Raw genomic sequence first — 144,179 nt, forward strand, 5'->3', positions numbered from 1 at the left:
CAATTGATAAAAGGCAAAAGGCAAATAAACATCACAGTGAATTAATGATTGGTTACCCAAATTTGAGTTTATCCTCAGGTATCCTCTCACTGTCTGATTCTTGTGCTCACAGCTTGATAAATATATATATATCTAGATGTAGACCAACAAGGAATACATCTTTAACTTAGATGTTGAATGTAAAAACTTCATTAAACAGATGACTATTGCCCTAAAGAAATAAGCAGGCATATCTTGCAAACCCTCTGATTCAATATTTAGAAAGAAAATTAAATTAAATGGTAATATGTTTCTCAAGCACATGCAGATCTCTGGATCAATAGTTAACATATATTTTTTTTAATTTTCTTATGGAGATATTAACACATTTTAAATTATTGCCTTGAACTAGTAGATCCAATTGTTTGTGATGAATTCAAATTGGTTGAGATAATTACTTTCACACCGCAAGTTATCCGAGTAATTAAGTTCCCATACTTACATTACCATAAAGCTATGTTGCTCAATATTCAAATATTTTGTAAAAGGCCAAAGGGCTGATTCTAGCAAACTTCCACCTATACCCACTACCTCAGAGAGCTAGACTTTAACTTAATTATTAAAGGAAACTTTGTTTTCTGTCTCACCTCTGCATTTCAAATGCTTTGCACAGTCTCTAGCATAATAAAGTTTTTAGAATTACTTTTTAATTATTCAGTAAAAGTTAGAGTAATGATTGACATAACAAAAAGTGTCACTGAATGAGAGACTTAATCACTGAAGAAAAGCAAAAGCTGTATTGGAAAATCACGCATGGTGAAAGATTATTGAACCTTTTAGAAATCCACTACTTAAAATTCCTTAGGCAAAACAAGGGGTTTAGAGCAAGATATGTCAAGGAAAAAAATCATCTAATGTTAACCATCCCAAATCAAGGAGAAAATATTGAATTGTTTATTGAACCTAAGATAGAGATTCTAGGCATTTGATTTGATAATCAAATAAAGAAAAAATCAAACCTGAAATGGGGAAATTTAGGGAAATTTAGATTAAACTATCTTGGATTAATGTAGTACTCCCTAGTTATTCTATCTGTCCATCTGCCATTTTTTTCATCTACCCAGGTAGTCACGTATATCAAATATATGAAGAAGAAAACAAAATGTTGTGGTGTTTATTTCTGGGAGTTAAAATTGTGGTTGTAACTTCTTTCATTATATTACTGAGTATTTTTCAAAGTATATAAAATTAAAGTGTATTGCTTTAGAATCATAAAAAGGGCTCATGATTTTCTCAGATGAAAGAAACCAATGACGGTTCATTTAGAAAATCAGGGTATTTCTATAACGTAGGCAAAAGTAGGTATATGCTGTGGGGATAAACACCCCAGGAATAGTTGGCAAAAGAACAATCAGAATTCCACAAAATTAGACTAAAAGTCACATTTGATTTTGTTATTATACATGAATCAGCATCGACATATTATTTTCCAAGTTAAGAACACAAATATTTTCTAAGTTTAGTAGCCTGTGTGGAACAGAACTTCAGATATGAACAACAGAACTAGTCATATGCATACAACATACTGTGCATGCATAACTCACAGGCAGTTTGGTGTGAGGAGATAAGTTTAGAAATGTGTCTTCTTTAGTGACTGTTTCATTAGTTTAAATATTTTCAACCTGTGTTTATGCCTCACATGAAGGAAGAAGTTTAGCCAAGTATATCTAGTTCAGAGTCACTCATAAGGTTGCAATATTGTCTGGGGCCACAGTTTCTGAAGACTTGACTGGGAGTGAAGAATCCACTCCAATCACATGCATGTTGGCAGGCATCAGTTACTCACCATGTGAGTCTATCCATCGGGCTGACAGCAAGATGAGGACTAGATTTCCTTAGAGCTAGTGATCTAGGAGAGAAAGAGTGCATGTAACAGAAATAGATGTCACAGTGTCTTTTATAACTCTATCTTCAAAGTGACACATCATCAATTCTACAAAGTTCTACTGTTGACACAGGCCCACCATGATATAATGTGGGACGGGATCACACAAGGTCTGAAATACAGAAGGTGGAGACCACTGGGACTATCTTGAAGGCTGGCTACTTCACTACTCAAGTGTTTGTACCTTGTATCTCTGCTTATGTTGAAAAGTTGGTTCACTTAAAATGCTAAGTGTGTCTTCCCTTATGATTTTTATGACTTAAAAGACTTATTTCTTAATGAGAAGTTTTGGATGTGTGGTCACGTGGTGTCCCATGGTCAGCCATGCTGTCTCCATCAGGAAAAAGGTGTATGTCAGGAGTTGTTTTACAAAAGCATTCAGTTTTCTGCAGCAGATGTAATGAACTTGCTTCAGAACCCCAGTGTTCTGGGTTGTGATTCTCCTATGAATCTTGTTTCATGGTCCATATAATATCTTTTTTTAACCACTGATATTACCAAAACCAAGATATTTACCAGATTCAAAGGTCCAAAAGGCAGAGCTTCTTGCATCACAGCCTGGATCTGCTACACAGAAAATTCCTGCTCTCGGCCCCACTTATAACCCTTTGTAGGACCATTATATTGGCCAGAAATGTTTTCTAGGTGTGTAATAATACTATCTCTAGAACTCACAAAGGCCCACCAGGAATTGAGCTTCTTTCTTTGTGGTGGGAGACACACAATCCAATGATTTGTCTTTTAATTTAGAAGAGATGTTCCTAAATATTTTATGTCTATAACGTCTTCCACCATTGTATTTTGTGGGGAGAGGTTGATAAACTGTCTCTTTAGTTCATAGGTTTCCAGAGGATCCAGAGGATCAACATTTGCTCCTGAACCTGAGGAGATTCTAGATTTTGATTTGCTTCTGTAATGAGATAGAAGTTTTTGGTCTATGAAAGTGGATAAACTAATTTTGCATGTGAGAAAGAACATGAATCATCTTTGGGAATCTGAAGGCAGACTGTAGTGGTTAGGCTCCAACATGGCCCTCAATGATCCCTGCCTCTTGGTTTGAATTCTTTTGTGTAGACTCTTCTCATATTAAATAGGGCTGACCTATGTAACCACCAGGCTATTGTATAAATGATGAAGTGTAATTTCTGAGGTTAGGTCAGAGAAACCAACACTGTTGTTTTCATCTTGCTCTCTTAAATCTGAGACTTCCTGCCAATGATTAGAGAGGAACTAAGGCCTTATGCCAATAGACACATGAGTGACCTATCTTGGTAGCATATTTCTCAGCCCCAGTCAAACCTTCAGATGACAGTAGTTCTGGCAGACATCCCAGTTATAACCTTTTGAGAAACTCTGGGACAGAAGTATGCAGCTATGCCATTCCTGAATTCTCTATCCACAGAAGCTTAAAAACAGTATTGTTTAAAGCTGCTAAGTTTGTTAAACATCAGTAGCCAACTGATAGAGCCACCTAAAGCTAGCATGGAAAACAAATCAGTAGACTTTATATTCAGAGGATCCATTTGTAATGTTTGGCAACACATCTAATTTTGAGATGAGATCTAGAGTTCAGCAAAATTCACTCTACACCAATATATATTGATTGAAGACTTTCAAAGTAGGTTCATAAGTTATGCCATTATATATGTTAATTAAACTGGAATTAAAGTTAGAATGTTTTTTTTGAGAGATTTTCCCCCCCTCATGAAATAGAGATAGGCAATAACATTCCTTTTTACACAATAAAATTACTAGGGACTAGTCACAAAGAACAAGTTGAATTTTAAAGTTTCCTCCTTCCTTCCTTCCTCCTTCCCTCCCTTCTTTCTCTCTCTTCCTTTTTTCTAAGACAGAGGAAGAAAAGGAAACTCAACTCTCAAAACAGATGGGTGGGAAAACATGATAGTCTTTAAACTATAAGGCAAAAACTTTTACCATATTAATAATGAATGTCTTTTTATTTATATAAGACCTACTAGCAATGCCATGTATGCTACTAAAATACCATGAATTTTTGTCTGACATTCTCAGAAGGAAAGAAGTTTAAAGAAGTAATATGAAGATTCTTCAATATTGGAGGGAATACTTCTACATACTGGAATGAAGTCAAAAAGTCTTATAATTTTTACATAGATATCTGAAGGCAATTTCAAATCCTGCAAAATTCCTTTGAAGGTTAAATCTTCCCAAAGTACCTTAGATTTTTCTTTTTCCTCCTTACAGAATGACACATCTGAACAAAAATGACTTTTGTGTTTTTTGTTGAAGACAAAAGAAGTGATACCACTAAAATTCAACTGAAAGCATCTTGGGAAAGATTGGGGATTTGTAAATAAGCATTTTATCACCAGGCCCAGAAAGCAGTAAAGAATCATCTGTTGTTTCCTTACATTTATACAACTAAAAGCTCAAGTTTTCCCCTTTCTCAATCATTTATAGCTGAAACAACAAATCCTGAGTAAACAACACATATTGCTCAAACCTGCACATTCCAAAGTGATGAGCTAGCCCACCTATGTGCATGCTCAACATTGAGGGTTTAAAAAGCTACAGTTAAAAGAGGGAGGAATTTCTGTAGAGAGGGCTATTGGTTCACTGTGATTGTCTGCCTATCACGCACACGGGGGAGTGGATAGGGCAACTTTCCCCTCAATTTAAATCAGTACAAAAAGGGGATTCGTAATGACCAGTTAGTTAGCTTGCATGTGTCCTGTAAGACATTGTGAGTTTTCACCCTTCCTGAGAAACACAAAGGCTAAGAGCTGCTGAGGTTTGTGGAGGAGTGAAGAAGAAGGGCTCTGCAGGGAGCCAGCTTTGCTTCTTTCCATTCATGAAAGGTGCCAATTTCCCTTGTATACTCTGTGAGTCACAGGAGCCACACTGGGGCCTTTTGAAATTAACTCTGACTATGAGTGATTTATGCCTTGCATAAGGTGACCTCAGCAATAAGATGCTGCTTGTAGTTCATTGTATGCAATAGTGTGTGTGTGTGGCAGACGTATTTCTATTTGGGGTGGGGATGAGGCATTGAGATGGCCAGCTAGAGAATAGTCATTGATCTATCAAGGAAGCTATTAGCAGAGGCACCTAAAGAGGCTCCCTTAAGGAGACTGTAAAATCTCCCAATTAATAAATAAAAATATAAGAAAAGAATAAAACAATTAGAAAAGAAGCAAAAGAGAAAAACAAATCAGATTAGCATTAAGACTCTGCCATACCTAGAGGACATCTGATCCAGATTATTTAGTGCTAATTAGTGAAAACATTTCCTTCATTTAGCTCATCTCTGTATCTTCAATTCCAATCCTGTAGGTATCAGATTAACTACCTACAAAGGGGGAAGGAGTAGCCTATATCTAAGAAGAATAATTGAGAAGTCGGTCACAGCCTGCTTCCCTGATGTAGGCTGCACAGCACAAAGGAATCTCAATCAGGCAGAGGGGAGAAGCTTCAGTGCTGTTAAATGATGTCTAGTGTTGAGATTAAGCTGGTCTGGATATTTCCATTTTATTATATACGAGTGGGGGGAAAAAAGCATGGAATTTCCTTTAAAACCAAATGTCAGGCATGAAATAGTGCACTGTGTAGGCTTGAAGATATATGAGACAGAGTGGGAAAAATGAAGTTCTTTTCTGATTCTACCTTTTGCGTGTTCTCAATACATAGGAAAAAAAAATCTGAGGCAGTTCCAGGCACATAGTGAGCTCTCAAAAAACATAGATCTTATTATTAGTTATTACTTTTACTGAATATTTTTGTGGACATACAATTGTAACCTGTAGAAACAAATGAAATCTACTTTAATTTTGGCCAAGGGTGACGTAGATATCAGCATGAAAATGACCACAGCAAATGTCGATGTTTTACACACACCAAACTGCATCTATCTTGTTTCAATGTATTTTTATGCAGGAAAAAAAAAAAAAAGTGATATATATATATATATATATATTTGTTGTTGTTTGTTTGTTTGGATTTGTTGTAAAGTAGGCATTAATTTTTCATGGGGTGAAAAGACATAATTTGTTATAAAAGTGATTCTGGTATTTTGTTTATTTACAGTAAGTACAATGCAACAGAATCCAGTGTAAGTAGTATACTACAAAGTGTTTGTAGATATTGAAAAGTCCAACTCCTGGCCAAAATCCTGTGTGTGCTCTTTCAGGCCTAACCATAGACAATCACATGGCATTGCCTAACAGGCCTCATGGAGGAAAGCTACTGTTCACAAGCTAAACCTGGCATCTAGCCAGTACATTAGCCTCTGGAGGGAGTTTCAGGCAAGGTCTTAGGCACAGTGAAACTCACTGAAACCAGTGAAACTCATAAGAATATTTGCATTTCATCCCAGGCACCTTCATTCTGAGGCCTCCTTATCAGGGTGCCTTGGCTGAGGCACTTTTCTCCACTCTCAGTGCTTTTCTAGTGCTAGCCCTTCCCTCTCTCCATCTTCTGGCTCCTCGGGTCCATAAAATGGCAGGCATCTCTGTCCAGGGCTCTTCTGCAGTGAGATGATTCTGGCCACCATCTCACCCTCTCCCATTACCGTTCTGAGGAAGGGAGAATGCCACCCTGGGGAGCCAGTGCCTATCTTACTGATCTTTGCTTACTCTGTCACAGTAAATTAATTACGTCTCAGGTGTTGCTTTCAGTTCAGCTCACTGCCCTAATAATTGACCATCTCCACAATTGGCAAGCTCAACATGTATAGATTGCATTAAATTCTCAAAGGGGACTGTTTCCCCAAAATGTTAAATTATCTCTCTTGGTGAACCTCAACCCATCTAGGAGCTTTAGCTTTGTGACTAAGAACAAGAATGTTTTTTATTAAGTCCCTCTCAGCCATAATGTAGTATGATTTTCAAAATATTGATTGAAAGAGACAAAGAAGACTCTGACATAACGAAGCATGTTAAGGAGCAGAAATAATAAAAGCTATGTTTCATCAAGTGATGAATATGTACAAAACCCAGCACTCTGCACATTTTATTTTTTTATCTCATTTAAGAAAGAGAACAAACTGTAAATACTATTATTTTCTCATTTTGTGAATTTAAAGCAAAACAAAACGTAACTAAGGCAAGGAGTGATTACGAAATTTTAATATTGTGTAACCAGTAAGATATTTGACTCCATGGTCTGCTTTTCTTAATGGGTGGTGGAAATAAAACTTACCTCATTCTTAGACTCTTAAGAAATTTTCCATATTATAAGACCTAACTCAGTCAGGGTGTACATTTGTCATGGTGATAATTTACGATAGCAGACAGGTCCTAATAAAAACTTATCTAGGTCTAGGTATTCCTTACAATTTTTGTTTCCTTAATTGGCACTCAACTGCCTTCATTCCCATAAGCATTTACCCACTTTTCCACTATGCTTAGTCATGAGCTTCAATCTCCCTATACATTTTTGTTAAGCCTATCATCTTCTCTGGAGAAATGGGTCAATTTTCTGGCTCATTCAATCTGAGTTTTTTCTTCCCTGATACTAAAGAATATGGTATACCCTATAAGATGTCAGTTACTTTAATAATCACAGAGTGCTATATTTCCATTCCTGCATCCTGCTATAGCCACGTGGTAACCTTGAAACTCACCTAAATTGATGTACAGCGTGAATCATCACTTTTTGAAAGCGACACATTTTTGGCTATACATACTCCATTATATATTTTTTCCCAATAATTTTTAAAATTGTAAAAATATTAGACATATGACTGCAACTATAAATCACCAATAACTGCAAAAAATGTGGTACCTTGGTTTAAGGTACAAAGCCTGAGATTTCAGACAATGGTGTTAATCCTATGTCTAGCCCTGTAATGCTGCATGACTTTGTAAAGGTATTTACTTCTCTGAGTCTTGGTCTCTTCGCTCTGAAAGGAGGGTTGCTCTCATTTGCAATTATTTTGAAAAACAAATCTAGATAATGTATCAGATATTCCTGGCTTATTGTTTGGCAGTTAATAATATAAAAGTCAAACCATTTTTGACAGGTAGGCTTGTGTTAAGAGCTTTACACCTTTTATCTGATTTGATTTAATCCTCACAAAAACATTATAAGGTAGACTTGGTACAGGATGGGGTATCTTCCCCCATTTCTTTTTTCATTTTCTGAAGAAAGGCATATACATAATCAATTTCTGATGGTTTTGTTGAGAACTGTACTATGAACTGAATTGTACATACTCCCAATTCATATGTTGAAGCCCTAACCTCCAATGAGCGGGGCCTTTGGGAGATTTTTAAGGTTAGATGAGGTCATAATGGTGGGGTGGAATTAGTGGCTTTATAAGAGAAAGAGAGGAAGACTGCTTTTTCTCTCTGCCATTGAGGACAGTGAGAAGGTGACAGTCTGCAAATCAGAAAGAGGGCCTTCATCATACACCAATCTGCTGGCACCTTGATCTTGGAATTACAGATCTTAATCTAGTCTCCAGAACTGTGAGAAATAAATGTCTGCTGTTTAAGCCACCTAGTCTATGGTACTTTGTATAGCAGCCTAAGTAGACTAACATAATCTAGGGATGTGATACCTCATATAATTATTTAAAATGGTAACAATTATCTGATTGTAAAAGTTTATCCCAGCAATTCAATTTCACTTACCAAATTCTATATATTTTTCAGCACCTCCATCAAATAACCATTTCCTTTTTCTCTCATGCATTGTTCTTTCCTAATGATGTCATCTGAAAATAATACTATTATACCTTTTTCTTTTCTCAGAAGAAACATTGAATCCTTAAGGACAGAAACCATCTTTTTTCAACTTTTAATATTATGTTAGCTATAGCAGAAGATCACTAACTACCTATCTGAACTAATACAATAATGTGGATGGAATGATGTTAAGTTTTATTCCATATACTTTGTACTATTTGGTTATATTGATAAGGAGAGGCAGGTATTGTTTATTTAATTTGAAAAAGTCCCACAACAAAACATGTTCTGTAGTATGAGCTCATTCCTATGTATATACCTGTATATTTATGGATATTTTATGTAGAGAGATGTGTATATATATCCATATTCATGTAGTGCATATATGTAGATATAAATACATGCACAGATACAATTTGGACACACTGAAATGTCAAAGATAGCATCCAGAATATAAGTCTGTGGGTTACTTTTATAAATATTTATGCATGTTTATTTTTTAAAAATTTACTACTTTTAATTCTATAGCAAAAGAAACTATTAAAATTCAGATTTTAAAAAATGCTAACAGCCACTATTTTAATGAAGCTACAAAATAACAAAATCAAAGAATTTCAGTCCCATGAAGTGATAATCCAGGTTAAGTGTCAGGTCAACTGTCAAGTTCATTGACACTTTCTGATTCAAAGTTGTTTCAATCATATTTGTCAAGTTTGGTAGATATAAAAATTGAATGAAGCACATTGAGGCGATTTAAAATGCTTTAAGTGTTTATCCACCAATAAAATCATAATTAATCTCTAGTGATGTTTTACTTTTTTGGAAAATAGAGAGCAATAACTTTTGTATCTAGGTCACACATCAAGTTAGAAGAGGCAAAGCATACCCGTTATTTGAGAATTAATTCTCAAAAGTACAGTTTAAGATCAATGCCACTAGATATTAGTTTAAATTATTTCATTCTTTTAAACTGTATTCTCTAGAGGTATGTAATACTGACTACCAATAATTTGAAATCTGGCCAATTAACTTAAAACCAAAAGAAGGCATTTTAGAAGAAATTCAATAATTAGCATACACATTTTATTTTAACTATATAATATGATCATAAAGAATGTATAAATAAATAAAAATACTAAGGCATTCATCACACCCTTTGAGAATAGTTTAAACTATGAAATAAATTTAGAGATACAACGTAGTATTCTGGATAAGAACAAAAAATCAGAGGTCTCTATCTAACAATAAATATTATGGCAAGCACTTATTGACTGTATATATCAAACAAGTTTTTCTGCTCATTTTTTTTGTTTTATTAAGCAAGTTATAATATTTAATTTTTCTCTATTTTCTCATCCGTGAAGTGGAGGTGATATAATACTCACGTCATGCATTAGTTTAGATAACTGATGAATTTGAATGTGAAAGTAGTTAGTATAGTGGCTGGCACATAATGTGACCAATATCCATATCAGCTGTCTTTTTTATTATCAGTCAATCACTGTTTAAATTGTATCTTTCTCCATCACTGTAATTTTTTATATCTGATTCTCAGTCTTCATGCTAATAATGACAAAAATATCCTGTTCTGTTCACTTTCTTTGTTGCTTTGCCATGAAGGATTGGTGTCAATAGATGATTCATGCATGTCCTACTGAATTTAGGCTTGTGATACACTTACTTTGTCAACCTCATTTAAATTTTATAAATCCCTCTGTCTTTAAATATTAATAGTTGAAATTTGTGGCTGATTGTTTGGTCAAAACTATCTCCACTTCAATTTTTCTTCAACTGGTTACAAATGAACCTTCAAGACAGTAATGTCAGATTAACACCTTATTCCATGACGATTCTCTTCACTCCTCTTCAATATTTACAGAAATACTATAAATCTTTTCTCTCATAACATTTCCCAGTACTTCTCTCTCTCCTTACCCATGTTCATCTATTCTGCTTTAACAAAGTATTCTATAGGATTAAATAAATTTGGGTGGCAGGACAGAGACACTATAAATGGATCCATAATACACAGGCATATCCAGCGTTGAAGCTTACTCTTTTCTGAATATAAAATGTACTTTTCTATGTTGTTCTTTTGAAATTTCTGATCTTTCATACCTCCCTTGTCGAGTCTCTTCTTAATAGACAGTTGCTCATTTTGTAAGGTCCTACCATGTTTCACCTTCTCTAATACAGACTGTTATTTCTCTAGGCAATTTGATTTCCCTTTTTATTCCTGCACTCAAGGTCTTTGGTTCATAACACTATTTTAGGATATAAGTATTTTGTATAATTACAATTATAACTAGGTATGTTTTGATAACTGCCCAGCCTCACCAAAATACACACATTGAATTATACACTTGTTCTTATCCTCTCTAACTGTGAATGTAAGAGAATTCTGCAGTAGTTTTACTAGTTTTCTGGAATTTGGGTTGCAAAGACTGACAGAACAAAGAAGTTTCACTAGGGCAGCATTGCTTTTGCAATTGTCCTTTGCTCCTTCTATAGAATAGAAGTTGACTTGACTCATCTACAAACCACGTGCTCATATGAATGGTCCACAGGTATTAGCTTAACTTCTACAAGGCCCTTTGATTTTGGCCCTAAACTGTGCTTGGTCATCTCTGTTTCCTCAGGACTCCTCATTTCTAGATTCCTTCAGTTCATTTCCTCTTAAGATGTATCCCATTTTCTCCCTCTCTTTCAGTTTAGAGATTCATGTCTATTTTCCAGGGAATATGAAGCAATATTATAATTTCTCCTCTCTATGCATTCTTTGTCATAGTCCTTATTTACTTAAATATTCCTTTATTGTACTGAAGAGAATATTCAAAGTAATATACAAACAAATTAAAACCAAACATTGTATTTGTTGTTCATAGGGTCTCCTATATAAATGTTAATTTTTCTTTAAGAATAATGATTAATGAATGATTGGTGAAGAGCCAAATAGATGAAAAGTGAGAAAAAAAGTTCAATGATTAGTAGTTCAAACTATTACTTCCTACGCAATCATTTATGGACTTATAATCATCCCTATACTATGAAATCCTCCAGGTCAGAAACTGTATCATATTCACATAGCACAACTTGCACAATGTCTGCTGGTCTCAGAGAGGATACAGGAACTCCCTCATTCAATGAATAAAGTTAACCTGCATTTCTCCAATTATATGCTTAAATATATATTCATTTTTTGATTTAAATTTTAAAAGATTTTTAAACTTTTAAAAACAAACACAGCCAAAATGTATATGTAACAGCATACCTAAAACCTGTAGCCTTATGATTCAGAGGCAAGGGACATCTTCATCAAATTCTTTAATAAATGGAGCTTGGTAGAAAAGCTGTTGCATGCTGTCCTCTCCTGCATTTGTGGGCAACCAAAAGCTTTAAATTAGTGGACATTTTGACAGCTATTCTCCTCCATGATGCTTTTCTTGGTGATGTCTGAATGTTTTGTTCTTACAAACTTAACTGATAGTGAAGTAGTCCTTATGTCACAGACACAGAACTCCTGCATCTCCCACTTGGGAATTCCTCTGTTCATAATTTATTCAACATTTGTCTTTCTCTGACTCTTGCTTTCTCTCTCTCTCTTTCTTACACACACACGTATGTGTGTGTATATATATGTATATATATGTATACATACATATATATGTATATGTATGTATACATATACATCTATACATGTACATATATACATACATATACATATACACAATTACATTTTAATAATGTCATGTACGAGTATTTTCACTGGTCTCAGCAAATCTGGAATCTTAGCATCTTCAGAGAAAGACTTTGAGATAATTTAGTCAAAATCTCCACTTATACATTGTTATGAGGTATAATAAAGGCCAAAGTATTTGTATTTATTATTTATGGTCTTCACAACGATCTAACATAATTTTGACAATTTTATATATGAGAGGGTGAGGCTTAGAGAAGTAAATAACTTCTTGAAAATGACCTAGGGGATGGTTGCTGAGCCAGTACTTGAGTTTGGTACTACTATTTTGAATTTGAAATCCATTGTCTTTCTATTAAGTTACATGGCTTTTCTTTATTGCAACTCCTAAATGCTTAGACATTTTGATGATGCAAAGGCCATTAAATGACAATTATATATACCAGGTGTGTCAAAAATATATATATAAGTGGACTTTCATCAACGTTGCTCAAGCAGTAATTCGCCATAATCAGAAGTGTCTGGACACTGATGGGAACCACTTTGAGCACCTCCTGTAATTGCAGAAGTCAAACATGACTTGTATTCATCTTTTGTTATAGACATATATTAAGTACTACAATTTTAATACAGTTTGCTTTTCTTAAAATGTGTGTACATTTTTTGGTACCCTCTGTATTTATTTAACATCTTATTAGAGAGGTTTTCCATATTTTGAATGGGATCTTATCATGTCTTTTGCCCCCTCTATAAGCTATATTTTTGCATATAAGCTCTTGAAACACTTGAAGCTAGTTTTTGTTTGTTTGTTTGTTTTTAATATTTTGTCATAGGAAAAAATGTCCTGATTTCTCCTCTTTAATGATTGTTTGCGCTGATGTTCTCTGGATAGCTGTCTATTGGTCTGTAGCTTCTTATTTCTAGGACTCATGTTAAGAGGGAATACCTTGCAACTAACTCTGCTTTGTATGGGGAAAGATGCTTAGTGGTTTCTACTGCTTGGCTTAAAAAAAATGAAGAATAAAGTAGGTCATTATCCCTCCAAAAAATAATGTACTGAGGAAAAATATTGTGCTTAGGCATTTATATTTCATTAAAAAAGGGAAATATACATACTAAGGGTGGCTGGGAAATTTAACATGAATGACTACATTATGACAAGAATTTAAAATAAATAAGATAAATAATAAAATAATAAATGTATACAACGTACTTGCTATTTTCCATTCAAGGCAAATTTTCACTTTAATGTCTTGCATAAAAAGAAAATAAATATTTTATATGACTTTTCTGTTTCATTCATAATCAATTTTATTGAGGAAAATATGCATATACTAAATTATATAACTTTTGATGGAAAATTTGACAAATGTATATGAGGTCTGACAATTAAGTTTGCAAACTCATTCTAGAACGTGCTACACACCTCATTGCTGAATATCACTATGGTCACCTTCGAAGTACTCCCCTTGGGAAGCTATGTATCAACACCAGCACCTAGTCCACCCTTCAAAGCAATTTTGGAATCTTTTTCTGGAATGGCCATCAGAGCTGTTTTTGTATTAATCTTGATGTCCTGAATGTCATCAAAATGTCTTCCTTTCAATATTTACTTTATCTTCAGGTAAAGAAAGAAGTCATTGGGGACCAGATCAGGTAAGTAGGGAGGGTGTTCCAATACAGTTATTTGTTGACTGACTAAAAACTCCCTCACAGACAGTGCCGTGTGGGCTGGTGCATTGTCATGATGCAAGTGCCATGAATTGTTGGCGAAAAGTTCTGGTTGTCTATCTTTTTCATGCAGCCTTTTCAGCACTACCAAACAATAGATTTGGTTAACTGTTTGTACAGTTGGTACAAATTCATAATGAATAATCCCACTGATATCAAAAAAGGTTAGCAACAGCATTGGAACAAGTTCACAAACTTGATTGTCAGACCTTCGTACACTGGTATAATGACTACCTCAATCAAGATAAAAGAAAGATGCCTCATACCTCTCTGCAATCAATTTCACTCAACCCTCTGCCCCTGGTAACCATTCATCTGATTTCTATCACTATAGATTAGTTTTGGCAGTTCTAAATATTGGTATAAGTGGAACCCTATTGTATGTACTCTTTTGTGTCTCCTTTCAGTCAACGTAATGTATGTGATTCACTCATGTTGTTGTGCATATGAGTAGGTCATCTATTCTTGTCACTGAACAGTATTCCTTTGGGTGAACTTATAACAAGTTGTTGAACTATTCACCTTTTGATGGAATTTGAGTTGATTGTAATGTTAGAATACTATGAATACAATAGTTATAAATATTCTGTTACAAAACTTTTTGCAGACATACATTTATAGGTTTCTGAGGTAGATACTTGACAATGAAATGGCTGAGTTATATGGTAATTGCATGACTAAATTTATAATAAACTGCCAAACTGGTTTCCAAAATAGTTGTACAATTTTCACACTCCGAATCAGCAGCATAGGACATGTCAAATTGCTCCATGTCCTTGCCAACACTTTTTATTTTAGCAATTTTAACATGTGTGAAATAAAGATTGCAGTGCGTTTAATTTTAATTTCCTGATCTCTAATGGTTTCAAACATATTTTAAACCACTTTACTGATGTATGATTGACATTTAAAAAAGTGTGCATATTTAATGTATACAACTTGATGAGTTTGGAGTTAAGAATATGCCCGTGGAACTATAACCACCATGTGTGCCATAAACACATTCATCATCTCCAAAAGTCTTCTTTCCTCCTTTTTATTGTTGTTATTTTTTTTGTGATAGAAACACTAAGATTTACCTTCTTAGTGAACTTAAATATACAACACAATGTCATTAATCATAGGCACTGTATGGCACAATAAATCTCTAGAATTTAGTCATCTTTTCTTTAATTTTTGTTTTCCAATTACAGTTGATATTCAATATTACATTAGTTTCAGGTGTATAGTTTAGTGGTTAGACATTTATACAACTTTTGGAGTGATCACCCTGATAAATGTAGTGCCCACATGGCGCCATACATTGTTATTACAAGATTATTGACTATATTCCCTGTGCTATACTTTGCATCCGCATGAATATTTTGTAACTGCCAATTTGTACTTCTTACTCCGTTCATGTTTTTCACCCAGTGCCCAAATGCTCCTCCTAGCTGGCAACCAACAGTTTGTTCTCTGTATTTATGACTTTTTTAATGTGTTTTTTTTTTTTATTTTGTATATTTATTTTTTTTTAGATTCCATTTATAAGTGAAATCATGTTAACATTTGCCTTTCTCTCGCATAACTGAAACTTTGTATACTTTGACTATATTTTCGTCATATTGGCCATCGATTTATCTTCTTTTGTGAAGTGTCTGTCGAAGTCATCTGCTCAGTGTTTATTGAGTTGTTTTTCTTTTTACTAATTACCGGTAGGAGTCTGTTATATATTGTAGACACATGTCCTTTGATATTTGCATTCTGAATATTTCTAATTTGTAGCTTGCTTTTATTTTCCTTTACGGATATTTTTGAAGAAGGAAAATCTGTAATTTTTACAAAGTCGAATTCATCTCTTTAAGTGTTTTTTTATGCAAATAATTATTTTGCAGATATTTTCTTTTATGTTTTCTTCTAGCAGTATTTTGGATTTCACTTTTACACTTAGGTCTATCATCAATTTAGAGGTAAATTTTCAGTATGGTGTGAGGTTGAAATTGAGCTTCTTTTATTATTACTGTGGATATCTGATTCTTTCCTCACCATGTGTTGAAAAAGTATCCTTTCTCCTTTGAATTTCCTTAGCCAGCTTTTTGAAAGATCAATTGACTATAAACATGAGACTATTTCAAGATACATTACTGTTTCATTGATCCTTATATCCTTTCACCATTATGTCACTGTCTTGATATCTGTAGTTTTATAGTCTTAAAATTGGGTTCTGTATATCCTTCAACTTTACTCTTCATGTGCATTTTAGCTATTCCAGGTCCATTGATTTTTCCTATGAACTTTGGTGCTAGTTTATCAATTTCTCCAAAAATAATCCTGTTATGGTTGTGTAGAATTTATTGGTCAATTTGTGGAGAATTTATATCTTAACACTACTGAATTTTTCAATTCGTAAGCATGGTATAAAAATATTCAATAGCTTACCCTTAACATGATGCTATCTGTTTTTTTGTTTTTGTTTTTGTTTTGAGGCAGTTTACAAATATAAGGATTTTATTAAAAGAATGTTCACAATGTGGAGAAAGGGGAGAAAGGAAGCAAAAGTGGGTCCCATTTGACACCAGTTCCGATGTGTGTTATTTTTCCCATACCACAATAAAATTACTGTATTTTGCCGGATATAATATACTCTTGTATGTAATGCGCACCCATGTTTTTGGCCCAAACTTTCAAGAAAAAAAAATCTTCCGTTTTTATTTTTTAATTCAAATTTTTATTTGTTTACATTTAGGTGCTTGTTTTTCATATTATAAAGGAATTTTAGCATTTATTTTTTAACATATCATGGTACAAGAAATTTTATGTAACAATTAATTACAAAACACAAGAACAGATACAAGGTATTAGAGATTCTATGTACTGGTAACAAATTTACAGTATTTACATATCATAGAAGGCCAAGAACCCTTCGTCATTTCAAGTTTCATAGTAAGTTCAACAAAACCAATTATCGTATTCCAGGGTATTATTTTGCATATGGCTATCATTATTGATTTCTAGAGTTACACTTTTAACTCATAAGCATAAATAAAGAGATCAAAAATATTTATATAGGTACAGAATTAGTGCTACCCATGTATAGTATGCATCCTTATTTTTCCCTCACAAATTTGGGCAAAAAAAGTGCACATTATACATGGTAAAATATGGTAACTCAATTATGACACTATCTACTGGGAGATTGCATCCGATCCCACAGGTTAAGGACTCAGTGTTACAAAATTCCTCCCTGTCCCCTCCAGATGTCAATCACAAGTCCTAGATGTCATCCATCCTTCTGACCAATTGGCTATAGGTCAGAGATTCCAACTCCCTCCTTGGGTCATATTAATTTGCTAACATGGCTCACAGAACTCATTTTACTTACTAGACTACCACTTTATTATAACAAAGATATTAACTCAGGAATAGCCAGATGGAAAAGATTCATAAGGCAAGGTGTGGGGAAAGGGTGAAGAGCTTCCATGCTCATTCCTTGCGTAGCACTCTCCCTAACGAACACGTGTTCACCAACCTGGAAGCTCTCTGAACCCCATCCTTTTAGGAATTTAATGGAGACTTCATTGCATTGTCATGATTAATTAAGTCATTGGTCATTAAACTGAACCTCAAGCCCTTCTCTTCCCCACAGAGGTTGGGGAGGTAGGGGTAGGGATGGGACTGAAAGTTACAACCCTCTAATCACACGGTTGGCTCCAGACTCCAGCCTTAGTTCACCTAGATGTTTTCCAAAAGTCACCTCATTAACATAGGAAAGACCTTTATTGATCTCAGCACTTACAGGTTTCCAAGAGTTTTAGAACCTCTGTGTCTGGAATAGATTGAAGACCAAATATATTTATTCTGTTCTTATTGTAAATCACAATATCACAGTGGGAGAAATGACATGAAGTAGAGGATCAAGGCACCTGCACCGTGCAGCCTTTGCAGGATCATAACCTGCGTTCAGCACGTCACGCTTTCACCTTTGGGCACTTGTGACAATTAGGCTCAACACCATGAAATTTCACATGTTATCATTGGCTCCCTAATGTTGGGCTCTAAGTATTTGATAATCTGATTCAGTTAACATATATAGTATGGCACTGACACATTTCATCTTCAAATAACCTCCTGAGGGGAGATTTTTCTTTTAAATTCCCAATTTAAAGATGAAGAAAATGAAAGTTGAAGAGGTTTAGTACCCTGCCCTCAGCCACCTACAGTAATCTGAACATGCTCAACCCTGTCTTCTCGCTAGCTGATATTTTAGTAGATGGTCTCTACAAAATTAAGGAGGTTAATTTTTCGTTTTAATTTTCTCAGCAATTGTATCATGAATATTGAATTCATGTTTAATTTTATCATGCACGTGTTGAATTTTGTTTCATCCATTAATATGAGTATATGTTCATTTAGCTCTTATTTTGAAATATTAATTCACTTTATATGTTTAAATAACTTTTTATTCCTGGGGTAAACTCAAGGGGTCATGATTTTATTAATTTTGTATCCCTGGATTTTATTTAATATAATTTTGTTTAGGAATTTGCATCTATTTTCTTTAGGTATATAGGATTATATTTTATTTTTGTAATGTATATATCAGACTTTAGTAAAAGGCTTATGCTGACTTCACAATGAATTAGAGAGGTTTTTTTTTCTTCATTTCATCAATTTGCATAAAAGATTATCTAAAATTGTCCCTACATTTTCTTTTAGCACTTGTCAATGAAAATATCTGTGCCATATGTTTTCCTCACGGGGAGATTTTATATTTTTCCCTTTAAATCAAATTTCTGTTTCTTTAACAGAAATATAACTATTCATTTTTAAAATGTGTTCTTGAATTATGCTTGCTACATGTATTGTGCAAAGAAATATGTCCTTTGCAAATGAGTTATTGAATGTATTTTTATAAATTGTTTATTATAATCCCTTAATTTCCATAGTATCTATAGGGATTATTCCTACTGCATTTCTGATATTGGTAATGCTTTTTTTTCTTGATTATAATCTATTGGGATGCATTAACTTCAATTTTTTTTAGAAAAAAACAACTTTGGCTTATAAAATTTGCATAATTCTCTTTTTTATTTCATTGATTTCTGCACTTCTCATTATTATATACAATGTCTATAAATATTACATAAATCAATCTGGTTGATAGTATCTGTTTATTTATGTATTTGTCTGTCCTTTCCTTGATCACTCTAGATATTGCTAGAGTTTTGTGACATAGTAGCATCCATATGTCCTATAACTTTACTGGATTTTGTCTCCTTGTTTTATTGCTTACTCTGAAATGGATGTTAAAATCTCTTACTATAATTGTAAGTTTTTATTTTCCCCTTTATTTGCTTTTCGTTATCCCTAATTTGAAGCTTTTGTCAAATTATGCCTTCCTAATCGATTGATGCATTTATAACACTGTTTTCTATTTCTTAAACTCTATGTTTTATCACTTTACTATAATCGCATAAACTTCTATGGGTCTTTTATTTAAATTTATATATCTTTTAAATGTTGTTAACTTCATTCTATTTTTTGCTTTTACATTTTAAAGTACACATGACAAAAACTCCCATCTTGACCAAACTTCAATATCCTTTGAGCACTCTTTTGACTTGGCCTCAAATTTGGCGCTGCCCTGACCTTCACCTGCCCAGCTCAGTTTCAGCAAAGAATCCTGCTAAGTCGGTTTAGCAAGAATCCTCCCTTCCTTGATAATTGATCAAGTTCCTCATCCCCTCCATACATGTCTAAGTCTTTGACCTGCCTTTAGCAGTAGCCCTTTTATGCTAGTTTTTAGAGAATCTCCCTACCCTTGGTATATTTTGCTAGTAATTTTCCTTCCACTGACTGTCTCACTGTACTCACTGGTAATAAATCCGCAGCTGTCTTGGCTATATTCAGAGTTGATCTCAGTTCTGTACTGAAGTCTCTTTCCTACTTCAGCATATCAAATAAAATCTGTTGACATTTTTATCAAGTGCCTGGTATTTTCTTTTCTTCACCTATTGTAGAAAGTTTATAACAGAGACTTGCTTTTTTGTCTAGTCTGATATTCTTGGCCTTCTAATTGGAGGATTTAGTCCATTTGTAATGTAATTATTGCTACAATCACATTTTTGTTTTTCCATTTAGTTGTTCTGCTTTTGTTTCTCAGTTGCTACTCTCTTGACTTCTTTCTAGTTATTTTTTCTTTCTTTCAGTATTCCACGGCATTTCCTCTATTGGCCTCATCTCCTATCTATCTATCTATCTATCTATCTATCTATCTATCTATCTATCTATCTATCTATCATCTATCTACCATCAATCATCTATCTATCTATCTACCTACCTACCATATATCTATCTGTCTATCATCAATCATCTATCTATCTATGTATCTGTCTATCCTTTTCCTGGTTACTCTAGACATTACTAAGTATTACTAAGTATTAGTATCCTCTTAGAATTAATATTGTACCGTTTTATCCCATATCCCACTAAACTTAATAAATCGCACTTCTTATTTCTCACTTTATATTAAAATCTTCATATTTGTAGCACTTTCAAGACTATATTTCCATTTTCCTGCACATTCTTCTTGCTATTATAGTCATATAATTCATTTGAATATATGTTAACCTCATTTTATAATGCTATTGTATTGTATTTAAAATTTAATGATCTTTTAATAAAATTACATGAGGTAAAACACCCAAGTTTGATTTAAAAGTAAATTGTACTTATTAAACACTCTTAAAATGAAATCCAGAAGCGTATTTTTCTGCACAAACCAGTTACAAAGTTCAAAAGTGTTTCTTATGCATTTGGCTTAAGATTCAAGTTTTAACTTTTAAATCACATGTGAGAGACTTGGCACTTCTGCATTGTTGTGTGTGTTTATTTTTATTCTATTCTGATTAAGAAGATAGTAGAAAGATTCACTGGTATTCTTGTTCACTTGGTTACATTTGTATAAAGTTCCAATTTCTGGTTTCTCTGATATCACGTGACAAGACAGAATTCTGTAAATTGCTGAAGTTTCTTAAACTTAAGGCCAGATCTTGAATACATTATTGGATTCTTTTATACTCTTATTGATAGCAGATTGATAGCTGCACATTTGACATGCTTTGCTTTTGGATTTTTTTTTTCAGTGCAGATTCATTTGGCAATGTACAATAAATTTTGTTAACTTGCATCATATTTCTGAATAAAGATACCTAAATATAATCTTTTAAAATGTACCTATTCATATATCATTCTTGGAGCCTTTCTTTTCTTTCTTAGATGTGTATTTCATTTTATATCATTTCTCAAAATTTCTTATACAGAAGATCTGTTGGTTACCAATTCTCTCACTTATCCACCATGTCTTTATTGAAAAATCATTTTTACAGGATATTTTTACTGAGCATAGAATTCTGCATGGTCTTTTTTTTTTTTCCCCTGCACTTTAAAGATGTTTTATTATGATTTTCTGGCCTTCACAGGTTCCAGTGAGAATCATATGTATTTTCTCTTCTTACTTTGGGTGCTTTCAAGATTTTCTCATTATTATTATTATTGTTGTTATTATTATTATTGTTGTTGTTTTAGTAATGTGGGGAAAAAGTACTTACATGGGGCATTCTTTCTATTTATCTTTGGGTTGTTTTTGAGGTTCATGGATCATTTGGTATTGTTACACAGGTGAGGAATTCTTAGTGTCTGTGAGTGGGACATCAGATTTCATTGGCCCACACTATTTTGTTAAGGTCAAAAATTTCTATTTTTGTTTTCTAACACTAGTCATCATCAGCATAACTGTTATAACAGTGAATATTAACATTATTTAAAATGAAACAATTTGAATCATCTAGATTTGCAATTCAATTTAATCATAAGTTGTTTAAGCAAAAGAAAGATGAATGATCCCCAGGACTGGATTAGAAATTGCTCCCCCTAATTTGTTCCCAGAGCCTCTTGTACTTAAACTGGTCACAACACTTACGTGGAAATATATTCTTTACAGTTAACTCTCTGCCAAACATCACAGCAAAATAGTTACAGTGAGGAACTATGATTTTGTCCTTATTGTGTTTTCAGTTTATGGAACGGAAGAGGGCATTAGTCATTCAATAACATTCTGTTGATTGAATAAATAAATGACTGAATGTGATGTCTTGGCCCGGAAACTCATAATTTACAACCTAAGGACTACTGCCAAAGTGGGAACATAAATTATGACTGGATTGATGAACCCTGAATCAAGAAAGTTCTTTATATTTTTACCTTCTTATGAAGGGTATTGTACCTCCCCACTGTGGCTTGCCAGTTTTGCATATTTTGTGTTTCTTTCCTTATCATGCTTTATGCATAAGAGATGACCTATTATCAGACTATTTATTCTTGACACTAACCTAGAAAATAGGTAGCCTTTTGTGATTGTTTTCAGGACGCATTTTGTGTGACTGTGGGGAGTAGTAAGTAGCACTGTCAACAGGTGGCTTGTGGGCAAAGATGTCTCTAAGACCTCACCTAATTAGTACTCTATGCATTTTTTAAAAACTCACAAATATTCTATCCTTATATGAAATGGTTTGGGATTACATCTTCAAGAAAGGTACACTAGCTGTGTCCCAAACCATACTTCTGCTCTAAAGACTTCCTTCATCCCAACCCAGCAAAGCAATAAAGAAACTCTGCAGCAGTCCTGCCAGAAAGTGAGCCACTTCCTTCTCTGCCCATATTCCTAAGGCACTGCTAGAACTCCTCCGCAAACCCAGTTTTCTGAACCCCGAGGGAAAAAATTGGAAAACTTCTGTGTGAAATATGATTGATAGCTAAAGTCTGATTGAGTAGCTCGAATTTGGGCTAATTGTTTTTCTTTTTTATAATGATAGTACACTCAATTACCATACAACAAGGTAATATTAAATAGGTTACTCTTTGCTAAAGAGATATGAAATTAATTATCTATTTTACTATGATAGATTTTGAGTTTTAATATGTTTTTAAAGCAATTCATAGAGAAAACATTCTTCACATTGAAAGATTGAAAATTTTAAGTATTTATGGAAAATACTGTAATGATGCAAAATTAAATTAAAAGATAAATTAACTTAAAAATATTCTGAAATTATAGTGTTTGCTTTTTTATTATATAGAGATAGTAATATTCAGAAAAGAAATTTGTTACATATGAGGGAATACAAAAAATGCATACATAATTTCTTACGTGAGGTATAGAATTATACCCCTTAAACAGGAAAACTGATATTAAGATTATAAATAAGTGCCCAGTTCCTAAAAATGAAATTTATTTTGTTTCCTCAAATGTAGGACAGTTTATATCCTAGAAATAAATATGCAGCATTATAGACTAGAAGGATCAAGTCAAACTTGATTTGGTCAAATATCACCCTTATTAGTTATAATCAAATGGTAGAAACTTCAAAAATTCAGGTTACATATATATCTGAAAGTCCAGTAACAGAAAGCTGAGGCTTAATGATGCCAGGCTTAACTAACTTTTCCTTGCACATTTTCTTCAATTTTTTGAATATAGCTTACTAAGCAAAGGTTTTTTTTTTTTCTGTTTATCATAATATCCTAAGGTACCTTCTTCTGCACAGCACATTTTTAAATGCTCAGGATAAAATGAAATTTTAGGGAAATAATAAAAAACTACATTTGTAAAAAAGACGCATTTTAAGACTATTACTCTTCTATATAAAATGCTTTGGAAAAGGTCAGTTTAATAAATAGATTTATTTTGCAAAAAAATATTTTTTTCAGTTCATAAGTCATAGCTCAGAATGAAAAATCTAGATATTGGGTGTGGGGGGGTGGAGGTGGGAATAATCAGCCCTCATCTCACCAGAGAAAATCACTGTTACCAACTTTTAAAATGTATTTTATTATATAGTTATCATATATCCCTGAGAATATCACCAAATACTTCATAGCTTTTCTTCTACTTAATATTACAAAATAAGCTTTATACTATTTATAAATTTTAACAAATATTTTAGTAATATTTAATATTTTAGTACACATATTTAGTGACTACATAATTACACACATTTAGTAACATTTTGCAATATCCACACTTTATGTGTAAGAGAAAAGAACATTCCATTGTTTAGAAAAAAACTGTGAAATTGGAATACACAAAGAAAATAAAAACTTTCTTGTGCACTGTGATAAGTGGGAACACTTTTATGCAGAAAATGTAGATGGTATAAATTTGAGAGATTCTGGGAAAGGCTCCTGGTAGGCTCTATCCAGGGCTAATCAAATCTGGGAGCAAGTAGTATGGTGTACTATTCCTGGTTGGATATGGTGGGGGGGGGTAAGGGAGCTTTAATCTCTTGTCTCCCACTACATTTTCTTTTAGGCACACAGTGTGTTCTTCCACCCCCTCCCCCGCTTTTATTGCTTGGATTTAATGCAGAACTTCCCAGATTTCTGGGAAATCTTTCTATACAACATGGTTGGTCAATTATTCTTATCCTATATCTTGTACATCTTATATTACATGCTTTATTGGCTATCAATTTTATTAAAAATGTAATAATTAACTAATAAAAATCATGAAGGTAAAAACACTTTAGATTTATATAATTATTTTAATTCTCCAAAGTACACTTGCATGAAATTTTCACTATTTTCAATGGTGGGTGTCAAGTCTCATTCATCTTTGCTACTGCTCTAGTGGACTCACAAGTTGACTGCCACAATGTAGACTTACAGTGAAGACATGAGAAAACATCACTCACAGAAATTTATCAGATAAGGAAAACAAATGCCATTATACTGACTAGAAAAAAGAGGAGAGATTCCTGGCTAGCTCATTGGTTAGAGCATGGCGGTGACAACATCAACATCGTCAGATCAATCTCCACATGGGCCACTGTGAGTTGCGCCCTCCTTAAAAAAACAAAACAATTTAAAAAATAAAATAAATGAAATTGCAAACCTTGCTCTAAAGAAAAAATTAAAAAGGCAAAGTGAGTGCAGAGATGTTTAATGAATTTATTCAAAATTCTCACTATTTGTTATTGGCAGAGTCCAGATTAAAACAAAACAAAACAGGGAAAACTAAGGGTCTGTCTTCTATCCTGAGGATGCTTCCAATATAATAGGATTTTGCCCTTCTGATTGATAGAAATTTGTGCAAAAATAGAATTATAAAGTGTATGTTACCATTCAGCATTTCCTTATTATTATTATTATTTGTTGTTATCAAGGAAATATAATTTTGGCCCTAGTTCTATCAGTATTAAGATCAAATACAGTAGTGCCCCCTTATATGTGGGGACACATTCCAAGACCCTCAGTAAACGCCTGAAACCACAGATAGTGCCAAAGCCTATGTATACTATCTTTTTTCCTATACAGACGTACCTATGATAAAGTTTAATTTATAAATTAGTAACAACAAGAATTTAGCAATAATAAAATAGAACAATTATAACAATGTACTGCAATATGTTATGTGAAGGTGATCTCTCTTTCAGCAAACTATCATGAATTTCTTTTTCCTTGTTCACAATTTCACCAATAGAGGATTTTTTTTCTTACCATAGATCTTAGCAACCTTAGCATCCAATTTTTTCTCTTTCCTCTTTAAGTCAAAAACTTTAACCTTTTCACTTATAGGAAGCAGTGTATTGTTTCTCTGGCATATCCAAATTGTCAGCATCACTACTCTTGGGCTCTGGGGCAATTATTACATAAAATAAAGGTTACTTGAGCACAAGCATTGTGATACCCAGAGTCGGGCTGATAACTGAGACAGCTACTTAGTGACTAACAGTCACATAGCCTATATGGCATGGACAAAGGGGTGATCTATGTCCTTGGCAGAATGGAATGGAATAGCACAAGATTTCATCAGGATACTCAGAACAACCCCAAAATTAAAACTTATGAATTGTTTATTTCTGGGATTTTCTTTTTAATATTTTCAGACCTCGGTTGACTATGGGTAACTGAAACTGTAAAAAATGAAAACTCAAATAAAGGGGGGGCTACTATAAGTTTATTTACAGCAGAAAAGTGAAATCATGTTTTAAAACATACCCGGATTTCATTTAATCAGGAACTACCATCAGACAGAGACAACCTCCTTGAAAGAAGAGTTTATTACTTACAGTTCCCCAAAAAAGTTGGGGGTGGGGGAAGCACCTGAGTCAATCAGAAGATAGAAGGAGCCAAGAGAAGGCAAGGACCAGATCCTTCATTGAGGTTTTCACTGGAAGAAACAAGTGAAACAGGTTAGAAGTGCTGAATTAGTTTGGGATGAAATAGTTTGAATAATTTCAGTGGGCTCTCGCTTTAGGGGTGGTCTCTAGTTGTCTTGTACCTGGCCCTGGGATGATGTAGGGCAGGGGGAATATTGGTATGGTATGTGAGAGTTCCAAAAAGGAGGTGGTTAGCATTATGAACTATGGATTGCTTGGTTTGCAAATCAAAGGCATGCTCTCAGGCAAGCTGTTGTCTCTAGAAATTAGCTAGCTCTTTAAGGAGCAGTGCCTCTCTGAGTCCACAAGTTTCTAAGATGCCAAATATTTACAATATATGGAAAATAAAAACATGAGCAATGTTTGTAGGCAAAATACAGTCTCTCAGTTCCCAGATTACTTAGAAAATTGAAGATCATCTTTCTCTTACATACAACTCTTTAGATTTGTCTTGATGAAGAATACAAATGGCACCACATTAGTTCCTTAGGACTGTCATAATAAAGTACCACAAACTGGATGGTTTAAAGAACAAACATTTATTATCTCACAGTTCGGGAAGCTAGAAGCCCAAATCAAGAAGGTGGCAGGGCATTGCTCCCACTGAAACCTGCAGGGAGTATTCTTTCTTGTCTCTTTAGTTTCTTGTGGTTTGCCAACAATCTTTGTCCCCTTGGCTTGCAGTTGCAGGACTTAAATCTCTTTCTCCATTGTCACTTAGTGTGTCGCCTCATGTGTCTCTGTCTCTGTGTGTCTTCTGATAAGAAAAGCAGTCATGTTGGATGAAGGGTCTACTGTGCTCCAGTATTATTTCAGCTTAACTAATTACAACTCTAGTAATTTTGTTTCCAAATAAATCACTTTCTGAAGTACTTTGGCAGACACAATTCAACCCATAATAAGCACTAATTTTTTTTTTTATTTTTTTTTGCTGTTATGGGAAAATAATTTAAATTGCAAATATATCATAATTAGTACTATGCTATGTGTCCCTTCTCAAAATAACACCAACATAAATTATGAAAGAACATAAATTATGGTTACATCCAACAGTAAGAATAGGGGTTGGCATGTGAATTTTGAATAAATTGCCTTCTTACCCAAAGTTTTTATTTATTTATTTATTTATTTTACTTTAATGTAAAGCTGAATCTTCTCAAATTTTAAAAATCATACACTTCTCACTACCTACCTCCAGTACTAGAGAGGAAGTTAATATAACATTAATAACTAATGTCAAAATGTATTTTGAAAACCATCGTTCTACAATATAGAGACATAATTGCTTTACCTAAAACAAAATTTAGGGTGGACGGCATACTCAGTAAATTGCAACAAATGTATATAAGCTTCTAATCTCTGGATGATATCTTCAAAGGTACTACGACAAATTAGAAACTGATATATAACAAGCACCTCACTACTGAGAAAGACAATAAATGCTTCTGTGCTTTTACATGAGTTTAGTAATGAAATCTTGTCTCTCTTCCCTGTCTGGTGACAGGTATGTAAATGGAGTTTTAGTCTACAGCAGACATGAGGTTAAGTGATTTGCCCAATACATTATAACATAATTCTTTCAAAGTTTCTAATTTCTTTATCAGGGCTGAGTTTATAATAATTCTTTTAATATTCTACTTCCTTCTGCCAAACTTCTCATAATTCAACTGGTATATATTTCCTCTAAGGTAAATATAGATTGACATAAATAAGAATGCTTCAAACAAATTAACCATATGCTTTAGTTCAGATATCATTCTGTCTGTTCTCAAGTACTCTGAATAGCATGGATTTTCAGCACCAGGATTATAACATATGAGTGAAGAGAGAACATTGATTGAATCAAAGAACCTGGGGTTTAATTCTGACTTTTCCTCAACTACATACCTGTGTAGCATTAAACAAGTCATGTAACTCTATGCACTTTGATTTCCTTAAGTGTCAACTAAAGATGTTAGAGCAATAATCTCTGGAACTTTGTTAAATACCTATATTCTATCATTGTGTGTTCTTTGATTACTATCAGTTATAATCTCTTACGTAAATTAACATGGAATTATAATTATCCAAATACATTTTTGTACTTTTTAAATTCTTAACAAAATAGGGCTGTTTAAACCAAGCTACATGTAACTGCTGTTGTTTCTGTGTTGGATGAGGTGGGGAAAAAAGAAAAGTCAAGAAAGTAACCTGGCAGAGCTCTTATATTTATGAGGTGTGGGGGCTCTTTTATTTAAGTTTCAAAGGACATCACTGCTACAGTGATATTCCAGAAATCTTGAAGTTTCTGATTTCTATAGAGCTACATTTGAAAATGAGTACATTAAAGTAATATTTTGTTTTATTAAAATAAGTTTATATTGCAATTAAAATAGTTTAAAACTGAGCTCTGGAGTTGGACTGGCTGAGTTGGGTTCCTAAATCCACAATGTTTTGTAAGTGTGACCTTGGGCTAAATTAGAAATGCTTTTTAAACTCATTAAATATTTGATTTTTTTAAGTCTTCTTGAGGTGTAATTTGAATACAATACAATTCACTCTTTTTAGATGTACGTTTCTATGAGTTTTGACAAGTACCTAAGTTCTGTACCCTTTATTGTGATAAAGATATACAATCTATCCTCAACTCCACATATTTTCCTTGTGAAAGCCTTCATGCATTTAAAAAAAATGCAAGCTAAGTTTTTAATAACAAAAAGCAAATCAGCAGAAGCATGGAGATGGATATGGTGGTGGAGGTAGTGGGAGGTTGTTTTATATAAGGGAATAAAAAGCTTTCGGGGTAATGGATATGTTTATTATCGTAATTGTGGTGGTGGTTTCACAGTATCTTGTTTGTATTTGGGGTGGCATAATTATGCTCAGACTTATTTGTCTTTGCCAGACATTTATTTAACACAGGTTTGCTGTGGGAATTATAATAATTTTACAAGCCTGTAGTACACAAGATAATATCTCTTGATAAACCAAATAAGGAAATAACATATTCTAAACATATGACAGATTAATCACACTATTTTTCCAGTCAAGGGGAAATAAAAGAGATAAAGTCCAAATTTAGTTTGAGGTGTACTTTTTAAACAAGTTGAGTTTCTCTGGAGAGTCTCGGGAGAGTCGGCTTAACCAACCGGGAGCTGACTTTGAGCTACCCGGGCCAAAAAGAAAATCCCACGTTACTAGAGAATGTTGCTAGGGAACAAAGGTGCTGGTGTTTGCAGGTAGGCTAGGCTGCTCCGAGGATTATGACTCCAGGGACCTTTCTATGGCTGTGCCAATGCCTACGAGGAGTGCCTCACCAAGCAGAAACAGATGTCCCTTCTGCTCCTGAGAATGCTGCAAGCACTAACAGCACTGCTGACCAGGCAAGAACAAGGGTCTCAAGAACTTTGGAGAGATGTGTTACCTTGCCTAGACCAAAACTCTTGAATAAGTCTCACCAACTCTTAGTATTTGTAGTCTAAATACCCCATTTCCATAGTTGCCTCTTCACTTGTAATCCAGAAGCTACCAGTCGGGCCCCTCAGCATCTGAGCTGTTGAGTGCTTATCAGTGACAACAGATGCGATGATGACATCCTGACACAACTTTCTTTTATCAAAATCATTAATATTTTACTTCTAAAAACCACTCTTTTTTGGTCTTTGTCATAAATAAGTGGGTTACAATACTTCACTTAAGTCATAAACAGCTGGATTTGAAATCACATTAAACTAATACACAGCACACAGGTGTATGCATATGTTAAAAGTTATCAAATTGTATACTTTAAACATGTGTAATTTACTATGCATAAATTATGCCTCACTGAAATTGTTTTTTTAAGAAGACTTAGATACATGGACGTGCTGTAATGGATATACTCTGTATGGTTAGAGAACCCACAACCTGCCCATGTATGTCCATGCTAAGATCAATGCTTTAAGGAATTTGTTTCTGAGTGACTGCAGCACAATTGAGAAAGCCAGTGGTGATGGTAGAAGACTTTATTATAGACCAAACTCAGCTCTCTGATAGTTATATAGAATCCAGCAATCACAGAGGCACAATGGTGGCAGTTAATTACCAGAAGAAAGAGAAATGTAATGAAAGGTGAGGGTGAATAGCAGCTGGAAAGTTTTAATTCATAGAGACATATGGTGATAGTTAAAAGAAGTGGTATCCCCAGAGGCAAGCTATCTAGGCAGCCAGCAAATGTGGTGCTAAATCCATAATATCAAAAGAAAGCAATAAGTAGATGATCAGGAAGCTGAGGGCAACTTCCCCGCAAAAATCAGTCTATTGCCCAGTTTCCAGAATGAGCTGGTTATCCAACCCAAAACCTATCAACTGAAAGAGAATTCAGGTCCCCAGGAAGGAAGACTCTACAATTCCATTGTAATGAACATGGTAATGGATTTCCAACCTATAGACATGTAGTTAGCTAGGCATACTAAGGGCAAAGAGACAACACCATTTCAAAGACTACTGGACTGTTTACATTAATATCTGGGTCCCAGAGCATAATTACGGTCTTGCTGTTAGAGTAGGTGTATATAGGAGACAATTAATTGGAATACTGTCAAAGTTTGACACACTGTACATCCATCCACTGGCACACTCACTCGTTATTATTCTCATTCAGGAATGTATAATAAGAAAGAAAATACTTGATACTTTGCAGAAGCCATGTTTGCTTGTGAAGTAAGAGCTACTGTAGTCAAGAAGTCTAAATAGAAGCATCTAAAACTGATTCACTGTTCTGGAGAGAGCAAATTTTAAAAAATAAAATAACATCTCAGAGAATTGCAGCTATTAGTGCCATCTTTTAATACGTGAAGGATGAAGATGAGTGGTAGTGACTGCCATCATATCCCTTTAATTTACCAGCCTGACCCCTTCAAAACCAAAATGGATTTGGAGGGTGATGGTAGACTATTGCAAACTTATTGAAATATTTCCTGTAAAGGATATCATCATAGCCTAAGGTACATTGTATTATCTTACAACTCTATTACGATGGAATCTCAGAAACAATTCAAATTCCTATGTGATAGAAAACAATATTTATTTACATCCTGTCCTGGGACCATATTAACTGCCCCACCCTCTGTCCTCACTTAAGTCAATTAGGTGACCCAAAAAGACATGGATCACCTGGATTTTTACAGTATATTGTTCCATTATCTCAGTTATATGCCCTTTGAACTAGCTGAGCAAGAAGGGTATAATATTAACTCTACAAATAATCAAAGACGTATCACATTAATGAAGATTTTGATGAGCAGTGGTTCAGGATTGGAGAGAACATCTTGTAAAATAAAGGACAAATTATTTCATCTCACTCTTCATACAACTTAGAAGAAAGCACAGTGCCTAATAGGCTTCTTCAAGCTTTGGCAAAGCACATCTACAGAGGAAAATGCAGCTCCAGCTCATTTACTGAGTACCATGAAAAGCTTCTTATTTCTGTAGAGCTTGGATTAAGAAAAAAATAATAATCATATATATATATATATATATATATATATATATATATATATATATATATGTGGTGTAGCAGCTCCACTCTCTGGTGTAAGTAATTCTGTCTCTTGGTTTATTATACCTGAAAGACCCTCAAATATGAGACATATGTGGCAGGAAAAGTTGTCTAGTGGATTTTTTGGGAAACCCCAATAGGAGAACCAAAATGTAGATTTCTATGGTGTTAGAGCAAACTCATACCATTTATAGCATATAGAATTGTACATAATGTTAAAGAAAAGTATCTTGCCTTGCTGCTGGGCACTGGTAGAGATGGAATCCCTAATCAGTAGGAATTAGTAATCATATGGCTCAAATCGTCCCTCATGCACTGAGTTCTGCCTGATTCATGAAGTCATTACTTAGCGTGGGCCTAGAAATAATACATTATGAAAATAGAAGTGATAAATCTATGATTTGATATGGTAACTCATAGCGAGCTACACAAGAATATGGCTGACACTTCATGTCATCCACCACTTTGCCTATGCATATTTTGTGTGTAAGGTACTTTATGATCAGCTGATAAAGGAAGGAAAGATAATTTTCTGTTTACAGATTGGTGGTTCATATGTTGGGACAAACTGAAAAATGCTTTGCAGCCTCACTCTGGTATATCTAAGAAAAAGAGATTTGAGGAGAAATTCTTCCAATGGGAAGATATTCAGGCAGAATTTGCGGTCATCCCCTTTTGGTGAAAAGAAAAATTGTTACGATTATTACTTATGGACAACAGTGAATAATTTGACTATGTAGGGACAGAAAACTTTTCTTCCCTTCTAGGTTCTTTGGTGAGTCTAATCACTGAATTGACACAAGACAGATAAATAGGAGAAATACAAATTTTGTGCACTTGGCAGCCCATAAAAATATGAGACTCCCCAGCAATCAGGTAATTGAGGGTTAGATACCAGTCTGAGGTAAAGAGAAGGGAGTAGGTCTGCAGCTCCAAAGGGGAGGAAGACATTTCAAAAGAAGGTACAAAGGCAAGTGTTTGGTAAACAAATGTTTGCCATGCCATGCTATAAGTCTTTCTGATACAAAAAGTTATATTTGGTAATAGCTCTCTTCCTGGTAGAGACTCCTTATCTAAATTCTTGTAGTCAGTTAAGGGGAAGGTAAAAAGCTCTTTCTGAGTCTATTGGGCTCTGTTTGTCTTCATCTTGAAATAATCCATATAAAAAGTGTCACATTCTGGGGTGACATATTCTCCTCCCCCTTAGCTAGTTAGGCAATTGGAGAGAGAAATGCTGGATAATTGGAAGAAGGTCAGGGGTGGAGGTATATGGATGGACCTGTTGTAATGGGAATGGAATGTAAAGATTTGTGTCTTGCATGCTAACACAAGAAAGCATCCACCATAGAAACACTAAACAACCAATTGGATACAATGACTTTGCCAATTAACATCATCAAGCTTATGTCATTGGCCATCCCAGTGCTAGCACAATGGGTTAATGAAGCCATAATGGCAGAGATGGAGGTCATGCCTAAGTCCAACTTCATAGGCTCATAATTTATGTATGTCCTGGCTCAATGTTCAACCTGCCAGTGAGAAAGACCAATATGACACTGTCTATCAAAGAAGTAAACTATTACTTAGTAGTAAATTGATTGCATTGTTTCCAACCATCTTAGAAGAGGCATCATTTTATCTTGGTAAACTTGCTTTTTCTTTTCTTTCCTGTAAGGCCTCAGGTAGCACTACTGTTAGAGAATTGTTGAGTGTTTAATGCATAGACCCAGACAGAATCAATACAGTAGAACAATAAATTGAATTTACAGCAAAGATTGTGTGGCATGGGACACAGGACTATGGGATCCATTATTCCTACAACATACCACATCACCAGAAGCTTTAGGATTGACAAAGAAATAAAACAGATTTATAAAGGTGCAACTAAGGTGCATCTCAGAGATGACATAATGCAAAGTTGTGACACTATCCCTTAGGATGTTTAAGCCCCTTAAAGTAACAATGGTATATTGTTTCATTTCTACAATAAATAGAATACATGGGGGCAGGAACCAAGAGTAAGAACTCAAGTGACTCTGTTTACCATCCCTCCAGTGGTCCACTTGGATAATTTTTTTTCCTGTTTTCTTTATACTTTTATAAAATTTATTAGAGTGGCATTGGTTAGTAAGACTATACAGGTTTCAGTGCACAGTTCTATAATATGCCACCTGTATATTGCATTGTGTGTTCAGCACCGAGAGTCAGTTCTTCCATCATCATATATGTGACCCATTTTATCCTCTTCTACCACTCGCTTCCCCCCTTACCTCCTAATAACCACTAAACTGTTGTCTGTGTCTATGAGGTTTTGTACCTGTCTCCATAACTCTATACATTTAGGGGTCCTAGACCTTAGAAGGAAAATGCTTCTAGTAGGGGAAATACTTACATTAAATTTTGAATCATAGCCTCTAATTTGTCACTTTAGGCTTCTAATTCCAAGAGCCAAAAGACAGGGAAAGAAGTCCCTTTTGTAGAAGAGGTAATTTACCCTGTTCCTTAGGAGGATGCAGGGACTCTAATATGCAATGGAGATAGGAAGTTTATGTCAGGTGATCCGTCAGAGTACTTTTTGGCTCTCCCTTGACATACTTTGACATTAAATACACAAGTGTTGCCACCATGGGCTGAGAAAAGCATGGGAACCAGGGATGTGACAAACTTCTGATACAGAGCTCTAAGGTAATAAATTTGCATTATTTTAAGTCAATAAGCTGACAATAATCTGTTACCGTAGCAACAGGAAACTAATACACCATCTGTTTCTCTTTTACCCCGTAGAGATTTTATAGAACGAAAGAGCTATCTTTAATGCTTTTAAAGTGTCTACCATACTTTATGCTACCAGGAAGACAATTAAGTATTGCTCATTTTTCATTCATATTTTAATATAAGAAAAGATGTGACAGTCTCTGTTCTGTGACTCCTGTCTGCTTATTTATGAAAATTCCCAGTATCTAGGAAAAGATAAGGATTATTGTTATTTAAAATCCTTCTCATTTTTTTAAAATTACAACTTCGTTTATGACATACAATAGAATAATCATGTTTACTTCTGCATTGATCTTCATTCAGATCTGAAAGATTAGAAATTTGCTACAATTTGTCTAGCTGCAGCTTTGGCACACCTTCACAATATGGCATAGCAACCACACTTCTAGACATTTATCCAAAATACACAAATATACATGTTCATTGAAAGACATACACAAGAATGTTCAAAGCAATCTTTTCTTTTCTTCTTAAAAAAAAAAAAAAAAACAGCTTAAAACTGGAAATAATAAAATGCAAATCCAGTGGCAACTGGGTAAACAAATTGTGGTATATTAATAGAATTCATTTCAGCAAGGAAACATGAAACAAATGTTACTCTTTCAACAAAATGGGTGAAACTCAAAAATAATATGTTTTGAGCAAAAGAAGCCACACGCATGTATGCATACACAATAAAAACATATACTATTATTTGATTTATATAAAGTGAAAGAGCAACAAACACACCTATGATGATATAAATTAAAAAGTGATTGCCTGAATGAGGAAGGGGTATTGACTGGAAAGAGGGTGAGGGAAACTTTTGATGTGATAGAAATGTTCTATATCTTGTTTGGGTAATGGTTACACCATTACAATGGTGTATCAAATGGTTGAATCTTGTAGAATTGAACAATGAAGATAATAAATGTTATTATATGTAAATTTTACTCCCACTAAAATGATAAGCGTTGGGGACAGGGACTAGTAAGGGACAAAAGGAAAATTTGGGGAAAGAGGTAACATTCTTTTTCTTGGTCAGTAGAGGTTATATTATGTGTTACTTTGTGAAAATATTTTCATTTTGTTTACTTTTACACCCTTTTCTATCTATGCATTACACATCAATGTATTTTCTTAAAAAGCTTACTAACAAATAAAATTTAGGTTGAAGTTAACTAGAGATATTTTTAAACATTAAAATGGTATCAAATAAAATGCAGACTCTTATCTTTAACAATTAACTTTTTTCAAATTTCCACACAGCACCTTTCAAGATTTTCAATTAAAATAGTACCAGCTATGATTTATTATAAAGTAGTAATAGGTAAAGGCTTACTTTAAGTACAACGGGAACATATGAACAGGTTTTTATACTAAAACTGAAAAATTAAAGTCAATCACAAAAAGACTTGATATGTTATTATTCTCACATTAAAGTCAAATGAAGTAAAGACCCATTTGTATAATTTGTCCAAGATCATACAACTTCTTTAATAGCAAAGATGGGATTCAAGCCCAGATCTTTTGACTAAAAGTGAAATGTATTTTTCATGAAACCTTATTGTCAATGGTCTGTGGTTACTTTAATGTACATTAGTAGTTCCTAAGGTCTGTGTGTGTGTTGGGGGGGGCGTGATTTTGCATCCCGTCTTCCCTGGGGAGATTTAGAAATATCTGTGGCCATTACTGGTTGTCACAGTGTGGGTAAAGGTGCTGCTATCATCTCTTGGGGAAGGCTAGGGATACTGCTAAATGTCCTACATTACACAGGACAGTCCTTTCTGCAACAAAGAATTACCCACCCCAAAATGTCAGTGGTATCAAGGTCAAGACAGTCTGATCTATAAAGATGTGATGGACAAGGCAACTTTAAAAAACATGGCATATTGTCACCCTGGAATTATAGAAATGATATTATTTAATCTGTACAAAGCATTTTGAAAGTTAGGCAGTCAATAAATGCTGATACTGATAAAAAGGACAATACTGATTTCGATGGTGATTATGAATATTAATTTATATACATAAGAATAAAATGAGTTAAAAAGAGACACTATGATTTGATTGAAGGCTTTATGGACAATCATAGACTCTGGGTAGGTTAATTTCAGTTGACAGATATGACTTTATTGCCCCTAGAAAGCCCTATGCCCAATGTCAGTCTAACTCAAATATTTGTCTCATTCTGCACACAGAGCCCCAAATCCTTCTTTTTCTCAGATCACTAAGAAATCGACCATCATAGCTGGTGCTATTTTAATTGAAAATCTTGAATGGTGTTGTATGGAAATTTGGAAAAGTTCACTGTTAAAGATAAGAGTCTAGATTTTATTTGATAACATTTTAATGTTTAAAAAATATCTCTAATTACTGCTCAAATTTTATGTTTTAGTACACTTTTTAAGAAAATATATTGAGATGTAATACATACACAGGAAATGGCATAAAGGTAAACAAATGAAAATATTTGTATGAAGTAACACATAATATAACCTTTACTGACCAAGAAAAAGAATATTACCTCTTTCCCAAAATCTCCCCTTTGCCCCTTACTAGTCATTGTCCCCAAGGCTTATCATTTTGGTTTGGAGTAAAATTTACATATAATAAAATTTGTCATATGTAATAAATATTATATGTAATAAACACACTAGAATGCTACATGCATGAGGGGGGAGGCTTGTCTGTCTAGGTAATGACTTTGTGGCCAGTGTCTTATAAGTGAAAAGGTAACTATGTGGAAAATGCCATATATATGTATATATTTAGTGTGTAATAGCTTATTGTAATAATCTACGGGAAAGTAACAGAGTAGTTCTTACTATAGCTGCTGCTCACTAAATAGCATTTCTTCTTCCCCTGTGTCATAAGGAAGACTGTGCCTCAAACATATTACGTGCTGGAGACAGACTATGTTACAATATGGAATGGGTTATGTATTAGGCAGAATAGTGGCTTCCTGAAGATGTCCATGTCTTACTCCCTGGACCCTGTGAATACGTTTCCTTAGATGGCAAAATGAAGTTTGCAGATGTGATTAAATTGACGACTTTGAGGTGGAGAGTACTTTACATTATACACATAAATCCAACCTAACCACAAGGGCTCTTTAAAAAAGTAGAAGAAGGCTGCAGCAAAGTGAAAACCCAGACATAGTGCAACGTGAGGAGAACTCAGCCTCAAATGTCTGGATCTGAAAATGTAGGAAGAGGGCCAGTAGTAAAGAAAAGCAGATGGCTTTGTGAAGCTGCAGAAGGCTATCCTAGTGACCCCAGAAGGAACACAACCCTGTCTGCAGCTTGATTTTGAGACCCACTTTGACTTCTGACCTCAACAATCATAAGAATATAAATCTGGGCTATTTAAAACTGTCAATATCATAGTAATTTGTTATAGCAGTGATAGAAAATTAATAAAAGAAGATGATATTTGTATGACTTTACTTTTCTCCCCATCTCTTTAACAGAAAATATACATTTATTGTCTTTCATCCTTTCACTTATATGTGATACTAGCATCCAGATATGAGAAAGGCCAATGTTTCCTGGCATAAGAAAAAACATTGTAGATGGTATGAAAAGTATAAATTTGCTTATAATCTAACTGGGTAAACTAATCATTCCACCCATTTAGCAATAAATATAATTGAGCAACCGCTAAGTACTCTCATTCACTATTCACAGAGAATATAAAATATGTAAGACAGTTTCTTTCCTTACAAATTTGGCTCAATGGTGGAAAAAAAACGGGGAAGGTAATGGGCACTTAAAGAGGTAATTTTTAAACACAGTCGGATACAATAAGAGAAATGTTCCTAAAGCTCTGTGGGGACATATAACTCTTGTCTAGGACATTGTTTCAGAGAAAATAGATATACACCGGCTGTCCTTGTAGTACACTCTTTTAAAGTTCATTGAAAAGCTAAGTAAAATCTATTCATAGAGAATTAAATTGATTCACAGAATACAATGGAAAGAAACATGTCTCTTCAAGAGGCATTAAAGCTACTTTTCTTAATAGAGAAACCAAGATTAAAAGAGGTAGAAAATGATGAGAATGACCTTTTTAGTTCTAATCACACAAATAAATCAGCACACTGGTGATGAATTCATTAATTTTGATTAAACACAGAACTATGAAGTCATGTGAATTAATTCAGTAATCACCATCCAGAAGAAATGTTTTAAAACTTGATATTGAGTAGTCCCTTTAATTTGAACTTTGACCCAGTCTCAGGAAAACCACAAGATCTTCAAGTGAGCTGATTTTATACACAGAAGGATCAAGTCTTAGAGTTGAACAAAAGACCTATAGACAGTAATGAAGCCATGACCTGCTTCCATAGTAAGGATAGCATCAAAGTTAGCCTAGTTTTTGACAGGACCAGTGGTTTCATACCGAGGAGGCTAAAAAAGAGTTTCATTGTCCGTAACACTAGGAAGTCTTAGAGCTAGGAGGGGAAATTTTGACATACTCCAGACACAGCATGCAGGACAAAGAAAGTTTGGAATTTTCAGGTGCCAGATATACCTTAGGTGGTGTTAAAGCCAACTAAACTATAAAATCATTTCCAGAACTCTGATTATCAACTACACCCACCTGTTCCCAAGGCCAGTGGTCCTGAGAGGGAATGAGTTGTTGGTTAAGAGCCCTATCCATGATTATAAACCTATTCCCTTTAGGAAAATGAAATTGCTTTGGGGTTAAAATTTGTAAGAACATACAGCTAGCAGTAATAGTGGAATCCACTAGCTATTTCTCATAGAATTTTACTGAAATAAATGAAAACAACTATACTCCCAAGTGATATGATTTTCCCAATCACCCTTTTGGAAGGCTGGTGGCCTAATGTACTAAGAGTGCCAGAGTGTCAGAGGAGTCTCATACTCGTAAGTCCTTATAGCAAATCAGAACAGCAAAAGGTCCAGGCCATCTATGTACATTTTCATCTCGCTTTTCACTTCCTTTAGGTTCCATCTATGAGTGATCATAATAGAAAATGGAAGTATAACTTTCATCTTGAATAGTTAAAAGTTTTTCATTGCATAATAGTTTAAAAAGCACATAGAAGTTATTATGACTTTAATCATTTTTATAAGAAACCACAGAAGTTTTCACCAAAGCCTTATTAATAGAAGTGCTTAATTGAATTACCCACTCTGTGTGCTACCTGGATCCTAAGTAGATTGAGATGAAGTTGCACAGGTTATCTGCACACAGTTCAAAACCATTGACACAATTGTTTTCAGGTTAGGATAAAAAGCACAGTAAGCCAGTGGTGTTAGAAAATAAAGCCTCACTTGCTTTCTCATTCTGGAAACCGAAACGTTGACTATTTTGCCAGGGTGAGGTCACTTTGAGCTGGGCACTGTTGATAAGAACAAAAACAGAACTCTTTAATTCAGGATTTTAAATAAAGTCCAGTAGACTTTTTAAGAACATGCAAACTCTAAAATTAAACGTTCACATACACAGATGACGGTTCCATACTGTCTGCATCAGTTACGAAGGCTGTCTAAAGGAATTCAACTATATAATTCCAGCTCCTCAAACTGATGTCTCCATTACCTAGGGACACAAGCAACTAAGTAATCTCTGTTATGTCATCCAGTCTTCTGTGTTTTCTACACCGCTCTCGTTTCATTTTTTTTTGGACTGAAATCGTAGGTGCTTCTTTTAGCATTCTTAATGCCTGTAATTCATGGACTACCAATCCTCAGGCTTTGCCGACACTTTCTATCAATTAATTTCAATGAAAAAATTTGTCCTATTTAATACTTTTGTGAAATGTTTGTTTCTTGCTTATCCATTAACCCATTCATATTTTTTTTTTTATTTCCTGTTTGCTTGGCTTTTTAACGCCCTTTTTAGGTTTAGCACTTTTTTTCTCCCATATTTTTTGTGAGTAAGATATCCTTTTGTTCAGCAATGGAGTGAGCTTTATTTATTTATTTTCTTTTTCTCTTTTTGAGAACTATTCACTTCATGGTTTGAGTCCACTTTGAAAATCAGAACCCTGTGGTGAACCATCTTAATACTGCCTTTGTAACAGCTAATTTCCCTCTAGTAGCAATCACGAGAGCTTCATAATTCAGCAACAACCCCTCCAATATCTTTCCTTATAAAGGGGCTAAGCACTTATTTTAGTCAGTGGCAAATCTTAAAAAAATGCTATTTTTGCATAGTCACCTATATCTTACCTTTCCAGCTTTTTAATTTGAATTAATGTCATGCATAAAAAATGCTGGGAAGTATAGCTACTGAGTCATAACTAACCCAATATCGTTAGTTTTATTATATTTTCTAAATCTTATTTTTCATTTTCTCCATGAATTTGTATTGGTTTTGCTGGATTATCCCAGGTTATTTTAGCTTTTGAAGTCAATATACACATTAACATTGGTAATGGCCATATTAAAGAAAAAAATACATTCTGAAACTTATTAAAACATTAAAGGAGGCTTTATTCAAGACTTGCTCAGGTACCAAGACTATCACAAATGGGGAGAGAGATGGTGTTACAAGAACAGTGGGGATTACAGTTAAAGGGCAGGTTAGGGCATCTGTGGATGGAAAATTACTAAGAGAACACCTCAAGGGTAGGGAGGATTCTGCTCAGGGAACAGAATTCTTGCTGGAGATAAGCAAGTTGATCAAATATCACCTGGAGGGTAGTGGGGGATAAAGAATTTGAGCCAATATGGTGGTGACCAGAAATCAAGGGTGAGAGGATTCGCTCTAATCTGTTTTAGCAGATTCTTGCTAAGACTGGACTCTGCAAGGGCAAAGGCAGACAAGGTAGCCCAACACTGAGTCTTAGTTGAGAAGGGGGCTTAGTGGAGCCTGATAAAGTTTAGTCAAGGAGAGTCTATTCACTTTAAGAAAATTTTTACTTTACCAAGCGGGATATAAATGAACTGTATTTTATCATTTCCCTCTCCTCACACTGGTCATAAAACAGTGGCTTTCTCACTACTACTTATTGAATGTACTAAGCATGCCACCTACTCAGATGTTTTGTGCTTGCTCTTCCTTTTCCTGGAATTCTCTTTCTCCACATAGTCACGTTTTCTTTCTTATTTCTGTTGGGTCTTTACTTACAGTCCACCTCTGTTAGATTAATCCAACCTAAAAGTATAAAAACTTCACCTAAACTCTACACTTCTACCTTTTCTTGCTTTATTTTTCTTAACAATTAAAACTATACATGTACACATATAAGTAATATTTCTTATGTGTGTGTTCATTTTTCTTATTTTCTCTCCTATTTTTGTGAAAGCTTCTTGAGGTGGGGATTTGGGGTTGTTTTACTCACTTGTGTAATCCTAGCTCTTAGAACTATCCTTAGAACTGTCTGATAAAGTGTTCCATAGATATGTTTTTGATGAATGAACATAGGCAGTTTGTGTTATTTACTTCAGGGTAGTTACTTAACAGTTTGTGCCCTTATTCCTATTATTTTTTTGCATAAAACTTCTTCGGACTTGCATTGATAGATCATGCTCCGTACTTCTTAATATTTCATAGGTGGGGAATCCTCAACCCTGAAAGTGCATGCAATTTTATATAAACAACTTAAAATCTAGAGTATCCAGATCAGATAATTAAGGCATATGGTTACTCTAGTTTATACCATTTGCAAGGAAAACTCAGTGTAATTATAAAATACTTCTGTGGCTTTACACTGAATCATCGAGAAATGAAATTATGTGACTCATTTCATTTAAAGCTAAAAGCTTATGATCACTGATTTAGACTCACACATCGTTTCAACTTAAGTGATGAATACAATGACCACCTGAACGACAGATACACATGTACCACTATTAACTAAAAAAAAAAAAAAAAAAAAAAAACACAATAAAGGAACCAATACTCATAAAGAGTGTGGAACAGAAGAAGTTAAACTGAAGTGTCAATCTTTCAGGCAAAAATTGTGCATTTACCAGCTGGAAGTTTTGTGAATTCTGTTTTTGCTCCTAGTAATACTTAGAATAAAAATGTTTTTATAGAATTATGATATTCGTCGTATGGGTTCTCTGGAGACCTCAAATACATTGGTCATTACCTAGTCATTAAATAAAAAAAGATGACCTGAGCAGCCTAAAGAAGAGACATTTGCAGCTAAACTGTCCATATTTCAATTATTTACATATATAGGAATTATTTCTCTTTTACTAAAGCAAGATAGAAAATGTCTGAATAACTAGAAGATAATTATGTGTCCTAAAAATCATCTTATGTCACATTTTTCATAAAAATTAACAATGTGTTTCCATACTAATTAGAAGGGCAAGTAAAATTTTATATACCTCTGGGCTATGAATTATTTTCTGATAGAATAAACCTGTATGAAAATTTTATGACAATTAAAGAGACTCTTCATTAAAAACAAAAAAACAAAACTAAATTTCTGTGTGAAACTAAATTTGTACATGTGAAATAATTAATTTTCTTACTCCTTTTTCTACTTAGCAAAACCAAAATATCTTATTTGCCATTGTGTGAAATACCATCTTTTATAAATCTACTATTTGAGAAATTACTATGAATGGTTTCAATATTTCCCTGGGTTTTCTTATTTTAATTACAAAAATAGTATGGGCTATTTTTGCTAGGAAAACTACAAATTTGCATATAAACAGTTTAATCTTTGCCTTGCATACGTATTTATATATAATGGTGGTATTATACAGGGGTGCCATAAAAATGTATGCGCATGACATATTCATCTTTTGTTATAGGTATATATTGAGTATTACAATTTTAATACAGTTTTTTTTTTTCCTTTCTTAAAATGTGTATACATTTTTTGGCACCCTCTATAATTATAGAATAAATTCACAAATGTGTGAACAGTATTAAATGCTTGATGTCATAAAAATAGACACTCCTTTTTCATCAGTGTGTAAAAATGTTCATTTCTTTCTAATGCAATTAAACAGAATATCATCATATGTATTTTTGGTCAGTCTCATTAATCTCAGTGGGTTGACCTGAGAACCATTGTATTTATTTTTTGGCTATCTGGATTTAACATTTAAAATAAGTTTCCATCTTACCAGTATATTTTAATTATATTTATGGATTCACTTTTTAAACCATTTGAATATATTTAAATGTTTATCTATTTTTAGATAGCTGCAATTTTTTTCTGTCTTGCTTTGAGAGATCACTTATATCCCAAGATTAATAAGATACTTAAAATATGTTTCCAATTTTCTTATGCTTTTACTACTAAGAGTTCAACTTAATTTATCTTTCAAATTTGATATTGGATGGAAAAATTGGGGCTGAACTAAGGTATAAGAGTTAATATGTGGGTTTAATAAGTTAATAAGATTCAAAATCAATTAGTGAAGTTCAATTGTATGTCTATATTATAGCAACAGATATTTGAAAATTAAAATTAAAAACAAATGACCTTTACAAAAGGATTCAACAACACAAAACATTTAAAGATAATTTTATGAAAATATTTGCAAGACCTCTATACTGAAAACTTCCAAAGATTGCTGAAATAAAGAAGATCAACATAACTAGAGAAATACATCATGTTCAAGAATCAGAACATTCAGCATTATAAAGATGTCCTTTCCCTCCAAAGTGATCTGTAGATTAAATGCAATTGCAATTCCATTTAAATTTTCAGTAGGCTTCATATAAAAATAAAGAAACTATTTCTAAGTAGATATTTTACTGAAATCCAGATTTCAATCTGGATTTTAAATTAATCTATTTTAATCAAGATGCTTTTAAAAAACCCTCATTGCAATAGTAACAGAGCCTAACTTTCTGACAAAGAATAAACAGAGAAAAAAGTAGTCTAATACCCATTATCCACAAGTATTAAAAATGTACTTTACTAAAAATACAATACACAACAATGAAAATACGGTGGGAGTATAGTTTGCCCAGATGCTCATATGCAAAAAATAAAATAAAATAAAAAAAACTCCAGCAGATAATGTTAGCAGAAGTAAACCCAAGAAGAGCATAGAATGCACACACACAGTGCACAAAATAGTTAATATAGATGACCTAAGACTGCTATCTTGAGAAAAATCTGCTTGCAAAGTAGGCCTTTTTAAAAAAGTGTTTAGAAACTTAAATTATGGAATCATACCCAACATTCTCTTAATTAATAAGAATGGCTCATTCTTTCTAAACCGTACCAAAAAAAAAATGTTATTTATGGTGAGCACCTACTTTCCTACTAGGAGTTTGAAAATATGGTACATGAAAGGCAAATGATGCCTATATAAATTTCCCCCAATAAAAACTCTGAGCATTGAGTATCTAATTAGTAGACAATATTTCATATGTGTTTTAGAATGAGTTACTGGAGGAATTAAGCACATTTTATGTGACTCCACTGGGAGAGGATTCTTAGAAGCTCATACACGGTTTCACGGTTTTCTCTGTGTTTTGTTCCATTTGCTTTGCCCTTTGATGATTTTGCTTTCCTTATATATCACAGATATGAGCATAAATATATGCGGAATCCTGTGAGTCTTCCTACTGAATAACCAAACCTACAGCTGGCCCTGGGGATGGCTGACCAAAACACACACAAATGCACACACATCCCAAATGTGGTTAAATTATTAAACAACCTGTATCAATAATATTTGAAAGAAATCCCACTTTCACTGTTGGAAAAAAAATTATCAAGTGGGTATCGGATAAATATTTATCTTTCAGTGTGACTAAATGACCATAAAAATTTCAAATCCATTTTAATTTTTAAATTTTCTAAAAAATTAAATAGATGTGGGATAAGGTATTAATTTACAATTAATGAGAGACTGAGGTTGGACTTGAAGTGTCTGTTTGGGGTTGTAATGTAGTATATCTTATTTAGGATTATAACTAATTCAAAATGAAGTATTGAAAATATTGGGTAAAATAAGAATATTTTGTATAAGAATGTAAAATATGGAATCAAATCTAGAAAAACAAAAGATATATATATATATATACATATATATATGTATATATATATATATGAAAATAGAACTTTAATAAAAATATAAGTCTATAGAAAAAAGGAGAAAAATTACATTTTAAACTGTAGTCAAACAGTAAAGAATTAATTTATAACATGGAAATTACATTTAAAGACACTTCTCAGAATTTAGAACATAAAGTCAAAATGGTAGAAAATATAAAATAAAAGATAAATGATATAAAGGAGAGTATAATGACTAATAGATATGAAATCAGAATCTCAGAATTATAGAACAGAGAGACTGTGAAAAAAGGCAATATTTGAAGGGAGTTATTTCCAGAAATGATGGTAGGCTAAATTTAGAGTTTCAGGAAGCAATGTAAATAAAATGAAATCCATTGTAAAACACATAATAATAAAACTACAGAATAAAGTTAAAATCAAAGATATCTTAAAACATCCAGAATGTATAGACAGTTTACCTATAAATAATAAGTGAATACAAAAATTATCAATAAATGGAATGAAAGCGAGAAGACAGTAGAATATTCAGTAGAATATCATCAAAAGTTTGAGAGAGAAGAGGATTCTTATATTAAACTTTATCCCCAGTTTATCGGTAATTCAAGAATAAAAATGAAATAAAACAATTTATACTAAATGGAAGTACATCAAGAAAATGGAAAACAATCCTTGAGCAAATATGAAATACAATAAATAATTAGAGGAAAATATGGTAAATATGTGAGTGATTATAAGCAAATGTTTACTGTATATAATTAATGATACTGTTAAATTTGAAAGAAAAAGGAGTTAACCAAATGTTGGACAATTCTAATCATGATGAACAGAAAGGAAAGGAGTTACAGTGCTTTAAGATCCTTAAGAGATACATAATGCAATATATAGATGTTGTATTAATGAATTTTACACTTGAAACCTATGTAGTTTTGTTGACCAATGTCACCCCAATAAATGTTAATAAGAAGAGAAAAAGAAGAGATCTTTAAGGGATATATATCTATAGTTCTTCCCTAAGTATGTATATTATACTTTTAAAAGCAATCAATAAAAAAAAATGGGATATAACAAACTGGTATGTAACTTTTCAACAAGTTGAAAAGGTTTTGCCATGCATCTAATATTTGTTTAGTGTAACAAGTTCAGATTCTGCATCAATATCACTTGTATCATTATTCGAAGTGAGTTTCTTGTGTACATCATGTAGTTGGATCACGGTTTGTTTGTTTTCTTAATCTACTCTGCTCATCACTGTATTTTAGTTTGTGTATTTAGAACCTTTACTTAATGCAATTATTGATATGTTAGAGCTTGAGGAAGGCATTTTAGTTTTTAGATTTGTTTCCTTTGTTCTTCATTTCTTTGTTTTCTTCGTTTATCTGTGGGTTACTCTGTTTCTTTTTTTCTGTTTACCTGTGGGTCACATTGAAAGATAAATATTTCTCATTTTTACAATTTATTTTTTAGTTATCTGTATTGTTTCTTAGTGTATATATTTGTAAAGATGTCTTAGTAGTTGAATTATGTATTACGCTATACATATATAATTTATCACAATATACTAATGTTCACCATTTTAAGTGAAGTGTAGAAAACTTTTGCCCCTATATGTCCTGTTACATTTTCCTAATTTACAAATAATTGTCTTAGATATTTCCTCTATATATTTGAGAACCAAATCAGATGATATTATAATTTTCACTTCCACTGGCAAACAAAATTTAGAAAACTCATGATCTATTATATTTACCTGGATTTTTATTTTTTGTATTGTGATTTCATTCTTTATGATGATCTAAGTTTCTTCTTTTATAATTATTTTCCATCTCAAAAACTTTCTTTAGCTATTCTTTTAGGGTAGATTGTTTGAGGACAAATTATCTTGTTCCAGAACCGGAAGTCTAATTACCTGCATGTTTACTAATTAACCCATAGTCTTATTATAGTTTCGAAGTTCTGTTTTATTCTAAAATCAATAAGCAATTACCTATTATTTTGCTTCTTTCCAAACTGACTGAGCAAGTGTCACAGAGGCTGAACAAAACACTAACACCTTAAATTGTTCCCAATCTGTCTTGAGTATCCAAGTTTCTATTATAAGCTATTTGGAGAGAATAATATACTTTGGAGCAGATAAGAAGTGAATATCTTTGATTTTCAGGGAGAATTTTGCCCTATAGAGAACTGGGATATCTCTCATTAGTAGATCTGGATGATAGGTGGAAGGAGATCTTCCTTTGTGACTTCCCTTATTGTTTGTATTTAATTTATTTATTTAATGAGAACATTAGCAGAATTGTTCTCATGAACAGTCAATCCTTTGAGCTCCTGTATTACTACAACCCCCATAATATATAATACTTCTGTGATTTCAAATCTGATTTACAACATAGTCACAAGAGTTTCATCACTGAAATCTGATTGCCACCAATTCAGTATCTCCGAATTTTACTGAATTTCCACTTTTATACCTCAATCTTCTAGCCCCAGATTATCTGGACTTTATTTTTAAATTAAGTTCTGGCTTTAAAAAAAAATGGCTCGTCTACTAACTGCTCTTTGGTCATAGTCCCTTTAAAGGATGTTGTTCATTTTTCTGATAGTTAATCATATAGGGGGTCTGAAGTGATCTGTAGGTTAGGGGTAAGTCACTTATTCCTTGAAAGAAAGACCTGGAAACAAGTGAAAAACAAAACAAAACAAAAAATGAATGTTGACCTGAGAGAGACTGCTGGTCTTTTCTCCTGTTTATAATAGACATCTTACCTGAATCCCATAAAATATGTTATTGGATTTGATGTTGTCCTGATTTCCCCAATCTATGATATTAACTATAAATATTCCTTCAAAAAGCACTTCTTTATATGGTATCAGGATTTTCTCTGTTATTAGACCACCCTCGTTTAAAAGCTGACACATGAAGTATTGTTTCGTTAATTTTTGTCGTAAGAGATTATACATTGTCTTCAATGCAGATTAGGCTTGTTCAGACATAGAGAGAAGATTCGTACTTCTTTATGGCCACATTTTAAAGCTGTAGACAAAATCCACAGAAACACTGCCAAAGACTATCACATAAACAAACATGATGGTGTAGACAGAGTGTCCTTTTTATTTAACATAATATCTATAAACCTGTCTATCTATATCTAGCTACATAATTTTTTAATGTAATATTTCTCATTTGGCCACTTCCTAGTTCCATGATCTTCTCCTATGTTCTGCCATTAGCAGATACAAATAATATCTAAGATATTTCATAAAAACTCTTCCAGTCTAAGGGAGAAAAGTTCATTTATTCTTAGAATTATCAAGTAGCTTTTTAAAAGTATATCATGTTTTAAAGTTAATCCAGTAAAGAAACATAATGGTAAAAAAATAAAACTATTAAACTACTTTTTAGCAGTGAGCTATATAGTCACAAAAGGGAAAGCTTCAAAATTAATCAACATTAACAAATTAACCAAGAATATTTTTCCTGTCAGTTAGTGATGAAATTTCAGACCTCTCAGAGAGACTTTATTATACACAGAACAAATTTAAGTAACAATATTTTACCAGAATTTGCTTTTTGGCTTTCTAATCACACAATCTCTGGCCTTTAATAAGTTCAAAGCTCTGAGAGAATTGAACATATGACTTCTTAAAAGGTGCACACACAAACATTTCTCTGGATATGGTGTATCTTGTGTTCCTTTCTTGTAAGGTGGCCTATCTTCCTCTACTGTAACAAGAATATTAACACAGATGACATACAACCAAAACGTTTCCCTTTAAATTGGTTCTAAGAAAAGAACTTTTTCTATTATCCAACAGAGCTATTACAAAGCAGCAAGCATTAAAATATTTTCCTTACACAGTTCAAGATAAAGACTCAAGAACATATCATATATTTATTTTATTTACCTTTTTTAAATATTCTAATAGGAACAGATAATGGCTTTAGTCTGTCATGCTTTCCAACTGACATAATTCAATTCTATCTTTTCAACTGACACATTTTACCTCTATTTGTTTACAGATGAAGGAAACAAATAGCAAATGTCCAAAGATCCTCCCTTAGCTTGGTTTATGGAACTTTCAACAATCACTACCCACATATTCCTTCACCAGCACAAGGGCCAAACATAAAATTTGGCTACAAACTTACGGATAGCCATAACAAAAAAGGAAACTGAATGCTAGAAATTTCTCATTAGTGAATTCAAATCTCTGGGGAAACAATTTTTAATAGGATTTGGTTGCAAATTAATTTTCTCACTGTCATTTGGGAACATTTTTTTCATGTTGCTTACAGGAAATGACTTTTGAAATAATTTTATAACAAGTCTGACAACGCTTTTCTTACTTTAATTCCTTATAATAACCAATGAAAGTCAAAATCTCACCATTAGATTTTATTCCAAAGAAGTGATTCTGTGAGGCTCTAAACCAGTGCTCAGTGATGCACCTTAATCAAAGAACATGCCTTACAATCAGAGAGCATTGGAAGGACTCTCCACTACCTTTACACAACCTTCTCTAAATATAACCGCTCTTCTCTAAGCTTTTGATAGGTCCTGGAGTGCAGACAACTTAAATTTATATTTTCTGACAAGTATTTTTAGTGTCCTTTTTTCCATTTGGTAAGTTATGATATAATTATATGCTTCACAAAGAAGTGTGTGGTATATTTGACATTTTTATATAAAAGCTACATGTTTGTGGAGAGTTAAAAAAAAACAAAAACCATGAAACAAAAACTCTATACTGAAGTAACAGATTAGGGTATTTTCTGGGTTCAGACTTTGGCAAGTAATCAGTAGCAGTTTTATCTCTTTGAAATTCCAATTAAAATGTTTTTAAGCACTGAGAGAAAAAAGGTAAATAGAAATTACGATGGCTCTGGAAACTATTAAAAAATAGATATCAAATAAGCATGAAAAAATAAAGGCAGGATTTAATTTTAACATCCACTGAAGTAGGATTTAAGGCAAAAAATGGTATAATAACCAAGGATCACTTTATAGTAACAAATGTTACAATGCTAAAGGAAGATATAATGGTCATGGACTTTTATAAACTGGATAGCAGATGGGTCACCGTTGACACTGCTATCGATCTGTCAGATCAAGTGCATTAAGAAAAATCAGACACAGAGCAGCTAAGAGATTCGTACGAGGATTACTTGAAAGAAAAAAGAAACGTAGACCAAAAAAAAAAAAAATCAGTTAAATCTTGCTTTGAAAGATTCGGAGAAAAATTTGAATGACAGAAAGCAGACATGGCATATGCATTATTTTTATTATAAATAGTTAAAGGGTGATGTATGAGGTCTGTATTATCTTTGCATGGTCAGAGTATAGAGACAGATAAATGTAGAGTTTCCTCAATTGTTGGAAAGCCTGTATGGATGTTTAGCAGACAAATTGACATTTGAGGAACATTCACGCTGAACTGTATATGGTGAATAAGAGAGCACAGAGGCGTAAAGAAAACCAAAAAGGTTTCTTTTGAAATGGTGCTTTAATTAATGGTAAAGGCTGTCACTGGGTTATAGAAGATCTGAAAAATATTGTAAAGGAATCAGTGGTAGATTGCCATGGACTACATAAGACTAAACAAACAAACAAACAAACAAACATACTATATATATATATATATATATATATATATATATATATATATATATATATATAGGAAATTTAAATGTGATTTTGTTCCATTATTGGAAATCGAGTATTATAATCAGCTCCAGCCAACCTCAGTTCTTATTTACTTCCAGATCTATCTTCACCCAGATCTTGAAACATCTATGTCCAATTTCTTTTTCCATTAGAAATTATGCAGGAATGAGAAGTTAATCTGGCTAGTGAATTCTTTGGGATCCAGTTTATTTAGCTGCTAGAAAACCACATTATACAAGATGAAAAGCATTTCTAATAACAGCTGTTTTTTACCGATTATCCTGAAGACATAGTCATCTCACTAAGATCCCAGTTTCTTGGGAATAATTCATCAGTTTAGTTTCACAGAGAGTTTAAAATAATTTTAAAACACATGATTATAGGGTAACTCCGTGTTTCACTGTTTGAAGAACTGCCAGATTGTTTTCCAAGTTGTTACACCATTTTACATTCTCACAAGCAGTGTATGAGGCTACTGATTGAAGTAAACATGTTCTTGTCAATACTGGTTATCATCTGACTTTTTGATTATAGACATTCTAGCAGGTGTCATGTGGTATCTCATTGTAGTTTTGCGTTTTCCTGATGACTAATGAAGTCAACCATCTTTTCATGTGCTTTTGCTTAGTGGTCATTTATATATATGCATTTTTTGAGAAATGTCTATTACTATCTTTGCCCATTTTAAATTTGCTTATTTGTCCTTCTGTTATTCAGTTATAAGAATCATTTATGTGTTCTAGATACAAGTTCCTTCTCAGATATATAATTTGAAAATATTTTCTCACTCTGTGGACTGCGTTTTTGCTTTCCTAATAATCGCTTTTGAAGCATCCCACTCTTATGTATATAGCCAAAATAAATGAAAATATATGTCCACACAAAATTTGTGAAGAGTGTCTATACCAGCATTACTTATAATAGTCCAAAGTTGGAAACAGCGCAAAAGTCCGTCAACTGATGAATAAATAAACAAAATGTGATACGTCCATACAATTGAATATTATGAATAAAGTACAAATGCATACTACACGATTAGTATACCATGAAAACAAAAGACTATGTAGTATATGATTCCATTTATATGAAATGTCCAAAATAGGCAAATCTATAGAGAAAAATTAGAATTGTGGTTTCTTAGGGCTGGGGGGTTCAGGGATAAGAAAATGATAGCTTAAAAGGTATGGGCTTTCTTCTTAAGGTTATGAAAATGTTCTAATATTGACTGTAGTAATGATGACACTTATCTGTGAATATGCTAAAAACCATTGAGTTACACACTTTAAATGGGTGAGTTGTATGATATGTGAGTTATATTTCAATAAAGTTATTAAAAAACACATGATCAGATTGAGGTTATAATAATCCTGGTTTTACCTATGTGTGACGGTGTGATGTGGTCTGAAGTCATTTAATAATTTATGCTTAATTATCTATATATGTATATATACTTGTAGCTATTTGTAAAAAAGATCTGCTAGACTGAGGGACTCTGGACAATTACAGTCAAGGTTCCGGTTCTCAGAGCAGGCAGCCAGGATCACAGCCCACTTACAGCTAGAGTTGTTAACATTTTGGTTATTATGTAAATCTTTGAAAAACTATTTAGTGAAAGTTTGGGGATCTCCAGAAAAATTATACTCAAGCACATATTTTTTATATAATTTACTTTATATTTACTTTATTAGGTTGAAAACACTTTTTTTTTTTGCTATTGTTTGTTTTAACTCAAGGACTGTAAATCACAGCTTTTATGCAGGTTTACTTTTTCTTGTAAAAATGTGTCCATTGCCTGACACAATACGTATGACAATATTATGCAAGAACACAAAAACAAATTTGAATTCAGCTAAGAAATTAATTTCTGATGCATACATATTTGGTTTTCTTACATAATAATTAATAAGAATTAAAATAGCATCTCATACCACATATTTTTGTTTGGAATAAATAAATATCTTCAGGCAATTGACAAACAATTTATTTACATGAGAAATTTTAAAATTAAAGAAGAAAATGTGTTGCTTGCCTGATTCATGGGAACCCTGAAGACCATCAGTGTACTTTCCATAGCTAACAATTTATTTTGTTTTAAATAGAGGAAGTCCTGGTTTCTAGCCATGAATACATTCCCTAACTTCCAGGATCAATGCTTCTTACATAGGACTTATCTACTAGAATTCACTAAGACTTATTTGAGAAGTAGCAGGTCCTTCTCCTTTTTAATGAATTCTCTCTCAGCCCCAAGGATAGCTTATCACTATTTTCTTTTCCCTCAAACATTTCCTAAATGCATTGCACATGTAAATAATGATAAGTGATCATTCATTGTGGCCTCTATTTATGTGTTTTGTTATCATGTAGAGAAAAACAGCCATCTCCAGTACTGAGTATATATGACAGAGTAGTTAAGAAAATTAACTAAACTCCATAATCTTTCCACAAGCATTATGTTCCCTGAAACCACAAGTACATCACCAAACAAGATTTTTCCATTTCATGGATTAAAATGTCATACAGAATAAAGACAAATTAAATGAAATAGTTTGGATGAGATGTAAGAGAGAATAATTGTCAATTGTCAGGAAAAGAAAAGAAAAGAAAAGAAAAGAAAAGAAAAGAAAAGAAAAGAAAAGAAAAGAAAAGAAAAGAAAAGAAAAAGGAAAAGTATAATAAAACAGGCATATAGAACAAAGCTAAGAGCAGACATGAATATGCCATATGATGTCTCAATGAGTTACTGCATTATCTACTTTATTTTTTTTTTTCATTTTGTACAGAGAAATCATACTGTTAGTGAGAAATGTTAATGAAACTGATTGAATATGACCCTATTTTATTCTACAATACCTAAAAAATTGAAGGATTAAAATACCTTTAAATGGAATTTAGGAAATAGGAAAACTCTAATCCTATAATTAAAATGTTTAAAAATGTTTAATTGAGGAATCATCGAACTATGCATGTTTTGGTATTTAATTTATTCTTTCAAGATTCATCACTAGAAAGGTAATCCAAAATGTTATTTGAGTTAGGTTAGTTATATTAGAGCTTAACAACAAAAAAATCCTTCTTAAAAATATCAGGATTTTTGTTTTGTTTATTTTATTTGACTTTGGTCTTCAGTTACTGCAACTGACAAGCAATCAACTTCTTTTTAATTAGGTCTACTGATGACCCCTAAAACAAACACTCATGAACTCAATGACTAACCCATCTAGATGAAGCCATTGATTTAACAATATATGTTACTTGTACTTATTCAACGAAGAGTCAAGTATCCACATATCCACATACTATGACACTGAAAACATGTATATACTATTGGGTAACCAAAAGACATTCAAGAACATCTTTAGATGCAAAAAAAAATACATGTAGTTTTTTTTTTTTTTTTTTGTCTTTTGTTTTTTAAGAGTTAAAAGTCATTTACCTCTAAGCATTTTTCATACACTGTGCTAAGTTCTTTTCAGTTTTTATACTATTATTCTTCACAAAAATCACATTAAATTGGTGCTATCATAACACTTATTTTACAGATAGGAAGGATTAAGTTGAAAGTTACTGAGTAAATTGTCCACAGTGACACAACTGTCCAGGTGGAGCTAGAATTCAAACTGAGTGTGACTCCTGAGTCTGTATATCTAAACTGACAAATGACAGTGTGTCTTCATATTGTGTACAAAGAAAGTATTATGATGTGCAAAACATTTACAACTATACTCCACAACATGGCACAGATTTACAAAGCTCCTAGCATTATTTGAATGTACTATGTCTTGTGAAAATGTATTACCAGAATACCTGACTAACAGGTCAAAGAAAGGATTCAGATGATTACAGATAGAAAATTGACATAGAAGAAATTATTCATGCCATTACATTTTGTTTTGCCTATTACAATTGTATTTTAATACCTCCAAGCTCATGGTTATTCTACATCATTGAGGCAGCAATAGACTGGACAAAAAGAGAACCAGATTTAGACTCATCTCTGCCACTTGCTAATTGGATTACTTGAGTTGTTTTCGAGGTTCCAGCAAGATGGCAGGGTAGTTAAATGCTGTCCTCACCTCCTACCATGCCTACATTAAAATTACAACTAAACTATAAAACAACCAACCTGGAGAACCATCTGAAGACTAGCTGAACAGGAATCCTGTAACTAAGGATGTAAAGAAGAAGCTATGTCAAGACTGGTAGGAGGGGCAGAGTTGCAAATTGGGCTGGCCCCACACCCATGTGTGGCAGTTGATATCAGGAGAGATCTCAGCTGTGGAGATCACCCCTGAGGAGTGAGAAGTTCCCACTCCATACCACACTGCACATCTCAGAGCACCACTGCCAGGAGGGGAACCTCACAACATATGGCTGTGAAACTCACAGGCTGTGAAAATCACAGGGGGTTCTCTCTGTCTGGGTAAGAAGAAAGGCTTCTGGAAACCCAGGTGTTCTCCTAAGGGTCCAGGCACAGACCTTTCATTCCCATGCACACACTTTGAGCTCCGGCAGAGGTATGTAGGACTGGGCAGCATCAGAGACATACAGGCAGAGACTGATTTGTGTGGACTCAGGGCAAGAGCTAGAGGGACAGGTGCCATTGTCTCTATGTTGAGCTCTCCTCCAGGCACCATCTTTTCTGTGTTGAGGCCCCCTACATGGTTAAATCTGAATCTGCATTGTTGGTGAACTCCACTAGCCCCCCTCCCCCATAACTCCCTGAGACCCAACTCCCACACCATCATAGGCTCTTTCTGTGGCAATCAGCTAGCATTGGCCCACACTGCAATTTTTTTTGGGAAAACTCTCAGGAGTCTGCACGCCCCAGTAGGGCAGTACTGGCCTCGGTGTACTCTGTGTCATTTTTGAATGGCCCCAGAATCAGAACTGGTGCTGTACATGAATCTACATCAACCTTATGAACACTTTCACCCTTACCGTGTGACTGCCTGAGCTCTGCCTCACCTAACTCACTTACTGCCGGAGGTTCTTTCAGCAGCTGAGCTTTATGGACATCAGTCATGTAGTGGTAGGTTCAGGGTGTCCTGTGTCTTTTGCTGGGCTACCCCAGACCTGGTACTTGTGGCAACTGGCCTCAGTTTGCAGCATGGCATATACCATGCACCACAGGTCCAGCAGAGTTAGTGACCAACACCAAATGCTTTGTAGCTCCTGCCTGGTAATCACAGCTGGTCACAGGCAGGAGCTGGCATTGGCCTAAATGGGAGCCCTTCCAAAGAGGCCCCAGAACTGACACATCTGGCTGCTGGCTTTGGACTATAGCAGAGCACTGCCTGATCAGTATCACAAAAAGCAAACCCAAAAGGTGGTCTAGGTAGGCCCAGAGCTCACTGGGTCAAATATTGCCCCATGAGGTCAGCCCCCCCCCCAACCCCACACTGAGCAGCTTATGTGCTATGGTTGTGGCAATCCTCATAGTCGGTCAGTCGTCAGATCAATCCCACTCACTGATGAGCCAACAGGAATCAAGACTCATTTACAATAGGAGGGCACACATAAAATACACAAGGGAAACTCTTGGAGAACCTGGCTCAAATGGTCAGGGAGACTGTGCCACTGGGCCCCACAGGCACCTACAACATAAGGCCACCATGCCAAGTGTGGGAGATGTAGCAGAGCTACCTAATACATAGAAACCATCACAGGGAGGCAGCCAAATTGAGGAGACAAAAATAAATAAATAAGTAAATAAATAAACCCAAATGAAATAACAGGAGGAAACTACAGAAAAAGAATTAAACAAAATAGAGGCAAACATTCTACCAGATGCACAATTCAAAACACTGGTTATAAGGAGGCTCAAGGAATGTAGTGAGAACTTCAACACACAGATAGTAAACATCAAAAGGGACATAGAAACCATAAAAAAAAAAAGTCCAGTCAGAAATGAAAAATATAGTAATTGAAATGAAGAATACACTAGAAGGACTCAACAGCAGATTATATAAAGCAGGGAATCCAATCAACAATTTGGAAGGTAGCAGAAAGCACCAAATCAAAACAGCAAAAAGAAAGTAGAATAAAAAAAAAAAAATGAAGATAGTTTATGGGACCTCTGGGACAACATTGAGCTAACAACATTCGCATCATAGGAGTACCAGAAGGCGAAGAGAGAGAGCAAGGTATTAGAACCTATTTGAAGAAATAATGATGCAAAACTTCCCAAATCTGGTGAAGGAAATAAACATACAAGTCCAGACAGCACAAAGAGTCCCAAAACAGATGAACCCAAACAGGCCCACAATAAGACACATCATAATCGAAATGATAAAGTTTAAAGACTAAGAGAGAAAGGAGATATAAAGAGCTTCCCAGACAAGAAAAAACTAAAGGAGTTCATTACCACAAAACCAGTATTATAAGGAATGTTAGAGTGACTTCTTTAAGACAGAAAAACAAAATCAAAATATGAATAATAAAATAGCAATAACTATGTACTGATTAATAATCACTTTAAATGTAAATAGATTAAATGTTCCAATCAAAGATAAAAAGTAGCTGAATGGGTAAGAAAATGAAACCCATACATATGCTCTCTATAAGTGACTCACTTCAAATTGAAAGACACACACAGACTTAAAGTAAAGGGATGGAAAAAGATATTTCATGCAAATAGAAATTTTTAAAAAATCTCGGGTAGCGATACTTATATCACACAAAATAGACTTTAAAACAGAGGTTAAAACAAGAGACAAAGAAGGACTTTTCATAACGATAAAGGGGTAAATCCAGCAAGTGCCCATAACAAGTGGGCATAACCCTTGTAAACTGTTATGCACCTAACATAGGATCACCTAAATATATAAAGCAAAAATTGCCAGACATAATGGGAGACATTAACAATAATACAGTAGTCATAGTAGGGGACTTTAACACTCCATTAACATCAATGAATACATCTTCCAGACAGAAAATCGACAAGCAAACAGCAATCTTAAATGACACATTAGACCAGATGGATTTAATTGATATTTTTAGAGCATTTCACCTCAAAGCAGCAGAATATACATCCTTTTCAAGTGCACATGGTACATTTTCCAAACTAGACCACATATTAGGCCACAAAACAAGTCTCAATACATTTAAGAAGTTTGAAATCATATCAAGCGTCTTTTCTGACTACAATGGTATGAAACTAGAAATCAATTACAGGAAAGCAAACAAGCAAAAAAACCTGAAAACACACAAACACATGGAGGCTAAATAACATGCTACTAAATAATGAATGGGATAATGATGATATCATGGAAGAAATCAAAAGAAACCTTGAGACAGATTAAAAAGCAAACGCAGTGACCCAAAATCTCTGAAATACAGTGACAGTAATCCTAAGGGAAATTGGTAGCAATACAGACCTACCTCAAGAAACAAACAAAAAAAGTCTCAATTAAACACATCTAAAGGAACTAGAAAAAGAACAGAAAATAAAGTCTGAAGTGAGTAAAGAAAAGAAATAATGAAGATCAGAAGATAAATAGACAAAATAGAGGCTAAAAAAACAATACGAAAGATCAGTTAAACCAAGAGCTTGTCCTTTAAAAAGATATACAAAACTGATAAACCATTAAACAGACTCATCAAGAAAAAAAGAGACAGGACTCAAATAAATAAAATCAGAAATGAAAAAGGAGAGTGACAATGACACCACAATAATACAAAGGACTTTAAGAAAATACTACAAAAAATATATGCCAACAAATTTGACAATCTAGAAGAAATGGATACATTCCTAGAAACACAATCTTCCAAGAGTTAATCAAGAAGAAAATTACCAATTTGTACACTACATGGCATAAAATTGTGTATTTCATGAGAAAATTAAATTTTAAAACCAAATATATTAAGAAGAGAAATCTACTTTTGTATGTAGCCACATCAACCTATATTATAGAATGATTTAGGAAACCGATTTCCTGAAATTATTCTAATATAATTTAAGGAATTTAACCTTTCTACTTTGTTCATTATCCAGAATAATTGATAACGTGTCTGTGGTTGTATTTTTAAACTTGTTCTTTCTTAGTGTATTGAGGGTTTTAATACACACACACACACACACACACACACACACACACACACAAATACCAAGGGTTCCAAAAAAAGATGTATAGAAGTGGACATTTCGGTCAACATTGCTCAAGCAGTAGTTCACCATAATCAGAAGTGTCTGGACGCTGATGGTAACTACTTTGAGCACCTCTTGTAATTGCAGAAGTCAAACGTGACTTGCATTCTCTTTTGTTATAGGTATATATTATTACAATTTTAATACAGTTTTCCTTTCTTAAAATGTGTATACTTCTCTTTTTTGGCAGCCTCTGTGTGTGTGTCTGTGTGTCTGTGTGTGTGTGTGTGTGTATGTATTAGTAATCTGTGTTTTTCTTGGAATCTGAGTAACAAAGTTGAAAACTCCACCAGTGGAAACATACAACGGGGCTTTTTATCATAAGAGAGATTTAGGTTTCCATTGCAGGAAGCATGTTTACTTATGTTCTAAATTAATTTCAGTTTCAAATAACATTTTTTAGGGCCATTGATAACTTAGTTTAGATATATTTGTGCATAGACAATGTCAAATGCTCTTTTATATTAGTCACAAAGGCAGAAAAGAAAAACAAAACTTCTTTAGCTTAGCCTAATCTTTTTTTGTTTTGTTCTGTTACTCTTTTCTTATTAAGAGCATGATGAAAATAGCAGAAATATAAAAATAGAATGGTAATATAGGATTATACTAAAAGTTTGCGAGTATCTATTTAATATGCACCAAACTGCATAGGTAGGTTAGGCTCATTGACTTTGATAACTAATGCCAAAATAGGAAATCACAAATTCACTCAAAGGATTACTAAACTAATACTTGGATTGGAGTAACAACAAAATTATGTTTATGCAATAGTGATTATTGAGTTGGGGTCGCATATATAAATAAATATACATATTCGATGGTGATTGTGGTATATACTGGCATCCAGGCACCCTTCTCAAACTGACATCCCTAGTACAAGTAAACAAGCAAAACTTGATCCATTTCCATTATTTAGAGTTGATTTCATGACAGATTATTGAGAAGAGTTGTATTAGTCTTTGACTATGTTTAAAATGGGTTGAATTGTTCATCCTATGAGTAGAGAGAAACAATTTAGGTATGGGTGATTCGACCCTACACTGGCATTCTTTAAACCAAAGTCAAAAATCTATGTCCTCCTTCACATATTATTTACATTGTGGGTTGAAGTGCAGAGGACAAGTATACACACACATACACACAAAGAGAATATTCATTGCATACCAATTCTAATCAACAGATAATCAGTAAAAATAAGATATAATTAGTTTGGAAGATAAAGAATGGAAAAGATTTGCAAACAACAAAATGATTATTTGAGGTGTTATGTTGCCTCATACTGACAATTTTGGAAATATTAAATATGTTTCCTTACTAAATATCCACTTTTCTCTATATTAATATGATAGTACAATACACCATTTATTCTATGTAATTTGAATTCAGTAATTATCTGGTATCTACTATGTGCAACTTAGACATTTCTCTCACAGTGTGCAGCTGTGCAGGGTAAGAAGGCCAGCTATTTTTGTGACTGTATAAAACAATGAACTTCTGTTGGAGATCATGCAGACCTTCTGCTCTCCAGGAATAAAAATAGTAGGGATTAGGGGTGCCGATACACATTTCTCCTCCAAAGGGAAACTAAGTAAGTGTCAGCATTATTAATGGTCAAGCATTCTCCTCAACGTCACCAAAAGAAAAAAATTCAGGCATGTACTGCCACCTCTGCCAATGATCCTAGTGCACAAGTGCTAGCTAATGCTAGCTAACTGCTTTATGTCCTGTCACAGAGAGAGAGAGATGGGAACTCAAAGGACCCTGACCACAAAGTGGAACATGCTTGGTTATCTTACAAGGAAGAGACAGAGAGACAGCTCACAGGCATGTATTTTAAATGACAAGACAATTAAGAATTAAACATTTGTTTTGTCTTTTTGATCAAATTTAGATCAAAGAAAAAAATAAAAGTCAAATTCCTACCCACTAAAAAAAAGTGATGCAAGATTTATTCATATCTGAACATTACACATATCCTCTTTTGGGGAAGCTTTTAAGAAGAGGATTCAGGGACAAAGCCAGAACTAATTCCCCTTCTTCAAGTGTGACAAGAAAACAAGATTTTTTACTATGTAAACTAAGATAGAAAAGTAGAAGAAAAACAGATAATTCTCCTAAATATAGTACATAAAGATTTCACTAAATCTCAGGAATACTCTTTCAGAAAAAACAATACATTTGACCAATTTTATGCATTCTATTTATTGACTGCTGATTTTTTGCATTCAAGCATCTGATGTAACTAACAGGCTATGATAAAATATACCTTAAAAGTTAGGTTATTAAAATACAGTCAATATTTTATATAAGGAAAATATGTTCACACTTTGTTTATTAGATATATGAATATAAGAAAACTGGGAGAAATTAAAGAAATAACAATGCCAATAAATAATCAGGAAAAAGAAAATAAAAACTCGGATCAAGAAGTACAAATTGGCAGTTGCAAGATAGTCACAAGGGTGGATGTAAAGCACAGCATAGGGAAGACGGTCAGTAATATTTTAGCAACTATGTATGATGTCAGATGGGTACTAGACTTATCTGGGAGATCACTTTGTAAGTTACATAAATGTCTAATCACTATGCTGTGCATCTGAAACTAATATAATATTGAATGTCAACAGTAATGGAAAAAAAGTGTTTTTTGGTTTGTTTTTGCTTTTAATTTTTTTTTTTTTTAAATCTGGTAAAATAGTAAGATTGAGGTGATTACCTAAATGTAGGTAGAGTCCAAATCAGGATTATGATGTGTTCACTGCTGACATTCCCTCCCCAAATCTTAAACCTCTTCTTGCTTCCTAGAAAATGTAAGTGAACCTTCATCAGAAATACATTCAGAACTTAAATGAAGAAAAGAAGAATGCTGAAGAGATTTTATTGATAGAGTAGGTTATAAGGGGTACTATTAAGTCTTATTTTAATGAAAAGTAATTTCAGCAAGAAAGTAAAATGTGCAAAGAATATACTGAGATTGTAATGGAAAAAGAAGCTGTATTTGCATAATGGTTGCAATCTATTCTCTGCTGCCTTCACATCAAAAGAGCAAAGCTCATCATTTAAGTATAATAAGGGACACTTCAAACATATCAGTTTAGTCAGTGTTTAAATTTCTTTTTCAAATAGCAAGTCCTCTTATCACAAACTACTATTTGCCAAGAAGATTTTGAAGATGTAATGACTTTTCAAATGTTGAACCAGTTGATGTATAAAAGAGGGAAATTAATGATACAAAAAGTGGTGTTCAATAAATATCTCTCCCCCAAAAGAAAATGCACTTCATAGGTTCATACATGTACTTGCACTGTGGTATTTGTAAGAAGAGGACATAGAAATCAAACATGCATCAGTAGATGTCTGGTTGAATTTACCACAAAATATCCACAGAAAATAATTCTATGTTAATATTTTTTAATTAGGTATTTTCTACATATACTAATGTGAAAAGAGGTTCACAATACATTGATTGTTAAATGTGCAAGTAAGTTAAATAAATATGTTTAGGGTATCTTTTCTATTTAAATAAAAGTTTCAGAAGGGCAAGTAGATAGATGATGATGATGATGATGATGGATAAATGATAGATAGATAGATAGATAGATAGATAGATAGATAGATAGATAGATAGATAGATAGATAGATAGATAGATAGATAAATAGATAGACAGATGATTGAGAGAGAAAGAGAGAGAGAGATAATGTAGTGTAGAGTAAGACTTAAAGTGAGAGAGATACTGATTTTGATTATACATAAAAAGTATGAGGGAACAGTGTTCACTCAATATTATTAGTGGCTTCCACAGAGAAAGTGAAATTATAGAGAGAATGGATGGAATGGAAGGTTTTAACTTTTTATATTATATATTTCAGCATGGTTTTTATTTTTTCTATATAATATGCATACACGCAAACTTTATAATAGGAAAAAAATAATAAAAATCAAATAACTAGCTTTAAAAGGTCAATGGTTACTATTAAACCTATGATAATCACAGTTAATGCTGATTTAAGAAAAAATATATTGTTTTCAGAATCCACTTTATTCTGTATTTACAAAGCATAGAAATTTCCCAGAAATAAATGTCATAGTGAAAATAAACAGAATGACAATCATTTCCCCCCTCAAACTTAGGTTCTCAGAACACCAATATCAGAAACTTCTGGGAGTTTTATTAAGATCTCTGACACCAGACCAACCCCAAACCTAATGAAGCAAAATAAGGGTTCTATAACCTTTAATTTAAAAAGATTGCTTAAGTCTTATTTGTGAGGAAAAAGCCTGAAGAAATGGCTATAGAAAATATACAAATATAGAGATGTGTCATGAGGAGAGACCTATTTTAAGCAAGAATACAAATGGTTGAATATTGCCATGGTGCATTAGTAAATTTTGCTAGGCCATATTGCATAACAAACAGCTCTCCAAACATTTGTGGTTTTCACCAATGAACATGAATTTCTCAGTCAAGCTAGATATGGGTTGTGGGACAGCACTGGCTCTACTCCAAGCTGTGTTTTTGACTCTACATTTCCTTTCTCTATAGAACAGGTTGAAGGAGAAGCCTATCTTTGGATATGTTCTTCAAGAGAAGGAAATTGAAGGTAAAACTCAAATGAACTTAAAACGCTGTTTGGGTTTGGCTTTTGTCATGATCACATACATTCCATTAGCCAAAGAAGATCCTATGGCCAGGCTCATCAACAGGGCAGGTAAATGAGCCATTGCAAGTCACATTCAAAGCGCAAGGATATAAAATTATCTTAAGTGGCAGAGTAGTGAGTTGTGAATAATAACACACAATCTGTTATACGGGGAATGGTTTAAGGAAAATACTATGAACATTATTGTAGGCGGAATAATCTTCCTACATAAAATTGCCCACTAATAACATCATATGAAGTTTAGATGACATACAATGTAAATTATATGAAATTTTTAAACATTTTATTTCTTTCTAAACTATCTTTTTATCTCTCTCCCTCCCACGCTCCTTCCCTCCCTCTTTTCCTTCTTTCCTTCTTTCCTTCTTCCTTCTTTCCTTCCTTCCTTCCTTCCTTCCTTCCTTCCTTCCTTCCTTCCTTCCTTCCTTCCTTCCTTCCTTCCTTCCGGCCCTCTTTCCTTTCTTCCTTTCATAATACAAGGTTCTATAACTGTTGATTTAATTCAAATAAATTGACCTATATGGTTCTATGAGATTTATCAACTTTAAATGCCTACTACATGCTAAGCATTATATGTGTGTGTTTGTGTGCATATCTTTCACAAGCCTAGTCTAAAATAAGTAAAGGCAGAGCTCCTGTGCTCAAACAATTCTTCTTGAAGGACCCGAAGCCAGTCACAGTCTTGAAGCCTAAGTCTTTCTCTGTAAAGCAGAGATTTATATAACACCTATTCCAAAGGGGTGCAAGGGTTAAATGACTTAAAATAAGTGATTTGTTACAATAATGGCTGGCATTATAGGAAAAAAAAATATGTGTAAGCTCATTACTATTAATAACACACTATGTTTATAGGTAAAGAAACTTTTTGGACAAGTCATATAGCTGCTTCTGAAAGATCTAGGTTTTGAATTAAGATCTAACTCCACAGCCTCTGTGTTTTTCTCTATGCTGTGCTCTGTTGTATAATAGTTACTGGATCCATAAAAACTTGAATTTTTTTACTTAACAGAGAGTCATTTATATAAATATATACCAATCGGGAAATTATATATAAATATGCAAACATATTGAGAAACGGAGACATATGCTGTGTTTTCTGGAATTAAAATGATTTGAATGACTTTAAGGTCTGATTACTACTTGCATAGTTGACCTAAGCTTAAAATGCACATTCAAATATAATTGGAGCTACATAGTATTATAACTGATAATATATAAATGATTAATAAATGAAATATATACAAAAGTATATTTAAATATATATAGCAAAGAATATAGTGTTAAAATATAAATAACAATGTTTTGTTTGTTCATAAAACATGCTTTCACTTTTTATAAGAACATCAAATAATTCATAAATAGAAATTATGAATTTTAATCTAAGTTAAATTAAAATCCATACTTAATATTTCTAAAGAAAACTCAATAGCAGTAAAGATTAATTTCTAAATCAATGCAGGCTTAAATATATAATATTTTTAATCTTTGAACGCACACACATGAACTTTAGATTACTTGAAATTATTATTATACTTAACTTTGGGTCATTTACCTTTATCTCAGATGCCTTTTCATGTGTATCTGAAATTTAGATACACATCATTCCACTGATATTCATGCTTACAGTAACATTCTTCCCTTGCAGAGAGGCCATGTATATTGGGACATTTTATTTTTATCAATGTAATTTAACTATTGAACAGCTGTTCTTCACTGACTTTTTGCTCTCTTTTTCATTTCTACTGACACCTTCATCTCTCAAAATACATGCAAAATAATAGGAAATATAATATGTGAATTTTACCATTTGTCTTTTGGAGTTTTGACTTTCATATTCCTTTTCACATTTAAAAGAATTTACGCATATGAACTAATCTTTTTTTCTCTTTCTCATGTTTCTTCACATCTGAACATCATAATGGCCAAATGTATTGCAGGATTTTCAACAGACATGGGAATAAGAGAATAATGCCTCTTAATTGTTGAGTCTGTTAAAAGTATAATCATGTTGCCCCGCTAGCATCCCACCAGTCCACTTGATCCTACATTATTCCATGTCAGTTTTTAGAGTGTGATCCCACTGTCCTGTAAATGCATTTTCTAGAATTATAAAAACCCTCAATATATGCTCCCAGTTAGTGATGCAACAGAACTGTTTCCATGGTAACCTCACTTCCAAAGCAAGTCTTGCAAATGTTTCTTTGGAAAATGTTTATAAAAGTACACTGCTATGTGTTTGTTTAAAATTTTTGGCACAGCGCATGATGTGAGAAGGAGTGAAAGAAAGTGTTTCTTTGGGACTTAAATAAAGACACCATGTCCAAATGGTTAGGTTTTCTTCATGGGTGAGTTGATGGTTTGCAACTTTAACTGACGAGGTTTTATCAAATATTTATATAAAATACAATCTTCATATGAATTGAAGATAGTTCAGGAACTTGAGAGATTGGGTTTATGAACAAATTAAAGATTTTGTAGAGGAGAAAATCGACAATCATTCAACTTATATTTGTTTATTGATCGGCCCCACTCTTATTGGCACCTTTGGTTTTGGCATGACAAGCAACGGGTAATATTTCAAAATGCCTCATTTCTTTTTCAAAGCAAGCGTATGAGTTTTATATACATACATTCTTGTCATCCATTGTATGGAAACTAATTTTCAGCTAGAGTGCATATGCACACAAAATCATGTATTTGATATTGACTATTTCTTAAGTTATATTATGATAGTACCTAGTCATGTGCTACGAGAATTGAAATCTTTGCCTGGGTGAATATCCAAGTTGATGAATGCATTAAATTTTCATAAAACCAGCTGTTCTTCCTCATTCTCCCCTCCAGCCAGGCTTATCAAAAGCACTTAGAATATAAAGAGGAGCAAAAGTACATTACTTTGGCTGATTACCCAGGCTGCAGTGTTAGTTCTGGAGCAATTCAAGCTTCTGCAGGAAATCTTCAAGAACTCTCTAGATTTGAACCACTTCCAGTCTGATGTCTCAGCAAATCTGTTTCACGAAAGAGCTAATATTAATAGATTTCTTTAATAAAATCCTTACTGCTGTGAATATATAACAAAATTCTTTGTAGGGATAACTTAGAGATTGATACTACAATATCCAATCAATTCCTATGTACTCCATTTTACTCATTCCATTATGCAGGTTAAACTGAGGAACAAGCATCTTTAATATTAGGATAACAATGCTTCATAAGGCATTAACACTTTGTGGATATTGGCTATTTGAAGAGAACTGTGTGTTTATTTTAAAATTACATTAAATTTTGCCTGCAAGTCATCAGGTTTCTGTTATGTCATTGGAACTAACCCCTGATCATTCGCAAAAGGTGAAAAAATTCACAAAAAAGTAAGAGAACAAGTTTTATTGAAGGTAGGGCAGAAAGAAAATGCCTGTGTTTAAAGAAGATGGCTACCCCAGGTAGTAAGGAGAGAAACACCGGTGGGGGTAGGGTCGGTTGCCAGGGTAGAGTCTTAGAATAGCCAACTGCACCTAACTTTAGGTTAGCTTTTCCTTACATAGAAAAAGGGTAGATTAATTTCCTTACAGCAGCAGATGTGACATATAGACTGAGGTCATTTGACTGACATATGTTGGTTATATAACTTGTACTTTCTGCACATGCTCTTACCCATAATGCATACAGAAAAACATATGGGGGGCGAGGCAAGGCTTAATGTTCATTTTATTTTAATTGTATTATAATGAGGCTAGAGTTCAAACAATGAACAGGTTTCAACAGTTTGTGCATGTGTCAGGAACCAGCTTACTCTGGTTAGGGTTTTATCTACTCTTTCCAAGGGTGTTTGGACAGCTTGATTTATTTCTAGGGGATGAGTCTCGGTGGTTCCTGGGGAGCGGATGCAGGCCTGGTCAGTCCCCCTTTGGCAAACTTTTATTAACCTTTTTGTGCCTCATCAGTGTCCTTTCATATTGTTCAATAATTGATTCAGTTGCTTTTGTCCCCAAATTAGTAATTTTTAAAGTGCTTTTAGACATCAGATTGGGAAGCACTAAGACTTTGCAGAATTCTCCCCGAATGCCACACCTTATCAAGTGGGGGACGCTGACCTCTCATTTTTTTCAGAAGAATGTGTAAGAGCTATTCTTCCTTCTTCATTGTCATTATTGTATCAGCCATGCATAACTTAGTTGGTGACTCTATTATCAATGTAGGAAACATCTGAACCTGTAAAGAACTTGAATGAGTTTATTTGAGCCAAACTGACGACAATTTCCAGAAGGCAAAATCTCAACAGATTAACAAAATGCTCCAGAAAGTTTCAGTTTTGCAGCTTATTTTATACATTAGAATCAAAGGAGGAAATATAAGGAGGGTTACATGAAATCCATTTGTGGTAGATTAAGGGGGTGGGAGAAAGCAAAGTGGGAAAATCTCTGGGATTGAGTAAAAAGTAAAATGGAGAGACATACGAGGTCAGATAATTAAGTTCCCAAAAGAATACTAAAGAATAATGACTAATGATAATAGTGACTAAAATGATGACATTGAGTCTCTTCTTGTCTTTCAATAATTCTTGTTATTACTAAAAATGGAGAATATAAGTTGTGTGTAAACATTTTGCAGTATTGTTTGAGCCAGACACAGGCATATGATTAAGGTTCTATTATTTCTATCACCGCATCATAAACTACTTACAAAATATAAAACTGGGAAGTATTTTAATTGTTGCATTTTTTAAGTAATGTTCACTTTCTTAGAATGATGAAAACTATGTTTTTTATACACAATGTTTTATGGTTTTTATACACAATATTATATGTATAAAAAGGTAAATATTATACATAAGTGATGAATACTAATAAAAAGCCAAACTATGACCTGTGTGGTATTATGAAATGTCAAGGAAATCTCTATGTTAAATAGTGACATTCAGTTTTCTAGACAGCTTTAAAAAATCCACTGATCTCTATGGCACCAGTATATCAGTAAATTTAATTTTTGAAACTTAATCAAACACAAACTTTATTAGATATTTATTATTCTTTGAATGAGGATTCTATAGTTATGTATTTAAAATAGTTCAAACTGTAATCCTGTCTTCACTCTGTATTTCTTACCTCTGAGAAGATTTTCTGATAAATCTAGAATAAAGAAAATTATTTCCTAGGTTGTCTATTCTGATATCCTGGTGTGAAAATACAGTATGTTAACCTGGGTTTATTCATAGGGATAACAATAAAATATTTTTCTGACTTTTATGGACTATCATGCTGAGAAAAGAACAGTTGGATAACTTATTAATACCAGCTTTTAAATCATAACTAATATCATTGATTTTTAAACGATATTGTCCATTTTGGAGAATTTAAGAAGTTTTCTTACAGAATATTATTCTTTTTCTACAATAATATTCTATTTTTCTGGCTAATAATCCCTTTTTCCACCAGAAATAAAAAATATACACATCTGGATAAAAATTCTTAATATTTTATTAAATCATGAGTTGCCCAATTATGTCAGGTAGCACAGAATGGAGCTTTCACATCCTGCGACAGTTTCTTCAGACTATCATGACACACAAACACACACATACACACACACACACACACACACACGTGCGTGCGCACATCTTTGCTCACAAATTTAGTTTGTACACATTGTTTTTATCTTGTCATTTGCACTGAATATTTCTTGAAAATTAGTTCCTAGTGTTATATATAATGGCCTAATTATTTTTCATTGATACATTTTATTCCATTGTACACAAGTAAATAATTCATTAGTGTTTCACTAATGAATATATACTTATTCTGAATTTTGTTCTATTTCAATCACTGTCCACACAGATATTATTCTACACATGGTGTTTCATGTATGTGCAATTCTGTCTGATAATTTCCTACAATGTGGTCCTAAAATACTCTCCAAAGAGATTGAATGGTTTACTCCCCCTCAGTATTGTCTGAGAATACATGTTTTCCCTCAGTTGTGGCCAATATTATGTGATATCTAGTATTTACTACTGGGAATCATATAGGCAAATATATAATGTGGTTTCAAGCAGTGTTTCTTATATAAAGTTCCACATCTTTCCATATGTTGAAAAAATGTGTTTCTCTTTTTATCGACTCTGAGTATGTCCTCTGCCTATTTTTAAGTTAGGTTCCAGATATTTATTCTTGTAAAAGCTATACTGTAATGCATAGGTTACAATAGTCAATTTCATTCTTTTAGTTGGGAAAAATTAAAGATACCTGCAAAACAATTTGAATGCAGAATTTTGCTAAAAACTGTTTTATTGTATAAAATTTCTAATTATATGCAGAACAAGAGAAGGATTACTTTAATTAAATCTATGTACCACTTACCTAGTTTCAACAATTATTAATATTTGGCCAATCACATTTCTTATTTTTTCTCTCAAAGACAACATTCATTATGATCCCTATTCACATCTTTCAGAGTTGTTTTTTTTTTTTTTTTGGTATGTGTTAGTATACCTAATAAAGACAAATTTAAATAAACTAGCAAGCTATTAACGATTTTTTTTTTTTTTTAATTGGGGAAGGGGAACAGGTCTTTTTGGGAAACAATGTGTATTTCCAGGACTTTATTGGGGAACAGTGTGTTTTTTTCCCAGGACCCATCAGGTCCAAGCCAAGTTGTTGTCCTTTCGATCTTAGTTGCAGAGGGCCCAGCTCAGCTCCAAGTCCAGATGCCATTTTCAATCTAGTTGCAGGGGGCGCAGCCCACCATCCCATGTAGTTGTCAATCTGGCAACTTGTTGTTGAGAGCATGCACTCCAACCAACTGAGCCATCAACAATTCTTTAATGCCATGTAATATGCATGCTTAAGCTTTTCCAGATGTTTCAAAGATGTCTTTTTACTATCATTTTCTTCAAATCAGGATCCGTAGAGTACTCTCATTATACTTCTTTTTGGTATGCCACTTAATTCTCTTTTATTTTTTAGCAATCCCCTCACCCTTTATTTTTCTGATACTTGAATTTTTGGAGACAAATGCAGAATGCCCTATAATCTGGATTGGGCTAATTCATTCCTATTATGATAAAGGATCCACAAAACATCACATAATTCTTTCAGAGATCTTTACATGGCACTCAATTTTTGCTCAGTTCTTTCTCAGTTTAGAAGTCTAAAAAAGATGTTCTTTCTTCAGCATTGACAAATTTGTAGCTAAATATTGATTGACAGAAGATAAACAAACAAACCCCAAAACTACTAAATATAAATTTAACAGATGATGTAATACAGAATTGTACACCTGAAATCTATGTAACTTTACTAACAATTGTCACCCCAATAAACTTTAATAAAAAGAAAATTAACAGAAGGTAAATATAACCTTACGGAGAAAATTAATATGGAATTTCAAAAAAGAATGCATAGAAGAGATAGACCTATTTTTTTTATGAATGGAAATACCAAATATTATAAAAATGGCAATTTCCCCTTTCTACATAGTAAAAATTCTATTTAGATTGTTTTCCCACATAAAACTTGATAAGTTGATCCTAACATTTTTATGAAAGAATAAAGAACCACTAATAGGCAAGACAATTTTGAAGGAGAAGAGTTTAATCGTGAAACATCATATGCTATAATAATTCAACATGTAACATTTGATAAATGACTAATACATAATTATATAAACCTGAGTTATGGACATCTACATGTATGGGACAATGGGGGAAATGATTAATAAATGATTTTGGAGAATTTGTTATTTATAATGAAAATATAAAAATTAGAACCCTAAAATTTTACAAGCACTTCTACCTTTCACTTAGAATAATCCTTTTGTATTGATATATATTTAGAAAGAAATCTTTGGAAGGTAAGCAAAAAGCTAACAGCTTTTCTCCTTCTCAGGAAATACAATATTTCGTGGGTAGGGGACACGCAGGGGGCAAATGTTACCTCTTGCACATTTTTATTTTTGACATTTTAAAATCTACCTAATAGAAATTAAGCAAATGAATGCTAAATATTAGAAAATACATAGGAATATTTTTAAAACTTTGGGAAAGAAATACTTAATCAAAACATATAAAGCTGAAACCAGAAAAAAAATTGTGGGTTTAAAGGAAAGAATTCTTAAGGAATAAATATGGAATTTATTTTAGTGAAGGTTGGTGATTTTGTTATTTTGCAATCAGTGGGCTCAATAAAATTATTCTCATCTCTCCTTAATTTCATCTTTGACTGCCTCTTTCAAGCACTACCCCAAAGTTTTGTTGGTTTCTATCATTTTTTACTTATATTCACATGAGGATTTCCAAATAAAGAACCACTGCATAAAGTGCATCAAATTCTTACATGGTTTGTTCTGCAGTTAAGTAATCCAGACCTGCTCTACGAAACATGCATTGCCGTGGTTTTAGTTAAAATTTTAACAAATTACGTTTCATACAGAAAATTGCTTCAAAATTAAGAATGAAAATTTTCTAAGAATATGAGAGTAGATTTTATGCACAACAGACCAGAACACTGTATAATGTGCCAACAGTGATAACTCTACAATCAGGGAACCTATGGTTGTTATTAGCTATAAAACGCTTGAGCAGCATTTCAGGTAATGAACGACCGTAGGACATCAGCACAAGGAGGCTCGTTTTTCAGTGGAGCAGTGAAGTATGTAACGTGCATATTACAGATTCTTAGAAACTATAAATAGTGGACACAACTGCATCCACAGTCATCTATCTTATGAGTGACAGTGATTGAAGTGGCTAGGGGCTCCTCAATATTTTCCAGAATTGGATAAAGGTCTGTGTTTATAATATCCATTCCCTCTGTAAGTACTTCAAGGATACCCATCATCATTATTTAGAGTATGCTGCTAAAGCTTCTTGGCTTACAATCCTATTTACTCCCTCAAGTCTTTCTCTTCATTCCTGAAGTTGAGTAGCCTGTCCTGCACCTTGCTAGCTTCACCATGTGACATCTTGAATGTCTCACTCTTCCTAGTGTGAGGGATAGCTGGATTTTTTCAAGAACGGTCAAATCTAAGAATTTCAGCAACAACAACAGAAAGATCCTTCAAAGATGATGTGAGTCACATCATTTTCAATTTTGTCTTCTCAGATACCTAGGGTTTTCCAGAAACAGAACTGAGATATTTTTGAAGAAGCAGGAAGAAATGTAAATTGTTAAATAGGCAAGGCTCTACCCCTCGTCTACTACCACACCTGTACACATGCCTTATTAGGAGCATTCCATATGTATGTTTATAATAACGTTCTGCAGGTATGACCATTTCTTTCATTCAACAATTCCTGCTCTTCTGCATTAGTAATTTGAATAGTATTGAGCCTTGGCTCATACTGGGCACTGCATTTAAGTTCTTTACATTATTTTGTCTGGCCTCACAAGAACCCTGTGTTGTTTATTATCCTCAATTTAAGAAATGAGAAAACTAAGACCCAGTGACAAATAATAACTCGTTAGTAGCAGAAATTTTTCGTTTCATTGAACTTCTTCATTATGCAAAGTAAATTTTATTTTTTAAATCATTTACAGTAATACATTATACAGATAACCACAAAAAACTGTCTACCAAAGATAACTGCCTATCTTGCATTATTACAAATGTTCATCATCCATGCTGTTATAAAATTAACTGAAAACAAAACTCCTTAAAGAAAGTTAATGATGTTTAAAGTAGCTATACAGTTTAATTTGTCAAAAACTGACTGCTTGGTTAAGGAGAGGAGCAGGAAGGGTTGAGGAGGGGAAGACTGGTATATATATATATATATATAATATATATATAATATATATAAATAAGAATATAATATAAAAAAGAATATACATATATATATATGTATATTCTTTTTTTTTTTTAAGAAAAAGGGCTTACTTGACCTTTCTATCAGAAAACTTAGAAGTTTCCCTGAGATGAAAGTCTCCCTCCACTTTCTTCCTCCTTCATTTCTTCCCGTTTGTCTTTTGCTTTACCACTGTTCCATAATCCTTTCACTTTTGCTTTTCTATTATTTCCCCTTCTTCTCTGCCCCTCACTTTCTTTCTTCTTATTCTTTCTTCATTCTTTATCCTATTGTTTTCCTTATGGTATTGGGTAGGAAATAAAGAAAATGATGAAAAATATCTAGGTCCAGGATCTGAAGGATCCTTCACAAGAAGAGATCTTCTGACGTCTTGATTATGCCAGCGTTTAGAAAATCAGGAGAGATCTACAGGCTGGGATTGCCTAGGCAGAAGATGTTTGTCTAAACCAATATGAGATCTTGGAGCAGGGGCTGTCTATTCTGAAACAAAAGAGCAAAGGTAAACAAATATTTTAAGAGCTATGAAGTGAATACAACACATACTTTTATGGAGAATACATCATATTACTAGTTAAGCAAGTAACTGGTGTGTGTGTGTGTGTGTGTGTGTGTGTGAACCCATTTGAGACATTAGATCTAACAGCTTACTGTTAACTACATCTTTACATGTATTCTCGAATGCTCCGTATGCGTTGTGTTATCACAGGTATCTGAGAAACCAGTGAGTATCACTAAAAGTAGTTTTGTTCCTCTTCTTTGAGACATTGCTATAAGCCTGCACTTTCTAATGCAGCAACCACTAGCCACAAGTGTCTAATAAACTCACAAAATATGACCAGTCCAAATTGAGATATGCTGTAAAAACCACACCAGATTTCAAAGACTTAATACAAAAAATACCACAAAAATTTTCATTCTTACTTTTTATATGTATATTTTAAACTTTTATTTTATTTTATTTTTGACCAAAGCCAAGGATGGTATAGATTAGCTTTGCAAATATGAATCACATGTTTATCAGCCCACCAGGAATATGTTCAGTCATCTTTCAACCAGGCCTGCCTGGAAAGGAAACAATTAACTTGCCACTTGCTTTTTAAAATCTTTAAAAATATATATGACAAAAATGTCCTAACTAAATACTGAATCCAATAGAGGAAAACCCATCTCTGACACACAGAAAGCCCAGCTCAAGCCCTATCCTCATGAATCTTTTTTTTTTTAATCCTGTGAATATATATATATATATATATATATATATTAGTTAACATTCAATATTATTTTATATTAGTTTAAGGTGTACAGCATAGTGGTTAGACATTTGCATAATTTATGAAGTGATCCCCCTGGTAAGTCTGGTACCCATCTGACACTATACATAGTTTTTACAATATTATTGACTATATTCCCCATACTGTATTTTGCATCTCTGTAACTATTTTGTAACTACCAATTTGTTCTTCCCAATCCCTTTAACTTTCCCAGTCGTCCCCCTAACTCCCTCCAATCTAGCAAACATCAGTTTGTTTTCTGTATCTAGGAGTCTATTTCTGTATTGTTTGTTCATTAATTTTTTTTCTTTAGATTCCACACCTAAGTGAGATCATATGGTATTTGTCTCTCTCAGTCTGACTTATTTCACTTAGCATAACACCCTATAGGTCCAACCATGTTGTTGCCAATGGTAAGATTTCATTCTTTTTTAATGGCAGAATAATATTCCATTGTATAAATGTACCACAATTTCTTTATCCAATTCATCCTCTGATGTGCATTTCAGTTGTTTTCATATATTGACTATTGTGAATAGTGCTACAATAAGGGGTGCATATGTTTATCGAATTTGTGTTTTGGGTTTCCTTGGATAAATACTCAGAAGTATAATTGATGGGTCATAAGGTAGTTCTATTTTCAGTTTTTTGAAAAACCTCCATAATATTATCCATAGTGGCTGCATCAATTTGCAATCCCACCAACAGTGCATAAGGGCTCCCTTTTCTCCATACTCTCGCCAACACTTGTTGTTTGTTGATTTACTTATGATAATCATTCTGACAGTAGTGTGTCATTGTGGTTTTTATTTTCATTTCTCTGATGATTAGAGACCTTGAGCATCTTTTCATGGTTATTGATCATCTGTATGTCTTTGGAGAAATGTCGATTCAGATCCTCTGCCCCGTTATTAATTCGATTGTTTGGTTTTTTTTGGTGTTGAGTTCTATGAGTTTTTTTTTCAAATTTTGGATATTAACCCCTTATCGAAAATATCATTAGCAAATATCTTCTCCCATTCAGTAGGACGTCTTTTTGTTTTGTTGATGGTTTACTTTGCTGTGCAAAAACTTTTTAGTTTTATGTAGTCCCATTTTTTTTTCTTTTGTTTCCCTTGCTCGAGGAGATATAGCAGAAAAAAATATGACTGACGTTAATGTGTGAGACTTTATGTCCTATATTTCCTTCTAGGAGTTTTATAGTTTTGGGTCATACATTTAGTTATTTAATCCATTTTGAGTTTATTATTGTATATGGCAAAGAAGTTGGTCTAGTTTTATTTTCTTGCATGTATCTATCCAGTTTTCCAGCAATATTTATTGACTAGACTATATTTACCACAGTATTATTTTTGCTTTCTTTGTTATAGTTTAAATAACCAATAAGCATGGATTGATTTCCAGTTTCTCTATTCTGTTTCATTGATGTATGTGTTGGTTTTTATGCCAATACCATACTGTTTTGATTTCTATGGCTTTGTAGTATACTTTGATATCAGGTAGCATGATATCTCCAGCTTTGCTTTACTTTCTCAGGATTGCCATGGCTATTTGGAGTCTTTTATGGTTCTCTATAAATTTTGGGACTATTTGTTCTAGTTCTGTGAAAAATGCCATTGGTCTTTTGATAAGGATAGTATTGAATCTATAAATTGCTTTTGGTAGTGTGGACAGTTTAACTATATTTATTCTTCCTATCTGTGAGCATATTATATGTTTCCATTTATTTGTATCTTCTCTAATTTTTCTCTTTGATGTCTTATAATTTTCTGAGTACAAGTCTTTTGCTTCTGTAATGACAAGTGGGGGAAAGAAGGAGGAGGGACAGAGGCTAAAATGGGGCTAATTAATTTATTTATTTAATATTTAATCAATTTATTTAGCAATATGCAATAGCAAAACACAAAGGCAATTAATAGAACATGTTAATGTCAGAAAGTAAAGGTGGTTAAGTCTAAACTATATACATTGATAACAATGTCATGTCAAAGGAGTACACATACATATATGTTTAAGAGATCCCAACGTATGTTTACTATTGATCAAAAATTGTTTGGCTAGATACACAAATAACATCAGTAAGGAGTTTCCAAAAGCAGTAATAAGCTCTATAAGATAGTAACTATTACAGTAGATGCTAAAAGCTCACGAAACTGGGGGAGAACAACACCGGAAAAGTCATAAATCAAAACCTTGCCAGGTTGAGAAAAACTCAGGCATCTTCCCCACCATTGCTTGTTAGTTTCCAAGAATGCTGCTGCTGTTGCCTTTGTTGTTCTTGTTGTTGTTGTTGTTAGAAGTCAAGGCGTCTTCTGATGCTATAAGCTGCAAGCTGCATATAAGTTTTCAAGGTGTTAACAATCTGAAGAATGTTGCTGTTGTTGTCATCATTATTGTTGTTGTTAGAAGTTAAGATGTCTTCTGATGTTGTAAGCTGCATACAAGTTCTCTAGATGCTTACAAGTTCTCAAGAAGGCTAACCGTGGGGAACAGCACTGGAGAGGTCGGGAACCAGCCATTCCTCACCAGGTTCCCAGCTGAAAGTCAGGACACCACCTGGTGTTGTAAGCTGCATGTTGCTGGAAGTCTTCAAAATGTTACAATGATGAAGAATCACCAATGACAAATGACCAAATGATGAAATAATAATACTTACACTGCCTACTGAGGTCTGTCTTATATGTTTTGTCTGATGTACCCTAGAGCCAAGTTTCTTGTTCCTGCCTCCCACTCCGGGAATGGCCAGTTCTGGGAGATCCTGCAGTTACTGGCATGAATGCTGCCCATCCAGCCAAAGGGGCAATTCATCCAGATAAGCAACAAGGCCTGGCATGTGCCTGTAACGTCATCCTGATTTAACTAAGCTACTTCTTCACTTCATCTGCTGATGTGAAAGAAACAGACAGAACAAAGAAGGAATTCTCTCAACCCCTGATCAAGAATTTATTTAACCCTAAGCTAACCATCACCTCACAGAACAGACAGAAGAGCAACCTTATCTCATATCTCCCCTGCTTAGGAGAATGAGACCAAAGGGGGAATTTACTCGACCCCTGATCACAGCACAGAAATCACCTCACATACAGGAAGAGATAAAATCTAATAGACAAAAGCTCACATCAACCAATGAAGGCGAATTTTCCACTACATCTATCTACCCTACAACTTTCTTGGCTAAATTTACTCCTAGGTGTTTTTTGTTTGTTTGTTTTGTTTTGTTTTTTGATGCAATTGTAAATAAGATTGTTTTCTTAATTTCTCTTTCTGATAGTACATTATTGGTCAATAAAAATACAACTGATTTCTGAATATTAATTTTGTATCCTGCTACTTAACTAAATTCACTTATCGGTTCTAATCGTTTTTGGTGAACTCTTTTGGGATCTCTATATATAGTATCGTGTTATTTTCAAATAACGACTGTTTTATTTCTTCCTTTCCAACTTGGATGCCTTTTGTTCCTTTTCTTGTCTCAATGTTGTGGCTAGGATTTCCAGTACTATATTGAATAAAAGTGGTGAAAGTGGGCATCCTTGTCTTGTTCCTGACCTTAAGAAGAATCCTTTTGTCTTTTTTCCATTGAATATGGTATTAGCTCTGTGTTTGTCATATATGGCCTTTATAATGTTGAGATATGTTTTCTTTAGTCACACCACTTTGCTGAGAGTTTTTATTATAAATGGATGCTGGATTTTGTCAAATGTTTTTTTTCTGCATCTGTTGATATGACCATATGATTTTTATTTTTCATTTTGTTTATGTGGTGTATCACATTAACTGATTTGAGAATATTGAACCAACCTTGCGTCCCAGTAATGAATCCCACTTGATTACGTTGTATGATCTTTTTAAAGTTTGCTGAATTCAGTGTGCTAATATTTTGTTGAGGATATTTTTCATCTATGTTCATACTGGCCTGGTGGTAATGGATTCCTTTAGATTTTTCTTGTATGGGAAGCTATTTATCTCTCCTTCAATTTTAAATGATAGCTTTGCTAGATAGAGTAGTCTTGGTTTTAGGCCATAGTTTTTCATTATTTTGAATATTTCCTGTCAATCCCTTCTGTCCTGCAACATTTCTGTTGAGAAATCAGTTGACAGTCTTATGAGAGCTCCCTTGTAGGTAACTGCCCTGCTCGTGCTGCTTTTAGGATCCTCTCTTTGTCTTTAACCTTTGCCATTTTAATTACAGTGTCTCTTGGTGTGAGACTTTTTTTGTTTATCTTGTTTGGGACTCTGTACTTCCTGGGCTTGTATGTCTATTTCTTTCACCAGGTTAAGGAAGTTTTCAGTCATTATTTCTTCAAATAGGTTCTCAATCCCTTGCTCCATTTCTTCTCCTTCTGGTACCCCTACGATGTGAATATTGGTGTGCTTGATGTTTTCCCAATGGTCCCTTAAAGTCTTCTTTTTTTTTTTTTTATGTTTTCTTGTTCCAATTGGGTTTTATGATACTTTGTCTTCTAAATTTCTGATTTGATCCTCTGCTTCATCTAACCTGTTGTTAATTCTTTCTAGTGTATCCTTCATTTCAGTTATTATAATCCTTTTTTTTTTTTTTTTTTCCTGACTGGTCCTTTTTTATGGTTTCTATGTTCTTCTTTATGCTCATTATCTCTTTGTTGAAGTTCTCACTAAGTTCGTTAAGCATTCTTATAACTAGTGTTTTGAACTCTGTCTCTGGTAGGTTGGTTGCTTCCATTTCATTTAGTTCTATTTCTGGAGGTTTCTCCTGTTCTTTTATTTGGGACGCGTTTTTTTGTATCCTCATTCTGGCAGGCGCTCTGTGTTTGCTTCTATGTATTAGGTAGATCTCTGTCTCTCAGTCTTTATTTCACTGTCTCTTGTAGTAGGTGTCCTGTGTGGTCCAGTGGCACAGTCTCCCTGCTCACTTGTGTGTGTGTTCCAGGAGTGTCCCTTTGTGTGTTGTTTGTATTCTTTTGTTGTAGTAGAGCCTTGCTTGCTTTTGGCATGTCAGTTGGTGAGATTGACTCTCAGGCTGACTGACTGTGAAGACTGGCTACAGCAACAGTGTATGAGCTGCTGTGTGGGGGCTGACCCCTCAGAGGGGGATTCACTCCAGTGGGCTCTTATGCCTATTGAGACTACCCTTTGGGTGTGCCGCTAGTAGGGCTAACAGAGTAGTGATCTGGTGTGGTCTGAAGCTGGCCTCTGTGTGTGTTGTTTCTGGCGTCTCCTGGTGTGTTGTTTCAGGGTGCTCCTGTGCAGGCCAATTTCAACTTTGCTTGTTGGGATCTGCCTAGGGCTATCTGGTAGGAGTTACAAAGCTATTTGTGGTTGGTTGCTGCCTCTGCTGGACCTGGAGGCATGCGTGGTTGGCCTCACTGTGAACTGAGGCTGGATGCCACCAATATTGGGCCTGGGGAAGCTTAGCAAAAGGCCCAGGGTCCCCCTCGGCCTGTTGCCGCCTGTCGGCTACCTGTAAGGCTCAGCCATTGAAAGAGCCTCCTTAAGAGCATGAGCCAGGCCAGTTGACCCAGTGTTCAGAGTGTCCCTGATGATGCAGCACAAGCTTAGCAGGACAGGCTCCGAGGGAGTCACAGGTTGTAGGCTGTGTTTTTTACAAAGTTAATGCAGCTTCAGTTTTTGCACCAGTGCCAGGCCCATGGCCACTTTGCAAAACACCCTGAGAACACCATGTCCAGCCGTGGTTTACCTCATTCCTGCAGATCCTTAAGAGCCGCCCAAGAGAGGCTGCAGCACAAGTTGTGGCTGACTGACAGCCACCGAAAGTTCCCCAGGCTGCCATGGGACATCTGCTGCTGTAAAAGGCTTTGGCAGCTTGTGGGGTGGGGCTGGCCACCCAGGGGCTGCGAGTGCCCTCAGTGATGCAGCACTAGCTGGTTGAGGTGGGGACCCATGGTGTCACCAAGGTAGCACACACACAAGAATTTTACTAGACCTATGCAGTCTCAGATTTGGCCCTTTGGGGGAGGATTCAACTTAGAAAAGATGGCACCCTCCTGTAGGCTACACCTGAAGCTGGTTCCACACAGGGACAATGGTAGCTGTCCCTCCAGTCTTTACCCTGGAGCCATACAATGTATTTTCCCGTATGTCTCTGGAGCCTCTTGAGTTGCAGCCCCTCCACCAGAGACCAGCTGAGTATTTGCAAGTGAGTGAGTCTGTGTGTGGGCCCTTTAAGATGATATCTGGGTTTCCAGCTGCCTTCCACCTCACTGGGATGAACAGACAGTCCTTGCTGAGTTTTACTGCCAGATGTTGTGGGGACTCCTCTTCCCAGCACAGGACCTCTGGGCTGGAGAGCCTGGTGTGTGAATGGGACTTCCACCACCAAGGTGTCCCTCCCAGTGTTCAATCACTATCTGTGGGTTTGGTGTTATTCCGTTTCGCGTCTCTGCCCCTCCGACCAGTCTTGATGTGGTCTCCTCTTTATATCCTTAGTTATAGGGGTTTTGTTCAGCTAGTCTTCAGATGATTTTTTAGATTGATTGTTCTATAATTTATTGTAAATTCAATGTGACCCTGGGAAGCAGCAGGCATAGCATGTACCTAATCCACCATCTTGGACCTTCACCCATGAATCTTGAGTTTATCTTTCTGTAAAGCAGTGGCTCTCGAGTTTTAGTGGTTATTAAAATCACCCAGAAAATTTGTTAAAACATGGATTCCTGGCCCAAGCCCAGCTATTCTCCATACTTTTTATATTGATGTTTTGAATATAAAGATTAAGTTATATAAAATATGTAATTAAATAATTTCACCTGTTTCTCTTAACTTTTCCTTAACATGGTTACTAGAAAATTCAAAATGACTAATGTGGCTCACATTATACTTCTCTTGCACAGCAATAGTCTAAGAAAAGTCTATATTATCCTTTCTGTTTTGCATGTCTCAAGGAGATCCCTGTGGTAAAGCATTATTGTCAATTCCATATCTGTATATATAAAAATTGTCTTTGTGTAGAAAATAGCCAAAGAAATGTTAAGGTCTAAGTCTTTCTGCATTTATTTATGTCCTCGAATGACACTAGTAGATTAGACAAGCATGATTTCCTTTATAAAAACAGTTTTGCAATTCTTCAAGTAGGAATCTTACTGAAGTGGACAGGGATCTAAATCGTATTATACATTCTGCAGTCTATCACTTAAGGACATGATGTGTACTGGTCTATAGTTCCCCAGGGCCCAGCTTCAGTTTTTCATTTAAAATAATTCAATTTATTTCAGACCAATTTAATACGTATTTATGAAATTTTTTCACAAGTTTCAATGGCAATTTGCCAGACCCTGCTCAAGTTGGTTTTTCTTCAGCTTGTTATTGAACAAGGACAAATGATGCAAAAGGTATAGGGGGATAAAGATGTAAGTGAATAAAAATAGTTCCCTGGTATCTTACTAGGTCCTCGAGGATACAAAGTGGAAACCAGCCAAGTACTGAGGGCCACATCATTATTCAAAGGTGTCAGAGGTCACCCTACAGATATGTAGGGCAAACCCATAGTAACTTATGTCCAAGACCTATTTCTACTATGGTATAGGGCAGGAGTGTCCAAACTTTTTTCAACGGTTTTCACCAAGGGCCATATGTGGTAAAATACATAAACAGCCGGGCCACTCATGCAAGGTGAAGTACATATTGCCTCACCTGGTTTATTTAAGTAAACTAAATATATTTTTGGAATTTGCTGCGGGCCAATTAACAATGGATCGCGGGCCACATTTGGCAGTTTGGACACCCCTGGTATAGGGTTTCCACAATTTAAAAAAAAATGCACATAATTTCCTGGTGAATCTAACACCTTCTTGTATAGCAATATGGTAGAGTAAAAACTGCAGTTACAGAATTCACAAAATTTTGGTTCAGTTGCCAAATTAGCCACATTTATTCACTATAATCTTACATTAGATTCCTTAGGACACTGTAGCCTTTTCAGATTGGTTTCTTTCACTAAGTTACATGCATTAAGTCCTCTGTGTCTTTTTGTAGATTGATAGCTCATTTCTTTTTATCACTGAATAGTACTCATTTAATTGATATACCACAGTTTATCCATTCAGTTTTTGAGGGATATCTTGGTGGTTACTTCCTGTTTGGGGAAATTATAGATAAAACTGCTATAAACATTCACAAGTAGTCTTTTTTTTTTTGGATGCATATTTGCAACTCATTTGGGTACCTACCTAAAAGAGCAATTTTTAAATTATATGCTAAGAATATGGTTAACTTTATAAGGAACTGCCAAACTGTCTTCCAAAGTGCTTCCAAAGTGGCTGTATCATTTTGCATTACACCAGGAATGAGTATGAGTTCCTGTTCCACATCCTTGCCAGCATGTGGAATATCTGAGCATCTTTACAAGTGCTCTTTTGCTACCTGTGTATCTTAACTGGTAAGGTGTCTGTTCAGATCTTTTTCCCATTTTTCAATTGGATTATTTTTGTTTTTGCATTGTTGAATATTGAGTTCTTTGTATATTTTGGATACATTTTTTTTTTAATCAGATAGGTGTTTTGTAAATATCTTGTCCCAATCTGTACCTTATCTTTTCATTCCGTTGTCAACGTTTTTTTCCACAGCAAAAGTTATTCATTTTAATAAAGTCCTCCTATTTCTTTTATCGATCTTGCTTGGTGTTTTATTACAGAATTGTACACCAGAAACCTATGTAACTTTACTAACAATTGTCACCCCAATCAACTTTAATAAAAATAAAAAAAATAAGACAATGAAAAAAATTCATCACTAAGCACTTCATATATAAATGGTACTATGCTTTTAATTTAATTGTTGTTAGTAGATGGAAACACAATGAACTTTAGTATATTAACCTTGTGCCTAGTAACTTGGTATAATTGCTAATTAGTTACAGGAAATTTTGCTGATTCTTTGGGGTTTTCTACATAAACATGTCATCTATGAAATAAGCCAGTTATATTTCTTCCTTCCCAAATTGTATAAGTTTTATATTTTTTCTTTGTTGCATTGCACTACCTCGGACTTCTAATATAATGTTAAATGGAAATGGTGAGAGGGTACATCCTAGCCTCGTTTCTGATATTATAAGGGCACTACATATGTTCTTACCAATTAAGTATGATGTTAGCTATAGATTATTTGTAGATGTTCTTTAACAAATGTGGACGTTTCTCTCTATTTCTAGTTTGATGAGAGTTTTGATCACGAAGAGGTTTTGGAATCTTCAAATGCTTTTCCTGAGTCAATTGACATAATCATATGATTTTTCTTCTTTATTCTGCTTATATGGGGGATTACATGAGTTCATTTTTTGAGTACTGACTGAGCCTTGCTTACTGGAGTAAATACCACTTGTTCATGGTGTATAAATATTTTATACATTGTTGGATTTAATTTGCTAATTTTTTTTGGATTTTGCATCTATATTCATGAAAAATATTGGTTTGTAGTTTTCCTTTCTTGTAATGTCTTTATCTGCTTTTGGTGTTGGGGTAATGCTAGTCTCATAGACTAAGTTTGGAAATCTTCCTCCTGCTTCTACATGGAAGATCTTCTAGAGTATTGATATCATTTATTTTTAAATGTTTAGAAGAATTCACCAGAGAATGTATTTGTGCCCTGTATTCCTTTTTGTAATGTTATTAATTATTGATTCAATTTCTATAATTCATATAATCTTATTTAGATTATTTTTCTCAGTGTTTTGGTAGTTTGTGTCTTTAAATAAATTAGTCCATTTCATCTAAGTAATCAAATCTGTGGGCATATAGTTGTTGTAGTAGTCCTTTATTAGCCTTTTATTGTCCATGAAATGAGTATTTTAATTTTGTTGATTTTTGCTCTATTTTTTATTATTTCTTCTGCTTGCTATATGCTTAAATTGGACTCCTTTAGCTAGCTTACTAAGGGAGAAGCTTAGATTATTGATGTTAGATTTTTCATTCATTTCTAATGTAGCCATTCAATAATATGAATGTACTGCTAATCACTACTTTTGCCGCTACTATAATTTGACTTGTATATTCAATTTCATTTTGTTCAAAATATTTTTAAAATTTTCTCTAAAGATTTCTTTTTTGATCTATGTATGACTGAAAACTGTGTTGTTTCATTCTCAAAATATTTTGGAATTTTCCAGCTCTATTTTTGTTAATGATACCTAATTTCATTAAGATCTGAGATCATAATTTGTATGATTATTCTTTTAAAGTTGTTGCTGTGTTTATGGCCCAGGCATAAACTATCTTGGTAAACGTTCCATGTGAACTTGAGAATATGTATTTTGCTGTTGTTGGATGTAGTACTCTATAAATGTCAATGAGATTCAGTTGACTGCTGGTGCTGTTCAGGCCTACTGTATTCTTACTAATTTTCGTCTTTGCCTATAAATTATTGAAAGAGACATGTTGAAGTCCCCAAGTCTAATAGTATAATTCTCTCTATTTCTCTTTGCTCTTCCATCTGTTGTTGCCTCATGTATTTTCATTTTCTATGTGTGTATGTGTGTATATATATATATATTAGTTATTGTATGTGTTTTTGGAGAATTATTCACTTTACCTGTATGCACTGTTTCTCTTTACCTATCATGTTTCCTTGTTCTGAAATATACCTTAACAAAAATTAATAAAGCTATTCTAGCTTTCTTTTGATTAGTGTTACCATGGTATATCTTTCTCCATCCCTTTACTTTTAACCTATATACGTCTTTATATTTGAAGTGAGTTTCTTGAAGAGCACATATAGTTCATTTTTTAACTACTCAGACAGTATTTTTTTATGGGTGTGTTTAGACCACTCATATTTAAAGTTATTGTTGATATAGTTGGATTAATACTTACAGTATTTGTAACTTTTCCATTTATCATATTTGCAATTTGTTTCTTTTAGTTTTCCTCTTCTTTTTCTTTCTTTTCTGATTACTAGAGCATCTGACCTTCTTCCATTTTGTCTTATTTTAGCATATGAATTATATTTACTTAAAAAAATTAGTGGTTACCCTAGATTTTGCAATAAACACTTACATAATCTAAGTCCAATTTCAAATAACACTGTAGCTTCATGAGTAGTGCAAATATCATATAACAGATTGACTTCAATTTCTCATTCCTGTTCCTTGTGAAATTGCTGGATTTCATTTAACTTATCCATATCCTGTAATCACCTAATAAAACTATAAATAGATGTTTTTCATGTCTTGATGAATCTATCACAATTCTAGCCAGGGAGATTTGGGAGGGAAATAATTAAAATATAGTAGAAGATGTTAGAGGGGACTTTATAAAGAACTCTAAGAAACCAGAATCATCACTCTATTTAAATCCATTGAATGGGTCCAAAGTATAAATGTTTATTAAGTTAAAGTTATTAAGTTAAAAGTATAAAAATAAGGCCCAAATTTAATCAGAGGAGATCATGCCCTCTGAGCTTCTCTTTACATTACTGTTAAAAAGATCCTACTTATCAGAATTTAAGTTCTAAGCCAATACTAGCTTGAGTGGACACAATTACCTACTTATAGAAAAAACAACTTTATAAGATTAATACAGAAAATTAATCATTTGAATTGGCAACAACTCATATACATTGCTCTTTTGCAATGTATTTCAAAAAGCCATTACAGAAAATTAGTTTGAATCCTTGATAAAAACGCAAAAATAGAAGTCTAAGGTTTAGGTGCTAGAAATTGACATTCAATTGAAAGCCTTTAACAGATTTCTTAATTCTTATTTCTTGCTGCCATATAAACTGTCATGCATATCCACTTATGTTTTTATACATTAAGGTTTTTCCATGAAATAAAAATATATATGAAGTCATATTTTAGTAAAACACTCAAAAAGCTGAAATGGCTTCCTCATTATTCAGTGTTCCTGAGAAGACTTAAAATATTATTAAGTGGATGTTGCCAATAGCTTATTTAGTTGAGAGTGTTATTTTCCTTCCTTGTATTCAGATCTGACACCTTTAACTAATTACTTCACATTACTGCTTTAGAAGTTGTGAATATATTCAAAATTTGGTCCAAGTGAGTAATTTTTTTTTGAATTGATATGAAATGCATAACTAAATCACAAGAATATAGAACACACTTGTATACACTTGCCAGGCAACTTTTTCTGTATTTCCACATAATCAAATATTGGCTCCATTATTCACCGGATGTTGAACCAGTTAAAAGTGACGTTAAAAACCAACAACGAAACCTGCTTGAGCAATCCCTTACCCCCCCAGCTGCTTTAATTTATGATTTACTTAACTATCCATCAATACAACTTTAGCCTATTGGTTATTCTAATTATAACTGATGGATCCTAATGTGAATATTTAACTCTTCCCAGCCTAACATTCTTAGAAGTATACTTTTATAAAGGTGATTTCCACGTCTTGATGGGACATACCTAGTACGGCTTCAGGGAAAAAGGAGCAGTGAGAAGACAAATCTCCCATTCCTATGCATGAAGTTCTAGATCTTGCCCTACAGTTGTCCCTTCCATAGAGCTCTGCAAATGTTTGCATACACTCTAAAAACAAAAATCCATAGGTGCCTACATAATAGATCAATAGATATAGATATATCTTGTTATCCCAAGTGTCATTCTACTATTTTTTTAAAACTTAACCAGTGACAGATTCAGATCTCTGTACCTGGTTCACTCCTATTCATCCTGGGAGACTTGGCAAGAAAGGTTTAAATACCTCGTAGGCATGGCCATATATTCCATAAAACTTCATGGTCTATCCTTCTGGCACTCACACCCACCTCACTACTCCAATCTGATCTTTGATACATCTCTATCATATTTTTTCATACATTTAAAATATCCTCTTATAATTACCTGTGTTTTTCACTCTTCCCCCCAGAGCAAAATATTTTCAATGACAGAAATTTCCTTTTATTCATCTTCAGTATTAAAGAAAAAAAAAAAAAAAGCACCAAATAGGTACTCATTAACACTACTTCTACCTCCTTCAGATAAATTTGTATGATAATTTCAGCCCACATGTTTCTCTCTACACTGAATCACCTATTATGTGCTCTATCTATTTTGGTACTTGCTTGCATATGGCCTTGTATTGTTATCTAAATATCTTATGTTTTAACTTTTTACATAACTAGAATCTGTCTTGAGGTTAGGAGTTCAACATTTTCCCTAACATGAGCAGTACTATCCACACAGATGTTCAACAAATAAATATCAATGGGAAAACTTTCAGTTATTTCCTGTATATTTCCTGGTTTTAATCAAAAAAGAAACTAGTGCATGTTTAGAAAGGAAGTGAGCTATCTACATAATCAGTTACATGAACCAAATATGAATACCAAAATATTAAATAGCTTTTAAGTTTTTTGTTTGTTTATTGTAAATCCCATGGATTACTTGTTTCTTTGAGAACTAGAGAATGGAACAGGTTGATAAAAGGAGTTACCTTATGTAAGTTGATTAGAGTGCGGTTTTTCTCTTTATTCCTGTTATAGAATTATATTTCACTTTCTTGCATTGTGACTTTGTAGGATTTCCCGTAACAGCAGGTAGGATATATTTTCCCACAGAATTGTTGTCAGACTTACACCTATCTGAAGCCGATCCTTCAGCTTGAGTAATGAAGATTTTATCCTTTATTGACAGTAGACACGCATCACTTTAATTAATCTGTTCCCTTTTCAAAGTCATCGCTTCAATGATTTTTTTCCGCTCTCTCCTATATTATTGTGTGTGTGAGAGAGAGTGTATTGCCCTGTATTTGATCATTCCAAGAAATATACAAACATGAAAGTATTTCTTTCAACTTAAAAAAAAAAGCCAGACTTTTTCTTGACTACGTTATTCTGACCACTTATCCTTTGCACCAAAACACCTTGAAAGAATGATGCATATTTACTGTCTATAACTCTTCTCCTATTTTTTCTTCAGCATGTCTTTTCAGTCACCAAAGAAGTCCATTGTTGCTAAACTCAATGTCAATTCTCATATCTTATCTTACTTGATTTCTGTAGCATTTGACATATTATCACTCCTGGATATGTTCTTTTCACTTAACCCGATGTCACATGTTCTTGATTTTCTTTCTATCTCACTGGTTCCTTCTTCTCAGTCTCCTCCCTGGTTCTTCCTCTTCTCTCTTACACAGAACACTTTAATTTGGAGTGTATCAGGGATCAGTGGTACGTGTGCCACTTTTCTTCTCTATTTATACTCATTTTCTTGGTGATCTCAGAACCATACATTAATGGCCTCCAAATGTGTAGAATAATTTCAATGTTCTCAGCAATAGTTGAGGTAGAATCTTCAGCAAAGACGCCGGTAGGTTGAAAACTCATACAAAGGTTTGAAACTGCCCTGGTTAAGTGTCACTGAAAAATTATTAAAGCAATTTCTAGGTACAAAGCAACAATAGGACTAGAGTAAAATAACATATTTTAGTGAATTTAATCTTTGTAATATTTTCTGAGTCTAAGTGTAATGCAAATGCCTTTGTTTTGTGCAATGACCTCTTATTTTAATTCCTGCATTGTTATTTTACAAAGAATAACAAAATTGTGTGCTGGATATATATATGATTTAAAAATACTAGTATAATACTTCCCAGTGAATAATGTATAAATATGCTGCTATTTTCTAAAATAGACAAATATTAAATAACACCAGGAGTTTTTGGGGTTTTTTCTGCATGAAAGGGAAGTATCAGAAAAATTCATGTATTATATAAACAAAAGAAAGCTCACACTTAAAATTATCTTTTACCCCATAAATAAAACGCAATTTCATGTCAAGTTCACTTTATGTGATCATTATAAACCAAGGATAATCTGATTATTGGCACTAATATATTTCTTGAAGAGTTTGGAAATATAGTAATGCTTAATGGTTTTTATCCATTACATAATATTTGTAATTAATTTATTTACTTCTTTGTAAATTCGATAGGTATAATATGGATATTTATTTCTAAACATTCAGTAGTGATATAATCATTCACTAATTTTATAATTATAACAAATTATATTCTTATTACTATAACTAAATACAATTCACTACAAGCAACAAAATAAGAAATTTTGAAAATAAAAGAGAATCTTCACCTAGAACAAGGTGGACAACATCCAAAAGAATTATATAGCATAGATATGATGAGAGAAAACACATCAGCAGTGTTTGCCTCATGGAAAAGAAAAATATACATAAAGTATATTCAAAACTCATAGAAATGTATTTTTATTTTGTGATATTTCTTTTAAAAATATAACTTAATCCCGAATTTATCCAAAACCTTTAGGTATTTCCTTACTGTTTTCTAGGGTTTTAGTTTAGAATAGTATTATGTTAGCAATACAGTAAACACTGAAGAGAAAGGTAGTTTTTCCTCCTACATTTTTTTAGCTTCTAACACAAGCAAAGACTGATGAACTATTAAAAAAAATAGACATAGTCTATTACACATAGTTTTGAAATGTGACAGAGATTTCAAAATATGTTCAAAATAGGATATAGCATTACAATTTAAATAAGTTTTTACTTCTTGCTTTTGAAACACAAAATAAAACAGGTAAACATTTTTCAAAATATATTTCAAAAATATATATGCATATGTATGACTTTATGAGTGTGTATGTGTTTTGTTTGTATATTACACATTTACTCAGATACATACGACCAGTTATAAAACTATGTAACACCATCTTTGATCTGAAGAGTAACATGTAGGAGGCTATACTTTATCCAACATGGCTTTAGTTTCATAAGTCCCCTTTATTTTATTTTTTGGTTTCCTTTGTTTGACCATTAATTATCATCTGAGACATATGGTATTGATTAGTTCCATTTCCCTGTGAGTGGAGTAACATGTATATTGAAGATTTTTCCCCCTGAGGAATACTTGGTTCCATTGTAGAACCCCGCTGTGTTGGGAAGGCTTTATTGTATCCTGAAATGGAAAACCCTTTCAAAGTTTACCTTGTCCATCTGATGGAACTCTAATATATGTTGTTCCAAACTGAAAGTTAGAGTTCTAGGAGTTGCAAATGCTATTTACTGGTAGTAGAAGGGTTATTACTCTCACAGAGTATGTAGCTTGGGAAGTGCTGTGAACTTACAGATGAATGCAAGTGAGAAAGGCATTATGGTAAGAACAAACTTTAGTTAATGAAGGGGTTATTGAAATTTTAATTCATACATTTAAATCTGCACAGTTGAATAATATGTAGTAAAATTTATTTGTTTTACATACCATAAGTATTTTCCATGGTATAATTGAAGAAAGTGGTTAATAATCCTGAGGTTAAAGCAAAACAAAGGGTGTATAACAGGTACTAATATAATGTTTTTCTAGGTGAGACCTCTTGTCCCACAGATTCTTGGTTGGAGAGAATTTAGGGGCTGTTGTGAATTTCATTTGAAAAACAGAATTATCATACATTAGAAGCTACAAGTAAATACCTGTCCCTCAAGTCAGACAGACACACCAAACTGCTTCTAGGACAGGTAATGTATTAACTGCATGAAATAATTCACCCCTTTGGGAAACAACAGTTGAAAAACACAAAGAAGATTTTGTCGCTTATGTGCGAAAGGTTTTTTAATAGACAGCCTAAAATAGGCCTCAATCTATAGCTTCTATTCAAATCTACCAACTCACTTATGGTAAAAAGGTTTGGGAGGAATTATTGTCATTTAACAAAACAAACATCTAAAATGCACAACTTCTTCTGTATAATTGTAAAATTCATTTTAACCTTTTTAATATTACTTAACACAAACTTCTAAAATATGAGTAAAATTCATCAGTCATTTTTTTAAATTTCTGTTTCTAACCACACATTGGATCTAACCACCTATTGGATTAACTCTGCAATTTGTTAGAAAAGTATACAAAGAAATGCTAAATATGTAAAAGTGATCATTCAAAGAGGAAATCATCAAAACTATGTCATTAATTTTAAGATGCACAATATTTTTGTATGACTAAAAAGAAAAATAGGCTGTCAGTGACATAATGTATTCTTATATCTTAACATGTTTATTTATATATTGAAATATTTCAGAATCATTTTTTATCACATTTTTGTGTGCATATTGTATCACAGTTTTCTGCTGCAATCATAAAAAGAAAAATATACGCAAATGTTTGTCTTAAAAGCATTTTCACATTCAAAGTCCAATTGTTTCATATAAATTTTTAAACTGGAGACATAAATCCCCACCCCACTCCCACTTTTTTTCATATAACAGCATACTCTGTTTCAGCTTAAGGATTTGTACTGCAGCATTTTCTTTAGAATTTGTTTCCAAGCTTCTGACAGCCATCCTATAAGTTTTGATGTTGGTACTTTCTTTTTTTGGTGTGTGATAAATAGTCCTTTTTATATATCTCTGTTACAAAGCATAAAGCAGCTTAATCTACTTATAGGTTTCTTCTTTTTTAGGTCCCATAAAGCACTTGGTTGTTATTCAGTAAGAAAGTATGGAATCATTTTTATTGCTCCAACAATAGATATATGCTTCACGGACAAAATCCATTTCACCTCACTGTTTCCATGTTAATTTCCAAAATAACTTTATATCTCAACAATGAATCACACTATTTTTGTAGTTATTTTAGATAACTGAATACAAATGGTGGACATTACCTCATTAATGTAATAATAAAATGAAGTTTGACAAAGGTCATTCATGAAAATGTAAGGACAGCTCTCTCATGACTTCCATTTGGCTGCCAGTAATTGTATGATGTCATCAGTAAATAGACACATTTCAGGTTCAGAGATATTTAAATGAGATAAGCTTTAAAAGTGATAAAATATTTCATACTATATAATATAATATAGGGAAAATAAAAATAAGAAAACTTTATGATTTTATAATAATTTGGGAAGAGTAAAACAGAAGCAAAACAAATAAAATAGAAAACAAAAACTAAATTCAAACTATTAGTAATGTCACTAACTGGGGAAAAGTTCATTTCAGCTATTAAAAGGAGAGACTCTAAGATTGTATTTAGAAATTAAAACATAGCTCAATATGAGTCAAAATGACAGAAGATGAAAAATTAAAAGAAAGAAAAACAATTATCAAACAAATGATAATAAATGAAAAAAACTCATAGCAATGCTAAATCGGTTAAAATAAATTTCAAGTGGGAAAGTATTGAAAGGTACAGGTAAACAAATTTTTTTCTTAAGTTAATATTCCACAAATGTTACTAGTAGGGAATATTATAGTAGACCTGGAATACCCAAAGAACCAACGGCCACACTATTGAAATCAACAATGGATTTCAACAAGATGAACAAGAAGTCCAATTATAAGATGAAAAGTCAAATTACTATCTTTCCTGTATACAAACAGTATCCAAATACAAATGGAAAAAGAAAAACTAGATGTTATTGACATAACAACCAAAATAGTTAACTACCTATGAATAAATCTAACTAGAAATGTGCAAAACCTTGATGCAATGTCTACAAGATGTAGCATGTAATAGACTAAGTGAAGAAGATGAGCTTTGGTTAATGAAGACTCAACCAATTTGATCTAAATATTGGTGACTTTTCTCATGGGGTGAAATATTTGGGCAAATCATGGCATGCTTCAGCCTTGAATCCAGGCCATGTACAGACTAATTCTGTATAAATAGTGACAATTATAGAAAAATAGAATATTGGAGTGTCTTGATTGTTTCTTGTCACTTCCAGACAAGAAAGTAATGGCTAGTCAGAAAGCAGACATTGCAAGCAATATCATTTCAAAAAAGAAAAGCACTCTGTCTTTAGCAATCTAAATTGATAAGAGTCCCATAATCTTGGATTTAAAATCTCTAAATTTAGCCTGTGCTATAACTGAAGCTGAAGCTAATATTAGAGAATCAGCCTTATTAGGAGTTCAGATGAGATACAAGGCTTTGCATATTTTTTACCAGATTAAAAGAAAGACCATTTGGCAAAAACCCATTTAAGAATCCAACATTTTCTATCTTGTTATATTAGGTAGTCTGGGCAAACAACTGATTTTGGTTTTTAAATGCTAAACCATGATTTTGAACATCAAATTTAATGAAGTAGGTGAATATTTAGGTGAAAGTTTTTTTTTTTTTTTATGTAATGGGTATATGTGGGAAGAGAATATGTTAGGAATAGAAATGTTTGGATGTTAGGAATGCAGAGGAGGTAAGACATTTGTATTCCCACATCAACTTGTAACGGGCCATGAGCAGTTCCTTCGGAGGTAGCAAACCATAGTAAGACCGACCTGTGTGCTAGATGGAAATTGTCAGTGACATATACAGATTTGAGACTTCAACAGCAGAGCATTCTCAGCAGGAGGGGATATGGGTATGTTAGCCCTGAAGAAAGTATCGTAAGAGAATGTGACAGTATCTATTTCTATATGTTTGTAGACCCTATTTGCCTTGATTCAAGCTCTCTCTCCCATCCTTCACAATTTATCTGTGTAACCTCTATTCACCCTGCAATTCTCATTTCTTATGGAGTGTCCTCACTGACCCCGATTCTTGATGATGGCCCTTTTCCATGCTTCAGTAGTACAAGGTCTAACAATTAAGTTTGAGAACTTGTCGCAATGATGTTACTAACCTTTTTTTGATATCAGAGGGGTTATTCATTATGAATTTGTACCAACTGGACAAAGTGTTAACCAAGTTTACTATTTGGAAGTGCTGAAAAGGCTGCGTGAAAAAGTTAGATGACCCAAACTTTTTGCCAACAATTCATGGCTCCTGCATTATGACAATGCACCAGCTCACATGGCACTGTCTGTGAGGGAGTTTTTAGCCAAATAACTGTATTGGAACACCCTCCCTACTCACCTGATCTGGCCCCCAATGACTTCTTTCTTTATCCAAAGATAAAGGAAATATTAAAAGGAAAACATTTTAATGACATTCAGTACATCAAGGGTAATATGACGACAGCTCTGATGGCCATTCCAGTAAGAGATTCCAAAATTGCTTTGAAGGGTGGACGAGGCGCTTGCATCGGTGCATAGCTTCCCAAGGGGAGTTACTTCGAAGGTGACCGTAGTGATATTCAGCAGTGAGGTATGTAGCACTTTTTCTAGGATGAGTGGTGAACTTAATTGTCAGACCTCATATAACACATAATCTCCCAATCCTAGTGCTTATCAAATTATGTAAAGATTGTCTATTTATTAAAACTCTGCGGAAGCACACATTATATTTTTCGTTAGTGTTACTGGAGCTCAGAATAGTATCCAAGTGTTAATACTTGGTGCAAAATGAATATTTGTTTGCAGAGTGAGTTCTAGAAGTCAAGTCCTCCAAAATTAGGAAAGTAACAGAAAGAGAGTAGTAAAAATTTTAACTGCTCATTCTTTCCGAATGTTTCAGTTAATCACTATTTCTAAATATTGCTGGCGAAGAATTTTCATCCTTTCTGTACCAGATTCTGGACCTTATATTGTTAATATCTTAGTGAATGCATGCTTGATTTAACTATATGTAGAGTATTTTGACTATTAATTCTATCATTTAATCTATTCAGTTTAGAAGAAAAATTCATAAAGTCGCAAATCAGTTTTGCTCACTTTTTTTGTTTCCTATATGAATATTAGCCGCTTAATGTTATATAATGTAATTGATTAAATAATGTAATTTAGAAAAGCACATCAGGTGTTTGAGGCTCATAGTAAATTAAGACTTTTTAATTTCATAAGACATTTACATTCTTATGAAAAATATGACATTCTTTATTTTATTATTAGTTTCAGGTATACAAAACAATGTTTAATAGTTAGAAATTTTACCCCTCACAAAGTGATAACCCTTCTCCCCCAATCTACCCCTCTGACATCACATATAGCTGTTATAATTCCACTGACTCTATTCCCTATGCTGTACTCCACATCCTGTGACTATATATATATATTGTAGTTGTATATATGAAAGTGTAGTTGACATTCATTGTTACTCAGCTTCAGCTTCAGGTGTACAGTGCAGTGATCAGGCATCTACATCATCCCTGAGGTGGTCTCCCTAATGAGACAAGCGTCCATCGGATACCCTACAAAATCTTTACAACATTATTGATTACATTCCTCAAACTGTCTTTCGTATCCCCGTGGAAATCGTGGAAATCTTGTGGTTACCAGTTGTGCTTTCTACTCCCCTCACCTTCTCCCTCATCCCCACCCACTTCCCATCTAGCAACTCTCAGTTGTTTTTTATCTATATCTCTGAGACTGTTTCTGATTAGTTTGTTCATTTATTCTATTCTTTAGATTCCACATATAAGTGAGACCATATGGTATTTGTCTTTCTCTGTCTAACTTATTTCACTTAGCATAATGTTCTCTAGGTCCATCCATATCATTGCAAATGGTAAGACTTCATTCTTCTTTATGGCTGCTCAATACTCCATTGTATAAATATACCACAGTTTCTTAATCTAGTCACCTACCAAAGGACATTTCGATTGTTTCCATGTCTTGGCTATTGTGAGTAGTTCTGCAATAAACATAGGGGTGCATAAAGTTTTTTCGAATTAGTGTTTTGGATTTTTCTGGATAGATACCTAAAAGTGAAATTGCTAGGTCAAAAGGTAGTTCCATTTCCAGTTATTTGAAATACCTTAATACTGATTTCCACAGTGGCTGCACAAATCTGCAACCCAACCAGCAGTGTATGAGGGATCCCTTTTCTCCACATCCTTGGCAGCACTTGTTTGTTGATTTAGTGCTGACAGCTATTCTGACTGGAGTGAGGTGGTATCTCATTGTGGTTTTTATTTGCATTTCTCTAATGATTAGTGATGTTGAGCATTTTTTTCATATCTGTTTGCCATCTGTATGTCCTCTTTAGAAAAAATGTCTCTTCATGTCCTCCGCCCATTTTTTACTTGGGTTGTTTGGGGGTTATTTTGGTGTTGAGTTGAATGAGTTTTTTTATAAATTTTGGATATTAACCCCTTCTCAGATGGATCATTGACACATATCTTCTCCCATTCAGTGGGATGCCTTTTTGTTTTGTTGATTATTTCCTTTGCTGTGAGAAAAACATTTTACTGTGATGTAGTCCCATATTAAACTATGACATTCTTATTTATACTTGGATGATAATGTACTGTGGAAGACAATGTTAAAAATGACTTAGACAAAGCAGCATAAGTAGAAATAGTATCTTCTACTTAGGATAACAGTTAATATATGCTCATTTTTCTGTGACTCACTACTAGATAGATGTATGCAATAGAACAAATATTACGGACTCTACATGTCAATCGTCTCTTAACTTCATAATGAGTTACCACTATGTTTAACTGCTTACCCGTGCCAATACATGTCAGAGCACATAAACACCCATTATTTACTCATTGTATTGAACTTTAAGGATACAAAATAATCAATATAAATGATAATCAGTGATCTCCTGAAAAGTTACAATTATGTTTAAAATTGTACATTATACTCTAAATTCAAGCATCGTCTATTGCCAATAATACTGAACATACTCTACTGTAGAGAACCTAATCCAAGCAAGCAATTTTTTTTCCAACAATAAAATTGCAACAAGATACTTCCTAACAGATTCCTAAATACAAAGAGAAGATCTGGTGATGCCCTCTGTGGATGCTTTGTCTCCCAATGTAGCCTCAGAGAGCCCTGTATACAGCTACAAACATTTACTTTTTGACGAGAAACATGTTGCCAAAGAAATATGCTACAGAAAGACAAGTGATTATTTTAAATTGTTCCTTGATTCTTCACTTGTAAACATAATTTTCTTAATTCCCTTCACCCAGTTCTAAAGTTGCTAAACAGAAAATTTATCAGAGTGCCTTAGAAATCCAGAATTTAATGCATATGAACTACCAACATAACAATTATTTTACTTTTCTTACCTTGCCCCAAGGTAACTTGATTTTAAAATGTTTACTTTCTTATTGTCTTTGAATAATATCATTATTATCCAACACTATTTAATTTGCTCTCCAAAAGGACAGAGTGCATGGATGAGTAATTTGTAAGCTTGTAAGGTGTATTAATGGGACACTATTCAAATGCAAAGTTAAACACATCATTAGTGAAATTTAGAAGCATTTCAAGTTTTTTTGATCAACCTTAAAGATCATATTTTCTGTAAGTTTATGTTCAACAAAAATTCACACATCTGCTATTGTAATATTTTTCATTGTTTTGTGAAATTAATATTGAATATTACTATGTCAAGTTTAAAAGTTACACATATGCTTCTATTTTCCTATAGACTATTTAAAAGCATATATAGTCATTCATAGACAAATCATGTGACTTACAGAAATTCTTCAGGAAGACAAAGCCTAATGATAGAAATCAAAATAAAATAAAATCTCTATTTATATCATTTGATTAGGCAGATTTCTTTATGAACTAGCATTTCCTGCCTTATACTGCAAAGTAACAATTAAATTCTTGTCAATTATCAATGGCAATTCATTACTTTTTTTAGATAATATGAATATGAAATGTTGAAATAATTTATCAAGCAAAGAGATATCTTCAGAAGACATCTTGTTTTATGTACATTTTGGTATATTCTAACTCTTGAAATCTTGGATACTGGGTGTGATAGATATGAATACTTGATTAACATGACTATTTGTGGAGGCTTCACACACCAATTTATAACTGAATTGTCTTGATTTTAAAATCAAGTATGACTTGATTTTAGTGATACTTATGCAGTAAATATTAACATTCTCATAAATGTCTTCAAAACTTTTCAAATCAAAAGATAAAATTAGGTAGGTGGGTAAAAATGTCAGGCTAAACTCGTGTCTTAGGTGTTTTATCTGTTGCTTTTCTTAAAACTTACTTTTTTTTTAAAAGAAAATGCTTAGTTTAATCAAATCTTAAAATAAATATTCCAAGAACTAGAAGTATATGAACACAATTTTTATGGATGTAATTATTTTAGAAATATAAGGCTATACAAAAGCCTTCTAAGAGAATATAAACATAAGCAAAGATAGTGACATAAAATATTGCACATTATTTTAGGAAAAATAAATAGCAAAATCCTATGTTTGAGAATGTAGGTGAAAAGTCTATAATAGATTAATAATCATAAACTAGAAAGACCCAGATATAACTTTTCAAATTAGGAAAACCATTGTGGCTAATAAAAATGCACCCAGTATTATATTACATGTACGTTAATAGTATCTTATAGTCAAAAGAAATCGTACACATCTTGAAGCTTTCTGAAATCTAATTTTTCTAAGTGCTTTTGTCCCAGGCCACGTGCTTAGCATTTAGCCTTATCTCACTGAAAACCCAAAACAAGTCTCTGCAGGGTATCTAATTTTTCCGTCCATTTGCAGAAAACTGAGATTTAAAGTGCATATATCACTTTTGTCATTTCACAAACCAACTATCAGTCAGAGCCAGAAGTTGAATCACAGTGCATTTTACTTAGAATTCTGTGTTGTTCACTACTAGCTCATTAAATGAACAGTTAATTCTATCCCATTGAAAGTTTCAATGATCTACAATTTTATCTAAAACTATTACGTTTTGCCAACACTGAGGTAAAGATAAGAGGTGATATTTAATATGTTTTGGAGTACAATAAAATCTAATGATTTCCAAGTAAATCATACCAAAAATTGTGTTTTATTTTCTTTTACCACTCCCTATGTCAGTTTCCTGTGAAACATTACAAGTTGCATAACTATGTAATAAACCTATTTTTCTTGACCAGTAAAAACTATAGAGTTTACCCTTTATAATATGAAAAGGAAATAAAGACTTCTACAAAAAATAACCAACCATAATTTTTTTTCTTATACTGATACAATAGTTCTATATTAAATAAGACTGAGTTTTTCTGTCTTAGTCATCTTTCCTATTTAAAAGTTATTTCTTTGTGCATCTATTATAGTTTTTCTTCTATAATTTTTATCAATTAAGAGTGAGTTAGAAATCTGTTAATTTTTCCTATTCAGTGTACCCATGAAACATTTTATTTTTGTATAGAGTCAATTTTTATTGAATTCTTAATAATGCTACAGTAAAAATTTTGCACACTGTAAAAATTATTATAATGACAGTTATTTCTTATGTTACATACATAAATATATATATATATATATATATATATATATATATATATATATATATATAATCTTCCATGAGTTAAGCATATTCGTGGGCAAGTCAAATGATGAATAAAATCTAACACAAATTATAATTAAAATGTTGATGCCCTATGAAATAATGTAGTGTACTATGAGAGAGAAGAGAAGGAGAGCATGACTTGGTCAGAGGCAGTAGAGAGGGCCATGTCTTTTTGATGATAGCCATTCTAAATGGGGTGAGGTGATATCTCATTATGGTGTTTACTTGCATTTCTCTGATGATTACTGATGTTGAGCATTTTTTCATATGTCTATTTGCCATTTGTACGTCCTCTTTGGAGAAATGTCTCTTCAGGTCCTCTGCCCATTTTTCAATTAGGTTGTTTGTTTTTTTGTTGTTGAGTTCCTTGTATATTTTGGATATTAGCCCCTTATCAGAGGCACTGTTTGCAAAAATCTTCTCTAATTCAATAGGTTGCCTATTTGTTTTGTCGAGGGTTTCTTTTGCTGTGCAGAAGCTTTTCAGTTTGATATAGTCCCATTCATTTATTTTAGCTTTTACTTCCCTTGTCTTTGGAGTCAAATTCATAAAATGCTCTTTGAACCCACAGTCCATAAGTTTAGTATATATGTTTTCTTCTATGAAGTTTATTGTTTTAGGTCTTAAGCTTAAGTCTTTGATCCATTTTGAATTAATTTTGGTACATGGTGACAGATAGCAGTCCAGTTTCATTCTTTTGCATGTGACTTTCCAATTCTGCCAGCACCATTTATTGAAAAGGCTGTCTTTTCTCCATTGTATGTTTTTTGTGTCTTTGTCAACAAATACCTGTCCATATTTATGTGGTGTTATTTCTGGGTTCTCAGTTCTCTTCCATTGATCTACTTATCTGTTTTTTGGCCAATACCATACTGTTTTGATTATTGTTGCCCTGTAGTACAAGCTTTTAAAGTCAGAGAGTGTGATACCTCCAGCATTGTTCTTTTTTATTAAGATTGCTTTGGCTATTCAGGGTCTTTTGTGGTTCCAAACAAATCTGATGATTTTTTGTTCTATTTCTTTAAACAATGCCATTGGGATTTTGATGGGGATTGCATTAAATCTGTCAAACCCTTGGCTTGACTCACTAGGATAAAAAGAGAGACGACATTAATAAACAAAATCAGAAATGAAAGAGGGGAAGTTATCACAGATGCCACAGAAATACAAACGATCATCCAAAAATGCTATGAAGGACTATATGCCACGAAATTCAATAACCTAGAAGAAATAACACGTTCTTAGAAACATATAGCCTTCCTAGGCTGAATCATGAAGAACTGGGTAATCTAAATAGACCAATCACCAATAAGGAAATTGAATTAATCATCAAAACCTTCCCAAAAGCAAAAATCCGAGACCAGATGGCTTCACTAGTGAATTCTACCAAACCTTCAAAAAGGATCTAATACCAATCCTGCTCAAACTCTTCCAAAAAATTAAAGAGACAGTACTCCATAACTCATTTTATGAGGCCAACATTACCCTGATACCAAAACCTGGTAAGGATAACACACAAAAAAGAAAACTACAGACTAATATCTCTGATGAATACAGATCAAAAATCCTAAACAAAATTCTAGCAAATTGAATGCAACAATGCATTAAAAAGATTATTCATCACAACCAGGTGGGGTTTATCCCAAGAATGGTTCAACATGCGCAAATCTGTCAAGGTGATACATCACATAAACAAAATAAAGGACAAAAATCATATGATTGTATCAATTGATGCAGAAACAACGTTTGACAAGATACAACATCCATTTATGATTAAAACACTTAATAAAAATAGGTATAGAAGGAAAATACCTTAACATAATAAAGGCCATATATGACAAACCCTCAGCTAATCTGATAATTAACTGTGAAAAACTGAAGCCCTTTGCTCTACGTTCAGGAACACAACAGGGCTGTCCCCTATCTCCTCTGCTTTTCAACTTAGTGTTGGAAGTCCTCACCAGAGCAATCAGACAACAGAAAGAAGTAAAAGGCATCCAAATTGGGAATGAAGAAGTTAAATTGTCACTCTTTGCAGATGACATGATGCTCTATATAGAAAACCCTAAATATTCCACCAAAAAGCTACTAGAAACAATCAATGAATACAGTAAAGTTGCCAGCTACAAAATCAATGCACAAAAGTCCATTGCATTCCTATATATTAACAATGAAATATCAGAAAAAGAAATTAAAAAAAAATTCCTTTTGCAATTGTAGCAAAAAGTATAAAATACCTAGGAATAAACTTAACCAAGCATGTGAAAGACCTACATGTGAAAGACCTGAAAACTATGACATTTTTCAAAGAAATTGAAGAAGACACAAAGACATGGAAAGAATCAATGGATTGGAAGAATCAATATAGTTAAAATGGCCATATTACCCAAACAGCAATCACTTTTGCACCAACCTAATACAATACGAAAATAGAATCATTTATACTTGGCCAGCTTAAAAACTAGACCAACCAAAGATGAGTGTGTTTTTTTTCTTTTTTAAAAATAAAAAAATAATAGTTTTTAACTGTTGACATTAACATTTACAACTTAATAGTTCTGCACACTAAATAGCAGAGGTTACTTAAAGTAATTTGTAATGTTAATTTTAAAATTCAACAAATGGACATGTGCTAAGCATATAAACAGACAATTCATAACAGACAGAAAATGGCAAATGAGGAAGTTCATCCTAATTTTAACCAATAAGAGTAAATTATAACAAAAAAATAGCACTTTATATTATTTACTGGAAAATATTGAAAATTGTATATCCAATATTGACAAAATGCCAAAGAATTGGATGTTTACAGATAACTGCTGGAGGGATTCTAATGGATAGTGGTTAGCACTTTGAAAATAAAATCTTAACCCTAATCATATTTGCGCATGTGATTTCAGTTTTAGTTTTAAATCCTAAAAATAATTGAATGTGCACATACAAAAAAAAAGTTATCTAAAAGAATAAAGTTATATAATAATAAGCAAACGCTTATAACCATTTCAAGTTTCTAAATATTACAGAACAAGAAAAGAAGAAGATCAGAATGCATTCTCAGTTTGGCAGGAAAAAAACCAAATATATTTGTTAAAAAGTGTATAGAAGACATGAAGTAATCATGCCCAAAATAAAGAAAAACAGTTTTCTTAGTGGGGGGATCACAATTCATTCATTTTTGTTTTCTGTTAAACATTTGGAGTATTATCAAATATTTACCTATAATGGTTTTTGTTTTGTTTTTAAATACCCAAGCAAGCAGAGCAAAAACCAAGCTCCTCTGAGTAAAGAGAAATTTGGCATATAATTCAGAAACCTAAGCATTATAATAGCTTTGAAATTGGATATCAAATGCAAAAAGAAAGCAGAAAAAAACACAAATACATGGAGATTAAACAACATACTTTTAAAGAACAACCAGGTCAAATAAGAAATTAGAGGAGCGATCAAAAGATACACAGAAACAAACGAGAATGGAAATACATCCTACCAAAATTTGGGGGATGCAGCAAAAGCAGTTTTAAGAGGGAAATTTATCTCATTACAGGCCTATCTCAAGAAACAAGAAAAATCCCAAATAAATAACCTCACATTGCACTTTAAGGAACTAGAAAAAGAAGAACAAATGAAACCCAAGGTCAGCAGAAGAAAGGAAATAATAAAAATCAGAGCAGAACTAAATGAAATAGAGAACAAAACGACAATAGAATAGCTTAGATTCCTGAAGAAAAACAAAGCACATATTTCTAAAGTTTGCATTATTATATTAATTTGCATAATGTAATTCTCATAAGTGAAGAAGAAATAGCCTATACTCTTTACAGCCTAACCCTCTAAATGCAGTGATAAAAAGCTCTAGTGGTACCTCCCAGGTTGTGTAAGCTTCTGTAAGGGCTTAGCCTCATGGGACCTTAATTTTCTGACCAGAAAACTCCATAATCATATCTGCCTCATTGTTGTATTGCGTGTAATTCTATGAAAATATTTAAGGCATTATGCAAATATTAAAATCTGTTATGATGATCTCTAAAAATGTACTGAACAAGTTATCTGGTATTTTTTTGATGCTAGCAACTGTGACCCACCTCAGTTGTTTTCAAGCCTTCCTTGAAGTTGTCTTTGGTTGTGGGAAGTTTTACTTGTCTATGTTCATTAACTAAAACTATAAACAATGTTGTATTTGTTTCTGTACAAACAATGACTTGAAATACATGAAACAGAGAAAGGAAGGTTCTAATCCCCAGAATCTATAAATGTTGCCTTTTATGGCAAACTGTCTTTGATGATGTTATTAAATGATAGGTGAGGAGGTGAGATTATCCTGGTTTATGGAGGTGTCTGGGATGTAATCACAATGGTTCTAGTAAAAGGAACTGAGAAGAGCAGGGAGATGGTAAAAGTGGCCACAGCAGTAAGTGGTGGGAAAATGCAAGGAAAGGGTCATCAGTCAAGGAATGCAGGTGGCCTCCAGCCAAGGAAAGGATTTTGCTTTGCAGCCTACAGATAGATAGCTGCCCTCACCTCTACTTTAGCCCACTGAAACTGTTTCAGAACTTTTGTTTGTAGAACTGTAAAAGAAAACAAATGTGTGCTCTTTTAAGCCACCTAGTTTGTAGTAATTTATTACAGTAGCCATAGAAAACTAAATCTGGAAAAAAGGCAAGGAGGGACCAGGGAAGAAGGGAAAAAATAAAAGAGAAAAGGAACATTGTCACAAAAGCCTCTAATCTAAGAACTATAGAGACAAACCATCAAAGGACAATTTCATGAATTTTGTGGCTATTGCCCACAGAGGTTACATTGTAAACATCAGTTTCCATTCTAAATTGTTTTGTGTGCTATTTTTGATCGCTTATATCACTATAGGAAGAGAGAGGGTCAAGCCCCTTTTACGTTAAAAAAAAAAAAAAAGCTCCAGCTCTTGCTTGATGGAATTGTTTCTATGGAAACAGACTTCAAAACCTAATATAAGGGGAAAAATATTTTCAGAGAACAAATTAAAATGAATTCTAGGAGCCTTCAAAAATGGATTAAAATTCAAATGTCAATTTTAACACATAGAAAATATTAAAATAAAATTTGTTCTGTAGGGACTTTTACTTTATATTTATGGGCGTATAATGAAAAGCATAATTATTTTGTCACCAAAACAATGTATGCAGTGTCTGTAGGTTATTTTGCCTCTCTATATAGTCACCTTTATTATATTTTACTAGTTTTTGTGACTGCAGATGCTAGTTTTTAGCTGTTATCTCCTTTTCTTTTCTTTCTTATTTATTTTTATTTTTATTTTGTTACTAGTACTCATTCAAAGTGCGTTTTGATTTTAACGAGTTTGGTATGCAAGTATATAAAACCTTTATTAGTACAATGAATTGCACACAAAAAGGCAGAACTCTCTTTGTAGTATAAAAATCTTTTCTTTTTGTTAATTTCAAAATATTTGAAGGCATTTTTCTTATTCTTTCCCTCATGACATCTTTTACCCAAATACACTGTCTGCCCCCCAACTTTCTGTAATTCTAATATCATTAAGGCAAAGACTATTTTAACATATATACCTTTTAAAGCAATACATTGACTAACATCATTGTAGGATGGGTAAATATTGTGGGGTAGTATGGCACTGAATGAAAATGGCCCTCAGCTCCTAGATCAATATAGAATATCTGCACCCCAGGGCCCTGTTCTCATAATTGCAATAATTTAATGAAAAGCTTGCTGAGCCCCTTCTCTCTGAAAACCTATGTAGCATTATTCAGTATCTTTTCTTTTCTGGAATTGAAAGAAAACTCTTGTCTAAAATCAGTCTAGAATGATTCTATCTTAATCTTTTAATAATTTGTTTTTCTCAATTGAATCTTTCACATAGGAATTAACTCCAAGTTTTCACAAGGCTTTGATTTATCTAGGGGGTCTTTTTCTCTTTATGCATAAATCATTACCATCATCACCATCATCATGAGCACCATAGCTATCTTTTATTGCATTTAATTATGTGCCAAACATTATGCCCCAGGCTTTATACAGATAACTTACCAACAAGTAAGTTTTATTTTTTTCTCTTTCTCTTACAAATGAGAGGATGCAGTCTCTGAGGCATGTTTTTGGCATGCCCAAGGTTTTCTGGCTAGTAATACACAGGCTTCAAACCAAACTGACTGTCTGATGAGAGTAAGTTTTCTTCAGCTGCCACTCTTGGGGTGCTGCAGTTTATATCATGACCTGATACATAGGCAGAGGGAAAGGAAGAGTGAAGCCAGAGAGAGATGGCATGAAAGAGGGTAAAGTACAGCACTTATGAAAAGGTAGCCCTCCAGCAGCGTTCTCTGAGAGAGTAAAAGTGGGGTGTCCAGGGCAGGGAGGGAGCAGCAGAGATTTCTAAGAAATCAAATCTATTTTAGTTTATATGTTGTTCATCATTTTTATTTATTTTTATTTTTTAATTACAGTTGACATACAATATTATATTAGCTTCGGATGTACAACATAGTGATTAGACATTTATATAACTAATAAGATGATTCTTTGATAAGTCTAGTAACCATCTGACATCATATATAGTTATTACAATACTATTGACTATATTCCTTATGCGATAGTTTTCATCTCCATGATTATTTGGTAATTACCAATTTGTTCTTTTTAATCCCTTCCCCTTTACCATCATCCCTCCAAGCCCCTTCCCATCTGGCAACCCTTAAAATGTTTTCTGTATCTATAAGTTTGTTTTGTTTGTTTAGCTGTTCTTTAGATTCCACATATAAGTGAAATCATATGGCATTTTGCTTTCTTTGTTTGACTTACTCCAGTCAGAGAAAACCCGTTATGATCATCCATGTTCTCGCAGATGGCAAGATTTCAGTCTTTTTTATGGCTGAGTAATATTCCATTGTATGTATGTACCACCTCTCCTTTACCCATTCATCCATTGATGGACACCCAGGTTGCCTTCACATCTTGGCTGTTGTAAATAATGCTGCAATGAACATATGGATGCAACTGTCTCTTTGAAATAAAGTTTTGGGTTACTTTGGATAAATGCTCAGATGTGGGATTACTTGGTTCTTCTTTGTTTCTGTAAAGCTTTAGTTTTAAAATCGATTTTGTCTGGTATATGTATTGCTACCCCTGCTTTTTGTTAGTTTTGTTTTCATTTACATAAAATATCTTTTTTCATCTTTTTACTCCCAGCCTGTGTGTGTCTTTTGATCTGAAGTGGGTCACCTGTAAATAGCATATGTCTGGGTCTTGTTTTCTTACCCATTCAGCTACCCTATGTCTTTTGATTGCAAAACGTAATCCATTTACATTGAAAGTGAGTATTTATAGATACGTAGTTATTGGCTTTTTATTATTCATGTCTATGCTCTTTTACTTTTTTTTTTTTTTTTTTCCATTTCTTCTTCTTAAAGAAGTCCCTTTAACATTTCTTGTAATACTGTTTTGGTGGTGATGTACTACTTTATCTTTATTATCTGGGAAGCTCTTTATCTCTCCTTCAATTTTCAATATCTTTGCTGAATAGACTGATCTTGGTTGTAGGTCCTTTCTTTTCATCACTTTGAATATTTCTTGTTAATCCCTTCTGGTTTGCAAAGTTTCTGTTTACAAATCATCTGACAATATTATGGGAACTCCCTTATAGGTAACTAACTGCTTTTCTTTTGATGTTTTAAGATTCTCTCTTTGTCTTTAACCTTTGGCATTTTAGTTATGATGTGTCTTGGTGTGAGCCTCTTTGGGTTCATTTTGTTTGGAACTCTCTGCACTTCCTGGGCTTATATGTCTATTTCCTTCACCAGGTTAGGGAAGTTTTTAATCATTATTTCTTTAAATAGGTTAACAATTATTTGCACTCTCTCTCCTCCTTCTGGTATCCCTGTGATGTATGCTTGATGTTGTCCTAGAGGCCCTTTGAAGTATCCTCATTTAAAAAAAAAAAAAAAAAAAAAAAATCTTTTTTCTTGTTGCTATTTTGATTGGGCATTTTCTGATACCTTGTCTCCAAATTGCTGATTTGATATTTTGCTTCATCTAATCTGCTATTGATTCCTTCTAGTGTATTCTTCGTTTTAGTTATTGTATTATTCATTTATGGTTTCTATGTCCTTTTTTAATGCTTACTATCTTTTTATCTCTTGTTGAAGTTCTCACTAACTTCCCTGAGCCTTCTTCGAACCAGTATGTTGAACTGTGTATTTGTTAGATTAGTTGCCTCCATTTCATTTAGTTCTTTTTCTGGAACTTTCTCCTGTTCTTTCATTTGGGACATGTTCCTTTGTCTCTTCATTATGGCAGACTCCCTGTGTTCATTTCTATGTATTAGGTAGATTTGCTACATTTTCCAGTCTTGGCGTTGTGGTCTTATTTAGTTGGTGTCTTATGGAACCCAGTGATGCAGTTTCCCTGATTACCTGAGCCTGGTTTTCCAGGAATGTCCCTTGTGTAGGTTGTATGCGCCCTTCTGTTATAGTTGAGCCTTGATTGCTGTTGGCATGTCAGTGGGTGGGATTGACCCTCAAGCTGACTGACTAAGGATTGACCACAGCCATACTATATAAGCTACTGTGTGAGGTTTATGACCCCACAGAGTGGGATTTGCCCTAGTGAGGTTGTGGTGCATGTTGAGACCACTCTTTGGGTATGCTGCTTGTGGGGCTTATCAGGTGTTGCTCTGTTGTCGTCCAAAGCTGGCTACCAGGGTTGTTGGTTCTGTGGCCTCCTGGGAGGGGTTTGTTATAGGTGAAGTTTAGCTTCAGTGTATCCACTGCCCAGGGTTATCTGAAATGAGCTCAAAGTAATCCATAAATGACTGCCACCCACTCCCGTGAGAGGCCAAGCTGTAAACCAAGGCTGGCTGCCACTAGTACTGGGTTTAGGGCTGCTCAGCAAGAAGTACAAGGAATACAGAGGCCAAATGCTGCTTGTTTGGGGTTTGTGAACATTTGAGAGATTTTAGAAAAGTCCACAACATAAGCCAACAGGCCATGTATGAAATAGCCACTCTAACGACTTGAGTGGCCCCCTAACTTGGGTAAGGTGGGGTCTCAGGGAATCACCTGAAGGGGCAAACAGTGATAGCCAGGTTGATGGAGACTCGTATATGGCACCCACCTGTGCCTGCACACTGGTTGAAGGGAGGGGTCACAAAGGAACAATTGCTTCTTCCAGCACTTGTGTCTATGACAAAGCTGACTCTCCAGCCCTTGCCCTGAGCCAAGTGACTCAGTTCCTGTCTGTCTGTCCCTAATATCTTTCAAGCTATTGTCCTAGCACTAGAGCACACAGCAAGTGATTCTGTCACTGAGTGAGTCTGTGCATGGTCCCTTTAGGAGGAATACTTGAGACTCCTCTTGACCTTGGATCTCATTCAACCACAATCTCTACTGGTTTTCACAGCCAGAAGTTGTGGAGATTTCTCTTCCCAGCACTGGAACTCTGGGTTTGGGAGCCTTGTGTGGGGCTGGGACACCTTGCTCTTCAGGGGAACCTCAGCAACCGAGATAATCCCTTCTAATTTTTTAATGGCCACACATGGGTATGGGACTAACCCATTCCACATCTCTACCCCTCCTACCAGTCTCACACACACACACACACAAGGTGGTTTCTTCTGTATGTCCTTAGTTATAGGACTTCTGTTCAACTAGACTTCAGGTGATTCTAAATTTTGTCCTTAAACTTACAAGTATACAAATTCAGTAATAAAACAAATAATAATTTCCTAATTTTAAGGCATTGTATAGAGCCCCTAATTACATTCACTAGCAGAACATGATTATTTGTAGGGGAAATCACATTGACTAAGTTTTGTATTAACTCAAGTGGAAAGATGCAGAAATGGTCTGTATTACTTTGAGTTATTTCATGTTTCTAATAGTAGGTCTATTGTTTTGGAAATATAATATGTTTTTTAATAGATTTTATATGTACATTGTCATTGAATACATATTTAGAACAATTCTTCTACAAATCAGCAAATTTTAAATGCACAATTGATTTGATTTGTCCATTTAGTTATTATTTTAACCTTATAATAATTATCCAAGAAAAAAACAACAACTGCATCAACACACACACACACACACACACACACACACACTCTCAGACACCTCTCTTACCTCAATTATAAAAGCTTTATTAACAAAAATTTTGATACAACACAAATAAAATACACAATAACCCTTTTTTTTTCTACACAAATATAATATCTGTCATATGTACAGGACATTTTACTATGCAAATATGTTGAGATGTATAAATCATTTCATTGTCTCCAAGCTACTGTATTGCACACAGGATAGAAAGGAATACTTCCTGATGTTCATTAGTGCCAAATGTGACAAAAGACATAGAAAAGTATAAATAAAACCTTCATGTCCCCAAGAGCTAGACATAGAAACCAAAACTTCATACAAAGCAGGATTAAATATATACAAACATACAAAACTCAAATTCAGGTTTCCTGATTTCCCAAACTGGTAATATTATGAGTAAACCCCAGATTTTCCTGAATTAAAAAAAGAAAATAGGTAAGTTTTACTGCCTGCTGACCCATAAATAAGCAAACACCATGACTATTTTTCTCCTGTCTCTCACAAATGCAGCCCAATTTCCCTGAAGATCTGAGCAATGGCTCTGCTGTAATTTCAGGGGATCCAGTATTGCTGGGATCTGTGTGGCCCCTGAAACTATTTTAATTCAACTACTAGGACCCCTGAACACTACACTAACATTTCAGGTGCTGTGAAAGGAAGACACTTTGCCCCTTTAAAAGGATATATTCAGATAACCAGATACTCTAAAAACCTCTAATCCAGTAAGCAAATAAGCTACATCTTAAAGAGGCCTGTTCATTTCATAATATAGCCTAGATCTTAGTTAAAATTAAAGAATTAGTCAGCTGTTACCATGTTACTACTTGTCAAAGATATCAAAGAAGTAACATTTTAGTGGCTTCTAAGTATTACTAATAAAAATAGTTTTTAATAAACTTATAGAAAGTGTTTCTTACAAACTGTGAATTCCTTTTTTTTTTTTTTTCTGAATTGAGCTGTAATTAGCAAAAAAGAGCGTTCCTTGCTGTTGGCCTAAGATAGTCTGCTCTCCAAATATCTGGGCCCTCTTTTATTTTCATAAGGAAAATTTGAGCTAGTGAAATAAAGAATAAATCATATCATTCACGTTTATCTTTTCTTTAAAAATATAACACCAAGACCATTCAGAATGAAGATTCACTTGTTTCTTAATTTTTTTGTTTGTTTTTAACCATAATTACTGCTGCTTTGTTAAAAATTACTTTTAATTAAACTTATATACTAAGCTAGGATTATAAAAATATAAACTGTATATAACAAAAGCACATATAAAATATCTTATGTTGAGTTTGAATAGATAAACAAGTCCTCACCAGCAGAAATGTGTATCACTAAAATACTGCATTTGTACATGCTCAGAATAATTTTCAATTCATTTTGATTAAAGCAAACTGCTTACTCTCAAGATATTGACAGACCTAAATTTTACCATGACACCAATGTTACATTGCATCTATTAAAAAAAATAAAATCTGTTTCCATAGCAACAGGAAGAAAACTGTTCATTTCAAGGAAACCAATAGAAATAAAAATGTGTTTAATGTTAAATACTGCAGCATGATATGGATAATTATACACATATAGAAGATAGTGGTACATTTAAAAAGATTTTATCCTCCATAAAGAGAATGTGAGTTACTGTACTATAACAATAAATAACTGTTCAAAATCTTATTTTGAGGGTATCAAATAAAATATGTTTTCATATATGCACAACGTGAAACAACAGGTATATAATCAATGAAAGTGATACTATGCTTCCTTAAGCGAGAAAATAATTTTACCATTTTTGGACTATGGAGAAATACCTCTGCAAAATAAATGACATTGATTATATTGGATGTAATGTTCTTATAGCTCTCACAATTTGTAATTTGATGATTTACGTCTGTGAAGTTGATTGGTGAGGATTTGACCGTATTTGATTTCTGTAGATGATGTAGTATATCCTGCTAGCCTGTAAAACAGATAAAGTCATAATAGTTATATATATGTAAAGTAGAGAGGCAGAGTTAGTATTTGCTCAGTCTATACTTAGACATTTTCTATTGTTTTGTTGGTAATGATCAAAGAGGCAGGGGTTGATGAAAGAAGACAAAATGGGCTAGGATATATACTCCATCTTGAAAAATGTTGACATGTACAGTCTAAACCAAACATCAATTCAGATAAATTTCTGAGTTTCCAGGGAGGATCCCTGGCATTTGGTATCGTATTGGACATGTGAAAATTGTGGGAGTTCATAAGAGCTCCTTTCCCCTCTCCTTGTACACTGAATAAAATGTTGAACTGAGGCTGTCTTGTATTTGAGATGACCCCTTCCTTCGTCTAGATAGCAGCCACTCCCTTAGAAGTTGGCCTCTTCAATGAACAATCACCCCAACCCCACCTCATTCAACCCACAAAATCCTGACCAAAAAATAATAGTAATAAATTGAGTAGACATGCTATGCAAAACAAGCATTATTTTGTACTCTCACACAAACTAGGTATAGAAACTTAGCCATCAAGTGTATAAGTGGAAAATACAGTTTGGGGAGCAAAGCCCATCTGGTAAAAATGGTGTAAATTTCTTCTGCTTTTCTATAAGTGTGGGTTTTACATGAAATAAACAGTAGGAAAGAGTCTTAGATTCATAAAGCTGTCATATGCATCATATCCAATAATGGTTTATTGATATAATGTCTAGCCAGCACTCTCTCAATTCATGTTAACCATCATTATTGTTTTTATTATAGTCATATTAATTCAATGATAATCATAATGATTTTAAAGTACTACCTTAAACAAGCATACTTTAACTTTATGAATTCTCCAAAAAAGTGAATTTGGGAGGTACCAGCAAATCCTCAGTCTGAAAATATCTACTCTGATACATATCTACCAGAATAATTGTTATTCTAGTGTTTGATATTGAAACCATTGGTCCTTGGGCTATTTATTCATTTACTTCATTTCTGGAGCATCTACTATATACAGGATACCATTGTTGAACACTCTCTCAGCAGTATTTACCCCACATTAATGAGTTAAAAAAACAACAACAAAATATTGCTTACTTTATGCCACAAAATGCTTACCAGGCTGTCAAAGGCGAAGAGGCTGAATGTTCTGAAGCAAGAACTTAAAGAAATTATGTGAGGGAAAAAATTCACCCATTTCTTCAAACTCAAGGACACAATGACCACACACACAAAAAGAAAAAGAAAACACACACACAAAGAAAGTCATCCAGAAAGAATAACACTAAGCTAGGGGCAGCTACAGAGAGGTTCATTTTCCTCTACTTTTGAAATGTTTATCTTTTAGACATAATGAATCACTTAGTAAATAGGGAGCATATTTTCCATGAAAATACCCTCAGGTTTTGCAATCTGAGGAACTTTCCCATGTAAAATCTCCCAAATATGATCTGAGGAAGTTATACCCATCAAATGATTCTATAGTTACCCTTTAAGTATAGCATAATACCCCAAATAGTAGCATCCAAAAGGCTAGACATGTGGTTAGAGAAGAGAATCAAGAAGTACTAAGAACTCTAAAATTATTCGCTAACAAAAATTTATATTATTGAGCACTAGTAGGATATCACCTGCCTGAAGGTAAGAGTCTGAGCCAGAGAGTTCTTTGGGAACACTTCAAAATCTAAAATATGCAAGTCAATGTTGGCAGACACTTTAAAATTTAAAGAAAGAAATGTATTGAAACCTATAGGATTGGTAAGTAAAACAGTCCAATCTACAAGAAATACCAATATAATCAGGTATAGTTTGACCTTCCCTGCTTAATTACTTGGATTAAATCAGCTATTCTGATAATAGTAGCATGATTTAAAAAAAAAAAAAAAAAAGCCAGTTAGAGGGACTGTGAAAGTAAAAAAAAAAGAAAGTCTTATTTGATTAAATGGAATTTCATAACTGAGGTCAAATTCACCTTGAATTATCCTAGGACTTGAATTCTGTGGATTTTGGGTCTGGGATTAGATGTGATAAGAGTGGCTAAAAGGAGTTTTCCTAAATTTTGAGTTGGGGGAGATTCTAATATACAGGAAAGGCTCAGGGATATTCAAGAGAAGTAGTAGAAGCTTTATTAATATCTCACAGTGAAGGTTATGCGTGGTACATGACAGTCATGTGGCTGCCTGCAGGAGATTCCCAACGATCAATCATAGTAAGCTGCTTCGACCTCTAAAATCTCATTTGTTTCCAAATTCAAAACAAATATGACCAATTTGGGGGCCAAGTAAAAAAAATCTTGGCCAGCTTACATATTTGCTCATAGCTATGAAATTACCAAGTTTAAATCTCAGAAATAGTCTTCTGCTATCAATCCCTTTAGAACCCAACTTCAGCCAGCAGCAGGAAGTGGGATACACCAACTTTCCAACCACCTATCCTGGGATGAGGCTGTCATAAATGAAGATAGTATCAGGGCACTGGCTGAAGCAACTGAGGCTTCAAGTAATGCTGTAGGACTCAGCTTGTAACTGGAAAGCTCAGCAAAACTTTTTACAAATCTCTGACTCTATGGACTGGAGCAAATGCAAAAGAAGTTAAGTGAAATTAGTTTTGATATGATACTTATTCCTAAGACTTAGACTATGAGTAAAAGTCACCAGAAAGTGTGAGACATTTTCCATCCTTACACCAGAAAAACAGAAAATGTTAGCTGCAAATGGGCAAAGCTGCAGGAAAACTGATTTAGTGCAGATCTGGTGTTAGTATGGATTTTTAAATGAAGAAATATGTAGTTCTTATTTTGAAATTAAACTATATTGCTCAAAAAGCTAATTTTATACTTAATGGTAAAAGACTGACAACTTTTCTAATATAATTGGCAAAAGGGCAAGAATGTCTGATCTAACCACTTTTGTTGAACATAGTTCTGGAAGTTCTAGCCAATGAAATGGGGGGATACTAAAAAAAAAAAAAAAACATATAGATTTTTAAAAATTATTTCCCTATTTGTAGATAACATGATTGCCTACAAAGAAACCTCCAAAGATTCTAAAAAAATATTACTAGAACTAATAGGTGAGTTAATTAAGGTCATAAGATTCGAGATAAATATATAAAATTCAATTGTATTTTAATAATCTAGAAATGAAAATGTGAAAACCAAAATTTTAAAAACAATGCCATTTGCATTTTCTAAAAAAATGTTTTACCTATATGTAAACCTAATAAATCATGTGCAGGATTTATGTGCTGAAAACTACAAAATACTAAAGAAAGAACTCACAGAAGATCTAAATAAATATGGAGACATGCCATATTTATTATTGGGGAAAGTCTTAACAAAGTAAAGATATCAATTTCCCCAAATTGATATTTAACTTTAATATAATTCCTGTCAAAATCCCAGTAAGATTTATGGTAGGTATAGACAACATTGATCAAAACGTTATATAGAAAGGCAAAGAAACTAGAATCACTGAAATAGTTTTGAGAAATAAAATGATGATGAGTACTCAGTCTATCTGACTTCAAGACTTATATCTAAAGTAATGAACACCTTATGGTAATGGTGGGAAGACAGACACATGCATCAATGTAATAGAATAGAGCATCCAGAAATAGAACCACATAAATATAAAAACTGATTTTTTTTTAAAAATAAACTTCCTGTTTTAGAAAAATGTAGGTTTACAGGGAAATTGCAACAATAGTACAGAGAGTTGCCATTTACTCCAAACTCAGTTCCCTTATTATTAACACCTTAACATTAGTATGGTACATTTGTTACAAAAAGCAACCAATATTGATACATTATTGTTAATTAAAGCCAATACTAGAATCATATTCTCTTAGTTTTTCTGTAGTTCTTTTTCTGCTCTAGGATCCAAGCAAGGCTAGCATATTGCATTTCATAATTATGTCTCCTTAGATTCTCTTGGCGAAGATGGTTTCTCAGACTTTAATGTTATTTTACGACCTTAGCAGTCTTGAGAAATACCGGTCAGGTATTTTGTAGAATATTCCTCAACTGGACTGTAAGGATCTATTTTATCATGATTACCACTAGGGGTATGTGTTTTGGGGAGGAAGATGAAAGAGGTACAGTGCCATTTTTATAACATCATATCAAGAGTATATACACATTCAATATGATATACCATTGTTGATGTTAACCTTGCTCATCTGGCTGAAATATTGGTTCTTAGAATTTTCTACGATAAAGTTAGTCTTTTTATCCCTGTTTTCATACTGTATTACTTGGAAAGAATTGGCTATGTGCAACCCACACGTAATGAATATGTAATTGTGCTCTCCTTTGAGGGTGGAATAGCTACACGAATTACGTGGCATTCTTCTGCACAGATTTATCTTTTCCACCCTACTATTTACTTATTTATTACAGTATGCACTCAGATATCTCTTCTATACTCTAGGTTATAATCCAGTACTAATTTATTTATCTTGTTACACAAATTGCTCTAAACTTGGCCATTAAAGCACTTCAATTGCCTTCTGTATCACTTTGATATGCCTCAATCATTGTGATATTTCTTATCTGCTTGATTGTTTTTGAGAATAAATTTACTTTCTAGCACTGTGATATGCTCCAGGCTCGTATTGTGTATTCCCTTCTCCATTACTATCACCAGCTCCATGGAGCTGCTTTTGTTGGAGAATGGTATTAAAAACCAAGCTCTATGTTCTAGGAGTGTTTGTTGATATTGGTATACCATCACCCCTAGACTCTCTCAGCTGACGTAGCAAGAAAAGAGATGTATGTATATAACTCATAATATATACACAATTATGTTCGCGAACTTGTTGCAATGATGTTGTTAACATTTTTTTATGTCAGAGGGGTTATTCATTATAAATTTGTACCAGCTGGACAAACAGTTAATCAAGTTTACTATTTGGAAGTGCTGAAAAGGCTGCATAAAAAAGATGAAAATGACCTGAACTTTTCACCAACAACTCATGACTCTTGCATCACCACAATGCATCAGCTCACATGGCACTGTCTGTGAGGGAGTTTTTAGCCAATAAACAAATAACTGTATTGCAACACCCTCCCTACTCAACCTGATGTAGCCCCCAGTGACTTCTTTCTTTACCCGAAGATAGAGGAAATATTGAAAGGAAGACATTTTGATGACATTCAGGACATCAAGGATAATACGACGACAGCTCTGATGGCCATTCCAGAAAAAGAGTTCCAAAATCGCTTTGAAGGGTGGACTAGGCATTGGTGTCAGTGCATAGCTTTCCAAGGGGAATACTATGAAGGTGACTGTAGTGATATTCAGCAATAAGATGTGTAGCACCTTTTCTAGGATGAGTTTGCAAAATTAATTTGCAGACCTTATATGAATAAATATGTAGCCATCTGTATCTATATTAAGCTAAACATAGGCTCATACCGATGTCTTAAACTTGAATTAATTACTACATGGATCATTCTAAACTCTTCTTACCTTTGCTTACTTGTAACCTCTTATTCTAACAGTGAGAAATTTAGCCTCCACCACCTGCCATCCGTTTATTATTATTATTTCATTACAGGATACAGCTATAAAAGTAACAGAATTTCTCATTTGTAACCCCATGGAAAATATTTTACTAACTATAGTATTTATGTACTTTTTTTTTTTTACCTTTAGTCTTACAAGCTCCACTCATATCCAGAGTTACTCCTGGCATCAACTTTTCCACCCACCCTGGTCAGTACGGCTGTTTCACACATTGCTAATACAATTATAAATTGTTTTATAATGTTCTTCATTCTGTCTTGGTTTCTCTGATGTTCTTCCTTTATTTATGTAGATTAATGTTTCTGAACAATACATTTTTTCTTCTGCCTGAAGAACTTCATGTGATGTTTCTTCCAGGGAAGGTCTGCTGCAGGTGAATTCCCTCAGTTCTTCTTTATCTGAGAATTTTGTTTGTTTTTGTTTATTTTTTCACTTTTGAAGCACAATTTCACAAGATACAGAATGTTAGTTTGGTGGATTTTTTCTTTTTCCTCCAACACTTCAAATATTTCATTCCACTTTCTTACTACTTCACGGTTTCTCGATAAAAGTCCATTGTAATTCTTATCATTAACCTTTTACAGATAAGAGTTTTTTCCCTCTGTCTCCTTCAAGATTTTGTCTTTGTTTTTTCATGTTTGAATACAATATGTCTAATATAGATTTTACAATATGTCTAATATAGATTTTTTTGTTGTTATTTATTGTGCTTGGATTTCTCTGAGCTTCCTGGGTCTATGGTTTGGTGTTTGATATTAATTTTGAAAATTCTTGGCCATTATTTCTTCAAATATTTCTTCAGTTCTGTTCTTTCTTTTCCTCTGGTATTCCAATTATACATATTTTATACTTTTTGAAATCATGCACAGATCTTGTGTTTTCTTTTCTTCCTTTGTTTTTGTTTTTAATTTCACTCTTGTTATCCAGTTTGCGAAATTTCTATAGATTGTCTTTTTCTTTTTCTTTTTTTTGGTAGGTCTTTGTATCTGGACTGTAACCCTCAAAAGTGTTTTTCTAGTGGCATAGCTTCCCCAACTTCTTATGTGGGATAGTAAGGGGGCTGATTCTTTTTTCAGCCATGTCCAGTCTACTGATGAGCCCAACAAAGGAAATTTTAACTTGTATTAAACAACTTTTTAATTTCTAAAATCTTTTTTGTCTTTTTCTTCAAGTTTCTACCTATTTACATTATTCATCTGATCTGCATGTTGTGCACTTTTTTCCGGTAGTTCATTTACATAGTAATCATAGGTCTTTTAAATTCCCTGCCTTATTAATTGCAAAATTTGTGTCTATCTGAGTTTGCTTCTTATTTTTGCTTTTGCTCTATACACCATTGTTTCTTTCTTCCTTCTTTGCATGTCTTGTAACTCTTTTGAAAGTCAGATACGATGTTTTGGGTTCCAGGGACTAATGTAGTCATTTAATGTGAGGTTTTATGTTAATCTAACTAGGATTTGGGCTGTATTTAATGTTTGTTGTCATTGTAGGTGACAGGAATTTCAAATTTTCTGTAGTCCTTGTTTCTGTCTCCCCTCTTTACTTTGGATTTTTCTAAATACTCAGAGTGTGCGTCTTGCAACATTTTCAACTATAATCCACTGTTATTACACTGGAGCCCTGTTGATATGGTGGTTAGGTGTGGAATAGAAGAAGTGTTCCAAAATTATGTGATTAAATCTCAATCTTTTTCTTTCTCTTTTCTTTCTGTCCTTTTTGTTTGTTTGTTTGTTTGTTTTTGTTTGTTTGTTTGTTTGTTTGTTTGTAGGTCTTTGTATACGGACTGTAACCTTCAAAAGTGTTTTCCTAGTGACATAGCTTCCCCAACTTCTTAAGTGAGATAGTAAAGGGGCTGGAGTGGGAGGAATGCCCTTCCCCAGCTTGGATAAGACTCTAGTAAATTCATTTTCCTAGAGTGGGCCTTTGCTATAGAAAATGATCTGGACATATTCCACAGTGATTCCCTCTCATTCCCCAACAGTATCATGAAGGGATTGTTTCAGAAAGTCATTGTGAGAGCCTGGTGGGGTTCCCAGAGATAAAACACAAGAAATGTGCAGGCATGTACTAGTTTCTCAAGATAATCCACACTCAATCTCCCAAAATTCATTAAAGTTATGTTTCATGGTACTACCAGTTTATATCTCAAATACATTCTTCACTAAATACGTAAATCTTGGTTGTAGAACTCTAGATTTGCCTTTTAGATTTCAGTGTAGTGAAATTTCATTGTTCTGAGAAGTCATTGTTCTGAGAAGTTTCATTGTTTCATTGTTCTGAGAAGTCCAGAATAAAATCATTGATTTTCAGTGTGTTCAGGTTTTTGCTGTTTTGTTTTGCTTTGCCATAAGGACAAAATGACAACCTCTAAACTCTTTACATGTCTGGACAGAAAACAGCTCTTGCCTACATGATTTTCAACAAAGATGTGAAAGCAATTCTGTAGAGAACAGTTTGCCTTTTCAACCAACAGTGCTGAAACAAGTGTACATTTACATGCAAAATATGACTCTTGACCTCATTCTCACATCTTACACAAAAATTAACTCAACATATATCATGGACTTAAGTGAAAAAGTTAAAACTATGACATAGTTTTCTTTTTCTTTTTTTAATGTCGTTGTTTCAAGCTGTTGTATATTTGTACAGATTTCTTTTACAGATGTTATAAAATGTTTTAATAATTTTTTAGGACTGCAGTTGAAGCTTGTAGAATGAAATACCTGTACCTTTCTAAATTATAATCTACAAAGATAGTGTGTACTATTATCAATTATGAGTGGTGATTCCCATGTCAATGAGTCACAAGAGTATTATTTTACTATTACTTTTAAGAATATTCAATTACTTGTTTGTCATGCATTTGTTACCCAGAGGCATTTTATGAATCAGAATTTTTTTACATAAGTTCTTCAAATACTCGTTAGAGCACATGGGCAATTATATTTTCAGTCATAAAATTGCCTTCAGGTTTCAAGTCAGTCGTCTTGAATGGAAAATGTTCTTGTGATTTATTGGAGGCATAACATCTGTTTCTTTGCCTAACACACCCAAGAGGCAGTGACTATATTAAATAAAATACATTTAAATTATTGAAAGTCAGAACATTTCCCAGTGTAATACTTTCCATAGTCTGACATCATTTTTCATTTTTTATTTAAATGTAAATTCTACAAAGTTAACCTAAATACAGAATCACATTAGTCTATTACTTCACCACTTCTGGAAATAGTGAATCATAGAATTTTGATACTGTAAATCAACTCACAAATCATAATTTAGTTGAATAACTACCTATGTTTGATAGAAAAGGAAGCTGAGAGTGAGGACTGAGCGTAATGTGCCCAAAGCCTCAGAGAAAGTAGAGTAGGAGCAGAGTAGGAAGAGAACTAGACCAAGAAGAAATGGTACAATTTATGTTGTTAATATACACATTGCAGAACTTTTCACACCTCTTTATGTTGTGAAACTAAATATTAAAAGGAAATCCTATTGCTCATTATTTCACTATCAATTTAGATTTCATTTCATTTGGAAAAATGTCCTGTAATCCCATTTGATTATATTAGATTCCCTCTTGATATGTTTCTGTGGGCTCTTCTGTGGAAATCAAACATGTAAAACCGATTTTTTAAGAGCTTTTTTCCTCACCTTTGAAATCTTCATCAAACAAGTCCTTGAATGACACCCCATGAAATCCTTGGTTCTCCTCTGAGCCCATTTGAAAACTACTGATCTGTATTATTAAGCAATAAAGGAGCATATTCAAATTCAGCTTTAATAAAGGCAATGAACATGTATGCTATGAAGATATAGCTTAAAATAATATAGATTAACATAGACTTTGAGGACTGGAAATTCAGAGCATGGCTCATTTATCTTTAATGGTCTGTCCAAGGACGAGAGTAGGACTCAGCAACATGTCAAAAATGTGCAAACCAGTTGCAGAGCCTTGTTCTTTCTTGTGTTTACAGGCCTGCAGAAGACATAGGAGAGGATTTAATGGGACTCCAGTTGAAAGGGTCACGTAGAAGGTGCTCCACCCTTCAGAAAGATCCCTCCACTTGTACTTAACATGAGGAGGCCATTTGTGTCATTAATCTTCTTTCTTAATTTAAGTACCATTTTGTACTATAAGATAATCAATTGCATTATATTCATTTGTGGAAAAAATGTTTTTCCCTCATATGTAAGAATTATTTAAAGTTAGAAAATTATATAAATTAATGTTGGATCCATAGCACATAGAATAAAATATGCAAAAGAAAAAAAGAAATTAGTAAAAAACAAAACAAATTGAGCAATAAAACTAATAAAATTTCCTGCTTCTGCCTGGGACAAACCCCCTGTAGTCTATCCTTAGATTGACCATATCACAATGTAGAATTGATTTTATCTCCCTTCTGCTCAAAGTCCTCCGAAGGCTTCCAATTAAAAGCCAAAGTCCTTACTGAGTCTCACATGATTGGGCTACTCTCACCTCTGGCATCCCGAGCCCTCTCACTCCCTTAGTCATTCTACTTTACTCACTCTGCTTCAGTCATATGCCTCTCCTGAACTTCTTGTGGTCAGGGCAGAAACACACTTATGTTAGGGGCTCTGCAGTTCCTATTTTCTATTTCTCCATCTACATTTATTCACTCACTTCTTTCAGGTCTTTAGTCAAAAGTCAATTTTCAGTGACAGCTTCCTTGACTATTTCAAGCAAATGTATGAAATCTATTTCATGTTATTGTTCCCTGCTGCATTTACTCTGTAGCATTTATCATTAAGTATTATTGATATATTTGACGTATTTTCTTTGCTCATAGATCATCTCTACCATTAGAATGTAAATTTATGAGGTCAGGAGATTGTTTTTTTTGTCTTCTTCTCTTCACTGCTATATATTCAGTACTTAAAATACTACTGGCCCATAATAAGTCCTGAACGGATATTTTTGAATGATTAAATATATATATATATATATATATTATATATATCTCTCTCTATATATATATGTGTGTGTGTGTGTGTGTGTGTGTGTGTGTGTGTGTGTAAATCAATCATTTCTTGCTTAGAGATAATCATGAAAATGTCTTAAATATAAAGTTGTACAGTGAATCTTGAACAAGTATCAGTATCATGGAGCTAGGTAGCTACCTTTGAAGGTGGGGTAAAGGGAAGTAATCAGGAAGTCCATAGTGGCTTCAAATATGTTAATAATGGCCTTTACTTAAGATTGGTAATGATTCCTTGGCGTCCATTGTTGTTATTGATTGTATTGTATAAATACTTTAATTTTAAAATATTTTGTAATAAAAGGGATGTAGAAGAATGCAGGGAAGGAGAGTCAATAAAAGATCAATTGTAATGATATCAGCACATCCTTCCCATATATGTGTATAAGTCAATTCTGGTTAATAAAAGGGAACATATATTGATGTGTTTTAAAAAATGAAATAATATGTAGATTTGTATAAACAATATTCAATATTTAAATACAAACTAATATACATAGATACTTCTGTTAGCTATGTATTTTTTTAAATATCCACACACATCCTCCCCTCAATTCAAACATTTCTAAAGAGCCTGTCACATGTAGTGAGGTAAGAAAAGATATATCCCATAAGCAAATATATAGATCACAGTTTAAGAAGCATTATGGCATGTGATTTAGTGCATTAAAATAAATCTGTTTAGTTATTTGGTGAATAACCCACTTCATAAACCAATTTCCTCCTCAGAAAATCACTGAAGGCAAGATAATTTAAACCTAATGTTTCCAAAATAACTTCAAATTGTACAAAGCATTCAAATATTAAATCTAATTAAGTAATGACACATTTACAAATGATCCATAATAACACAATGAGTTTCAGAGGCCTGGTTTGTGTTAATATCTTTGAGTGCTTAGTCTTTATATGAATCACAACTAAATAGATTTCAAGAGAAACATTTGATGGTGTGATTTATGCAAATTACTTGATTCAATTTCAATTAAGTCGCTTCAGCAATTTAAGCAGCTAATTTGATTAGCTGAAAATGTTTTTCCTTCACTAAGATTTATGAAAACTTTAAATCATTTCCTCATTGTAAAATGACTTTACTGATTGGTAGCATACCATGGGGCATTTCTTCAATTTTAACAATATTTATTTTTGTATGTGTGCTTTAGATTTGAATCATGTATTATATGATTGAAGCTCTTGATGTGATATATATATATATATATATATATATATATATATACACATATATATGCGTATATATATATACACATATGTATATATGTATGTATGTATGTATGTATTTATATATATATTACACAATTCATAAAGCACGTAGTATGATAGAGATTACAGCATAGAATCATAATGCGTGGCATAGAGGCTTTCACCTCTTATTGAAAATAGAATTTGATCTATTAGGTCTGAAATAAAAAGGAAAATAAGTCTTTTTATTCATAAGTTATGGATCATATTTGTAATTATGCAACATTTTTGGTGACTATTAATAACGTTTCAAACAAGAAAAACAGACAATAGAAGAACTCTGACCTGGCCTTTCCTTTTCTCTAATGTGTTGAATGTCTAAGATAAAAATTAAGCAAACATATAAAAATGTGTGGTTTTCATTGGACAATGGGATGATAAGAACTTTTATTGGAAATTGTGATTGGCATCAACAAGGCTTTGATCAGCACTTCACAATCCACAGATTGTCAGTTCTGTGCTACAAGTGTGTATGATAAGGATGCTGGGAAAACAGGAAGAGGACTCCAGTCAGCTTTAGGAGTAACTAGCAATATACCTCCTCCTTGGAAGTCATTCTAAAGTGAGTTCAAAACCATGTTTTGGACAGACATTTTATCAATTGCTCCAGTGCAATAAGTTATTTCACTTCTTTTATGTTCCATTTACATTTGTTTATTTATTTATTTATTTGTTTGTTTGTTTATTTATTTATTCATTCATTCATTCATTCATTCATTCATTTTTGTCTTTAATGGAAGCAGTATCATAACTGTCTTCCCATCAGACTCTTCATGAGTTGATTCCCAGTCTTGTCAATTTTCTTAAATGTGCTGAAATCCACACAGTCGAATTTGTACAAGTCACTGAGTAGTAAAGAACAAAGGGAATGAAATAAGCAGGTGGATAGAGACAATTCTGAAGGTTGTTTGAAAAATGACTGGCTTTGCTTAGAATCCCTCATATCTTTAATGCACATTCTGCCCAGACAGTTGAAACAAAGCAGAGAAAAACTGCCTGGTGGTTCTTTGCCAGCGCTTAAAGGTTTATAATTTAAAAGGTTACTAGCATATTGATCAACTCATTAGGCAACTATTCTAGGAGTTAATAACCACTTTTCTTGAGCTTGTTCAAGATGACATTTTGAAATGTCACTAAATTCATTTGGCTAATTTTAAATTATATTTTCAAATGGTCCTGGCAACATTTGTCTACTAGGAATTTTAATCTAAGCTCTACTCAACCCATAATGGAGTAATTCTGTGTCTAATCATCTTTGTTATTGTTTCACTTTTTTTTTCTAGCTGGTGATTGTAATAACTGAATAGGTACAACATAACATAAATAATATACCAGGTTTCATAATTTATATTGTTTGACAATTTGGCAAACATGCAACTGTGCTATGAAAAAGCACACACACACAATTCATTCAACTCTTTCCTGGGCCAAAGGGAGGGGGGAAATAACAGGTTAATTGCAAAATAAAACCCCAAAACACATAAAAGTAATGGAATAGCAATCTAAAGCAAATTTGGGAGAGTATACATGCCTCATTTTCAGCATCAGTGTATGATTGGAGTAGATTGATTGTTAAAACAGCTGCAATTATCTATGTCCATCCTCTAGCAATGTGATTCTGCAGCTCCTTACATGAAGAGTTGAATTTGGTTTGACCTTGAGAGTGAGATGATTGTCTGATAGAGTGAGGAGGTAATGTTTTGCTGTTTCAGACTAGACTTCAAATGGCCTTGAACACTTTCACTCATTTTCTAAGCAACCCGACATTGACATGTGAAAGAGCTCCACAGTCATGGTGGAGGATGAGAGATGAGGAACTTCAGAGCAGCCAGCAAACCCCAAAAAACAGAGTTGTCTGGCTGATTCCTAGCCGATCACAATGCTTAAGAAACCCCAGCCCAAATCACAAGAACTTCTCAATAGGCCCCAGCCTAAATCACCAACCCAAAGCATCATGAGCTAAACAGATGGTTTTTGTTTTAAGCTACTGAAATATGGTTTGTTATGAAGTTAGGTAAGTGATAGAGTATACAGGTAATTGTGAAAGAGACTGTTGGTTGTTTATTCCAGTATCTATAAGCAGTTTACACTTTGGTGTCAGAAAGTAAGGAACTAACTAAAAAAAAGAAAAAAAAAGACAAAGAAGAAGAACAGAATGGGGGTTTTCTTTAAAAATAAAAACTGAAGCACAGATACTGATCTATAAGAGCTCCAAATTGCCAAATCTATAGTAATTCAATTTGAACAGCAAAAATAACAGTAATATTAGATAGAACTCATGGAACAAAATATACATCAAGCATCCATGTATCAATACTGATATAAATAAATAATTAAGTAAAATACACAGGAGAAAGGAGACCTTGTCCTCTCAGAATAACTCAATTAATAAATACAGAAGAAATGAAGGAAATAGAAAATCACCATTAGGAAATAACAGTAATGATTTTTGAAAGCAAGATCCACTGATATGTGCTAAAATAGTAGGTGAGAGTTTGAGGAGAAATAGGATGTTTACAAAGTCTAAAAGTATCTCTCCCAAGAAATATATTAATTACCAGCTGGGAAATTATAACTTCAAAGTTAAGAAACTTGGCAAATAACACTTTGAACAAGTAATCAAGGTAACATCATTAGAAATAAGACAGATTATTGACGTCCTAAACTTCCTTATATCTTGTATAAGGCACTGAGAAGGGTAAAATTCTACAATGGTATCCTTGCCAATATATAGAGTTTTAATCTAATCATGAGAAAACATCAGAAAATTGCTAATTGCAGGACAGACTACTAAATATCTGGTCAATGAACTAAAAAATTTTCTATGTCATAATAAAATAAGTAAAGAGTGAGGAATTGTCACAGATTAAAAACTAAGAAGACCTAGAAATTAAATAAAATGAACGATTCTGGATGGAATCCTGGAAAAGAAAAAGGATGATAGTGGAAAGTAATATAAAAATTTGAAGAAACTCTGTAGTCTGTTAATATTGTACTAATGTTAATTTCTTGGTTTTCATATTTGTGCTGTTGTTAGGAAAGATGTTAACATTAGGACAAGCTGAGTGAAAGGTATATAGAATTTTTTTTCAAATTTACTGCAAGTCTAAAGTTATTTCAAATGAAGTATTAAAATTATTTTTACGATTAAACAATAACATAAATATGAGATTCTTCACTGATGCAATGTTTACCATCATAAACAACTCAAATAACCAGCTATGAAAGTGGTTGCAGTTATATAGTCATACAACAAAACACAATAGTTAAACTAGATGGATTTTATTACCTGCATTAATATTAATGTGAATAAATTTCTAAATCAGGATTGAGTTTAGCTGAAGTTTAAAATAGTTTCATACCATTTAATTGCAAAATATAAACACCAATTTCAGCTTAGTTTTTGCATCTGGGAAGATAGAGTGGAATGGGAGAAAGAAAAAGACGCAGAAAGCCTCAGGCCTATGTGTAAATATTTATTTGTAAATTAAAAAAAATTGAAACATATTGTAAAATGTTAAGATTTGCTGGGAGTTGTGTGGAAGGTACACAGACATTGTTTCTTTTATTATTTCCACATTTTTCTATATATCTGAAAATGTCAAAAGAAGAAAAGAAGTATAGTAAGGTAAAAGATAAATAATATGAAACTCAGAAATAAAAAATAGTATCCTCAAAGATAGCTATGCTGAGTGCCTAAATTAAGGTTATGGCATAAGGAGTATAAACAGTAAAATTTAAAAACAATAAGACTTGGTAACTTATAATATATATAAAACATTAATAGAAAATTGTTCTAAGATTTCAAGTCTAAGAGTCTGAGGGGACTGATAGAGCATACTGAATGACAAGGAGTGTAAATATGATTTTAGAGAATTGAATGCAGGAAGAAGAGATAAAAATGTCTATCAGGGAGTTTGAAGCATAAGATTGGACTTTGTGGAAGAGATCATGAATGCACCGGAGGGGGAAAACAGTGGTAGGCTTAGCTGCACACTAAAAATAGAAGCAAAAAACAAGAAAAAAGAAAAGAAAGAAAGGAAGGTAGGAAGGAAGGGAAACAAGCAAGAAAATGGAGAACAAAGGAATAGACTGAAGAGCCTGAATCCAAAGTGCCATAGCACTGAAGGGAGCATTTTCAGGTAAGAAGAACAGAGCTAAAAATTTGAACTAGAACCCAAATGGTCATGGAGAAAAGAAATAGGATTGTTTTATTAAAGTACTCTGTTTCAGTATGGTTTATATATGAATATTTTTTCTTGTTTATGAAAGTTCACTTAATAGCAGGTCTTCAGAAAGTAAAACATTGTTGAAAGAAATCAAGGAAAATCTAAGTAAATTGAAAGACTTTTCATGTTCACAGGCAGATTTAATATTGTTTAGATGGCAATCCTCCCCAAATTGATCTACGGATTCAATGCAATTCCCCACAGAGTCACAGCTATCTTATTTACAGAAACTGACAAACTAATGTTGAAGTTCATATGAAAATGCAAGAGATCTAGACTAGCCAAAAGGAAATCTGGAAAAGGCAGAGCCAAATTTGATAATTCATACTTCATATTTTCAAAACGTACTACAAAATTATAGCAATCAAGACAGTGTAGTACTGACATGAGAACAGACATAAAGATCAATATAATAGACATGAGAGACTAGAAGTAAATTCTTATATTTGTGGTCGATTGATTCTGAAAAGAGTGCCAAAGCAACTCAATAGGGAAAGAATAATATTTGCAACAAGTAGTGCTGAGAATAGGGGATATATACATGCAAAAAAAGGGATGTTCAACTCAACCTCATACTACTTGCAAAATTAATTCACAATGAATTAGAAACTCAAATATAAGAGTTAAAAGTATAAAATTCCTAGAAAAAATAGGAGTAAAATTATGTGACCTTGAGTTAGGCAACATTTTCTTATTTACAGAAACTGACAATATGATACCAAAAGAAAAATATAAATTAGACTTTATCAAAATTAATTTTTTTTTCTTTCAAAGGACATAAGAAAGTAAACAGATAATGGAGAGAATGGAAAAGAAAAAGAAATTTACAAATCATCTATTTGATAATATTGTGTCCAGAATATATAAAGAACTCATGCAACACAACAAACAGGCAAATAATCCATTTTAAAAGGGATAAAAGCTTTCCACTGATATTTCTCAAAGGAGATATTAAAAATTATGCACATGAAAAGATGCTAAGCACAATTAGCTATTACAGAATTCCAAACCAAAACCACAATAGATGTAAACTCACATTCATAATATGACTAAAACAATCAAAATAGAAAATAATGTGTTGGCAAGGATGTGAAGAAACCACAACTGTCATTTATTGCTTGGGATTATAAAAGGATGCAGCCACTTTGCAAAAAAAAATCGTCAGTTCCTCCAAATGTTAAACATAGAATTATCATACCACAAATTATGCTCCTACTTATGTACCCAAGATAAACAAAAACATATATTCACACAAAAACTTGTACATGAATATTCATGGTAACATTATTTGTAATAGCTAAAAAGTAGAAACAACTTAAATGCCCCTTATCTGAAAAATGGATAAACAAAGTGTGGTTTATCCATACAATGGAATACCATTCAGCAATAAAAAAGATGAAATATTGATACATGTTATAACTTGGATGAACCTTGAAAACATTATGCTAAATAAAAGAAGCCAATCATAAAATGCCACATATTACATAATTATTTTTATGTAAAATATCAGACTAGGCAAAAATCCATAGAGAAAAAAGTAGATCAGTTTGACAGAAATGGATTAATGGTTTCAAAGAATTGAGGAGGAGGAAGTAGAAATTGACAGCTTAATGGCTGTGGGGGTTTCTTTTTGGTGTTTTGAAAATGTTTTAACATTAGATAGTTTTGCGAGTTGTAAAACTCTACGAATATACTAATAACCACTTTAAATAATCACTAATACTGCTTTAAATAGATGAATATTATGGTAAGTGAATTTTATTTCAACAGTCTGTTTTTAAATGATCCTAAAAATCATTTTTTTAAAAAAGCCCTAATACAGATCTCATAGCTTCCACCTTCCTTATATAGAGTTCAACTGAGGTATCAGTTAATTGCAAAGGTCAACGCCTACATTTTCAAAGCTTCTTAACTGTATTTTTTCTAATTTATTTAAAATTTGACATCCTGGATCAATATTTATCTTGCTGTTATTATTTAATAAGTAATTAAATAGAGTTTTACCTTGAGAAAAAATAACAAGGTCAGTATTCCCATGATCTTCATCATCATTTACCATAATAGTATCATATTTAAAGAGTGTTATAAGAAAGAAAATAAAAATAAAATGTATAAATATAGACAAGATTTAAAATTAACACAATTTGCAAATAATATTTTACTTAAAGTTACAAATTTCAGTGAGATGCTTAGAAACGTAATAAATAAAAACATGTGCTTTGAATAACGCCAACCAAAAGAGTAAGATATACAATATAACATTAAAACACTAAATTATTTAACAATATATAAATTACAAATGTGAACATAAATATGAATAAAATAATATTTAACTGGCATACCTAAGAGAAAACTTAAAATCTGGGGACATGTATCATTCTGGTAATGAACTTAATATTGAACTAATGAAAATTTTTTTACAAAGTAATCGATAAATGTAGGGTAATTACAATCAAAATTCCAAAAATACCCTTTTGAAGACCTCAAATTCAGTGTATTTTATATTTTAAAAACATCAAGAACACACACAAAATGACAAGCAGAGCATAGGAAATATCAAATAAACACTTTCTACTAGTGGTAGCACATAGACAATAAAAAGTGCTAATGTTTAATGAGTTTTCTCACTTTTTCTTCCCTTTTCCTCCATGGCTTTTTAAAAAATATGTAATCAGTTACTTTAAAAGTTTGTCAATCAAAAAACAACTAAGTAATTAAATGTGTTGTTCTCCAAGTTCCTGAAAATTAAGTGCATTCTTTATACATGTATTTAAAGTGTAATGATTAATGACAAGGAGGTAGACACAGAGGAAACACAAATGTATAAAATAAATAAGAAGTATTTCTGAACACACATCTCACATTTCTCTTGGCATAGGAATCTCAGTATAATTTAGATCATGTACTCACCTTCATCTGAAAACTATAATCCTTGTCTTTTTTTATTACTAGTCTATAGAAAATCACTTGTGTCTTAGACCAAATGATGACATTATCATTAGATAGATGATAGATGATAGATGTAATTTAATTCTGAGAAATGCAGAACTCATACATCTCTAAAATTCTAAAGTTTTATAACTGTAATAATTGAGGTCTGGCTTGCAGCAATAAGTTTGAAGATTAAGTATTCTCAAGAACATGGTACACTACTTGACCTCTAATTTAGTATCATACTCATATTCAAATTATTTAAATTACACACTTTTAACTCAATTTAGTCTAAGTACTTTTATTTAAAACAGGGCAAATCAATAATTTTCAAGTGTGTGAATTTTAACAAAATGATCATTTAAAGTAACAGAAAATAAGATCCCCCAAATTTTTGCTTTATGTCCTCAGATATGTTTATATGATGGACTATATAAAAATGAACATAAGAGCAAACCCCTAGAAACTCCCCATGTTAGCCATAGGAGTAAGATAATTCAAACTTAAAGCAATGCAATTGTAGAGAATTATTAAAGAGAGTGCCTCATCAGTATAAAAGCTATTTCCTTGAGAAGCTATTTAGAGATAAACTGTGATATAGAAGATGAATAAAACAAAAGCATAAAGTCGTCATGAGAAGACACAATTTCCTTAGATTGCATTTGAATTTGGATTAATAATTAAATTTAGCAAGCACCTTAAACTTGGTAAGAAAGCGATTGAAAGGAATAAACATCATGCTAGGAATACTATTCAATTTTTGTGCAAACTCTTAAAATTGAATTTTGACTTTGCAGCTCATTGTGTGCAAACATGAGCAATGATCTACAAGAGATTTTTGAAATAAATATGTGATAACGTTATTTATCCTTTTGCCCTCATGCGAATAATAAGTACCGGTTTGTCTCCTGCCTGCCATGTAGCTGTCCCACATATTTTGTTGAGTTACTTGCAATTTTTCAAAGGAAAAAGAAATTATTTTACCTCTTCTTTCCAGAAAGAAACGAGAAGCTTCTCATGTTTATTTTTTTCTTGTGGTATTCTACTTAGAGAGAACTGAGAATTTAAACTATAAAGCTATAATCTTAGTTACTTAGTTATGTTCTTTCCTTCTTTGTATTACATATGAATAACAGTTTCCTGGATGAGCGTCTGCATTTCACATTTTTCTTTTTATTGCTGGTCTAGATATAGATTTCCCTAATACTTTCCTGCAGGTTCTAACTTGTAAGTTTTCTTCCTAGTGAGAGAAATGAAGTCAACATTTCTTTATCTGCCAAAGCATCTATTATTTTAAACAAATCTAACCATTTTCACCACCTTGAGTAGTATACAATTCCATCCATAAAGCATTTTTCTGTATCTTCAACATCATACATAGACCCAAACTCTATTGGATGCTAGTGTGATTTCTATTTGATTTCTTGTGTCTTTGGTGGTTTTCCTGAGACCCTAACCTCATAAATTTCCTTTATATGACCAGCTATAAATTCTTTTCCAACTGAAAAAGAAAGTATATTTATTTTCATAATCTTGCCATGTCAAAAACATCCAAAATTTATGTAAATACCTATTATAGTCAGAGCACTAAAAGGAATTTGTACGATTGCTTTTATTAATTACTTCATACTATAGCAAAGAAAAAAAAAGTATCTCTTATTATTTCTTGTGGTTTGAATTATGCCTCGCTTGTTACCTTCTTCCTGAGCTTTCTTGCTCCTGTCATCCTCTTTGACCCAGTGCCAATTAAAATACTATCATTTTTTGCTTTTTTTTTCTTAATTCCATATTTTAAAGATCAGGAGTCAAAAGCTTTTTTCTATAAAGGGTCAGATAATAAACATTTGAGACTTTGTGGAGAATGTGATCTCTGTCACAACTAGTCAACTCTGCTGTTGTAGCATACATGCCATCATAGACGTAATAAGTCAGTGTGGCAAAGATGTAGAAAAACTGAAAAAACAAACAAACCCAGAGGGCATGATTTGGGCTATGGGTTGTAGTTTACTGTTTTAAAACATTTAAATGTAATATGGCATCTAATATGTCATTTTAGGGATGTGTTCAACTATAAACAAATAACTGTCCACACCATTTTTTAAAAGAGAGATCTTTACATCTCTCAGAAGGTCCAAATTAACAAAAAAGGTTTTTCCTCACATAGGCTAAAGTTCAGAAGAGGTTTATCAATAATTCTACGTGGACCCCAAATTTCATTGTATATGCAAATCTCTTGTTCCACTTCCTAGGTCATAGCCTTGGCACTTTGCCCTTGGGAACACTAGATGGATTCTGTAGCTCAAGGCATTGCATCTACTTTTTATGTAAGAAGGAGGGAAAGGCCAAGGATATAGTGAAAAAGCTTGTCTAGCTGAAGGTGCCCACTTTTTAAAGTACTTCCCAGAACATCTAATTAACAATATCTGTTTATATCTCATACATAAGAACTGAATCACATGGTACCCATAATTGCAAAAAAAAGGTACTTTAATAATTTTATTGATTAATAATTTGAATCTTTATTTCTTACAGTTAAAAGAAGAAAATGTATATTAGATATGCAGCTAGCAAGGTGTGCCACACTTCTTCCAAAGAAACTAACTCTTCTCCAAGTAAAACAACTTACTCTCTTGTATTTCTCTCACATTCCCACTGTTTCTAATCAGACATGAACTTCAAAAGTACTTTTCTTAAATAGCCTTATTTTCAGAGTCTCTGACTATATCTGGTATTTAGAGACATCATTTTCCAATATAGGATTCCTTATTTTTAAAATTTGTAACAGTTTTTAATGTTATTTTCTTCACTCTATTGCTGGAAGCTCATGGGAATGTCCAAGAGAGAACTCAACCCAGAGCAGCGCTGTCAAGAGCAAGAGAGATGCAGGAAAGTGAAAGAGATTTATTGAAATTTATTGAAAGTACACACTTGAGAGGGAAGTGCTGGAGAACTCAGTGACTGAGTCACCTCGGGTGGAGGAAGCCCTGACCAGGGGTATTTTATACCTCCCAGAAGTTGAAATTGATGACATCCCGTTGACTTGTCTCATCAGTTTCCTCCCAGTAGGTTGGATCATCAGTTTTCCACTCTTTCTCCCTTATTTGGCTCCTTCGGAACTGTCATGGTGTCAGATGCATGCTGGGAATCATAGTAACTGCAATATAAATGAGGTCATAATGACATTAAAATTATGTAAAGGTCAGGTACCAGTCATAGGGATTCACCTTGCTGGATGAAACTGGTTCTTGTTTTTTCCAGCTTCAGGTGCCAAACAGTCACTTGTTACTGGTGTAACCAATGAAGCACCTCACTTGTATCCTTGAAGGGGTTGTCAGTTTCCTCGGATACTTATCCTACCTCAACTTAATGACAAAGATGAATATTCCTCTCATTTATGAGGGGTCTCCTTTGCTCTTTTTCAACTTACCGATAAAATAATCTACTCACTAATACTGGTCCGTATACTGGATCACAGAAATCTGCAAAAATAGCAGTGTATATATAAAGTGCAGTCTGGAACCTATTGATGTCATATATCGGGCAAAAAGAGTATAGCAAACTATAATTTCCTTCTTTACCTTGAATATAGATCAAACTTGATAAAGAAAAACAATTTGAGGTAACCAAAATAAATCTGCCCACTCATATAATTACTATTCATCTGAAAGTCCCAAAACTTTTACATTTTGGTTTGCAACCCTGTTAAAAATTATTTGGAGGATGGGTTTAATTTTATATCACTGGATAAGATAGTGAACAAGGTTTAGTCAAATACTTTCTATGCACTAAATCTGAAATATGCATGGACAGGAATACTACGTGTTTCAAGAGGAACTTCACTTAGATTTAAAACAGCTTCTATTTTTAAAAAGTAAAATTCAGCTCAGTATCTATTGTCATATTGGTGGCACTAGCAGAATTTGTTTTGAAGATTAAACTTTGGGCTTGTGCCTATTTCATCATCCAAGAACCGAAAATAGGGGCATATAACTGCCACAAATAGAGAAATGAATCAGAGTACTTCTGGTAGGCACATATCAGCATGGGACCATCAGTTTTCTCCTCTTGTGGGAAATCGCCCAAAATCATCATGTAAAACAAATAATAGCAATGAAAGAAAAAGCATGTTAATGAAACGAGGTGATACATAAAACCCTCAAACAGCAAAAACGATTATAAGTTCCACACTACTGCTTCCAAAAGCAGTAGTAATCAACCAGAGAAAAAACAAGGTTTACTAAAAGAGCACTACACACATACAGATTTCAGAAAAAGCCATCAAAATATGTCTCGAGGGAGCAAGGCACACACCTTGAGATAAAAAAAAGATTAACCCCTATTTTTGAAATACCAGGCTGATGATAAAAATCTTTCATAAAACCACTTGGGTTTTTGAGAATCAGAGTAAATATGGATGAATGAGCAACCTCAAATAAAATCCACATTTGTTGTTTGGTTCTGGTGTAGGCATAGACATACAGCTCATAGGAACAGAATAGAGTTGAGGTGTAAATGCAATTTATAATTAATTTGTACAAATGTTCCCTTTCAAATCAGTGAGGACCTTATGATTTATATAAGAAATTTTGTTAGCTAAACAAAGTAGCTATTTCAGGGAAAAGAGTAAATTTGCTTCCTTACCTCACATTAAACACCAGGATAAATTCTGTTGGATCAAAGTGGATTGCAAAATCTAACTCCATAATAATATTTGAATAAACCATGGGAGATGTGGGAAAGAAAAGCAAGAAGAAAGCATGACACAAAATATGACACAGAAGTCAGAAATCATAGAAGATAAGACTGGTAAATGTGAATAAATAAAAAATATTTAAAGCATCACAAAACCCGTCATATACAAATTAAAAGACAATAAATTGGAAAAATATTGCAATATATCATCAATAAAAAATAACACCTTTGGTATATTAAATATTCCTACAAATTTATGATATAAATACCCAAGAAAGAATTGGCACTGGGTAGTTCAGATAAAAGGCAGCATAAATGGTTCTTACAAATATAAAAAGAAGCTCAACCTCAATTCTGATAAGAAAAATGCAATTTAAACTTTATTAAGATAGCGAATCCTTTTACTGGATTGACAAAGTATCTTTTGAAAATAATACTGATTTTCAAAGGTGTAGAGAAACAAGTACAGCAATTTTAGTTAAGAGAGTAAATTGGTACAGACTTTATGGTAAGAAATCTGGTATGATCTATCAAACCTACAAATGAAAATTTCTTTTGCCTGGCAATTCCATTTCTAGAATTTTATTCTAGAAATATATTTATACTTGTGTGGAATTATATATTATAACTATATTTTTTTGTTATCACAAAGTTTGAAAATAATTTAAATAATAATTTACGAGACTGGTTAAATAAATAGCCTTACTATGTGCTATTTAAAATAAAGAAAACTGTTTCTGAGCTGGTAAAGAACTAACGTACTAACGTACTAACGTGTGTGTGTGTGTGTGTGTGTGTGTGTGTGCGTGTGTGAAAAAAGCACATTGTAGAAGCGTGTCATAGTAAGCCGTAATTTTTAGAAACAAAGGTGGGAAAATTATACATACATACGTGTGTATCTGTTTTTTGTTTGAATTTACAGAAAATATCTCTGATAGTGCAAAAAAACCACTATTGGCATAATGGCATTATTTGCTTCCATGAAGGAGCACTGAGTAATGGGGGAATGGGGGTGACTGGCTGGTATTTTAGTACTAATGTCTTTGAACCTTTTGAGTTGTGAACCAAGTGAACGTATCATCTCTTCAAAAATCTATAAATAAAACGTTATTTTATAAACATTTAAAAAATGCTTCATAGTGACAGAAAGAAGCCACCTGAGCTGTTTAAGATTGCCTAGCAATGAGCTGGCCTGAGCTGCCTGGTACATTTACTTGGAAAAAAGACAGCAGGAAGGAGGCCTCTGAGCTTCTGCCTGCGGATGCAATTAGACTATGACGAGGGATGGTGTCCGCAGGCACTGAGGAGCCTGTGCCTTTTCCTCTTAGATGAGTCAGGAAACAGCATGAGTGTCATTTGCGGTTTCAGGCACTAAAAAGAGTCAGCTTATTCAGAAGGGCCAGGAACTCATTCAGTATCCACACACAAGGGGGCTAGAATTTCTGATTTGTATGAGCACTGAATTTCAATACACAGTGACTCAACTGACAAATAGGAATGAATGAATGTCATGTTCTGACAACTAAGAGCTGCAATTCTCTTTGCTAGAGCAAAGTAAAGTGATAGAGAGTGTTAGAGGGAAAAGTATTCCTTTTAATAATCATCAAAAGGGGGAGAGGGAACAAAAACACCTCTTTTTCTCGAGACCAAATATAATAACTGGGTGTAAAGACAGAAATAGAAATGTTCCTGATCTCCCCCCACCAATAATATGTAATGTTACTAAGGAGATGATTGAGAAAAATATGAGTGTTTTTCTTGGTAGTTAATGCAAGGTTTTCTGCCTAAATACCGGTTAGATTCCATTTATATTCTTAAAATTGCAATACTACACTAGAGAATGTCTCACAGTCAGTTTTGGCTATAATCTTGGCAGTAGAATGGGCTCTTCTAGCTTTAAATTTATGTCTTTCACAGGCCCCAATAAACGCTATTCTATCATAATTCTGATTTATCTCTGGGAGACACTTTCTTAGGCAATCATGTTATCAACATGGAACTCTGTTGTCTGTCTTCCTCCAACCCTCTGTTGTTTCCTTTCTGTTTATTATTTTCCCTCTTTGTGGGCTCTTTCTTGAATATTTCTCCAAGTATCTGTCATGTATAATGCTTCCAGTACCTCTGCTATAGCAATAATCTCTGAATATTCATCTTAACTGATTTAGCTATTTTCATTGTAGAGTCTGAGGTAATGATGCCCTTGGACAGCCTGCAAATTCCTTATTCATACACATATTGTAGGCTAAAGACAGAGATGCCAAAGCATTCAGCCTCTTCTAATTGTTTACATAATTAATTGCTTACCTAATTTACCAATTTACCTAATTACCTACTAATATCTTATGATTTTTCTTTGTTCTCGACTTTCAATGTATTGATTTTCACCTACCTTATTTTTTTGATAATTTATTTTTTTTCAATTACAGTTGACATAGAATATTAGTTTCAGCTGTACAACATAGTGATTTCACATTTATGTAACTTACAATGTGATCACATGATAAGTCTAGTAACCACCTAACACTATACATAGTTATTATAATATTATTGACTATACTTCTTATGTTGTACTGTACATTCCTATAACTTTTTAAAAACTATTAATTTGTACTTCTTAACCCTTTCCCTTTTTCACCTACCACCCCAACTCCCCTGCCATCCAGCAATCATCTGACAACCATCAAAATGATTGATGGCTCTGTATCTCTGAGTCTGTTTCTGTTTTATTTGTTGATTTTGTTCTTTAAATTCCACATAAAAGCAAAATCTCGTTGCATCTGTCTTTCACTGTCTGACATACTCCACTTAGCACAATACCCTCTAGGTCTTTTCATGTTGTCGGAGATGGCAAGATATCATTCTTTTCATGGGTAATATTCCAGTGTGCATATATATATATCCTATTCTTAATCCATTTATCCATTGATGGACATCCAGATTGCCTTCATATCTTGGCTATTATAAATAATCCCGCAATGAACATAAGGATGCACTTGTCCCTTCCAAGTAGTGTTTTGGGTTTCTTTGGATAAATACCGAGAATGGGATTACTGGGTCCTTCTTTGTTTCTGGTCATAGCCTTCATTTTAAAATCTATTTTGTCTGGTGGAAGTGCTGCTTCACCAGTTTGTTTGTTTGTTTGTTTGTTTTCATTTCCATTTGCGTGAAATATCTTTTTCAATCCCTTTACTTTCTGTCTGTGTGTGTCTTTCATTCTGAAGTGGATTGCTTATAGACAGCATATGTATGGGTCTTGTTTTCTTCTCCTTTGGCTACACTATGGCTTTTGATGGAAATATTTAATCCATTTAAATTTAAAGTGATTATTTATAGGTATGTAGCTATTGCCATTTTATTATTCATGTTTACGTTCTTTTATTTTTTTTTTCCCACTTCTTCTTCGTAAGAAGTCTCTTTAATAATTCTTGTATTATTGGTTTAGTGGTGATGAACTCCTTTTTCTTTTTCTTGTCTGGGAAGCTCTCTGTCTCTCCTTCACTTTTAAATGATTTCCTTACTGGGTAGAGTAGTCTTCGCTGTAGGTCTTTGCTTTTCATCACATTGAGTATTTCATGCCAATACCTTCTGACCTGCAAAGTTCCTGTTGAGAAATCAGCTGACAGTCTTATAGGCGCTTCCTTGTAGGTAACTAACTGTTTTTCTCTTGCCACTTTTAAGATTCTTTCTTTGTCTTTAACCTTTAGCATTTTAATTATGAGTTGTCTTGGTGTGGGCCTCTTTGGGTTCATCTAGTTTGGAACTCTGAGTTTTCTGGGTGTGTTTGTTTATTTCTTTCACCAAGTTAGGGAAGTTTTCTGTCATTATTTCTTCAAATAGGTTTTCAATTCCTTTTTCTCTCTCTTCTCCTTCTGGTACCCATATGATGGTTGATATTCTTGATGTTGTCCTAGATGCCTCTTAAACTATTCTCATTTGTTTGGATTCTTTTTTTCTTTTTGCTCTTCTGATTGGGTGTTTTTAGTTACATTATCTTCCAAATTGTTGATTTGATCTTCTGCTTTATGTAATACACTGGTGATTCCCTGTAATGTATTCTTTATTTAATTTATTGTGTTCTTCATTTCTGACTGGTTCTTTCTTATGTTTTCTATTTCCATTTTTATATTTCCTACCTCTTTGTTGAAGTTCTCACTGAGATCACTGAGCATCCTTATAACTAGTCTTTGGAACTCTGTCTGGTAGATTGCTTATCTCCCTTTTGTTTAGTTCCTTTTTTTGAGCTATGTTCTGTTCTTTCATTTTGGGACACGTTTCTTTGTTTCCCAATTTTGGCTGCTTCCCTGTTTTTGTGTGTGTGTGATTTTTTGTTTGTTTGTTTGTTTGTTTGTTTTTTTTTTGTTGTTGTTGTTGTTGTTCTGTGCAATAGGTAGGGCTGCTATGTCTCTTGGTCTTAGTAGAGTGGCCTTATGTAGTAGGTGTTCTGTGGGTCTCAGTGGCACTATCTCCCTGGTCACCTGAACCTCCAGGCATGTCCCTTATGTGGGTGGTGGGTGTTTGTGTTGTAGTTTAGCCCTGGTTGCTGTTGGTACATCAATGGGAGGGATTGACCCCAGGCTGATTGGTTGTAAATACTGGCTGTGAGTACAGAGGAGGAGATGTATAGAGTCCGGTCCTACAGAATAGGTTTGCTTTAGGAGGGCTCTAGAGCCTGACCCTCTTCCTTTTGGGTGTGTCATCCTCAGAGGCAGCTGAGTGGTTCTCTGGTTTGGTCTGAAGCCAGCCACTGGGTGTGCCAGCCCTGAGACCTCCTGGGAGAGGCCCTGTTGCAGGCCAAGTTCAGCCACAGTCTGTGCCCTGAATAGGGTCACGTGGGATGAGTCTCAAAGCAATCCACAGATGGCTATCACCTATACTAGGCTTGGAGGTACTTTGAGATGCCCAGCTTCTAACCAGGGCTGGCTGCTGTTTAAGTCAGGCTTAGGGCTGCTTAGCAAATGGTACTGGTCATGCCAAGGCAAGATGCTCCTTGTTTGACATTTGTGAATCTTTGAGAGATTTTAGTAAGGTCCACAACATGAGCCAAGATAGGCCATTTGTATCGAAAAGATACTAGAAGTATCTTGGATGTGCCTGAAAGCTGGATGGGGCAGAGTCTCAGGGGATGTCCAGGGTGAGGAAAATGAATGTTGATAGCCAGGTTGATGGAGACTCAGGTAGGCCATCTGCCTAATTCTGTATGCTGGCAGAGGGAAAGGATCAACAAAACAGCATTTGATTCTATCAGCACTTTTGTCTATGAGAAAGCTGCCCCTCCAGCCCTCTCCCTGAAGCCAGGTAATTCAGTTCCTCCCATATGTCCCTGGGAACTTTAGAGCTGCTGCCCTAGCACTGAAACTCAGAGTGAGTCCATCAGTGATTAATTCTATTTGTAGGTCCTTTAAGAGGCATACGTGTGACTCCAGTTGTGTTCTACCTCACTTAGCCTCAATCTCAGCTGGTTTTCACAACCTGCTGTTATGGGGACATCTCTCTCCAGCACTGGGACCCTAGGTTGGGGAGCCTGGTGTAGGACTGGGATCCCTTTCTTCACAGGGCTCCTCCGCAACCAAGAAGTCCTTCCTGATTTTTTAACCTTCATACACAGTTGTGGGACCAGCCTATTTTGTGTCTCCTGCACTCCTACCTGTCATATATGTCTATGTCTATATAGATAGATAGATAGATAGATAGATAGATAGATAGATATAGATATCTATCTATATATAAAGACATATAAATATATATGTATATATGTCTATCTATCTATCTATATCTATATCTATATATATATATATATATATATATATATATATGTCTATCTATCTATCTATCTATCTATCTATCTATATCTGTATCTATATCTATATATATGTCAAAACTCAGCTGTACAATACCTGTACTCTCCGTTATGTCTATTTGAACTTCAATATGAGAGAGAGAGAGAGAGAGAGAGAGAGAGAGAGAGAGAAAGAGAGACAGAGACAAGAGGGAGAAAGAAAAAGAGAAAGAGACCCTTCTATTTCTCACATTTGCTTTCACTGCTTTGTGAGTATGTGATATCTGCAGCTGTGGCACCATTTTATTACCATAAAAGGAGTGAAGGAACATCCTGAGGAGGGCTAGAAAAAATAAATACATCAATGAATGAAAGAAACATGAACCTTCTTGGACATCATTTTTTCACTTAACCAATCTTGACATTAAAGAATAGTGTAACTCTTTTATTATGTAAGATAATAAATTCCTTTATTGTATAAGCAATTTTGAATTGGGTTTTCATCTCTTAGACCTGAAAGTATACTAACTGACATAAGTAGAGAGCTATGATGACTATATATATATATATATATATATATATATATATATGAATAATAATATATCTATCTACTACTGTCATAAATATAAAATGAACCACTTTAAAATTTAAAAAAATACAATTTTATTTGATGGACAACAATTAAATATGGTTTAATTTTCAAGAGCCATGAATTTGTTTGCTTCTATACCAAAAATGCATATACCAAACAAAAATAATAATTCTGGTGTCTATAACTTATTATAATGAATGTGTGGATAACTATTGTCATCTATTTAACACCTCTGAACCATCTTTCTGATATAAGATGTTTAAGGAACTAGAACCTTAAAGTGAAACATTATAAAAACTCTCCACTATGAATGATTTATATAGTTATAAAGTATACTGGATAATGTTTACTGATACCTTTGACATGATTTGAAAAGATAGAGTGTTATGAACAAGTTGCCATATGTTTTCTCTTTTGGTTTCTAAGCATATTTGGAAAAAAAAAACTATTTAGAAATAAAATATACTTGCTGTCAAATAAATAAATAAATAAACAAATAAACAAATAGAAGAAAACATAATGACCCTAGACAAAGAAAAGGAGGAGATCTTTTGCTCATATTAGTGCAAAGAGCAAAGGAAATTGGATCAGGTTATTGAGACTTGAGTCAGTGCTCTTCCATTTGGGTGGAGAAACAAAGGCTAAAATATGTGATCCTGATTTTGTATACTGCAAAATGTGTAAAACATTTAAAAATAGTAATGTCTTAAACCAATGCTAATTCTTAATGTAATCAGAATTTCAAATGTCTTTTTCTGTTATATTTTGTATGCTTTGATTAGAAAGAATGTGACTTTTTGAATATAAACAAAAATGTTTAAAGGAGTTAAATCCAGAGAAAGCAGATGTTGCTGTGAGGTGAACTGGCCTGTCCATTATTGTTACAAAATGCAAAAAGTGCATTTGTGTTTTCTATGAATATTGACACCCAATGACTTGTGATAATTTTAGAATAGGAATATGAAATCAAATATGGGAAGAATACGCTCATGTCCAAAGTTATAGGGAAAAAAAACCTGAAAAGGTTTTTTTATCGTTCAAAGTTTCATTCCAGTCACAAATGCCAGACATGTGCATTTAGCGACTTTGCAATGGATGTTCCCACTTAACACCAATGAAAATTACACTCTGCTTCGCAAGTAGACTCAGTACCCTCCATACTCTGCTTTGCTTTCTTTTTCTTCTATCTTTTTACCTTCTAACATTCCCCATAGTTTACATTTTTTTGTTTATAATTTATTGTACATTTCCAATATTAGACTTCAAGTTCTACAAAGACAGATAACTTTGTTTTATTCCCTGCATTATTCCAAACATATTGAACAGTATCTGACACATACTTACCAAATGTGGAATACATGAACAACTCTATTGTCAAGCAAATATATTACTAAAATGTACACCTATATTTTTGCATGTATGTATAAATAACACAATATAACCAGGGAAAAAAGTAATAATGGTGAATTTATATTAACATAGATATTAAGTAGTAAAAGATTGTATATAAAAATAGGATATTGCAACATGTAATGTTGCACTTTCTGGTTTGCATGTTTATATGTACCTGCAGACATGTATCTTTAAGAAATTCACTATGTGGTGGGTCATCTTGGTTCACATTTGGAACTCACCTCTAGTATCTATGACTATATGCATGACTTAAACATGCCCTTTTACCAGTTTGGGCCTTCTTGCACTTAGCAGAATGCCCAACATGAGACGTGTTTTTTGAGTAAGTGATTTAATACATAAATGTTCCTTCTTCTAAAAAGGAGGACAGTACATATAGATGATTCTGATGTATTTTCCAGATTTTGAAATTGTGTTTTCTAAAATACTATTGTTTTCTGTTATGAAAACATATTATGTTAATGTATGATACTGAAGGTTGTTACACTGAAGATACTGTATGATTGTATTCATATAGTAAACTAATTCCAAGTTTTGCTGAAATTCTGCCCATTTACAGAGGGAGGGTCCTGTGTGAGTAGAATAAGGCTTTGGAGCCAGATGG

Source organism: Rhinolophus sinicus, linkage group LG02 (genome assembly GCF_036562045.2).
Source record: "Rhinolophus sinicus isolate RSC01 linkage group LG02, ASM3656204v1, whole genome shotgun sequence".
NCBI lineage: Eukaryota > Metazoa > Chordata > Mammalia > Chiroptera > Rhinolophidae > Rhinolophus > Rhinolophus sinicus.